The sequence below is a fragment of the Tachysurus vachellii genome, chromosome 7 (assembly GCF_030014155.1).
Source record: "Tachysurus vachellii isolate PV-2020 chromosome 7, HZAU_Pvac_v1, whole genome shotgun sequence".
In the NCBI taxonomy this organism is placed as follows: Eukaryota; Metazoa; Chordata; class Actinopteri; order Siluriformes; family Bagridae; genus Tachysurus; species Tachysurus vachellii.
This window is the reverse complement of record NC_083466.1, coordinates 14294504-14438682: the sequence shown is the minus strand read 5'-3', so window position 1 is coordinate 14438682 and position 144179 is coordinate 14294504. Positions and strand designations below refer to the sequence as shown.

General features: G+C 38.3%; 2 protein-coding genes across 10 annotated transcripts; one reads left to right on the top strand and one right to left on the bottom strand.

Moving 5' to 3' along the window:
* Nucleotides 1-40622: 40622 nt before the first annotated feature.
* On the bottom strand, nt 40623-116949 carry dysf (dysferlin, limb girdle muscular dystrophy 2B (autosomal recessive)). Of its 9 annotated transcripts, none has more exons than XM_060874506.1 (57): nt 116583-116949; nt 111017-111072; nt 110724-110815; nt 108997-109102; nt 106243-106357; nt 105914-106131; nt 104509-104637; nt 104273-104335; nt 103349-103399; nt 103115-103145; nt 102791-102906; nt 102572-102695; nt 102369-102472; nt 101766-101834; nt 101638-101681; nt 101428-101510; nt 99853-99885; nt 99534-99649; nt 99153-99266; nt 98802-98979; nt 98490-98614; nt 98183-98289; nt 97519-97714; nt 96678-96824; nt 96436-96567; nt 95524-95690; nt 95096-95210; nt 94803-94908; nt 94510-94652; nt 93498-93671; nt 87823-87910; nt 87656-87733; nt 82413-82594; nt 81757-81897; nt 80007-80036; nt 78595-78624; nt 78422-78463; nt 76476-76577; nt 76199-76360; nt 75158-75323; nt 74994-75067; nt 64420-64479; nt 58199-58297; nt 56239-56370; nt 55742-55897; nt 51846-51937; nt 51258-51428; nt 50633-50775; nt 49168-49307; nt 48743-48831; nt 48555-48650; nt 48156-48297; nt 45408-45507; nt 44558-44730; nt 43366-43475; nt 43076-43223; nt 40623-42458 (listed from the first exon to the last, which is right to left on the bottom strand). In XM_060874506.1, the coding sequence occupies exons 1-57, from the start codon at nt 116668-116670 to the stop codon at nt 42399-42401; spliced, it is 6348 nt and encodes a 2115-aa protein (XP_060730489.1). In that variant the 5' UTR covers nt 116671-116949; the 3' UTR covers nt 40623-42398. The 9 variants fall into 9 exon arrangements, with proteins under 9 accessions (XP_060730489.1, XP_060730488.1, XP_060730493.1 ...); XM_060874505.1 differs by lacking the exon at nt 116583-116949 and adding an exon at nt 114423-114777; XM_060874510.1 differs by lacking the exon at nt 64420-64479 and having other exon boundaries at nt 116583-116948.
* A 7072-nt stretch (nt 116950-124021) lies between these two features.
* On the top strand, nt 124022-127717 carry LOC132847958 (E3 ubiquitin/ISG15 ligase TRIM25-like). The gene is made up of 5 exons (XM_060873464.1): nt 124022-125012; nt 125466-125561; nt 125661-125894; nt 126006-126153; nt 126278-127717. The coding sequence occupies exons 1-5, from the start codon at nt 124425-124427 to the stop codon at nt 126961-126963; spliced, it is 1752 nt and encodes a 583-aa protein (XP_060729447.1). The 5' UTR covers nt 124022-124424; the 3' UTR covers nt 126964-127717.
* Nucleotides 127718-144179: the final 16462 nt, after the last annotated feature.

Below are 144179 nucleotides of genomic sequence, written 5' to 3'. Positions count from 1 at the left end.
TTTTATCCTTCTCTTACTTCCTCACTGGTTCATTTGCCCTATATTTACTGTAACTGCACAAAGCTGCGAGCTGCCTTTCATGTTGCTACCTGTGATAGAACTTTAAAAAGAAACAAGTCAAAGCTGTAAGAAAGAAAGAAAGAAAGAAAGAAAGAAAGAAAGAAAGAAAGAAAGAAAGAAAAAGAAAATAAATGGAAAAACAAACAATTGTAAAATGTACAGATTACTCAAATGGATAAAAATATTTTATGTTATATGTTTTGGCACTGCCAAAGGCCAAGGTATATGTCTTCAGGTCACTAGAGTTTGAAGGCCTAAATTCTAGAGGTCTTGCATTTAATGCACTTCAAAGTAGTACTTTTACAAATGCCAGCCTTTTACTTATGGTTGAGTTTTTCTCTCTCTTTCTGGAGTGCCAGGGCCCAGAGATCAGTTATTTTGGTTAACCACTTTACCTCAAAGCAGAGCTTTCTGAAGTCCAACAGCTCCTTTGCTGTTGAGCCACATGTCTGCATTCAGCAGTCTGACATGCAGTAATCCACACAGCAAAGAAAAAGCACTGATCCTTCCTTTAATTCATCTTCAGTACGTACTTTGTCCTGGTCAGAGTCAGGGTCAGTGGGGTTTCAGAGTCTATTCTAACAACACTAGGAGGAAGGTGGGACACAAACCTTGAATGGGACTTGAGTCCATCACTGAGTACCACACACACACACACACACACACACACACACACACACACACACACACACACACACACACACACACAGAGAATTCAGCATAATCTCTCTGCATAATTTTGGGAGCCAGAAACCTTAGATTAGGGTTAAAATTGGGACTCATGAAAAAATATAAAAAAATATTTGGAATATAGTCAAATTGTTCTAGTATTTCTAAGTAATAAGTAATATTACATTAAACCAAATTGCTTAAATATGATTATTATACCTGTATTTATACATGTATTACTTATTATACATGTATTATTATACCTGTATTTATACATGTATACTATTTTCACTTGCTAAGATGTGTTAAAAATCTCTTTCATTTGTGCAAATGCAAGTGTAAGTTACCAATCTGATCACTACACTTTAATAACTTCACAGGTACTGTATGTCATGGCAGAAATTTAGTCAGATTTTCTCTAACTATTAACTTTTTCTTAAATTCAGCAGTGAAGATTTATATGTTGTTGCATTTATATGTTGTTTTAAAGCCTTGTAGACATTAAATGCAGGATTGTATAGCTATTAAACAAAAAGTTTTTCTTTTCTTTGTGGTAGTGAAAATAGAGGCATCAAAATAAAGAGAATAACTAGTCCATATGGAACCCAGATGAATCTCAGCCTATGAAGGACGTCCTCTAGTTATAATAGATCATGGACAGTGAAGAAAGCATTTAAGTATTTCTCAGAGATTGATTTTCTGGTTAAGGGCTTTTAAATTCTAGCACAAGTTGAGGGCTGACACATGTCCTGTCTCAAATATTTGCTCTAAACCAAGATTGCACTTGGGTGATGTAGGCAAAGTAAAAAAAACTGGAAAAAAAAAATAATAAAAACCCCAATAAAACCTTTAATAAAACCAAAATGTTCACTAGCATTACAATCTTTTCAGTCACTGGTGGCTCTCAGTTTTAAACACTGAATGTATGAACATTTTTAGTCTTTGTACTGGATAAGAGACTTTTCTTTTTGCTAGATATAGCTAATAAACATCTGTAGGTTACAGCATTATTATGTTAGTTTCAAATTCTCGGGTCACGAGGAGTCTGTGCCTATCTCAGGCGTCATCGGGCATCAAGGCAGGATACACCCTGGATGGAGTGCCAAACCATCGCAGGGCACACACACACTCTCATTCACTCATGCACTCACACACTACGGACAATTTTTTCCAGAGATGCCAATCAACCTACCATGCATGTCTTTGGACCGGGGGAGGAAACCGGAGTACCCGGAGGAAACCCCCGAGGCACGGGGGGAACATGCAAACTCCACACACACAAGGCGGAGGCGGGAATCGAACCGCCAACCCTGGAGGTGTGAGGCGAACGTGCTAACCACTAAGCCACCGTGCCCCCTGTTTCATATATACTTACATGTAATATCTATCTGTTGGTTTTCATATATACTTACATACTTAGTGGGCATATGCGGTGGCCCAGTGGTTAAGTTGTTGGACTACCAATCGGAAGGTTTTGAGTTCAATTCCCCACATCCACCAGGCTGCCATTGTTGGGCCTCTGAGCAAGGCCCTTAACCCTCAATTACTCAGTTGTATAAAATGAGATATAAATGTGAGTCGCTCTGGATAAGGGCGTCTGCTAAATGTTGTAAATGTACTTATCTTTACCTCAGCCACTAAGAATATGAATTCTTAACTACACATGAATGAACCATAGTAAATGTGATTTTTAGCCACACTCAATAATCAGCAGCAAACATATCAACATATGTGAGTAGAGTATCTGTGATTGGGGACAATTTACATACTTCCAAAGAGACTGAGAATAGTCTTGGACTTTAGTCTATATATGACTACCTAGAATTTCACTAGAGACAAAAGTGCACACAATCCAAAACAAGCCTGAGCAAAATGTATTGCTTACATGTATGAAACACAAACATGTATGTCTACAAACATTTTGCCAGTCTTAGCAACAATAGATCTTTCTGGCCCTATCGTAGTGGTTCTGCTTAACTGTAAGGCTCTATAACTTTTATGAAAATTAAAGCAACTACAGCTGCCATTGCAGGTGATGGGCTGAGCCATAGGGCACGTGGGTTAAGAGTTGCAGTGCTGCAGTGCTGCTCCTATCTGGGGCCCTGCACTGTTTGTATTTCATTAGGGGAATAAAGTGTTGTTTCCCTCTGTTTCCAATGCTTCACTATGGGGCCAGTGGATAAGAATTTCTGGCCTTACAGAAGGACTGCATGCTGGGGGCCAGCACATATCAGGAAGTATTTCTGTAGGTCAATAATGAGGTGTGACACTGAGAATGTATGTTAGGGGACGGGTTATCACTCATGCGCAACCCTTCAGTAACCCTTCAGTGGAAAAAGATGTAGCTGAGGGGACATAAGTGGTATTGGGGAGGAAAGGAGATTCCCACCTGGAGCAGCTGGTATCTCCTTAAACTCTCTAAATGATTGTGACATTCATGGACAGGCCACTGGACTGAATTAACCTCACTTTGAGAGCTAAGAAACTCATATATATTCTTGATGGGATTTGAGGTTACACACACAACAACTACTCCTACATATAAATACACATATAAGCTAGCATCCCCCACATATGATTAAACAGAAGAAAAGATTTGTTAGACTGTTAGACTGTTAGACACACACATGGGCCACATTTTCATGAAATATGTGTTGCTCTCATTTTTTAAACATACACTCATCTTCAAGCTTGTCAATATCAGATCCCGAGGTGAACCTGGGGACAGAGAAACTCATAAACAGGTGACCTTGGTGAAGAAAGAGGCAAAGATCAAGAAAAGGTCACAGATCACCAAGTTTTTTCATGAGCAAAATAATGTCTAACCTCTTAAAGAGTAAAGGAAAGAGAGAAGGGAGCCAAACCCCTCAGAAGGTCTCACTAACACTTGCTGTAAATTATCACGTTTGCGGCTAGCATGCAGCCACTTTTGCAAAGCCTTGTGAAGTTCAATGAATAGTGAATAAGTCTGCAAGAGTTAACAGCCAGCTCTTTTCTCCACAGGGAGATTAGAGAGGTTGTGGTCTAAGCTGCAAGGCTGATGAAGATATATGAAGGCAAACATTTAAAATCATCACCTTTAAGGACGTTGAATAAATTTACTGAGAAAACCAAACTTTAAAAAGTACAAACTGGTTCCTTTTTAAATTTGGGTCTGTGAAAGAAAATCATCATTTGAAACATTAACAACAACATATCAGTATTCTCTGTCATCAACCCTATGAAGTGACGATGGGAGCTGCTTAAGAGCTGATTTCAAATATTGTGCTCTCTTACAGTATACAAGATTCTTGAATAGTGTCATCTTGGATATAGTGTATATCTTTACTACTGTGCTTTCAGGTCTCCCTGCACTGGTCAAACTCCAGGCTCAATATTTTCTCTCAGTTCGCTCTGAAGAAGCAGCTATGCCTGCCAGGCTTCTGTCCTTCACAAGAAAGATTGTGTAGGTTTCGAAGTCAAACACAGCCTGATGTCCAAAGCACACATCCAGAAGGCTTTAGCACCCCTTAGAGTTTAAATTCAAAGGCAATGTCTGTCACCGGGGTTTCCATTGTCCATTGTAGTTGGCAACTGCGATTAAAAAATACAATATGTTCTAAAGCAAAGAGGAAGCAACAGACAGGAGAAAGAGAGTTGCTTTCATGGAGTGATTCAGGGAACAGTTGCTTACTCTACTAAGTGACTCACAGTATAGGAGTCCATATTGTCCCCTTCCTTTTTTTTTATTTTGTGGGGGGCATTAGGGGCATAATCTAATAAAAATTTCATCTCCTTATTACCGCCTTTGTTATAACATCCACTTGTTTCTCAACCTTTATTCTGTTTCAAAAATACATTTGAGGAGTCATAAATTCTACACTTAAAATGTTTATTCTGTGATATTAAGTCAAAATATATATCCTAGTGTGTTCTTATTTGTTCAGGAAGGAGCTCATATGTGTGCTGTGAGCATGTTTGGGTTTTAATATTACATAAGTCTACAAATGTGGTGTATTATGCATTATTTACTTTATGTTACCTGTGAATATATTTCCTCCTCAGAATGCCTTTCTTTTTGGAACTACTGTGTACTTTTGAAGGATAATTTTCATTTTAAACCCGATTCCATTAATATCAAGTCAAGTCAAGTCAAGAAGCTTTTATTGCTTTTATCACTGCTTTCAAGGATACATTTAAAGGTGAAGCTGCTTTGCTCCTTCTGGTTTAAGAAAAAAGACTAAATCTGTGTAATTTTCAAATTCAAATACAAATGTAATTGTATAGTGCCTTTAAATGTCTCAAAGCAGCTTTACAGAACATAATCATGAAACAATAGGTTAATATAAAGATTAATATAACACAAAAATTCAAGATTAACATGAGATATATTTAAATGTGTTTGTTTTTATCCCCAATGAGCAAGCCTAATTTTATTATGTATTAACTTCACGTGATAATATTAATATTATATCCATATTTGTAATGTACACACTAAGCTGATTTTTTTTTAAATAAATTAGAAGGGTGTAATGAATGAGTATCTCTGATTAAGTGCTTATGTAGAAACATGCAGTGCACCATAGTAAAAAATATACCAATATATAAAGTTACCAGTAACCAGTAAGAATGGCTCAGTGATGCAGAAGGTAGTGTTTCCACCTCATAGGTCCAGGATCTTCATTTCAATCCTGAGCTTAGGTTACTGTCTGTGTGGAGTTTCACACATTCCTCCATGCCACTGTTGGTTTGCTCCCACCTTCTCAAACACCTCCTGCCAGTAGGTGGATTGGCAACTGTGACTATTAGGCTGTGTTTCTGGAAAATAGTTTTTTTAAGCTTTACTCTTTTGTGCAAACTCAATAAGGCTTGTAACTCTGGGGTAGATCTTACCTCTATTCTTAAGGAGGCTTTAACAGCCTTCTTTGCAACATGAGTCAAAATGTGGGTCTCTCAGGACCACTGTTGGGTTCTGACTTCTTCACCTCAACCCTCTTTTCTTTTCCTTCATCTTGCTAACTCACTGACTCTGATTTAATGGGGAGGACAGTAAACCTTCCTTCTCGGGCAGGAGAAAGGTTTACAGGTTCTCCAGCTAGGGCTGGAAGTGTTTATTTACATTCTGGGTCTAGCCTTTGGGTGTCAGAATACAACTGTGGGATTTTGATGGAAAGACAGGAAATGATGGAAAATGATTTAAATTGAAGTAGTCATGCCAAAGTGAATCCTTAAGTTCTGAGGTAAACCTGCTCCCATAAGGAATTGAGTAATCAACTGTATAAAGATATTGGCACTTTTAAATAAATTATGTATCAATTATTTATTAATTTATTAATCTGGTACGGGGGGCATGGTGGCTTAGTGGTTAGCACGTTTGCCTCACACCTCCAGGGTTGGGGGTTCGTACTCCGGTTTTCCTCCCCAAAGACATGCATGGTAGGTTGATTGGCATCTCTGGAAAAATTGTCCGTAGTGTGTGATTGCGTGAGTAAATGAGAGTGTGTGTGTGTGTCCTGCGATGGTTTGGCACTCCGTCCAGGGTGTATCCTGCCTTGATGCCCAATGACACCTGAGGTAGGCACAGGCTCCCTGTGACCCGAGAATAGTTCGCATAAGTGGTAGAAAATGAATGAATGAATGAATGAATGAATAATCTGGTACAGTGTCCTTAACTTTGCCAGTTGATCATTAGGTGGTTATCCATCTCTGTGGTATTGAGGTACACTGTGGCACTGTGTTGTCACTGCAATTAGACTGTATTTACCTTGCTCCTAGGTCGATTCAAGTTCCCAAGGCTAGTTTTGTAATGACCTCACCACTTTTCAATGACAGTTACGGCATTGTTTAAGGAGTAATATTTGATGCTGTCCACAACTCAGAGAAATGGATGAGGATTGCTGGGTACTCCATTCCTGGTGGATGTTCTTTGGACTACAGAATGGTAGAACAAATGAATTTGATCATGTAGGTGTAAAATCGCAATGAAAAAATGATGCAGCTATAGATAAGGCACAATCTACTCATATGTACAGTCATAGAATTGAGGCATTCCTGTTTTTGTGAGACCAGTGGTTAAGGATTAGAGGCAGAAGGTTACTGTATACTGTATGAGTGGCAGAATACAGTAGGTTGTGGTTGGATTATTGGTATGGTTATTGATACGGTTTATATATATATATATATATATATATATATATATATATATATATATATATATATATATATATATATATATATACACACACACACACACATACATACATACACATATATATATGTGTATGTGTGTATGTATGTATGTATGTGTGTGTGTGTGTGTATATATATATATATATATATATATATATATATATATATATATATATATATATATATATATATATATATGTGTGTATGCTAAAATTAACACACCTAATTGCATCGCATGTTAGTCATTCTACCCACTATCTCTTGCTATTAGTTTCTGATGAGCTGGGGAAGGAGCTGTTTGTGACATAAAATGAGCTTACAGCAGGGAGAAAACGGACCACACTAGGATAACAGCCCTGAGTCACAGGAAGCAGAAAACAACATAATACCACACTCAACTTCCTTTATGAGAAGACACATAGCCCCAAACAAGCAGCTAGATCTGCCTGCCCAAACTGTGGTTGGGCACTTTGTTCCGTGACTCACATTCTTCTTTCTACAACTGGCACAGCAGGGACAAAGACCGGAGACGGTGGATATTATAGCAATGTAGTAGGAGTGTGATTCTGTCTCAATGAAATACACAGTGATAGAGTTATATAACCTTGTAATGGAATTTTAACTTAGAGAGAGGGCGGAATTAACTGTATATGGGATTACAGCTTGGACTTTGTGTGCTCTTTTCTTGTACTTATGCCAGATTAAATCATAAGTCATCCGTTAAAAGCCATATGATGCCAAAGAAAAGCTCGAAAGCAGTGGAAACGTCTTGATGGTACACTGCAACACTGTGACCCATACTGCAATGTCAGTGAAAGTCACTTAGTAGAGCAGACCTGGCTGATGTTAAACTGTAAGATCCATCAGGATCAGAGGGTGGATGCTTGACCCGGTCAGTGGTTTCATGCAGCTTGTGGTCAGTCTCCGGTCCAGCTTTTGCTGCTGGGACGCACATTTTCACTATGACTGTATGTGTGAGTGTGTGTTTGTTGGACACCATACCCCCTGACTAACCAAGCACATCCATTCTCAAATGAGCTGAGAAATGGTGTTATTGTCTGTCAAAAATGATACACGTTTGACAAATTTGAGGTTAAGGGCGGTTGAAAGGCAAAGTTTTACTATTCACATTGCACACAGGCTCCTGGAAGTGCAATGATGGTTCATTAGGGTGTGTTGCTACAATTCCCATAATACCCATCAAACACCACTTCCTGACAGGGAAAAGGAAATCTGAAATCTTATCATCTTAATATTTGCCTCCTTAACCATTTGTGATGGTCATTTTTCTTCTTCTCAGTGCAGTGCCCATTCTAATGAAAGTACTGCATGGCTTTTAAAATGTCAGTGTTGCATGACTTTTATTGCTGCTAATAACCATACAAAAGAGTGGATTATATTAAGAGCATTTAGTACTACATTTAGACTACCATTTACCCATTTAGCATTTAGACTACCATTTAGTAGTCTTTTTGCATGTGTGGCGATTACTGCATTACTGTCCACAAGGTAGTTATAATGTATGTCTCCATCAATTGCATCATCCATAGTGTCTAAGATCAACATATTGCTTTAATAAATCACACCTAAAAAGCTTTACTGAAAATAAATTATTTGTATTTTATTTCAGTTACTTACAGTATATGTTTTCTGCAGAGGTGTTGGCATAATAATAGAGTGAATTTCCCCATCAAGCATTTCCTATGTTTTACACCTCCTCTCTCACACTGTGTTACCGGTTTCCATATTTAGCAATTATTTAATAATTGGCAATAAATTTCAAACAGTTACACAGGATGGAGTGAAAATGAATTGGCTTATGTGAGGGTGTTTTACAGTAAGAGTCATATTATGGCAGGAAGCCAACGCACAGCTTAAACAGCATACACACTTGCTTCCAGCTGCATGTTCTAACATTGTAAAATTATATCTATATAATATGATCATATAGCATTCTATACCTTTGGACACTATTTGCATGCCAGTAATCATCTCTGAATTATGAGCTAACAACCACAACAAATATATTTTATTAAAACGTGTTAGGCTAAAGGAGAGGAGAAAGGACAGGTCCACATAAAGACAAAATGCAATACAACCTTGCCATAGGTGAAGAGTGAGAGAAGGAAAGAAAATTCTTCTGCTTCTAATAGGGAAAACACAAAGCTTCCCATTACTGTAAACTCTGCGGTGTTCCTAATCACTGTGGGAATCTGTTACCCTGGGATCATGAGGTCAAAGTACCCTATCCTGCCACGGCCAGTGCTACATTCTGTCCTCAGCATATCACAAGGCTTCCCACAACATCAGGCCCCATCACCCCGGTGTATGAAAAGACGCTAACCGCTGGCATTACCCATAAACTCACTTCCTACGGCAATATAACCATGCCCTCTAGCCTGACACACAGGCACTGATCACAGGTCAGTCGCTTTAACTGGTCCAATTACCATGCTTACACAATCAAACAGACTGACAGTGGGCCCCTCTGCAACCCCGCATACCCCAGCACTGTCATTAAAGCTTGGTCATTACTCCACACCAAAACCACACTTCTGGGGTTTAATAAATTCACCTTCTTCACCCCTCTAAATCTGCTGCTCCCCCTCTTCCCCCTCATTCTCCTCTCTGGTGCTTGCTCTTTTTTGTCTAACGAGAACAGGGTGAAAAGTGCAAAAACATACCACAACAGGGCTGGAACGTATTTACTGTGAGAGCATGGGTCATTATTTCAGTGAAGAGAGCCCTGTGAAACTCTGCCAGGGGATGGTGGCAGTCTGTGTGTGCGTGTTGTCGCTCTCTCGCTCTTTCTCTCTCTCTCTTTCTCTCTCTCTCTCTCGCTCAGAGTTTGTAGGGGAGAGAAAGTATGTGGGGGGTAGATTTACAGCCCTAGTCGAACAGCCTGAGCCACTCATTAGTCCTCACCCTCATAACACACACCTCGACGTTTCTACATGCCCCAGTAGAGACACACATACCACCTCCCCTGTGATAGTTTTAGCAGAACCCGTCTGTACAAGGCTCACGAGGGACGCCCACAGGTCAAAGGACAAACAAATTTTCTGTCAGATTTACTGGCGCAGCAAGGTTGGTGGCAGCACAGTTAAAACGCTCAGCACAAGTTCAACAGCACAAGCCATTATTATAATTGAACTGACTGTAGATGAATAATGACATTTCTTACAACAACTGTAAAGAGGAAAATATGGAAACAGCTGTGAGGCTTCTTTCTTTTGCTGTATCAACAATGTTCAATACACACATCTGCATGCATTATGTCTTACTTAATTAAAGGAAATATGATGAAAAAAATGTGGGTCTCTAGTGACCTGCATTTGAGTCACTGTAATGGTCTGCTGGTAAATACATGGCCTATCACTGACCCTAACACACACACACAAATCTGTTAATGGGGTGCCATAGAGGACATGGTTATTCTAGTAACCTATCACTGACCCACAGAAGTCTTCTCATGGGAACAGAAGAAAAACTAAACATGCATACATGAACATGCACACTCCCATTACACACACACAAACCACTGTTAATAGACTGCTGATAAAAAAAGAGATACAGATGATTTGCATGATTTGCAATTAACGGGCAACAACATTGCACTGTGTGTAGCTTTCAGACCTGAGCTTGGCTTACTGTCTGTGAAATGTTGTATATGTTCTTTCTGCATCTGCATTTAAAAAGATTTATCTTTTATGAGACCTGAGTGTCATGGTGGCTTAGTGGTTAGCACGTTCGCCTCACACCTCCAGGGTTGGAGGTTCGATTCCCGCCTCCGCCTTGTGTGTGTGGAGTTTGCATGTTCTCCCCGTGCCTCGGGGGTTTCCTCCGGGTACTCCAGTTTCCTCCCCCGGTCCAAAGACATGCATGGTAGGTTGATTGGCATCTCTGGAAAATTGTCTATAGTGTGTGATTGTGTGAGTGAATGAGAGTGTGTGTGTGTGTGTGCCCTGCGATGGGTTGGCACTCCGTCCAGGGTGCATCCTGCCTTGATGCCCAATGACCCCTGAGATAGGCACAGGCTCCCCGTGACCCGAGGTAGTTCGGATAAGCGGTAGAAAATGAGTGAGTGAGTGAGACCTGAGTGTATCTGCAGATTCAGGATTACCACATTGCACTTCAGATGAGTTTATTTCCAGTGCTGGTTAGCCTCCATCTGAGCCATACCTCCCTTTCATTATTCATTGCCACACGTATGAATAAGTGTGTGTGTGTGTATGTGTGTGTGTGTGTGTGTGGATGGACAGGGTGTACTCATGTGCTCAATGTTCCAAGGTTAGTTTCTGTTCTGACCGTAACTTAGTGAAGATGAATGAACTAAAGAATGTGATGGCTTATATGAGCACTCACCAATATTATAGACAATCTTATTTGAACTGTAAGCTTTTCCTGCACATATAATATTGATGTGAATCATGGTTCAACTGACCTGCAGACTCATATATATTTTAAAATCCCCAAATCTTCCTAAACCCAGAAGCTACAGAAGTTATTTGGTTAGGTATACAACAAAACCAATGAAATTAATTTCACAGACACATCTCTGCTGTGCAATAGAGCAGAAACAGGTCTAAAGCTGAACCAAATGTACAGGCTTCAGCTGTGGTTACAATAAGAGCTTTGGTCTAAAAAAACTGTCATTTATTTTTTAACTTAGAAAAAAGATTCTTTTAAAAAGTTGTTTGGGTTTGGGCAATCCTCTGCTTTAGACAAGAACGAAAATATCGAAATGTCCAGTGGCAGGCCACAGACAGTATGAGAGGCCAAACTTGAACTACACTGCCACCAAACCAACACCACATCTATCAGCATGAGTCCAGTGTGACCATAAGGAAGCATACATCATTTACTTCAATGCCACTAACCAAACACATTAACAAATACTGCATTCACAACCCTGACAGATGCAAGCCAAAAATATTTAGGAATATTTGCCTAAATATTCAAAGAAGCCTGAAGGCAATCCGCTCACACTCTTTATGTCCCGTTAGGTTATTGTTTTAGCCATTTTTAAATGTAGCTAGGATGTAAGAGATTGATTAGAAAAATAAATCCACTGTACGCTTCCCGTTCCCTTCAATTTGGAAGAGGTCTGTTGTTGCAATGAGGCAAGTTTGGTTTCTTATTTAAATATTTATTTAGTTTTATAAATGATCGTGCATTGGAGTTATACACTCAGGGTTTGCAAGCAGAGGAATTTCATGTGCTTGCAAACTCTGAGAATTGGCACTTGCTGAACCCCTTAAGCCAGAGACAATTAATTCCACATTTTTGTGCCAATCAAGGACAGAAAGAGAAAGAAATGGAGGATGGGAGGGGAGATGGGGTGGAATACTGAATATGTGGTGAGGATCCTTTTTTTGTCTTTTGTCAAGAAGCCATCAACATCACACCAATGGGCCAGGCCAAAGTAAAGACGGAAAACACATTTCCACTCACCTCAGAATATATACCTCCTGTCCACAGGTCTAGTATTATACACTGCACACAGCTTTAGATATGTGAATCTTCATATAGAGATCTTAAGGTCTCTTATCACTTTGTTGTATGTCACACTTTCTGTTTAGTCTCTGAGCAGTTTTGAGAATGAATTCTCTAACTGCAGGGACTCAAGACCTTCCAACTGAGTTTGACCTTTATCATAGTATTTACAATAAGCACCAGTGTTATTTGTCCTTTAAATCCCATTTCGACAAATTTAGGCAAAACACTCCTATTAACTCCTCTGCATGAACATCCCCTGCTATCTGCCCCACTAGCATTAGAGATACCACACATGCTTCCAAAGTTGCTTAATATGTTAGACAATGCTGACACACATGTTGAGGATGGATTTGGGTTTCCTTCCATTCTCGCCTTTGGATCTGGGCCTTCTTTATCAGCTAAGTCTATCTAAGTTCATCTACTAAAGTAGTCTAGTTGGTTTTCCAAGCAGTACCATGTGCTGTTTACTGCTGAGCCTGCTACATTAGCCACAACCACAGGACTGGTTCAGATTGGTGGATTTGTGCATAAGTAAATATGTAATTCATAAAATAAATGAATTATAACAATGTTATACACTTTATGCACACATAATAAATAAATAAATAATAATGAATAAAAATGGACAGATAATGCTTGTTATATCACAGTAGCCCACGCCAAAACAGCCTGCACAACTAAAAACATCCACCCATAATTATCACTAATTTGTGTCTGCAGCAGAGCTGCGTTTTCCCTTGTGCGCCAAGTGTTTCTAAATTATTGACACACAGCAATTTTAGATACAAAAGCTATAATTTAAATTAAATCATATGTGTTCATCAGTAGTCTTTCATCTATGTACAACAGTTCTAGTCTGTGTAGCCTGAGGTTCCATTCATACAGCATGTTTTTTTGTAGACATTTTGACAGCTGGTATCTGATTACAAACAGAATTGATTAGGCTTGTGTCCATTTCGCAATGGCATGTATCTATCCAACAATCTGATCAAAGTGTAACATTAATTGCATGAGAGAGGCATACTTGGCCAGGTTTTAGACATCTTTAGGCAGACTGATCAATTTTTTTTAACTTGTTTGTTAAACTGGCTCGTAACCCAACATGAGGCAGGATTAAAATAAAAACATTTCCACATGTCTGTGGTGAAATATATTTATGGTTTCTAAAAAGTGATGTTTGAGAGTATGTTTTCAACAGTAAAAAACAATTTTGACTATATTTTCTACTTTATTGTCTATTTTACATAAGTCACCTTAAAAAATATGAACATATTACACATGTGCTAGGCCAAAATAAATGTCAGTGACAGCCCAGACAATATGGTAGAACATCAAGGCATGCTAACTTTCAATACAAAGGTTGAAGACCTACTTATTCAGGAAACACTTCAACTAGCACTTTAAAAAAAAATTAATAAAAAAAAAATAAAACTTTTGAAACTTTTTCATTGTAACTTTGAACAATGTTTTAAACTCATGGTATCTTAAGTATGTAACCTAGTGAGCAGGCATTAATGTATCCAATGATAGAGATTTAAACACTTACTGTATGTACGTCGCTCTGGATAAGGGCATCTGCCAAATGCTGTAAATGTAAATGTAAATGTAATGGCAGCTTATGTTTGCTTTCAGTGCTAGTTATATGGGAGTAAGCAAAAGTATTTTAAATGAACAGAAATGTGTATAAGGTACGTGAGGTCACCACAGAATGTTAAAGAGCTGATTTCCTAGGCAGGAGACATGCCTCATAAATCTATGTCCATAAAAACTGGGTTCCAAAAAAAAGTTTAGAATTATTTGCACTTGCCTGTGGTGAGTTTAAGAGTCTTGTTTGCAATCCAGGGTTGGTAACGCGAATGCTACTCACACTGTGCACCTCATGCTTTAGCAACAGGTCCAATATACAGTTGTGCTCAAAAGTTTGCATGGAGAATTGGAGAATTTGCAAGATGTGTACCATTTTTTAAGGAAAACATGAGTGAGAAGGCAAAACAAAATTATTTTTTCTTATAGGACACAAGTTAATATGTAAGGCACAAGAGAATGACGCAAAACAAAACATAACAAAAAAGAAAATAAGGAGATAATCCCTGTTCAAAAGTTTGCATACCTTTAGTTCTTAATATTGTGTATTGTCCCCTTTAGCATCAACGATGGAATGCAGTCTTTTGTGATAATTGTGCATGAGGTCCTTAATTCTCTCTGGTGGTATAGCTGCCCATTCTTCTTGGCAAAATGCCTCTACTGTAGTTCCTGTAAATCTTTTGATTGTCTTGCGCAAACTGCACGTTTGAAATCTCCCCAAAGTGGCTCAATGCTCTTGAGGTCAGAGCACTGTGATGGCCACTCCAGAACCTTCACCTTTTTCTGCTGTAGCCATTGGAGGGTCAACCTTGCCATGTGCTTTGGATCATTGTCATGTTGGAACATCCTAGAGTGTCCCATGCACAGCTTTCGTGCTTTAGAATGCAAATTGTCTGCCAGTATTTTCTGGTAACATGCTGCATTCATCTTGCCATTAATTTTTACTAACTTTTCTGTGTCACTGGAGCTTACACAGCCCCAAAACATAAGAGGTCCACCACCATGCTTTACAGTGGGGATGGTGTACTTTTCACCGTAGGCCTTTTTGACTCCTCTCCAAACATAGCGTTTGGGACTATAAAGTTCAATTTTGGTCTCACCAGTCCAAATGACTCTGCTCCAAAAGCTGACAGCCTTGTCTTAGTGCTGCCTGTACTCATGAATGGCATGGGCACAGTAACGATTTTCTCCTTGCAACTTGTACATTGAGGCCACTTATTGTTCTCCTTAAAAAAACAGCACCACTTTTTTCCAGAGCAGCCTGTATTTATCTGAAAGTTGTTTGTGGGTTTTTCTTTGCATCCTGAACAATTTTTTAGGCAGTAGTAGGTGAAATCTTTCTTGGTCTATCTGACTGTGGCTTAGTATCAACAGACGCTCTTGTTTTCCACTTATTTATTAGCGTTTAAACAGTACTGACTGGCATTTTCAAGTCTTGAGATATATATATTATCTAATATATATATATTATCCTTTTCCTGCCTTATAAAATTAAACTACATTATTATACAGGGGCATTGGCAGTTCTTTAGTCTTCCCAATGGTGCAGTATCCAGCCAAGTCAGTGCATCACCTCATAAGCTGAAAAACGCACTGACTATTTATACACAGACACTAATTACAATAACAATGAGTCACAGGTGTGGAAACTTCCCTTTAATAGCCATTTAAACCTCTGGGTGTCATCCTGTGTGTTTGTACGTGTAACAGGTAATGTGGCCAAACTTTCAAGGGATTAGGGTTGTTTAGGTGATTTCAGTTAACATAAGGTTTTAAAAAGGAGTCAAACAACTACTGTATGTAACCACTACCCTTAAATAAGGAAAAAATCTTTTGCATTATCAGTTATGTTTTCACTAGTGTTTTTCAGGGTATGCAAACTTTTGAGAACAACTGTAGTTATGCTGACACTTATTTAAATTCCGTCTGCCTTCATTTGACATCACAGTCTGAAAAGTAGCACGGTCACAAGCTCATCACTTTTGATTTTGCCCTGTTCATTTTCTCTGCCCATCTTCTCTCATGTCATTTCTCTCTTCAGACAGGTGGTTAATTATTACAGAGTGATCTGGCCCTTTCTACACAAATGCATCTCCTGTTCTCTTCTGTATGTATGTGACTCTCACACCTGCACTGGTCCTCGGTATCACTCACCATTACTCTATATTTCACCCCAGCTGCTGAGCAAATCCATCTTTCCAATGAGCTGAACTCATCACTAGCTTCTACCAAAGTCATTACACTGCAAATGGACGATTCCAATGTCTTTATTCCTCTTTGATCTCTAACAGACTGCAGATATGGTGAAAGACATGCAAGAATGGCCTTGTATGTAAATAAGCAGGCGCGCACACACACACACACATACACACACACACACACACACACACACACATACACACACGCACACACACACACATACACACATGCACACACACACACACGCACACACACACATACACACATGCACACGCACACACACACACACATACACACATGCACACACACACACATACACACACACACACACACACGCACATACACACACACACACACGCACACACACGCACATACACACACACACACACACACATATACACACACACATACACACATACAGTACACACACAGAGAGCTCCTTATTTATACACACAATTGAATTAACACATCAAAGAGCTTCTTTAACAGCCTCATTTTCTGGAATTTTTGCTCAGTATTCTCATTCATTTGTTAAGCAGACACTTTTCCAAAACAACATAATAGTGTAGCAAAATACCACCAAGGCAAGCAGATGTTGCAGTAGAGGTATGAACAAAGAAATGTGAAGGATTGAATGCAATAATGAAAATGCTGTGAGATGTTTTGAGGTCTACATAAATTGTTTGGTAAAGTCCAAACGGAACAAAATGACTCATATCTAAATATATTTATGTTTTACACTTTAAAATGGATTTGACAATTGAGAGGACATTCATGTAAATGTGGAACCAAGAAAGCCTGCCACTAAGAACATCAGCTAATTGTATACATACTGTATAAACCCATCTTAGAATCTGAAACCTCTGTACACACTTCATATAAACAGTCACTTAAATGAGTTATTATGTGTGCGTGCATGTATGACAGGAACAAATCAGTAAAACATACAGATATTCATTCATTCATTCATTCATTCATTCATTCATTCATTCAACTACTTTATCCTGGTCAGGCAACACCTTGTATGAAGACAACACCTTGTATGGAACGTCAGTCTATTGCTGGCTACAATGCACATCCACATTCATTAATTCACACCTAATAGAAATTTAGAATAGCCAAACTAACTAATGGTATGGGTGAAAACAAGAGGGTGCAAAGAATGTTGCACCACCACACAACACAAGCATAGAAATCATATTTTTACGTTACATAATGACACAGTGTCTGCTATGTTTTACTCCCCCTACTTTAAATTTTTTTTCTTTATTTCTATTTATTTTTAGCTAAATTAAAGTGAGGCCTGGTTGAGAAGGGGCTTAGAAGGGCCCCATAGTGACAGATTGCAGGGACTAAGAAGAATCGGATACACTGATATGGTTGACTTGAGGAGGATGACGGGTCTGAGTGTCTGGTTGTTCTCAGAAAGCACTCCATGAAGCTCCACAGCAAATCTGATCATAGTGCAGCCCGACTGAGAGGGAACAGGCCAAATGCAAAAAGCACAAATGGTCAGAGAACAGACCTTCTAAGAAAGAATAAGCCAACAGACTTAGGGATCAAAACAAGTCACTTGGTAATTTCAATGAAAACTGATGGAAAAGTCAACAAAGGATGTATATTGAAACCTCCTGAGTTTATGCTGATTTTCAGAACTCCTTAACTTTTCAGAACGTCTGGTGGTCAGGTTTCCAGTATTCCACACTCATTTATAACATTAAGGACTGTAGTTTTTTTTTTTGTTAAATTCAAAAGAATTACCCCTCAGTTTAATCGATTACCTGTGGATAAATGTCAAAGGTGAGCTGATGACCTTTACTTTTCACAAACAGCTGTGAGATGACATTTATTTACAGCGCTGCATGGTGGTGGAATAATGCTACAGCAGATCATTTACAGAAGGGGACATGAAAGGATATGGACAGATGGCAAAAGAGGAGCAGACATTAGAGAAAGTACCACAACTTAAATGTAAACCAGTCTTGTGACTTCAAGGGATGAACGTTTCCTTTGCTGGAGTCTATTCCTTTCTGTCTCTTCTCCTCCTGCTCCTGCAGGGATCTGGAAAGTTAAGGTTTAATGCTTCATTGGGCGCACATGTGCCGGCCATGGAGAACTATGTAGTATTCTTTCCGCCATCGCCAGCTCATCTCCATTCTTACATCAGTTTGGTTTCTTCTCAAGGCTTAGCGGCTGATTGAACAACCCCTCGAATGACTTTTCAGCTGGTAGGAGATGTTATTCTGGTTATGATGAAAAGGCAAATTCAATACATCAAGTCCTCTTTTCTCCTCCCCTCCCCCCACCTTCCTTTGAAAAAAGAGACGTGCACAAGTGATTCTGGTAAATGAGGCCGCAAGTCTAATTAGGTTCTTAAGCCAATAAGGGGTCATCTTGAAGTAATTTGTGGAGAGATGAAAAAGAGAAATTCAATTCCATACTGTCTATGGGACAGAGGAGAACAACTCTAATCCCCATCATGGGATGGAATGGCTTTGGGTGGTGGGGGTATGAGCTGGAGGTCACATCCCACAAGCCTTTGTGTGAGTCTGTGAAGCTACTGTAGTTAGAAAGCTATGAGTGTCACTACAAATATGTACAGTATGTGATCAGATTGTCTGAAGGAGTTCTGCTGGTTCTTGATACCGTCAGGGTTTCTGTCAGGGTTTCATGTTTCTGTCTCATATTAGGTAGTGCGATCTACCATCACTTTTCCTAATGTCTGTGTTAGTGGCATCACTTCTGTCTCTCTGGAGTAACACACATCAAAGTGTAATAGATAAAATTATACTGTAGTGTTTGCAATATGGGTGAGTAATAAATGTATGGTGGAAAAGCAAAAAATGAATAACACACTGTATTAAAGACTTATTGGAATTGCTTATCCCAATGGGTTTCCTAATTATTCGTACTTTGATGCACACATGACTCAATCCTGATCCGTTTTGCATTTGTTCTCATCTGTGCTTGACAAAAGAAAACCAAATGTCCCACAAGGCTATGGATCTGCAACAGCTTTTGTAATTCTCCCCTATCCCCTTCAAAGATGCCTCACTTCATTGATTTCTTTCACCCTGCAAACCTCTTTTTGTATCTTTTTTCTCCTCTGCTGGCCTCCTGGCTGTTGTTTTGAACTCTACAGGGAATGCCTCAGAAGAGTGTTTTTTACTGCAAAACATGCCCTGAGCACATTGTTAGCCAGCGAGATTTAAAGGATCTGTCTAATCAATCCCAGATCATGGTTCATGTCAGGGTCAGCATTCCGACTCCACAGGAGCTCGCAACTGGACCACGCCTGCTTATCGCTCACATTCCACGAGTCTGATCTGTGGTCAGACAGCCAGGTGTGAGGATGGGATTGTGCCCGACTCTACCCACACCAAGCCAGACCTTCACACACACACAACTCCAACAGTGCAATAATAAAATGCCACTGAAAGAACTTATTGGCATGAGGTTTTATCAGATTTTTTTCTTTTCTTCTAATAGGAGAAGGTGAATAAAAAGGAAGAATGGTGAAATTAATGTAGCACAACTCCAAGTACTAATGAGGCTGCTATTTGTTCTTGTAGCTTGTTATAGGGCTATGTGAAGGATAATGTCCAAACATATGGGCCGTGCTAATGAACAGATGTAACCTAAGTGTTTCAGTAATTGAAACAGCTCAGAGAGGATTAATGTTTAATTTAAAGCTATGTATTTTGTGTTTGTCCACACTGACACAGAGCTAATACCAAGCTAAGCTGTAAATTATAGCCATTTAAATACCTGCACATTCACATACACATGGCCATGCATATTCATCCACATATTGGATCAGAATAATTATTCGTTAGTGTGAGGATAACAACACTAAAGAATGTATTAAAGGTAGCAGTCATAATGACTGTCATGTTGACACAGCAAATCTTACTCCACTGTTCACTCTTACCTCCCTGTCTCACCTTATGCGAGTGCTACAGTACATTCTTAACCTGGGGTCCCTCATGGAAGAAAGTGTGCGATACAAAATCCATGTACCTATAAAGAATAAAATCCAAAGGCCTCTATTTCCCTTCACACCACATGCTACTTCATTTCAGCATCTCTTCTTACACCACTGTGGCCCCTCTGTTCTGGCTACTGCTCCTGACTGCTCTCGCTCTGAACTGCAGCCCAGAAGACACAAACGTCACATTTACTCCTACTGTTCTGATAAATAGTAAAGAGCAGAGAAACAGAGCAGGTTATATAAAACTCAAAAAAGAGGACATCATGATGAGCCTTTAATGTAAGATTCATAATGATGTAGATTTATCATTTTTGAATAAGCCTTCACCCTGCAACCTATTACTTCTCACCAGATTCATGAGCTTGAAACAATAAATGTACAATGCAGGATCTTTGGTTATCATTTTCCAAGTTTACCTTCATCCTATAAAGCTGGGGTAATTAGATAAATTTACTATACTCTAACAGAGGCTAATTGGATCCCATTAGAATTGGTTTGTTTTGCAGGTGAAATAAGCATATAACTTCTAAAGGCTGGATCCCAGCTTCTACTGCCCGAAACTCATCCTCTTTCAGCACAGCTATGATCTCTTGCAGATGGCATGGTTTGAGAGAAGAAAAATGAGAGGCGAATAGCAGTGGTAGGGGAAAAATGTCAGGGAAAACACACAAAAAAGACTTTCATTTCTAAATCTGCTGTTTTAAATTGGGCCCGGGCTCCGGCGTCTCAGGTCTCTTGGATTGTGTGGTGGAAACTGGATACTTCAGTCTACTGTAGATCTGTTTAAGTTATTCTGCACTCGCGAAGAGGGACGCATGTTTGAGCGATGCTTGAGAGTGCAGGAGTGATGACAGGTGGAATAGAGCCGAGGCATATGAATCCACATGGAACCCTTCAGACCTCTCAACAAATGGAGAGTATCCAGGGTGGAGACTGTCACCTTGACCTTAATAGGAGGGGAGACTCCTAGAAATAGGAAACTAGTAATAAGCTACTCCATACAGGGAAATGATTATTCTATGGATCCTCATTTATGCCTGATCTGCAAAATTGTGTTTTTCAACTAATAAGCTTATTTCAATCAGTACAAATAGATAAGTAGGACAATTGGTTAATCTGTCTAATGAGTGAGTTTATCATTCATATTCAGTATCTGCTTTATCCTGGTTAGAGTCATGGTACAGCATTAAGGCAATTTAATGCAGCCAGTTAACATATTGGTATGTTTTTTTAGATGAGGAAGGAAACTGGGGAACTTGGAAGAAACAAACACAGAACATGATTGACCCCGGAGCTGAGAATGAGTAATGTTACCTTCTGAATGTTTTTCATTCATCTTGATTTAATTTTGCAACACAACCTGGAAAACACAGCCGTTCATTACCAGTAAATGCATACATACACACCCACACATACAGTCTTCAATTCTTTCTTCTGTCTTAAGTATAGCAGCTGTGAAAAGCCACATTTCTAAGCATTATAAGGAGATACAGTTCAGTAAACATCAGTATTCACCTAGTAAAAAATGTACAGTACTATCATACCAGTCCAAGCTTTAGACTCTTTATACAGAGACTGTATACACTGCTTCAGTGCCTTAAACCCCAGACAGATACAGTGCAGCAATATTCTACACTTTTCATCCTGCTGTGTCTCAGTTTTGCTATAACTTTCACTGACAGCTATAAAAATTATTCAACAGAAGTCCAAGCACTCCTCACTCATCTGACATATCTGGCCTGCCTTACAGTATCTTCCTTTGGATTTACTCTCCTTAAACTTTTCACCCAGTATGCACTGGTTCATTTTATCTGAATTAAAATTTCTGTTATTAGGATTTTTCAGTCTGTTCTGCAATTCACTTTTGTTGAATTCTGGTTTCCTTTCATTCCTGAAAATGAGGTTTGTTTTGTTGCTGCTTTAAAAGTAAGTAACCTTAATTATAATGACAGCACCAGTATTGGGCTACGTCATTTATTTAGAGTGAATAAAGCTGTCAGGGGCACAGCTAGGTAAAGACAATAAATGAAAAATAAGGATTAATTTTTCTACTCATTAAGAACAAAATGTGGCAGCAGAGGGCATTAACGAATACTCCAAAAAACATCCAGCTATTCAGTTACTCAGTTTGGTTTGTTCCTTGATTCCACAAGGCCACTTGCTACTCAGGGCAGCACATTGGTACAGCAGGTAGCATTGTTGTTTCACAGTTCTAGCATCCAAGATTTTATCCTGAATTCCGGTTAGTTTCTGTGCATGTCCATGTGTGTTTCCACCTACATTTCAAAATCATGCAAGGATGTGGCTTGCCTATCCTAAATTGCCTCGATAATTGTGTGTGCATGGTGAAATGCTATGGACTAGGGGACCATCCAGGGTGCATTCCTGACTCATGGCTATACAGTAGTTCCTGTGATATGCTCTGTATCCAGAAACAATATGACCAGCAATGTTCCCTAATTTGCTCACACACACACAAAAGTTGTTCACTAACATTATTTTTATAATCCCATCATGGTTGGTCTTCATTTGTTAGTTGCTTGGAAATTTGCCAAATGAATAAATCTGTTGGGGGTAAACTAACTGCAAAAATAAATAAACAAATAAATATAAATCTGAACTTATACTAGCTCTTATACCTCTTGTAAACTTTTCTTCTCTAGCACTCAATTAAAAATGGTCTATGGTAGAAATATATATGATATATTCATATGTATATACTTGTATTCACTTGTATTTCCTCATTTGTTAGTTGCATTGGATCAAAGCTAGTGAATGGTGTAAGAAGACCATGGTTGTAAATCTCAAACCTGCTTTTGTGTGATAATTATCTAAACTACCTGGTCAGGCATATATAAATGTTGGACCTTTCTTAAAAGCAGTGTGTCTTACATGAGTGCCTCTTATTTACTGATTTACTCACTTAATTATTAGCACAAACTCACTGATCGACTAAATAGGATGAGGTCTAATGGAAGATGGGGAGAAAGTCACCAAAGACCAAAATCACCAGACCGAGGGGGTTCTATTGCAGAAGCACTCAGCTTCACAGAACATTTAGAGTGGCAGCATGAAATCAAAGCCACATCTGAGCCTTTTGCAGGGTCTTCTGGAGGATTCTGGACTCACACCATTACGTGGTCTGGAAAAGTAACCATGCAATCCAGAGATAATCAGAGCAGTGGAAGAAAGGGATGGAGGGAAAGAAAGAGGGAGAAAAGGAAAAGTAATAAATCGCCCTCACTGGGCCAGAGTCTGCGGTTCGCATGTGACAGGAGGCAGTAATTTATCAGACGTTTTATAGCAAGATGATGGACTGGCATAGAGTGAAAGGTTTTAATGGAGGATTTCGTTTTGGATACACTCTGGGTGCAGTTTCAACCTGTACAAATGGTGAAGTCACACAGATATGGTGGTCTTCAGAACAGAAGTGGTAATCACAGTAAGTTTATACAAAACTAACCTCATTGATGAGGTTCTTTATAAAAGAAGTGATTATTTTAATTCCCTCTTACTTCCTTTGAGTGTTTTGATTCACAAACCTTCAAAGTATGAAAGAATGAAAGAAAATGAAACCATTTTAGAATTTATGGAATTTTGGTTGGTAGCCTCTTCAACAGACAGCAAAACTTCCAATTCACTATGTCGGTATACTAATAACTCTAAAATAATTCTTTATTAACACACAGGATGCTACCCAAATCTGTGAATCATATTAGATACTGTATAATATAGTTTAATAATAGTCTACATTGTTAAGTGTCTAGTGGTGAAGGCTCACTTTTGGAGATTGTAAAATTGATATATTGGGAATTGGAAAACAGCTCTCTCTCTCTCTCTCTCTCTCTCTCTCTCTCTCTCTCTCTCTCTCTCTCTCTCTCGCTCTCTCTCTCGCTCTCTCTCTTTCCCTAGTCAGGTTTATTTTCTGTTGATGTTACTCTGCTGAACAGGACATCATTCATGAACTAGCACTTTGTGAGTAAGGCAAGCTTTTTATTTGGTATCTTAATTCTGCTTGACAGGAAAGGAGGGACATTGTTTGTTAAAACAGGGTGGATCCTCTTTTGCCCTTGTTTGTGAATGAAAAGAAATAAAGAGGCCCACTTGACACATTTAATGGAAATAATAACTCAAACTGAGGGTAGTGCTGGCTGGAGACAGCGCTGCTTGTGGGTGATACTTGTACTTGTCATTGGTCCGGTAATCCGGCCAGGCATGTTCAATGGCACATAAAAAAGAACAGAGTTAATAATGATGTAAGACTGGTGACCTATGGAAACCATGCCATGTGTGGGTGATAATGTTGTTTGGAACTTAATCACTTACCGCACGGGAGGGTGGGAAAGCAGGAATGTGTGTCTGACAATTTGTATGTTTGTGTTTGCATTTGTGTGTTTGAGAAAAAGAAAACAGACAGAGAGCAGAACCAAAGATCGAAACACTTTGACTTACTTTGCTTCATACTCCATCTCCACTATTACCAAAATAATGTGGCACTCAAATATAATGGCACTCAAATAATGCGGCTTCAGAGACAGACTTCAAATAAAAAAGTTACAGGAAAATGGGGCAGTGTGGCAGTAGCGTCAGCGGGCACATATGAAGGAAAATGACTGTTGATTAGAATCAGTCCCTTATAAGCCACTACATTCAGCTTAAAAGAACAACCCCAAGTTCCAAAAAGGAATGAAATACCAAAGAAAACAGTAAAAGAGAAATAACATTGAGAATAATTGTGCCCTTTGGGCAGTCTAGCCACAGTCAGTGTGTGGGAGAGTGATTACACAAGCTATTGGTATGGAAAAGGTCATTTTATACTACCAAGCCACTGTTCATAGAATTTTCTGGAAAAATCTAGTGGCAAACCTGAAGATTACCTTTGAACTTATTCCGTTCTGTTCTCTACCATGCACGTTGGGCCTTAAAGTCAGTACAATACTGATTCAGACAAGGCAGACAGAAGCAATCCTAAAAATGGCTTGCTCTGAAATGTTGATACAGATCTGGCTTATATTTTCTAATGACAACATTATGTCAGAACAACAGTGATTTTTATTTTAATATAAATGTATTTACTTATTCCATTATTATATAAATGAATTAATTTCTCCTTCTCCCTTCAAGGCCCAAACCATATTTAAGAGCATGACAAAAAAAAGAGTTTCTCTGTGTTACAGTACATTTCATGTGCTAGTTCTACCTTTGATTCTTTCCACTTGGTCCTCTGTAAAGCAAACAGTCTGCAGCCTGAAGAAAGAGGGACTTGTTCTACAGTGTGTGGGTGGCTAACATTCACTCACACACCCCACTTGCCATTTCTCCATCACAAAATATAAAAAATAATAAGAATCATTTTGAGCTTTGGAGAAAATGTTTAAAAGTAAGTATGTCTGGAGTGTGTGTCAGGGAGGCAGGAGACACAGTAAGTTACAGCATCAGGAGGAGTTTGGGCTCCACACCTAAGCAAACTTGCAAGTAAAGGGCATGTTTTCTTCACCTTTATGCTCCATTTCTGAAGCAAATGAAAGAATGTCTGAAAAGAGAGTGAAGGCTTGTGAGGAGCTTTGTAGTTGAAAAATGAAAGAAACCTACATTAATGAATGAAGCTTGCATTTTAATCGCCAAAAAATCTTTAAACCTGTGTTTAAATTTTGTGCCATGCCGCTGTTATTGTCTGAAATTGAAGCATGGTTCATTGTAAAAACCACACACAGTGTAGTTCCTGGTCAAATGTTTTCCTCACTTCTTTTTGTGCATATTTTTCTTTCTCACTTTTCATTCCTTTCCTCTTAAAGTAATTCGGTGTAGATCCACTTTAAATGATGTTACTAAAGCAACAAAATTAGCAAATGAACAAAATTAATTAGTATTTATTTAAATGTTAGCTAAATACACCTTCATTGACTAATATTTATTCAATCCAAGACTAAAAATAAAGACCACAAAAGATTACATTTCCCTAAATGTTGGTAATTAACTGAACTCTGGTCTCTGGGTGTGAATACTGGAACATAGCTCTGACTTAACTCAGGGGTTGGTACATACTGTATTATTCATTGTGGGAATAATTTTAAACAAAGCTCACAATCAATGAACAAAAGTGAATGGCAGCATGTGTATGTGTCCTCATTCTGATCCTATTTATTGTCTGCTCCTACAGTAGGTGTGAATAAGTCAAGAAGCATTTGTGTGTGTGTGTGTGTGTGTGTGTGTGTGTGTGTGTGTGTGTGTGTGTGTGTGTGTGTTTGTGCAAGAAGCTCTTAAATGAACTGCCATGTCATCCAGGCTATTACAGCCTCACACCCAATGTTCCCAAGAAGTGCTTTGGATCCATCGCCTACACGACCAGGTGAAAACGCATAAAAATAATGAATGAATGAACAAATGAATGAATAATACTAATGTTAGATTATTTCTTAATGTTGCTTGTGGTGTATTCATTCTGACATTTGTGGTTTGTTTATGTTAAGGGTAAAGGTAAAGTGTTACTAATAAGATTACAAATACTGAGTATGAGCCATTTTTTATGAATATCGTGAGTAATGTCTTGCACTTGTTCTGACCTCAGAAAGCCAAGGCCAAACACACAGTAAGGAAAATAGCACATCATTACCCAGATGTCCCAGAGTCGCATCCCTCACTGCAATCTTCTGAATCTTCTGAAATCAATCTTCTGAAATTTGGCAAAAGCCACTTTCTCTGTATACTGTACACTGACAAGACACATAGACACATGTAAACATGTATAACCCCCACCCCACCCCACCTCCAAACACAGTTACTGGTGTCTTCTCTTACTTTCCTTTTCACACATATGTACACACACACACACACACATGCAGAGTAATGCTTCATCATTGATTACCCTCCTGAGACACAACCTTTATAAGTGGAATAGAAAACAAAGCCTGTGCTTATGTGCACATTCTTGTCCAAGTTTCACATGTGATTTATTGTGATAACAGCAAAAACAGCTCAGTTGGCAGACACTCTTTACATTTTTACAAAGATGATTTTTTCTTCTGCTGTTTGTGTTGGTCGCAAGCTAATAGAAGGGCCTCAGACCGAGGTGCTTTGAATTTCCAGCTACTGAGAACATTTGTGTATTCAGGTATTTTTCTACTAGCACTGCATTCTATCATATAAATTATTGTTTTTATGGCCATTGTAAGTATTTAATCATGTATTTTAACTTTGCTTGGCATGACTTTTTACTCCAGTTTTAACTTTTTATCAAAGATGAAAAAACTCTTTAAATCTTAAAAACTCTAACAAAGCCAAGTTGTCTACTGCCATACATTTTGGACTTGAGGTTAGACCAAAAATAGTTTGGTGAATAGTTGCTGATATTTATGTAGAAGTTACAGCATGCTCTGAAATGTGAGCACCGTGATTGTTGACAGCATTGCAACATGTAGTAGGAATTCAGGCAAGGTGGTGGTATAATTATAAAATATTTTAAGCCTGCTAATATTTCAGAAAATCAAAGAACTATGCAGCAGATACGAAGACAAAATAAAACTGTGGGAGGTCCTGAACATCACTTTTCTTTTTAGATGAAGAGGTTACCAAATTAAGAAACATGGGAAAAAACAAGTAAATGCCAGCTGCCATGTCTATCCCACATCAGCCTGGATTGTTTCATGTTTCTTAATGATTTACTAAAGCAGCACACAGCCCTTTTAATCACTGTAACAGATAGAACTATTAATCTATTAAATTAATCTATTAAGTATCAGCAACATGCTATACTACTTAACCCGTAGAGCTTAACATAAGCAGTCTTAATGCCAGTGTCTAGTGATGTGGTCTAGTTCTTGGAAAATAATACGGACGAACGGCTTCATCTCTAATCTTTTACCAGTAACAAAAGGATAAGGATCCATTTCTGCATATTAACCACCTTCTTTATTCCTGTCAGTACAAAAGCTGCTTAGGGAGGTACAGAGAAATAAAGCTGTTGAGAGGTTATTAGGCCCACTTTACAACCAAGAGTACCATGCAACGGCTGCCTGAAAAAGAGAATCAGGTAATGCAGTGGAATAATTTTACTAGTGTTATTCAGAGGCATTTTCCAACCCTGAGGGGACCAACCTTAATTCTCTTGTACTGAATTTCATTTCTTGGTACATATGCTGTCTAGCATTTACTCACTGGCACTAGAAGCTAGTTTCACCCCTATTTTCCAGCCCTCATGTACAAGAGTACAGGGGGGTGATGTCATGAAGGATTCTTGTGGATTTCTCCCTTTCAGAAAGCCATCGTGTCACTGTAACCACACAGAAAAATGAAGGGGAATACTAGTAGGATGTTGGATCTTGTAAGGCCACTAGAATTGGAGGATGATGGACTGGGTTTTAGATTGGAAATGATTGAACAGTGCTGAGCTCTGGTTTGTGAGTGTGACGTCAAACCTAAGAGAGTAGCATGCATATTGAGGAAGTCTGAGTTTTTACAGATGAGTAGACTTCTAGTGCGTGCACTCTGTTGATCCAGGGGATTTTGCATCAGTGGATTTTGTTCAATGTCCAAATTTCCCTTATGTCTCTATTTTGAAATATGAAAGTCAATGTAGAACTCCTAAAAAGCTAGCTTTGTATTTTTTTTGTGGTAATGAAATAAAATGTTGTCTAGCAGAATCAGGCACTAACATTACTTCAGGGATCTGTACCTAGTTTAATTAACAGTTTGAAACGTTAAATAGTGAATCATTTTCACAAAATGTATACCTGTATAGTAATAAAACTAACTTCACAGTCTATGTGGCAGAATTATGCCAACAAGGCAAGAAACATCCCACCAACCCCACCACCACGACCACCACCAAATTTCCCAAATTGCTTATTTAGAGTACCAACTTTTTTTTTTTTAGAAAAAAAAAGATGTGAAATGCAATTTAGAATTTATTGAATTCTACTTCCTAGCCTTTCTACAAAGATCATATTGTGTAAAGAGCAAGGTTAAGAAATGTAGGATCAAAGACTGACTATCTTCCTAACAATGTCTAAGCAACACTAGCTACGTGTGACTTCCTCACAGTGACTTCATACTTTTATCCAGTTGTTGGATAATTACATTCTTTAGTTCTGCAGTTACGCCTGAGATAGGCACAGGCTCCCCGTTACCCGAGGTAGTTCGGATAAGCGGTAGAAGATGAATGAATGAATGAATGAGTTCTGCAGTTGTTATCATTTCAGATTGCAATCTGTGCTATTACGTCACATAGAGAAGCTGAAACAAATGCATTTGCAGGTAAAGGAGTTTAATAGATGAGCTGTGCGGTTATGTTTGTAGGCTGCAGTAAATCTTGGGAGTTGAAGTTCAATGTCTCTGATGACCTATAACATCATCAAAACTTAGTTTTAAAGTTCTAAGTTGTAAATTGTTTGAACAGAAACAAAATCAGTGATGATTACCATTAGGATGTAAGTTTGGACACAGATCAGCTAATTGAAAAGTGATGATGAAGCTTGTGTTTAACTGGCATAAGTGATTAAATTTAGGTGATAAGACAAGACAGACTGATGTGAATGAAGATAATAAAAAAACGAAAAAGATTACACATTTCCCATCATCAATTAATTTTCCCATTATTAGTTTACAGTGTAAAAGCTCAAGTCAAGTCAAATCAAGAAGCTTTTATTGTCATTTCAACCATATATAGCTGACACAGTACATCGTGAAACTTGATAGCCATTAAGTTATGTGAACTTATTTCTTCACTTTAACTTCAATTGCCATGAGAGGATTAGGATACTGAGCTCACGTTTATAAGTTTTAAACAACAAAAACTTCAAGTAATCCATTATCTTGACTACTTGAATCAAAGTTTATCTTCAAGTTGATTTTACTTTTGATTTTTTTTTAAGTTTCTTTAAGTTTGATTTTCATTTCTAGGTTTAACCATTTTAAAATGCTTTCTGTCAGCTCATGATTATACTTAAAGAAGTTCAAATATATATATATATATATATATATATATATATATATATATATATATATATATATATATATATATATATTATTTTAATGTATTTAACATGGAATGACTGATGGATGCCTGCAGGATAAGAGAGAATGTTGGCTATGAATAAATGATGGTATTCAGTAAAGTAAATATCTATAATTTATAATTAAAATGACAAGCAATTGATTTGAGGGAATGTACTGGTGTCTTTCAGCAGAAATGTTATGTTATGTATTGAGTTATGAGCAATAAAGAATATTCAGTTCAGGAAATCTTAATTAGGAAAGCTTCCTTAACTTAATATAGTGGATCATGTCAATTATCCAATCCGATAATGTCAATCTCAATGTGTGAAGGTGTGTCTCAAGCCATCACTTTATTTAGTTATACTGTATATGGTTTCCATCATAGCTTTATGAGAGCCATTGTGATGAGAAATAGATTATTTAGCCTTTTGATAGGCATTTGCAGAAAAAAGAAATAACTGGTTGGTGTGGTACAGTTGGCACTGTAATTGTTTCTAAGTCTTTTTTTATTGGGGTAATGGACAAGGACAATTACAGGGTGCTTTATTAAGTTCTAAAGTCCATGTGGCTGAGCATACACTAAAGTAGCAATTTCACGTAGTAATTATAACATGGAAACACTCACTATAAAAAGCCAATTAATGTTTGCCAATTTTGTCTGCAATGAGAGGCAATAAAATATTCTGGAACACACAAGTGGTGGTGTAGTTTAAGAGTGTTCTACACACATTCCATCTGTTAGAGTGATTTAGAGACCAAAGGGGGTCTTACACACTTAGTGTGGCACAACAACCGAAAGCACTTCAAGGAGGAAATATAGAATGAGATGTGTTATCCTATATCATTCTATTCTCTCTCTCTCTCTCTCTCTCTCTCTCTCTCTCTCTCTCTCTCTCTCACACACACACACACACACTCTCACACACATGTCTGATGTACTTATGTGTGATTAAGGGTGAAGAGCAGAAGGGGAATCAGTATGGAAATTAGTTTGAGTTATTCATTATATCATGGTCCAAACAGATAATATTTAGTGCACCCTCCAGAATTATCCGCCCCTTCATAAAAATGAGTTAACATTATCAATTAAACATTACACAATAATTGTAAACAGTTTTTACTTTAAATGTTCAGAAATTCTATTGTTTAGCAATGTTCATGAGGGAAAGAGCAAAGATCAACAGAAAACAACCAGATGGATGTTGAAATGCATGAATCAGATATCGGATTGTTAAAAAAGATATTTGTGGTTAATATTACTATTATGTATAATTAGGGACAGAGCAAAAAGTGTCATATGTTTGAAACAGTTGGAGGCTTAGCAGGAATTGGGCTCATAAGCCCAATTCTAGTAGTTTTCAGGTTTCCAAAATAACAAAAATCCATAATTGCAAGAAAGAAGCTCTGCCTGAGAGCATCTCACAATATGCAGCATCTGTACATCACCAAGTGTCATTACAACTACAATAATTGTGAGGTATTTTTTGGTCAAATGAGACCTGAATCAAAATTTTGGTCATGCATACTTTCAGAATTTTTGTCATCAAAAACACCCGATGCTCACTGTAAAATATGATGGTGGCACAGTGATGCTTTGGGCTGTAGAGCTTGTATTATGGTTATGACCCAAATCTACTTCCAAAATAACACAAATACATAAAGAAACTCTCGGTCTCAGATTTCAACCCCAAATGAAAAAAGTCCACAAATGTAAGTATAAATTGTAGGTTAAAATGGTTTGCATTGAAGATTGGACCAAGATTGTTATTCTCTCCAGGGCAGGCATCACAAAATTTAAAAATGTGCCAATCATTAATGGAAAAAAAAAGTTTAAATGCATTTATAAAAAAATAAAATTATATAACTCTCCTGTAGCTCAGAGCATCACTGTTTGCATGTGTTTACATATTAAATTTGTATAGATTTATGAAGTTTGGCAATAATTTTGGATGGCACTGTGAAAAAAAGTTTTTTTTTACGTTTTTAAAGATGTTGTTGGCAAGAATATAATCTTGATTATCCATGTAGGGAAAATGCTGACCACATGAAAAATGATTATCTTGGCCTGCTGTATATAGTATTTGGGTGGAAAGACAAAAAAAAATGATTTAATAACTTTTGACACATTAGGTGTTGGTCTTCTCATTATGGAAATTTTTGTTCAGGGAAAATTCTTTGTTCAGGTTTCAAAAGAATGCTGAGCAGCTCAAAAAGAAATGTTAAGAAAGCGTGACAGATTTGACTTTTACTATGGAATATGCACCTCTATTTCAATCACTCATTTCCTGTACCATGTCTGAAACAACAACAGAATGTCACTTTGTGAGCTTGCAAGCCATCAGTGAATGCATCACAACACTAAAGCACGTATTGGTTTCGACATTTCTTTTGAGAAAACCCGCTGAATATCACAAATTCGTTCCAATTACTATTAAATGGATTATGGACATAATCGATTCAAGCTAGTCGTCAAAATCAGTTTGTTTGTTTCAACTTTTGGGATAGCCGGGTATACTGTATATACTGTAGAAAGCTATGACAGTTCACTTCCTCATTCCACAGTATATAAGTTCACAGGGTTCAGCCTGCCAAGGTAAAGTCTTGCCAGTCTCATACTGTAGCTATAAAAGTTCTGTCTTGTTTATTCATAATGTCTTAAATATGTTTAGATTGTTTATCCGTATACTTACCTGCCCTCTAGATTTAGCTTTCTCTAACCTGTTCTGTAATTATGGATATGCACAATGGACCCTTAACAACCCTTGATACAACGATCTAGACTTTTGAGGCAATACTGATCCCAATTAGCGAAAAACTAGAAAAATATGAAGGTGAGATTTCACTTGAAATAAAAAGGTTCCAAATATATATGGTATGTCACACTGGGTAAATTACACAATGACATACTGTATTGTGTGCCTTAGGGGGACTCAGCTAGATTTATTGGCCCCATGTGCAGACAATTTATTCAACAGATTCAAGAGCAAATTTCCAAATAAGAAATCAAACTCTACACCCAGGATCATTAAAGGTCAGGATGAAGGCCAGATCTGGCTCCACCCATCCTCCACAAACTTTACTGTCACATTATATAGAATATCTTAAGAGGCTGAGAATTGAATACTGTCCTAATATCAAGCTCTACTGATATGTAACACATGTGAACAGCCTAACACACTGCTACTGCTGGCTATTAGATGGAAAATGATGAGTGTTTTTATAGCAAGCATACATTTTTTCCCCAAGAAGAACGAGAGCATAGTGAGTTGAATCTTTATCGCCCAGGTTTTGTCAAGTAGTACTGGCTTTTTCTTTCATAAATAGTAAATCAGTTTAATGGGGATTATTTTTCATAGTTTTTTAGATTTTTATTTTTTAAGATTATCACGTAAGAAGTCACATTATTTACAACTGGATTTGTAATTCTGTGCTTTTAACCTAGCTTGTCAGGTAGGCTGTGTTTGTCAAGATGTAACCAAGTTAGACTGAGATGTCCAACATGTTAGCTTTAGCATTAGATTATGTTATTTGGTCACTTTGGTTACTTGCATGAGTTACTGTTACTGTTACTGTGATCTATAGTTTATTGTGATCCCTAATTTATTCATCATCGTCATCATCATCATCATCATCATCATCTTCTTCTTCTTCTTCTTCTTCTTCTTCTTCTTATTATTATTATTATTATTATTATTATTATTATTATTATTATTATTATTATTAATGTGGTACATATGAGTAGTTGTAGCAGAAAATACTCAAGGCACTGCATACTTACCTCAAAATGTTAGTTGAAGCTGATCTTATCTGAGTAGAGCTGCTTCACTTCTGTGCTTCTTTACTTCTGTGGTTTACATACCTGAGTAATTACAGGAACCAAGTTAATGTAATTACAGGAAATTAAGCCAAAATAGATCTCAGGGTAGGTTGACATCTGGTGGTAAGGAGGTAAATTGTGAGGAGCCGTAAAAGTCAATGAATTGATAACTAGGAAAAGCTACACACTTAGAGAAATATTTTAAATCTAGAAACCCATTATGTACATTTTCCAGTTTGCATGAGCTGCATGAAGTTAAATTCGAATATTGGGAATTATGTAAATAATAAACTGGTATTTAAATGTTTGAATGAATTTTTGTAACTTGTATGTCTAGACGTAATTCAACTGTACGCACATATTTCTACGCAAAGAAAGCCGACCACCTTACTGCTTCATGAATTTTTTTTTTTTTCATTTATTGCTCCAAGCCTGGCATCTATACTTCAACAGATTAGTAAAAGGAATGACTGAAATGTCTTCCATATGACTGGGAAAAACATCTCTGGTAAAGCACCACTCAAATCCCAAACAGTTTTTTCTTGGAATATAACCTGGGATTTTTTTTCCCATTGCTGAAGAACAGTTCCTGGGAACATGCTGTACTGGCTGTGGTGAAATTATAGTGACCAAACCAACCCCAGGCCAGGTGCAATAAGCCAAAGCCTCATCTTAGCCATCAAAACATTCCTGGAATTCATATTGAGACACATGTCTTCCCTATTATTGAAATAACTTGGATGTTATGAAATCATGTGATTTTGATATTTTTAGAAATTGTGTCAATATCTCACCAAATTGTGTGCTTTCAAATTCCTTCATGAATAGTACATTGTTTATTTTTCCTGCTCACTGAGAAATGCTAATGAGCAATGTGTCGGCTGTTCCCATATTATCCTGGTTAAAATGAAGAATTTCTGTCATAATGGAAATGTATCGGCTCAAATTGTCCATGTAAATGAGAGCATCTTTTTTTCTACAGATATTTTAGCATCCTGCTTTTCTGGGACTTCAGGGTAAAGGAAAGGGCTGCAGGCGCATATGAGGAGGCCAAAAGAATGAAGTGGTAAACTGAATGCCACTGGGGATGACAATGTCGCTGCCCACAACAAAAGGACATATTGTTTGCTCTCGATTCTTGGGCAAAACAAAATAATGAGTTAAAAGAGGCAATGCCTAAAAAGGAAGGGCACAGTTAAGATCCCACAATGGAACTTCAAAGAAGTGGGCATTTTTCAGTTCCTGTGAGTTGACCTCTAATGTTTCCTCTTTATGTAATGAGAGGAAATAGATGGTGTCTGAGTAAAGTTCAATTCCCAGACATCCCGACATAAGAGTGATACCCCAACTGAGCAGCCACAGGCCACACACTTGTCTTCCATAACAGAAGGTCCTGTAAGGTCACGTTTCAAAAGATCACACTATTGTTTTTATTAGAATGCTTCTTTTCAGACAACAGATACTTCTAAGCATAACTTTAAATGGAAATTTTGTCTTTAAATGCCTTTCATGAACATAATATTGCTGCCTTAATTAATACTTCTAATGAGGACTTTCTCCCTTTTGCACTTCCTTTCTCTTTACTATACCATATCTCCTCACAGTTTTAGTTGGGTTTTTTTTGTGCTTGATGTCTCCCAGGCTCTGTGGTAGGTAGAAGTGCCAGACAGGGCTCTAGCAGGAGCAGCTTACTGTCAGGGTGGCAAACTCTGGAGACCACAAACCACGGCATTCTCAAAAGTATGCTTAGTGTTTTGTGTGAATAGTTTTATGTGGTGTGTGTGTATGTGTGTGTTTGTGTGTGGATGCCACCCCACTGCTTGCAGAATGCATAAAACAGGCAAACAATTACATTCACAGTGCCATAAAACCACTCCTTGGGTAGCATTCTCATAATGGGCTTTAGAGAGCATCGCATGGTGCAACGCAGCATTTAGTGAGCAATGCAGAGTGACCTGGCCTGTAAAAGATCACAAAACAATCCCAAATTTTAACTAAAATATAGCTTTTATTTTAAATGGGGACTGTTTTATCCTTAATACCTAGGATAAACTAAAGTCATCAAAACTGTTACAAAACAGTAGTATAGCAAATAAATTTAAACATGTTTCATTGTTATCTGCATCTTGATCAAAAGAGACTTTATAAAAAAGGCATGCTGAAAAAACAAAAATGACTCAACACATAAAAAAAAAAAAAAAAAAAAACATGGTTGTGTGGCTCATAAAATTATATAGCTTTTTCCATTTCAGAGTGAAAAATTCCTCCTTGTTTATTCTGTTGATAATTATGTGTAAAAAGAGTTAATACCTATGTATATGATTGCTAAATTGACTTTAAGAGGCCACTTATTGAAGCTATTAAGCAGTTAGCTACAATACCAGAGATGGCTAATGAGATAGCCTCCATATCCCAAATCGCCCACTTATGACATCTCTGTTGTTTGAGAACTATTAGTCTGTTAATTCGATTTGCGTGATAATGGCCCTTTTGGTCTACAGCGACTGAAGGTTGATTTCTAAATGTTTGGCCATGCCAAGTTAGCAGTCAATGCAGATGTTGTTTAATAGGTGAGGGTTTTGATGTCTTGATTTTTCCATGATCTCATTCTAGAGACAATAAAACATTTTCTAAGTTGAGAATCAAACATGCCTCACCTTTGTAATTACAGTGTAAGATGTGCAATGCCCCAACTATGTAGGTAATACAATTTAAGCAAATCTTTCCCAAAATGCAGTTAAACAACTCTGAAAAACAAATAAACAATTTTTGATAAGATGAAAGCCTTGGAGAATTTAAAGGTACAATGTACAGGTCAGCATCATCTGTCTGTTAAATGTATTGTCAAATGTATTCTGTCTATAAAATACGAGATACTTGATCCTTTTTCCTGTATACTGTAGGAATTATGAGAGTCCAGGTTAGGCATGACTCTAGCCTCCCATCTTCATACTCAGTGGACAATGGTCAAGTATCACAGGAAGTTCAGCCAGGCTGAAATAACATACCCAAGCTTTAACACAAGGAACACACACACCCACACGCATTCATTACAGTACCTACACAAAGTAAGAAATGCAGAACGAGAGAGAGAGAAAGAGAAGAGAGAGAGAGAGAGAGAGAGAGAGAGAGAGAGAGATGGAAAGGTAGCAATTAAGGAAAACTCTAAGGCCATCAAAATACAATTATATAGAGACATGCTGACTGGACAAGTTTTAAAATAGGTCAGTACATCGGGCTATCTCTCATCCTCAATTTCTTTGTAAATACAGCCTACTATAGTCAGGATAGCGCAGGCCAGCTAATATCAATTTTCCATTAAACTACATCCTTTGATAAAATTGTGCCATAAGGAATCATTCCTTTAGAGGGATCATTTTTTATTAAAACCTTTTCACCAGGAAATTATTCCACCAACAATGCCTTATAAGACTGGTGAACAGATCAGAGAGTTTTATAAAGCCGTGGATACAGCAAATCAGTTTGCAATTGATTTAAGATGGCTCTTTAAATGTTCCACTTTCTATTGGAAAACGTGTTGTACAGACGTTGCACAGAGTGTTCTAAAAACTATGAACAATATGGTTCCTTTAAACAAATCATGATAAAGCAACTAAAATGTACACTGGAATTGTTGGAATTTTCACCAGAATGTCATTAGTGAACTGCAGCTGATTGATACAGTACTATAATACATCGTGGTCCACACCAATTACATCACATTAAAGTACATATATAGAGTACACACCCTACCCTTCTACATATAGCACTTTTCCACTGTATATATCAAATCATCCAAACAGGGTTTCATTTCACGGACTGTAAACCCACAATTATGACTTTTTAGTGCAGACCGGTGGGTTGTATTTGAGCTGTTGGACAGCAATAACTTTGTATAAGAGTCTGCCAAGATGTGGTGCAATCTAAGCAAAGGCTAGTAGGTGCCGATTATATCACTGTGTTACTGGTCGCACTGGGAGCTGTAATATAAATGTTTCCCTCCATTGTAACCAGGTTACAGTGAGTCAGAGACAGAGTGTTGTGGCCCGCTGGTATTGAGTCACATTCAGCACCATGATTTATTATGTTGTTATATTTCCTCCACAAACTAAAAAGACGTATTTAAAAGCGCATATTGAAGCATATGCCACTGTTTAAGCTTATTACATGTTAGTTACAATGTAACAACAGTGTAATTTATAATTTCAATATGCTTTGTGTTAAGATCATTTGTGGATAAATAAAAATGTAAAGATTTACTACTGTATCACTGCTCTTGATGTCATATTTAGTAATGGCTTTACCCTGGTCGTGGTCACAGTGTATCTGGAGACTTTCCCCAGAGCACTAGGCAAAAGGTGAGGTATATAACCTGGAAATCCATCTCAGAATACAATGCATGGACACACACCTGAATTTTTCAGGTTTTTTGAAAGAGCATCGCACCTTCGTTACCAAAAGGGTTAGATTAGCATGTTAGCATTTTTCATAATCACAACAGGTGAATCCTCACCTGGAGGAAAGAGAATGCTAACATTAATCCTAATCACCAAATTCTTCCTTTTCTATGAATTTACACTCTTTGGGGTAGAGTTTCATGACAACTCTCAATCACTCACTCATTTTCTACCGCTTAACCGCTTAACTACCTCGGGTCACGGGGAGCCTGTGCCTATCTCAGGGGTCATCGGGCATCAAGGCAGGATACACCCTGGACGGAGTGCCAACCCATCGCAGGACACACACACACTCTCATTCACTCACGCAATCACACACTACGGACAATTTTCCAGAGATGCCAATCAACCTACCATGCATGTCTTTGGACCGGGGGAAGAAACCTGAGTACCCGGAGGAAACCCCCAAGGCACGGGGAGAACATGCAAACTCCACACACACAAGGCGGAGGTGGGAATCGAACCCCCAACCCTGGAGGTGTGCGGCGAACGTGCTAACCACTAAGCCACCGTGCCCCCTTTCATGACAACAATAGAAGTACAAATAAAGAATAGATTGCAGCACAGCATCATTTGTTCTTAGGACTTGGGAATATTGACACTGGGGTAAATCTGGCAAAAAGTGGAATAAATGTATTTGAAAAAAGAGTTGGCAAAGATGTCCATGCTGTTGTAACATTTAATCACAATACCTCATCATTCCTTTTAAAAACTGAATCTCAGGGTGTTTTCCCTGCAGTTATACAAGATCAGATTATACTCATAAAGGTTGCATTGTGGTAAAAATAACATCTAACAACAACAACAGTTTGTTGTCTGTCTTCTTGTATCCTTTTGTAGTGTTCATGCATGGGTCTAAGCCCTCTGGAACATAATGTTCATATAAACAAAATCCTATTGAACCAAGCCACTTAGTGAGTGTAGTCTTTAATTCTTATTAGTTTATCTGTTATTATGGTTGATTCTATGAGATAGATGGTGTTACCTATATAATGATGCTTTAACTGGATAATTTCTATTTAGCAGCCACAACTGAGCTGCTTGTTCTTATATGTTATGGAAGAAATAGTTCAGCTAATTTTATTTAGCTGGTAGTATTGAGCTGGAGTAATATGAATAGTGATCATCAAAGCAAGGTAATGAGAAAAGTCAAGAAAATAATGTCTTGCATTGCTTTTGGCAGGATGTAACGCAAAATAAACTTTGGTCTCATCATGTACAAGTGCATTTTCAGTCCCGCTGTTATCATCAGCAGCAGTACAGGGGCTTTCCTTTTTCTGCCCATCTTTAAACAGTGCACTTCATGATGTCACGATGATGTCATTTGCCTGGGATACTTTGCCATTCATCCTGAGGTACTATACATAATTTTGAATGATGGAATTGTGGAATTCTTTGAATGATTTCACAGATCCAGTTGAGAACACTTTGAATCCTTACCAAATTTCACCTTAATAGTGATGTGGCTGATAGTTGCTCCAAGTATTGTAGAAATAGATCACATGCTCGTAAGAATAAGCTTCTATTTTGTTTTTCCACCCTCTCTCTCTCTCTCTCTCTCTCTCTCTCTCTCTCTCTCTTTCTGTCTCTCTCTCACTCACTTTTACAGGGCCATGATTCACACTCGATTAAATTCCTGCTTTTATTTCAAGGCAGGCCAGCACATTTGAAGCGTCAGCAAGGCGACGGCAGTGAGACATTGTCTGGTGGAGGTCCATTCTACATGGCACAACCCAAACTCTCTGTTCATGTGCCACACCTTTCTCGAGTTCCTGCTGGTTAATGTGTTTTTATAAAGCTAACCCCATCCACACACTCCAGGTCTACACTACTCAGCAAGATTCCAGGACTAAGCTAACGACAATGTGGCTAAGTTTCTAGCTGGGCAAACAACTACATGGTTTCTTGCCTGTATCTTATTTGAGAGTTTAATCCTAAGGTATGCATGGACTGTGGTATAAGGTTATTTTGAACACATAAAACAAATAATGCCAAAGCAACAATAAATTAGATTTTCATGTTTTCATTTTCACTAAAGGTTGATCATTTAAGCTTAGAATCCATACACATGCTCCTTCAAAGCAGCTTCATTTAGAAATCCCTAAATATGTGGAATATGCTTCATGCATACGTACACCATTTTAGGAAGATTTAATGTAGGCATTGATGCACCAAAAGACATTAGTGGGCATATATATATATTTTACTGGTATATTGCTATGTTGTAACCATATATTTTCTGAAAATGGATGCACATACAACTTTAGGCACAGTAATCATATCCCTATAAGGGATTAAAGCCAACATATTCCCAACACATTCATTATTAGATTAGATATAGTGCAGCATGTTGTATTCAAAGTAACAGCAGTATTGTATTCACAGAAATAGTAACAGACCAGATTGTCATGTTGTGTAACATTAGCAAGGCATTACATTGATATAATAGCTAGTCATTCTTTGGGCATTTTGTAACCCTCAATTACATGGACAATGTCTATGTATATTAACAGTAGTCCTGAAAAATGAGCCATTTCAAGTATGTTGGGACTCAGATTTTACAACTTTAGTACAGGTATAGAACAGATTTACTGAGTTTGACTACAGAGGAGAAACTAACAAACCCAAAACAAACATTTTTGTCTTTTTAATTATTGGTTCCTTGTCTTTCCCAAGTACCTTGTCCTTGTCATAATTTTAAAGCACTCTCAAACTTTAGACTGAGAATTAGTAATATTTGTAATATACATTTTTGGGCACACTCCAGGAAATCTGTGAAGATTCACTGGGATTAGTTTGGTTCTCTTGAACCTCCTGTTCAGAGTGACACGGTGTAGTTTTAACTGTAGAATAAACACACTGCTAAGCCCTCAAAGCACACAAAGGTCAGACTTATGTAATAGGTGCAGCACAGTGGAGCCCTGCACTATGATCTGATTGACCCTTCCAGTGGCCGTGCTTCAACCCCTGAGCTTGTGTTTCACTCAACACAGTAGGGAACATAGCACATAACCTACTTCTGTCAGTATGTTTTATCACGCTGATTGCCTTTTTATGAGTCCTTTAAAGTAGTCCTGACCTTGCCAGATGCACACATGTGATTCTAAGCTCATTCAAATACACAGGCAATCACAGCCATTACATTATTTTTGCTTTTTAACAGTTGAAGATGCATTACACACCCTCTCAAACTCTTAATCTTTCTGTATCTCAGTCAGCCAGTCAAACACATAAACAAACAGACATATAACTAGCTTACAGCTAAAGACAAAATGTCCATTTAGTGAGGGGTCTCTGTGGAGGTTTTGATAGTTATTTGATATTTGTTATCAGACAAACATACGGCTGCTGACAGCTGGAGCTCGGCTAACAAGCAGGTTGCTTCAGACCTTACAAGATCACAGGACTAATCCAGGCTTTAACCTAAAGCATCAGTTCATGTTGAAAGCAAAAGGGGTGGATACATGGGTGAGCGAGGGATAAAGGCACAGGAGGAGAAAAGGCAATTCTGTCTCTTTTTCTCTGTGTTAAGGCATAAGAAAGTCATGGCTAGCTGTGAAAAGACCAGACTTTTACAGAAATAAGTGTTTAAATCAGAGAGTGAGAGATAAAAGTATACATGGGGAAATGAAACAGAATTCAGATGGAGTTCAGCATTAGGTCACAGACAAGGCCATGGAGCTCAGAGTTAGCAAACAAGTTACAAGACATTTCTACATGCATAGATGGCTGGATCCGAGGCACAAACACACATCATTTTAAATGCTTATCTGTCTAACATCAGATTACAATACAAGCTGTTCTTGCAGCTTGATCTCTATTCAAGTTGAAGACAGATCTGTATTAGCAGCATGGATATCTGTGTGCTCATACACAATGGCCCAGGTGATATGACTTGGCATAGCAGTATAAGGTGCTAGGATGTTGAGATTCATTTCAGAGTCTTCTCAAATTCCCCCGCTTATTGTTTCCCATTTCCTAGTCCACTGAAGGGCCCGACCATCTTCATAGCAGCATAGTTCTGAAAGATGGAGAAATAAAAACATGTCATTCAAATCCAAGCTTTAAAATAATTATGCAAATTTTAACGAGTGAGGTTATATGGTCGGATTGCAGTTAATGTTGTTCGGAAGAATATGAGGGCTTACTCTGTCTATGATCTTAACCCTAGCATTAGCAAACTTCATACAAACTGAGTCATGTGAATAGTTACAAATTTCCAGGCATCAGACCATATTGAGTGATTCACGCAAAAGAGACATAACCTAATTCTAACGGTAAAATCAGCAACCGAAACATTTTCCAGAACTGCCTAAGGAATAAGTAAAATCAGTCCTTTTTAACTGAAACAATGTGTGACTATGGTGCACTTATCATCATTGAGCGTGTGCGCGCGCGCGCATGTGTGTGTGTGTCAAGTCAAGAAGCTTTTATTGTGTGTGTGTGTGTGTGTGAGAGAGAGAGAGAAATATTTGACCCAGGTGCAATATTAAAGAATGGTCCCCACATTCTTGAAATATGATCAGAGAGATACAAACTATTCACACTCTACATCCATCCTTTGATCTATAAAATTCCCACCCAGAAACGATACGCACCCCACACACAAATTCACATAGAATCATACACACAGCTTACAGGGAAAGAGTAGAGAAAGACTCCCAGGAAGAGCAGGATGAAGAACAGGATGATCAGTCCCAGAATTAACCATTTAAACCTCCTCCACAGTATGAACCTCAGGGTTTTATATGGAGAGGAGAACCACAGAAATGAGGTTTCAGGACGCCTGCACAGATATAATGAGAAGAAAGATATCATTGTATTCATTTATATTCATATTTGACTCATCTGTACCCAAGGTAATCAAGTCTAAATTATCTTAAAGGCTTATATAGTGTTTTGGGAACAAACAGGAAGAACTGACTTACTGTGGCTCTTCCAGACGAGGGTTCATGTTGGGCTCTTCTCTGCCCAGACCAGCAGGTCTCTCATCCTGTTCCTGTTCGGAAACGATCTCCAGCGTCATCTCAACCTTCCCCTGAGGGATAAATTACACACATTTGCACATACATTCATTCATTCATTCATCTTCTACCACTTATCCGAACTACCTCGGGTCACGGGGAGCCTGTGCCTATCTCAGGCGTCATTGGGCATCAAGGCAGGATACACCCTGGACGGAGTCATTTGCACATACATAAAAAATGTATTTTATTACACTCTAACAATAAGGGCCATGAGTTGTCACACTTTCTCCCTCACCTGTGACAGTGACAAGCATCGTATGCTTCTGTTTTGGTAACTGTTTTGGTCCTGTCTCTGTCACCCTGTTTTTAGTTTGTTACCTGATTTTGTCCACCTGTTAAGAGTTACTTCTTGATTTTTCTCTTTATACTATCCTGTTTCTTTTTAGTGCTGTGTTTTATTGTGCTCTGAGTAAATTCATTTCTGAGCCTTTTTTCCAAGTTCTGTGTTTCATTATACTTCCTGGTTTTGACCCTTGCTGCTTTGCCTTGTTTCTAATTATGGATTATCTTTGTTTAAATTTGCCTTTAGTGTATATGAAGATTTTCATGCATTTTATACCCAACAGCAATACAGCAAAAAAAAAAAAAAAACATTATTACAGGGTTTTGTCCACTTTATGTGTCAGGATGAATCTTTCTAGGTCTGGTAACTGATTACTGATTAGTCTGGTAACACAAATTCAGAATAAGCATTAAAACAGAACATATTCGCAAAAGACAAACAATACTGATATAAAACTGACAAATACATTAGCCTCAAATATTTGTAAATTTTACAGATACATATTTACAGTTTTTGTAGCTGGTACAAGTCTGAGCTCAGGTTACTATCTGTGTGGAGTAGAAATCTCAAATGAAGGAAGGAAGGAAGGAAGGAAGGAAGGAAGGAAGGAAGGAAGGAAGGAAGGAAAATGTTTACTGACACCCAAATAACTGCCCTTATACCTCCATTATCATTAAATTTAAGGGTCGAATAAAAAGAAGCCTTGTCAGAAGTCTTGTCCATGGTAATTTGTCATACACTACAAACACTATACATATACATACTTTGTGAATTTCTACAAGATGTTTGTGTGTGTTAGATGTCACTCACAGCTAAGATCTTCTCTCCCTGTCTGTCACACACACAAGGCCACCAGCCCTTGACTGTCTTTTGTTCAAACAGAGACACCAGCTTGTCCTGGGACTGAGAAAGCAGCTCCAGACCACATTTCTCAGGAGATTTCGCTGGCTTCAGCATGTGGTTCAGATCCATTTCCAAACAACCTGAAAAAGACAGACCAAACGAAAAAGATGCTGTCTCTTTGCTTGTGTTTTTTTAACCATTCCCTTTTTCCAGTTTTATACATTGCCACCCTAAAGTGGACAATTTGTCAGAGTCTGTAAAAATGTAAATTTAACACTGTGGCTATATGAAATATTGTTTAAACTTATACATACATACTCCATAATTCAGAGAACAGCATTCTTTTGGGAGCCATGTTCCTAAGGCCATAACTCTTATTTTCCCTGAATGTGCTGATATGCTGGAAATAAGTTTAAATAAAAGTAATAATAACAGTGGTCGTGAAGATGAATGATGTATTTGTGTAGGGGTCCACTGTGTGTGGTATAGCCTCAGGGACAAAGACTACAAGTTATATACTGTAGGTTCAAATTGAGGCCCAGACATATGCAACAAACTAATTATGAAATATATACACACATATATACAGACACACGTGCACAACAAGACACACTTGTACATACAGTAAGCTTAAACATAAGGATTCTATCAGTGTGGTCCTATTTTATGCAGTGTTTTGCTTCTTGTTCTGCTGTCATGTCAAGGCTGAGAAATGGTGCAGTCGAAAAGGTCTGTGGTTTGGGGAAGGTTAACACCACTGATGAACTCGCTGAATTGGAGGTATGACTAAGATTTTCTGCTCTTTGTGTGTTCATACCAAGGTAATCGTCAAAGGAGAACTTGTCATTGTCCCAAATCTGAATGGTTATTTTAGGAGGAATCTTTGTTGCTGCCTTATCCAAACTCCAGAAGTGCTCCTGCACACACAAAGAGAATTTTACATGCATAACATTTGTAGAAATTAAGCTTCAAATATCATAATTTTTCACAAAACCACTGTGTTTACATGCACTTCAGAAACTGAAACTTGGAAATTTAAAAACAAATCTACAAGAGTGACCTAATATTCAAATTTCTTTTAGTAGTCACTAATTAATAGTAAATAAGTCGGTATGTAGTTACTACTAAGTTTAGTAATAACTTAAAGAAGTAAAAGCTCTCAGCTGAATTAAAGCTTCTTGGAAAATTGGGAAATGGTTGCTTGAATATAAATAATCTGTTATTTGAGAAGTGGCACATTAACAAAAAAAATGCTCATGCATTTCATTTTCTGAAAATTATTCAAAACACACAGAGAAAAAGCCCAACAGAAAACAACCCACTCAGTATCCAGACCTGAACTGAAGCCCTGCATGTGCAAGACATTTGCTTTACTTACAACAGATATGAGGAAAAAAAAGGGGTTGAAGGTTACAAACATGAGAACTGAAAGGATCTAAAAGCTGCTCAAAGGGTATGGAAGAGTTTGGAAGCAGTTATAAAGACAAAGTGTGGGCAAAGTTATTTAAGATAATTTATATCACATTCAGCAAAAGAAAAGCACTTTTGATCTGATGTTACTTAGCTCTCTATTATTTTAATTATTTTGTCACTTCTGATAATAAAGGCACATCTAAAGCCACCTTGCCACCGGAAAAGTACGTCATACAAACAATGTCTCTGTACATTGATTAATAAAACCCTCACGCATACTGATACGCTGAGACTGAGAATGAGCAAGTATGAAAGTATTCAAGTAGGAAATATATGGAAACTTCTTCCCGTAATTAATTACTTAAGTACGCCTCAGAATCTGAAAGTTTTCATTCATTCTTCTTAGTTCCCCTCTTTGACACCATTAGCTATAAGGAACACTGAATAAATGCAAAATTGTCCTATATACACATCCTCCTCCAAAGGCTTTACCTTTGTCTTGTAAATCATACACAGCTGTGCCTACACACTGGTGCTCTTTATTTCAATTCTTACAAATCTACTAAGTAAAAAAATATTTTACTGCATTAATTGAATTGTTTAGTCTTCTATATTCTGCCCTAAAATACATAACCTACACAAATTTCTTTTCAGCTAGTGCACAGATTTTCACACTTTACTGGTAAATTAAGAGAGGTTGTAAAAAATGTACAGAATGCCTTTTTTTCCTGAAGTTTGTTTAATTGTTTTTAATCCAAACACACAGGCAAGCTTATTTCTTAGATTTGGGCAGAAATAAACTGAAGATATAAGATGATAATAAATGCACATCTAAAACATCATTATCTGTTTGTTATTGTAAATTGCACATTTTCAACTCATTATCTGTATAATTGTTCTGCAATTTCTGGAGTTCGCTCCTAAGAATTTCACTCACCAAGGCATATGTGCTGTGGTGATGTGACAATAAAAGTGACTTGACTTGACTTGACTTGACTTGATATTATTAATGCTATAAATATATAATCCAAAAATGCAGGTGTCTTTAATTTCAATTCATGATCAATGCATGTAACTGTAGTGAATGTAGTGAGAGGGAACTTGGAGAAAGTGAAGAAAACAATGAGAGGAAGATGTAAACAGATAGAGCTTGAGAGTGAATGAGTAAATGATGGAGAGAATGTGAGAAGGAGAGAATTAGACATGGAGTGAGAGACAGAGCTAAAGTGAGAGCAGGAGAGAGAATAGCATGACAAACTAGCTTGGAGAGAGTGTCACTACAACCCCATTTCTACACCCGGCCGCCAGACAGGATGCCATCAGTGTGACAGCACAGACGCTGTACAGTAGCAGCGGTTGATGTGAGCAGCAGCACTGTAGGGATAATGAAGTCACGCCCTGCACCCGTAAACAAGCCCTGTCTGTCCGCCTGACAACCATGCAACGGCCAATCAAAACAAACCCTCACACCTAATCTATCACTCTCCTTTTAATGTGCACAAATGACTTTCGTAATGTATCGCTTCAATTGGAGCGTACTCCAGAAAACCCTGAGCCAAAAGTGGATCTATCTACTGACAGCTGACATAATTGCCCACTCTGGGTGTAATGGGTGCAACCGCTATCTTAAATCTTACCATAACTGATCTGTTTCTTGCCAAAACCTCACTCTAAGTGCCCTGTCTATCACAGCTGTTTTCCCTGAACCAGGTTTGGCTGGGATGCATGGCTTTGACGATTCTTTTTGTACCTTGTTACAGTATGAAGAGAGCAGGCAGCCAATTTATGAAGTCTGAGACGATTTGTTCTCTTGTACTTGTCTGCTCCGAGGATTTCCATCACGTAAAGGCTTTCTGTGGAAGCTTTAAAGATCACTTAGGGCTTGTGGATTTGCCCAGAGAGCCTTACTGAAGCCGAATGACTTGATCAGGCCTGGAGATTAGCTTTCAGTTCTACCCTCAATCAGACAGCTGACACCAGTTAGGGAAGCTGATGGAAAGTTATTTTGCCTGCATTATGTTGGCCAATTGACAAAGACAATTTTTTACTAAAGGTACTGAAAAAATAATAAAGAAATAATAATAGCTTGCTTTGTGCATGGACTACGGTGTATTTTAACCTCCAGACATACACGGGTGTTGTTGAACCTCACCTTTTTGTCAACAGTACAGAGTTGTTCAGCAGGTAAGTAATGGAAGGGAAAGAGGAACCTCCAGTTAAAGTTGCCCTCGCCACCCAGTGAGCGATAATGTACATCCGTCTTCTGCTTGTTCCCCTCGTGTCCATGCATCCATCTGCAAGCGATAAACAAAATCCACAGTTACACCACATGATGTTCACTGCGACAATGTCATTAGATTTGACAGATAGATCCTGTTGCCCTGCAACTGTGTTTGTTTCCAAAGTTCAGTATCTTTAGCACCTTACTGCTACTATTAGTCACGTTGGCAGCAAACAAACAAGAAAATGTGTGGCATAGGAAACAATAGCTAGCAAAATTACACTTCTCCACAGGCTTAACAACGTCATTAGAACATCAAGATAAATGTACCCTTTCACATAAATGTCACTCATCTTCTCGCCTGTGACGCTGACATCATCGAGTATCACATCACTCGTGTTCCATATGATGCAGCGGAGAAAGAACCTGTAGAAGAGAATAATAAAAAAACATTCCTGTAAATGGACAAAATAATATTTCATACTGTAAAGTTTGAAAACTTGGTTCTTGGATCTTACTTCTTCGCTTTGCGTGGAGTGATGTTGAAAGGTGTTCCTGGGGGGCCCATAGATTTAGGGAAAATATCTACCCACAGCTGTAACCTTCCCTGAATAAAAGTATAAAAACATGCCAGTCAGATTATAATCTAAAAATACACAACATTCCAATATGAGAGGTGCATATACAATTTGGTACTTGAATGCAGTACCTTGGAATTAGGAGGTACTATCTGAAAAATTGTTGTTAAAGTGTTTCTAATATGTTTAAGAGTTTTGCTCCACAATAAGATAAAATCATATTCCACATTTGTATTTCTGATACTTTTACGCAAACATAAATGTGAAGCTTCTTACACATACATTTTTGCCAAAAGAATAACCCTTATAATTTCAAAATGTTATACTGTTGCACTATTTTACAAAGAAAACAAAATGGGTGTTACCTGTTCTATGTCAGGCTGCAGGGGGCTATATAGAGGCCTGGTCTCCACGTGTTCAAGCACAAGGCCTTGTCTCCTCAACACCAGCAGAGCCAGCCGCTCCTCCAATGGCCCAAGGTGAGGGTTTACTGGCTTTGCCTCATCTACAGAAGAAACGGAATGACAGACAGATCCATCACCATTGCATCAATATTATGGTGTATATGTGTAATGAACGCATGCATGTAAGTGATTTCCGGAATGTTCAGAATGTGTATTTGTTCAGCATACCAGGAAATTGCTCCAGCCAAATGCCTTTTTCTGTTTTTATTTTTTTTTTTCTTTAAAACCTAATACTTTAAAAGTGATGTGCAGTAAGCACAATATTCACCGCAATATTGTTTTTGTGTAAAAAATATCAGGACTTGACCCTCATATTTGAGCTGAAGTGGGCAATTGAAACACATCTTTATAAAGTCATCAATGAGACATTGGGAAAAGGGAGGAGGGAAAAGCAAGACTGTAAAGTAAATTCATGAAGCATTTCATTTCTATGGTCTGAAGAGTTTATCCTTTTCAGTTCTCTGGATGACCCAGTGATTTCTGTGTTGATCTAAGAGAAGATTTTCCTCTTCCAAGACAGAGAGACTAAGAAAGAGAGACAGAAAGAGAGGAAAAAAGCATTCTCCTCTGCTGAGTTTACAGGCTCAGACCCTGTGTCACATCCCTGTGGGAAATATGGTCAGGGTGTGGAGAGGATAGAAACACGAGAGGATCGGAGGCACACAGTTGACCATGAAGAAGCTGGAAGTCCACAAAAGGCCACCTGACAATCGTTTTAACATGAGTCACTATGGTTACGTGGAGGGAAACAAAGCGAGGTAGTATTCTTTGGTGGTGAAACGGGAGCTGGAGGATGGAGAGTGCTGGAGAAGCCCACCACAGTGTTGACCTTGGCTTTGTCAGGCTTGCGCACTAGCGCACTGTAAATCTGGAGCTGACCTTGGAAAGATGGCTGCTGGAGCCCTTAGCCCTCTCCCTGACTGTGTGCCTCACCTCAATAGCAAAGGAAAGGCAGAAAACCATGGTTTGGCTTTATTTGTTGATTATTGTATTTGGAGTTTCGGACAGAGAAAATGAGGAAAGTCGGGACACAGGAGGGGATTGTAGGGAAATGAGTGGAACGCTAACTGCAAGCTTCTCTCAGGTGCGTTTCTGCAATGAAGGATGTGGAATCACTATAGGATGAAGGATATACTGTATATATTCTGTTGAAAAATGTCCATGCCACTGATGTTGTACATTCATGCAGGTTTTGTATATCACACAGTGTTTGAGTTGGACTGCTGCGTTGATTCGTTTTTACTTTTGACTAATACACTCAGTGGCTCCAAAGAAAAGACCCTCATTTCTTATCCTCACACACACACACATTGTTACAAATTAAAAATTTTGTGACGTCTAGATGAGTGTGTATGTGTGTACTGACCCAGGTCTGCAGTGGTGTACTCATGGCCTCTGAAAATCACTCTGTCATGCTTGTAGACAGGCAGCTTGTAGTTTCTCCTTTGACAGAGACGATGGAGCAGCTCGGTGGGTTTCAGCTGATCTCTCCACTGGTTCACTCCGGATCTGGGTCAGGGACAGGCATATTATACTCTTCTGATCAGATGTTCATAAATACACAAATACTGTTGGACAGGGAAAGATTGAAACACTCTAAATGCTGAACACTACAGTAGCTGAAGTAAGACAGGTTAAGTTTTTTGTTACTTTTTTCTCAGACCTATGTGAGGAGTGGGAACCAAATATCACAACACTAACTGGAATATCTGGCAGTTTAGACCTTGTTTGGACATTTAGCGGCTGATTCCCACAAGAAAACAAACAGTGACACTTTTACTTAAAAAACTAAAAGAACCAAAAGGTTCCTTCTGGGGTTACTGAGTTAACAATGTGGGGTTTAAACGTAGCATAGTATTAATTAGCTGCATGAATTATTGTGTCAATGGAAAGTTAGGATTAGAGGATAAACATACTCCCGTGTGTGTGTGTGTGTGTGTGTGTGTGTGTGTGTGTGTGTGTGTGTGTGTGTGTGTGTGTGCACTCCTTACACACAGTAAGACTGCGGAAGGCCACAGCAGGCACTGTAACGTGAAAGGAAGCGGTTCTCCAAGTCAATGATGGTCTCACCAATCTTTTCATCTTTAGATAGCATGTCATAATCATAGAGCATGATCCTTAGGTCTTTCTCCAGGGGCAAAGAGCATGTCAGTTCATACATCCTGAGGGAAAAGGTAAACGGTGTTAATCCTACACCGTTCTTAATAAGAATGAGGGTTTAATCAGTTCTCTATTCATGTTCTAATCTAGTGAAATATTTTAATTGAGAACATCACCATGTTGTGCCATTATTTGGTTTGCTTCAATATGGGTTTCAGCTTATTGGTGTGAAAAGTATTACAGAAATAGTGATGTGAATATTGCTAAGAGTATAGCGACCCCTGCTGGTGACCCAACTTAAATTACCTTCTGAGATACTACTGTACATTGACCAAGGAAAATACTTTGCAGGCGGGACAAATAGGAAAAGGGGAGAAAGTGTGTGTGTGTGTGTGTGTGTGTGTGTGTGTGTGTGTGCACAAGAGAGAGAGGGAAAGAGAGAAAAAGAGAGAGAGAGCGAGCAAGAGAGAGAGACTTACTTTCCAAAAACTGGGTTCAAGGTGCAGGGTATGTAGTTGTCATGATCGTTTACTGATTTCTTTCCTAATGTGATTTTGATGTATGGGTCACACTGTGCATAGAGGAAGTGAGAGAGAGAGAGAAAAGGGATCCATTAAAGTGTATGCAGTAACACACAAAAACAGACACACACACACACACACACACCATAACATATCCATCAATGTCCAGCACATACAGCAGCAAAACCTTTCCTGACTCTAAGCACCTCTTGCTCACTAGTAGTGTGGAAAAATCATCAAACCTCGACAATAATTGTAGGGTCCAGACGAGGCTCGTGTGTGTGTGAAATGTTCCATATCATAACTCTTGACCTGAGTAAGTAATGACAAAACCTCTTCAGATTGTGTTCATAACTAATGACTCACAAGAGAGAGTGTCTGTGGCCAGGTCAGTGGAGAGAGTATATTGTTCAGCCTATAGCCTATAAGGAAGCATGAAACTTATAGATTCTTTCAGAAACCCTAATGTTTTTATATAACATTAGTATTACAGCAAATCTGATAAATTACACACAGTTGATGGTTTTCTCACAGAACTATCATGTTTCTCTCAAATATTACTTTCCCTCTAATTAACCATCCAAGATACTGTATCTTTAATAACAATAGTATTTATAACCCAAATGCATTATGCGTTTGGCAAATAGCAGTTGTATTATTTGGCGAGTTTCAGTTATAATTCAGTAATCAGTTATTGAGAAGCTTATCGCTGATCTTTCCAGCTGTTTTGCAGTATTGTGAATTATACTGAAATAGATGCACAAAACTTTCAGCAGCTCCATATCCAGATTACATTTTATCAGACAATGCCAAGGACTTTTACATCTACATCTAATTCATTGTGTGAAAGCGTGTTGGATATTTTTAAAAGCTCAAATCTGGCATATCCAGCTAGCGTAGTGTAATGCTAAATGGTGTTTCAAACAAAAATATACAATATATAATGCTTGTTAAATCTGTTGATGTTTCTTACTAACTATTATTAACAGTACTGAAATGAGGACATAGATGCCAAAGTAAATACCATAAAGCAGAAGCTAAAGGAATGTTTAAGTATTAGTTTAGTGTTAACTGTTTAGTGTTTTTTTTTTAACCAAAGACTCATGTGTTTAGTCTCAGCCATGACTTGTTTGCATCTGAAAATGCAGATGCACCAAATGACTTTACCAGGCCTTAAGGATTATTGTAAGTACACTTAGTTACTGACATCTGAATTACTGATATTTTTGAGCCACATTAGTCAAGGTAGTTTGATTTGCAAAGATGTGTTCTTGTCAGGTGTGTAGACAAATCTAACGCCAGGTGTTTCATGTCACTGTTCATCTTCGTTTCTTCTCAATTTCTCTGTCTACATTCTGACTTCTGTATAATCTTTAAAGATTTTCTGAACTGTACAATAGACTGAGCTATAAAGAAAAATAAAAAACTGGAACATTTCCAGTGTTTATAATTGTCAGGGTGCCTACAGATGATGTGTGTTTTGGGTTATGTTGAAGTGGTGCTGGGGGGCACGGTGGCTTAGTGGTTAGCACGTTCGCCTCACACCTCCAGGGTTGGGCGTTCGATTCCCGCCTCCGCCTTGTGTGTGTGGAGTTTGCATGTTCTCCCCGTGCCTTGGGGGTTTCCTCCGGGAACTCCGGTTTCCTCCCCCGGTCCAAAGACATGCATCTTAGGTTGATTGGCATCTCTGGAAAATTGTCCGTAGTGTGTGATTGTGTGAGTGAATGAGAGTGTGTGTGTGTGCCCTGCGATGGGTTGGCACTCCGTCCAGGGTGTATCCTACAATGATGTTTGATGACGCCTGAGATAGGCACAGGCTCCCCGTGACCCGAAGTAGTTCGGGTAGTAAGCGGTAGAAAATGAGTGAGTGAGAGTGAAGTGGTGCTATGTCCTCAAGATGTGCTTTAAAAAATAGATTATTCACAGTTCTAACCAGTTCTTAATGTCTCTAAATCCAGCCATGACAACCAATTCCAGAGCAGTTTTAGGATAGAAAAAAACAAGTTTGATATCCTCTTCAAGAGGATTCCTAATCCTAAAATTCAATACAGACTGTGTAACTAGTGAGTCACATCTTTGCGGGGCTTTAAAAAGGTCAGAGTAAACTGGGTCAATGTTGATCCAAGTGGTGCACGCTGCCCGATGTGGCATTGCATGCAGGCAAATTTGTCAAGTAGGATTTTTCTGTATAACATCAGAAGGATTCAGCCATTTTTATCCAAACAGGCTGCTTAGCTACTTGTTTAATTCTCTTGTCATTTAGAGACTAGGCTACTGTAACTCACTGCTGGCAGGTCCATCTATGAACGCAATTCATCCTCTGCAATTGATCCAAAATGTAGCTGCTGTTTTCAACCTGCCCAAGTTCTCACATACCACCCCGCTGCTGCACGCCCTCCACTGGCTTCCAGATTCAAAACATCAGATTCATAACACTGATGCTACAAAGTCAAAACTGGACCAGCTTCCTCTTACCTCAAAGCTCTTATCACTCCTCTCACAGCACCTCGCACCCTCAGAGCTACCAGCACTGCTCAACTGGTCCTACCATCTCTCAGGGTAAGAGGCAGGTACACAGAAAAACTCTATTTTTGTTCTGGCACTGAGGTGGTGGAATAAACTTCCCCTAGATGTCCAAACAGCTGAGTCACTGGCTATCTTCAAACAACGGGTGAAGACCTACTTCTTCCTGAAACAATTGAACTAGTACTTTTCCCTGTTTGTTTTATGTATTGTTCTATATTTCTTCCCAACAAAAGTTAACTCTGAACAAATGTTTTAAACTCATGGTATCTTAAGTATGTAACTTAGTGATCCAGTGTATTCAATGATAGAGATTTATCTCTATCATTGAATGCCAAATGCTGTAAATGTAAATGTAAATGTTTTTAAGCTGATGGTAGCTGTATAAGTCCATGACCTAGTGAACCAGTGTTAATGTATTCATTGATGGACTTCAAAGCACTTATGTACATCGCTCTGGATAAGGACATCTGCCAAATGCTGTAAATGTAAATGTAAATTCCTGATGCAATTATCCAGGTTTGGGACCGGCACTGAGAGTTAGCTCTTCAGTGACTGGGTAAGCTCCCTGCCTAGGAATTGGACCAAGGGCATGGCAATACCAGTGCAGGATCTTGCTGCTGGACCATCATTCTTCACTAAATAATAATTGCTATTACTGGCAAATTACTTGGGCATATAAAAAAACAGACCATTGTGTGATGCTCTGATATAAAAAAAAATTATATTGTTTGGAGTGGTAACTGTCCTCTGATTTATGTAGGGCCTATGCTGATTACATTAATATGGTTAAAGAGCATCGTTAATTCCTTATAGCAGTGTTATGAAATGTTATATATACCTATAGCACAATTTTACCCATAACACACCTATTTTACACAAGCAAAATGTCAGCTCATTGAATGGGAGTAAAAATTAAAAATCAACACATAAGACAAAAATTACTATAAAGAGGTGTCACACAAAGTCACCAGAGGTTTTTCATTTTCATTTAGAAGTAGCGACCTCCTGCAACATGTGTGACAGAGACTGTTAGTGACTAGATGTAGGTCTGTCCAGCAATCCAACACAGATAAGAAAAGGTTAACTTTACAAACAATGGAGCAACTTGTTTTTTTGACTATTAATGGGAGTGAAGACAATAGAGCAAAACTGGAGAAAAAAAGTCCTCCCTTTACAAGTTTCAACTTCCCAGACCTTTTTTTTTATGTGTAAAATATTTATGTCTAGGAATGTGTTATTATTACCCAATAAAAGCAGACTTCAAATGAAATGCTGTAATCATAATGGATGCATGTATTCTGATGACTGAGTAACAGTGTAGCACTCACCTTGCCATTGGTGTCTTTGGGCTGCAGGCCATAAGCCTGAATAATATACACCCGGACTAAACACACCTCTATGCCGTTAGAAGGAAGGAGACAGAACTGGCGTGGGGGTAAAAGGGCAGATGGGCTGTCTGGTAATGGGTATATCTTAAACATGCCCTGTGTGACAAGATAAGAGAAATACATATGAACACACAGCCATGACACCTTTACATGATTTGCACTGTAGTGATCACTTTCTAGAATGAATCCATGTTGAAGACATGAAAATGTAGCCAAGTGAAAAAAAATCCTCGATTTTTTTAGAAAACCTGAACATCCCTATATATATAGGGATGTTTTATATATATATATATATATATATATATATATATATATATATATATATATATATATATATATATAAAAAACTCAAAAGCAGGCAAAGATACAAGCAAAACCTCTTACAGCATTTCAGCGAGTATCATGTCACAGCTTCAATGACATATAAAGGATTTCACCTTGAACTCTCCAACAATGGAGGGATCATCACTTTCACTCTCCTGAGTGCGTCCGCGGTAAAGCTTGAACGTCTGACAGAAATCTGCCAGCTGCTCAAACCCGTCAACTTTTTCCAGTTCGGTGTCATACACCTGCAGAGGGAATAATATTAAGTGTGTGTGAGAGAAAGTGAGGCCAATATTGACTTGTTTTTAAGGTCTTGAAGATGGTTTGAACTGTAAAGAAAATTAAAAACATGTTTTTTACCACAGATCCCGACTTGACTGAGGCATTTAAAATGACATAAAATGAATACAAACTTTCACAAACACAGAGGAGAGAGTTTTTATAAACGGAGATATCCGTCATGGAAAGCATTGAAAATATACTTACATAACAGTTACTGTTCAATGGATAATTATACCACATGTTATTGTAGCAATTGCCAAGATGACTTTTAGGTCAAGGGGCTTAATTGTGGTTCTAAAATTTCAAACTTCATAAAACAACTTTAAATGTGGTTATAATTATAAGTGTAAAGGTATTAAGGAATTTGCTTTTAATAAGGACATTTAAATATTTTATAAATGACTAATGCACTGAAGGGAAAATATGCACTGCTGTAATATCAATGCACCACATAATTCAGCTACCTAAAAAGGCATTGACCAGGCCATCGAACAGGCCACCCAGGAGACAATTTATTGATGAGAGCAAGAGTGAATATCCATAAATAGTCTGTGTTATTCCAAATGATTCACTCAGAGACCTGGCTTCATCCCCACAACCGATGTGCGATGTAGCACGCATCACACAAAATTACTTTCTCTCTCTCTCTCTCTCTCTCTCTCTCTCTCTCTCTATCTCTCCCTAAGGCACCATTCGTTCAAAATAACAGCTGATCACAGCAGTTCTGAGTGAGAGTCAGTGTCAGTGTGACTTTTGTCTCCTCCCTGCTCAGAAGCAAAGCCCAGCCTAATTTTTTTTCTTTTTTGCCAAACTTTCCACGCAAGAGAAAGGTAAACCCTGAGAAACAAAGGATGGCTGGAAGGCTGTCAGACTATGCTCCTGGGACTAAAAAGGATGGAAAGCCTGGCTAGGAGAGATATTGTGGTGGTGTGGAACAAGTGGGAATGAATTGATGATGTCAGTAGCTGAGCCCCTGTCTGCTCTCAGTTATCCCCCTGCGGCATCCCCGACGTGAATTCATCGGAAAAGTTGTCAGCCAAGGGGCTGCTTTCTAAACAGACAAGCTCGTGGGAAGTGGGCTGGAGTGGATAGAGGGAAGTGTACACTTGAAAGACGGCACGTGCTGTCCCCAAAGGCTCACAGATCTCTGAAGTCATGCTGCAGAGCTAATGTTACTGCGGCATTATACAATGTTCCCATTGCTGTGTTGGTTTTGCTTGGCAATGTGTGAACCCGATGTGATTTCAGTTGAGTAATCTATCATACTGATTTAATATTCTAAGTCATTCAGTGATGATGTTTATTTCTTAGGATTGCCTATACAAGCACTGAAATTAAGCTATGGCTCCTAAGCAGAGGCACCAAGTGTTCTCCTTATCCTCATGGGGTTCTTAGTAAAAATCCTAACACCAGTCATCCAAAGGGATCTCAAATGGCATACTATGCACTATAAACTACATCTTATACTGTAATTTGCACTTAGTAAATTATACATCTCATGTCATATATGTCAACATCTCACTAAATTTATCAGAGTGAACATGATAGTCACACTAGAAGAATGTAAAGTGTGCCATTTGAAGGAATGGCCTTCTATCGCCTGCCCAAGTGCTGCTACAGATATGTGTCTGTTCACTCATGGATTCAATAGTTTTGGAAGAACCATTATAGCGTTCAGCTTGATAACAGTCATGTCATAGAGGAGATTCTGCTAATGAGTGGACATTGGACCTATTATTATTTTGCATTACTTATACTGTTGTATACATGTTTGTTTGTCTTTGTCTTTACCTGTAGAGTGTCGAGGCCTTTCTCCAAATAGCTCCCACACTTTTTCCTCTCTCCTGTCGAGGCATAGAACTTACTCCACCAATCCATGAATTCATCCTCCTAGAATAAAAAAGGACATCAAAATAAAAAAATAAATAAAAAAAATATTAAAAGTAACAGTATTTTAGCAAATAACTTTTTTAAACATATTTGTTTGTATCTGTCTCTGTAATAAGCCTCACTTACCCACTGGATCATCTATGTCCGGTAAGTTCAAATAGTATGGCAAAAAAAGCGATTAAAGGACTGTGCCTTATACAACTAGAGTGTTCATGCACATGCAAGAATGACTGTGGCAATGTCCACAAAAGTCCTAAGGGGTGGAGGAGTAATGAGTGGAAAGACTTTTTTCCAAACTTTCCGTTCTTTCCACAGTAAACTAAACCGAATGACAAATCCCTCACAGGTGATGAGGCTAGACGTTTAGGATGTAATCTCAAATCTTTCAGTAACAAGCTCTTGGCCAATATGTGGTAGGAATTAAAGTCACTGATTTGTGCCAATGTTAAACGTGTTCACTCCCACTGATAAAAGTGGTCACCTCTAGGCCTCATTTGTGTGACGTGAGGGATGTGGAAAGTGTTTGGTGGGAAACTTTCAAAAGGTGGCAAGTAACAAGCGCATTTCATTTGAGCCAGCACCATATTTCCCACCAAATGAAGGACAAAGCAGTGCTTTGACACTGCTTTAACATGAGACTACACCCTCTGCCAATGTTGCTGCCACTACACGTGAAACAAAAAGTATATTTCAGCTTCAATCTGAGCCAGGGGAGCCATCATCCATAGCTGAGGGCTTTAGTTAACTCAGCACATTATTCAATTGCTGTTGACCTTCAACAAAGAGAGTGTGTGTGTGTGTGTGTGTGTGTGTGTGTGTGTGTGTGTGTGTGTGTGTGTGTGTGTGTGTGTGTGTGTGTGTGTGTGTGTGTGAGCAAAAGACTGACTAGCCAGCAGTACAGAATATATGTCTGTGTCTATAAGCACATGTCCATTTTAGAGAAAGAGTCAGTGTATGTGAGATCTCAGCTCTTGCCCAGCTCTCACACACTCTGTCCACCCACACACCCACACACAGACACACACAGACTCGTTCTCTGTTCCAGAAGCATGACATGACACTGAATCCAGCATTCTTTTCCTTGCTATTTTTCAACAGTGTCAAGGGAGGAAAAAGCAGTAGTGGGAGAGGAATGATAGAATTTGTTTTTTTTTCTTTCAGTGCGGTCGTGGCGCATGTCAGCACAGCATGTGTCATGGTCACCAGGCACAACTTGTTTAAGTGGTGCCAGTGAGTGTGTGTTTGTGTGTCCACGTGTGGAGGGTTGCGAGGCCTAGCATGTTGGATTGTAAACACACTGTTTTAAGTGCATGCATATCTGTGTGTGTGTGTGTGTGTGTGTGTGTGTGTGTGTGTGTGTGTGTGTTGTGTGTGTGTGTTAAATAAAAGAGAGAAAGACAGACAGAGAGAGAGAGAGAGTGCTAAGCAGGCCACCAAATGCTACTGTGGTACCCCTGTTGCAGTGAGTGAGAACCTGCTGGGCAGAAATGTGGAACTGCTCTTCACAATCAAGGGGAAAACCATCCAAAAAAACAAGAAAAACAAACACAAAAGTGATTAAATGAATGTCAAAGAGAGAGACATTCATTTAATTCAATTACTGGTGACAAGCCACAAAAAATGAGAGCACAGAAATGGGGGCTTTTAGGGTGAGCTGTATTTGGGGATTCCCCTCTCAGGCAACAAATCTATGCATAGGCGACATGAATGAAGCGGGAGAATAAGATTGGCTTCGTGGTGCACAATTGCCATTGGAGCCAGTTTGGCTATAGAGTCGACTCTCTAGGCTCTGAATAGTGCCTTTCATAATATGTGTGTGTGTTTGTGTGTGTGTTTGTGTGGGTGTGTGGGTGTGTGTGCATGAGCCTCTTGCTTTACATTCAACCACATTTACCAGTGGAATATTAGTGAGCAAAAGCAGTCAAGATTCCATCATTGATGGTGTGTGTGTGTGTGTGTGTGTGTGTGTGTGTACTTTGAGTACTTTTATGATTTTATGGGTGTCTATGTGTATAATGAGGGGCCATGTGTCTGGGGCTTTTATTATAAATGTTACTGCACCATGGAGGACAAAACGGGTGTGTATGTGTGTGCACTTAATAAAACCTATCAACGAACCCTTCCGTTGAGGGCTTCACTGTAGTTATGGATAAGTGCCATAATCATTTGCTCCGGCTTGCCAAAACTTGTAGAGAAATAATACTAGACAGTACAGCAGAGCCAGGCTTTGTGTGCCAGCTGCACTTTGCCAAGGTCGCTAAGTGGGCAAACTGCCTAATGTTGATACAAGGTGGTCGAAACTGTCAGAGTGAAAACAGGGCACTCTGTCACCCTTCCAAGAATTAATTCATGTAAAACTTGTAAAAGATGCCTGGTACTATGCACAATTCCAGAGTTAAAGGTTATAGGGTTAAAGCTAAAATTTAAAGCTTAAGGTTTAAGGGGGGAAAAAGAAAAGAAGCTGCATGTAGCTTAGCAGTAAATGGATTTAAGGTAAATCCACAGATTACAATGTGTAGATTGTTTTGAATTTACTGTACTAGATTTCCAGATGTTTGGCCTGAAAGGTTAGTAGTTTTGACTTTTTCCAAAATGGCCTCAGGAATTTGCACAGGGGTGGGTGAAAAATTAGTTCGATCTCTGGTGCAGGTTGGAGTCCAGACATGAAACTTTATCTTGCAGCCTCTTAAATTCAACCTGCTACGTTTTTCTGTAAGTGCACAGGATCCAGTACAGGGATTTTAAAGCATTTATATTTTCACGACCAAGATGAACCAATTGGATGGCAAGTATTAAAAAAGTGAAGAAAGAGATGAAATATACACTCTGACCCATCTTACAACTCAACACTAGAAGCACTTTTCATCAGAATCAAGAGGACCCTTTAAATAACCTTTAGCATATTTGGACACACTAAAGAAAATTCAGAATTGAACCAACATTATGTTTTATTAGTGACCACAGTTTTGGCTCCCCCCCTTCCCCTAAACTTTTGAAGTTGTTTTGGATGTCAACTATAAAAGACGAAAAATGGAAAAATCATTGAAATGCTTTTTATACTTTGGAATGTCTGGAGGCTTGGCATGTAATGGGTCAGCAGTGTTCCATGTTTCGCAATGACTGCATCTTAGTGAAACAGGCCTCTGTTTGACAGTCATCATAAAAAGTAACAAGTGATTGTGATGTCTGTTGACATTGGAAGTTCAATAAGCCAGTCAGATATAAAGAATAGCCTTATTTTGTGAATGTTACCACAGTGCTTAGTAAGTTGAGGTCATTATTTTTGACAAAGTTCAGTGTCCCGCAAATACAGTAGATATGTGTAGCAGTGTCACGAATACAGACTGAAAATTAGGTGCTGATTAAAAAAAACAAAATGCAAATGCTTGCTTTGCCAGATATATCAGCAATCAGTATATACACATGGAACAATGGGAACTAAAAGGATAATAGTTTATAGATTTCCCATTTAAACTGAGTAACAGTTTAAACAGCATTATTAATTACTATGTGCCTGAAGGAGGATGGCTTTGTAGATGGTGACCTTCTAGAAGAAATTGTATTGCTGGATGCTGTATAGTCTACACACAGCATTTACTGTTCAACTCACACATTAACAAATTATTTGAGATGCATAATTGGGCTTTCCAAAAAGCAAAGTCATCCCACTAATGGTAATATTGCATAGCTTGTCTCTATAGGTAACTGACTGCATCCCTGACAGGTTTAAAAGCCATAGCACCTTCACAATCAGAAAGTGTTTTATTCTTTATTTTTTTAATTGTTTGTGATAAGTCTTCAATTTTATTGATAAAGAACTATTCTAGATATCTATTAATTTTTTTTTTTGCAGATTTAGGGGCTGTTTTGCTTTTAACTTCTTTGGGGGAAAATGGGGAAACAAATGATTAAGTCCTAAAGTCAGGACGCTTCAGAAAAACCAAGATTTAGCCCTAAATCATAGCAGCGTTTTCAGCATTACAGCATTTTTTTTATTTTGCGAATGTGACATTAAAGCTGTGTGTTTTTATAATAAACTTCAAGACTCTAATTTCAAGACTATCCTAATTTGGCGGTTTATACATGCATTGTTAATTTGAGGTTGTTTGTACATACATTAACACAGTGCTGAGACACAGCACAACTGCTGTATCATGAACTGCTCGGTCCACCGCCCTTAGTCCAACAAGGCACAGCAAGCGTGGCGTCCTTGGGATCATGTAAAGTCTACATGCAAATTTCATTAGTGAAAAAGTGACTGAAAAGCACCCCCTGCCCCTTCATCTGCTCCTGGCTTTGGCTTTGGGGGATATACATTGGGAATCTTTTAACAGCTCTATTTACTTTGGCTCTATCAAAAGAGAAAATTCAGGTTTTTGATCATCTGGTTTGAATATTTTCTAATAAAATAAATACTTTGCAGAAAAAGAAACCTCCAAGTCTTGGCCTGGAGAGTCAGTGAGTGCTACATTTGGTGTGTGATATAAACATGCATTTGTATCAAAGGGCCTGCATAGTGTAGGACTGCATGACTCACAAACAGTTATGAAGACTAACCAAACCTCTAATGCTATGGAAACTGGGTCATATAACACCAAAGAGTTTTACCATGCCATTGAACCATCTTTCGCTCACACAGTCACAATTAGTCACACACACCACACACACACACACACACACACACACACATAACCCATAATTCTTGCAGGCAAAATAGAGAGAAATTTAGGTCAGTGTTGAAATCTATTGGCTTTCTGTGTCTCAACATAAACAAATGTTTCACAACAAAATGTAATAGCAGTCTGTCAACAGGGTGTATAATGTACCAGGATGATCAGTAGTCAGATTTGAACTATTCTGCCTATTGGCATACCATAAGAAGATCATGGACAGGAACTCCACCCAGACAGTGACCTACAGTAAGCTCAGGATCTAATCAGGGAACCCTAGCGCTCTGAGGTGGCAATGCTGTCCACTGCATCACCATGCCAACCACTAAACTAATCAGATACAAATAAAATTAGTGTAGTAAAAACACTTGCTTAATTTGAACTTAAATTTAGAGAAGATTCTTATTCTTGATGACTAACATTAACTACTTTCCTGTCATTCTGCTATGAGCCCTAAAAGTACTAAAATCCAAATGGACAATGTTTTGAACATTTATTTACACAATAGTTACATAAGGGATAAAGTGTGGGTAAGAAAAGTGTTAGAAAAGAGTTGTGGTATTATCTTCACGGTCCATAATCACTAGCTTAACACAGTGATACATGTTTATACTCCCCACTTGAATCCATTGCTGTTTATGCCTCAGCACCATTATTAAATAATTTGGGTTGAGTGACGAGTTCAACGAAGTTGAACTTTCAGCATGAGCAGTTTCTGTCTGGTGAAAAAAACGATAACAAGTGACCATTCTAAGCACCTGAATCTCTTTTAGTTACGTTGGTTTATGCACAACACCCATACAAATCCACAAATACATCTTACAGTATACACCTTAGAACAACCTTTAAACTTTAGACTTTGGACTGGTATCCTTCCAGTTACTGTAAAAACTTTACCTAATTAGTACAATTTATGACTGGTGGAGACAGCAATACTTTGGAGCACCATTTATTTAGACATATTTATTTTACTATATTTATGACTTTATAGCCACAGCTACCCTGAAGTGGTATCATAATTGGGAAAATGTTTCTGTTTTTCATACTCTTCTCCCCAAACAAATAATCGACTGAAACCAAAGTATTTCATAAATGTCCCACATGAAAATCGCAGAGCCTAAGAGCTGGCTTTCATTCTTTTGTAACATTTTTAATTATTCCAGTATATCTGTTATTTTTTCTGTTTTGCTTGTGTTGTTCTTGATTATATGTTAAAATCTAGTCAGTGTGCTAGGAGTTACTATAACTCATTAATTAATATATTGCAAATAGCTGATTTTTAAAAGCACTGGTTCCTGGACAAAGGACATAACATAAACCGAGATTAAAGTACAGGCAAACATGTATCACTGAACATGCACATACATGCAGGGTCACACAGAGGAAGTAACACACATTTACACAAGACATTGGTAGGTATGTGTCCACAACATTTAATTCATACATACGTACATGGAGGCTGGAGCGAGAGGGCGAAATGTTAATAATAGCAGAACTGGTGCCATCTGCCAGCTACAAACCAGAGGCATAGTACATTTGTTAGTAGGTTAAGATACTGCACATTCTCCAAAATTGTCATAAAAAAACCACAGTTAAAAAGAAAAATCACCAAACAATAATCTATCTATCTATCTATCTATCTATCTATCTATCTATCTCTCTCTCTCTCTCTCTCTCTACGTATCTATATATATATATATATATATATATATATATATATATATATATATATATATATATATATATATATAGAGAGAGAGAGAGAGAGAGAGAGAGAGAGAGAGATAGATAGATAGATAGATTATTGTTTGGTGATTTTTCTTTTTAATATATATAGTGTGTATTCAAGAACATACTGTATTTGGTATGATAAGATGAAGATGCACTGGTACTGTTTCAGGGTAATACGATATTATGTTTTAAATCAGAAAAAAAGATGCTCACATATAAGACTCAGTGCAATAAGAGTATGAGGCACAGATGCAATGGCATTTGCATACACTGATGAGATTGAGATTGTAATTGTTGCTCATTTATGTGTCTTCAGGAACTCTTTATTCTACCCCAGGTACTGTAGAACCCTGGAGCTCTGGAAGGTAGGAGAATTCACCCCAGATGCCAGTCAATAGCAGATCACCATGCACACACTGATTCACATAGTCAGTTACACCGATTTGAAATTTAGCCATTCCATACAGTGGTATATTTCATAGGTGGGAGATGGGGAAAAAACTGCTTAGACACAGACAAAACTCCAAACAGACAATAAACCAATCTCAGGATTGAACCAGAGATTGTTGAGATTGTGTAGTTGTGACTCTGCAACACTCTACCCACTGTGCTACCCTTAGTTATTTAGGAAAGTGACCTTGAATTTGCAGTTCATAATATTACTATTTTTACATTGAATGATGAATGTATGTTTATTTCTGACAGGAGAATTACTCATGATTTCTATATTTCGGGCAACATTGTGATTTTCAGCACATGTAAATGTCACTATGAATTCTGGACCTTTAAATTGCATTTTGTTGATGAAGAAAGACAGTCATTTTCCATGATGGATCTCAAGAATGTGGTTTCCCCAAGAATAACTCTAACAAACTGTGACCAGGAACAAATAATGTGCAAATCTAATGCACAGACATGACATAGGATGATATCACATCACAGTAGTAAATATTAGCAGTTAATAAATCTATTGTTGTATTGTATTTACCTGAAAGTGCTAAGCTCATATTAAAGTAGCACAAAGTAATCTGAAATAAACATTGGGTGGGTAATGAGACTCTAAAAGCCAAATGAATAATGGAAATTTGTAGAAAATAATAAAACTTCCAGTAAAAAACATAACAGTAAGGTTGTACTCTATGAAATAAAATATACACAAAACAAGATTTAACACTAGATTTACTGACTTTTTTATTTTCTGGTGCGGGTACCGAGGTGTGATTCCCCCCTGTTGAGATTTTCACAGTTCTTCAGCCCTGCTTTTGTTGTGCAAACACACCCATTACCTCTGAGCCCTGGCTCATTTGCATTTGTTCACTCAGAGTAGCTCAGATCCAAGGCAAGCCAAACCTCTGTGTCTGACATGGAAACCTTCAGAAAGGCCTGCCATATCTATACAAAATAGTCTGTTTTATTTATAAAATATTGTGTGCTAAGGTTTGTCATTGCCATAGTACATATGATATTTATATAACCCTTGTGCCGAACTGGGGTCTATTTGACTCATCTGGAAAGTTTAATGTGTCATAACTTGGGTTTCCTTCCACATATTTGCCTGAAATTTACCAGGATTGTTCCAAATTATGAACTTTAATTTTGTCTATTTTCGTTGAACTATGTGTTCATAAAATAAATACTTTCCTCCTCAAGTCCTCCTGAGTCAATTTGACCCGGCCACATTTAGTGGGGCAATAGGTCACACTTTTGCCCTTTTCAGTGCAATGAACATACATACAGACACAAAAATGCACACATAAAATGTCCACTAACACACGCACCCAAAACACACACTCACACAATACACACACACACACACACACACACACACACACACACACACACACACACACACACATGCAAACATGCACACATGCACACACACACACACACAAATTGGGCATTGCATTTCAAATAGGCCTATCGAAAAAAAAAGAGGCCACACATTTGTAAATATTTCACACTTTTGATGCCTTTGCCTAGCAGAGGGCAAAATATCACCTACGGAAATGATGCTACACAGACACACACACACACACACACACACAGTCAAACACTGTTCAAAGCATTGGGCATTGCATTTCAGTTGGCCTCCAGACAGTACAAAAGCTATACATTTGTAAACATTTCACACACACACGTGCACGCACACACACACACACACAAATTGGGCATTGCATTTCATTAGGCCTCCAGAAAAAAAAAAAAAGCTACACATTTGTAAATATTTCACACTTTTGATATGCCTTTGATATGATCTACCAAAATGATGCTACACACACACACACACACATGTTGTGTTTTCATATTCAAATCATATTTGCTTTCAAAGAGACAATGCCCCGAGATAGATTCATTTCAATTATGCAACACCTTCTAACACTCAAATTTGCTGCGGTCTCCGAAATCTGAACACGCTTCAACAAGAACTGTGCTGAGAGTTTCACTCCAGGAGAACACATGACCATAGATGAACAGCTGTTCCCTACCAAGGTTCGTTGTCCATTCACACAGTATATTGCAACCAAGCCAGACAAATTTGGGATCAAGTTCTGGATGGCCACGGATTTGGAGACCAAATATGTCTGCAATGCATCTCCTTACTTGGGAAAGGACCCCAGTCGTCAGAAGGGAGAGAGGCTAGCAGAGAGCGTGGTCATGAATCTGATGGAGCCATTTTTGGATGATGGCAGAAATGTCACGTCGGTCAATTTCTTTACTTTACTGTAACTGTCGCACAGACTGCTGCAGCGCAAAACAACGCTACTGGGCACGGTGAATAAAGTCTGCCGTGAACTTCCTCAACTTCACGCAAAAGACACTGCACAGCGATAGGTATTCTCCACTTCAGTGCTTAGAAGTGGCAGTGTCTCCTTGACAATTTATGCACCTAAAAAAACCAAGACGTGACGATCGGTGACGGCAGAAAGAGGAAACCCAACACGATGACAGACTATAACCACACGAAGGTATGTGAATGTGTGTATAGTTTTACACCAGTGCTACAATGTTTTCTGATGTGTACTATACATATACAGGCCTATAGATAAAAGCACATATACTCATGACTCTCTCACTCTCTCTCTCTGCTTTTACAGTGTGGTGTAGACGTGTTGGACCAAATGGCACGGATGTATTCCGTAAGAGCAGCAACACGCAGGTGGCCAGTAGCGTTTTTTTACAATTTGCTGGACCTGGCGGTGGTGAATGCCTACATTTTGTACAAGGCATGTACAGGGTGGACAGGCAAAAGAAGATTATTTCTGAGTCTTCTAGCTAAGGAACTTCGTTGCCAATTCATGCAGCAGGAAATATTGGCACAAAGGCAGGCTGCTGAAGCTGCTGCAGCTGCTGTGCCAGGGACTGCACAGACAACGCAGTGCCAGGTGCAAGAGAGCTGCAACAGGAATCGCAGCAGGTTTACCTGTGCAACATGTCAGAAATTCACCTGTGCCAAATGCAGGGACGATGGACACTGGGTCTGCAAACGCTGTAAAGTTTGAAACACTTTAAAATAAACCAGACTTTTGTATCCATATATTGTGAATGTGTGTGTGCGCATGTGTGTGTGTGGTGTGTGAGTGTGTGTTTTGGGTGCATGTGTTAGTGGACATTTTATGTGTGCATTTTTGTGTCTATATGTATGTTCATTGCGCTGAAAAGGGCAAAAGTGTGACCTATTGCCCACTAAATGTGGCTGGGTCAAATTGACTCAGGAGGACTTGAGGAGGAAGTATTTATTTTACAAACACAGTTCAACGAAAATAGACAAAATTAATTTTACTTGCAAAGTTCATAATTTGGAACAATCGTGGTAAATTTCAGGTAAATATGTGGAAGGAAACCCAAGTTATGACACATTAAACTTTCCAGATGAGTCAAATAGACCCCAGTTCTGCACAAGGGTTATATAAATATCATATGTACTATGGCAATGACAAACCTTAGCACACAATATTTTATAAATAAAACAGACTATTTTGTATAGATATGGCAGGCCTTTCTGAAGGTTTCCATGTCAGACACAGAGGTTTGGCCTGCCTTGGATCTGAGCTACTCTGAGTGAACAAATGCAAATGTGCCAGGCCTCAGAGGTAATGGGGGTGTTTGCACAACAAAAGCAGGAGAACAATGGAGCTGTAGGGGTCCTAGGAGGTGTGAGGTCCAGGGATTTTACGCAAATTTGCGCAGCCTTAGTAAATCTAAGATCATCAGTCAATACCAAAAATTTTGTCTACGTCAATATAACTTGTGTTTTGCAGAACATCATAAGAGGAGGGTAATGGTTGTAGGTGTATTTGCACTTAAATGTGAAAGTTTGGGACCGAGATGAAGGTTTATAAATTGTCAGTTAAATCATGTGAGTGAGATAGCTCTGAATCATCCTCAGAGATGTATACTTGCCAGGTTGCCAATAAACACCAAGCAAACACAACCACTGCCAAATCAATTAGACTGCATGGTATGCCCTGGAAGCTAATCAGATTGACAGAAATATTTGTTTATACACTCATCCAAAACCATCATTATAACCACGTCAGACTTAAATACTGGGGTGTGGGGAAAAACAATATAGAACACTGTTAGAACTGTGGAGCTTTGCCCAAAGAATTGTCATTCCATGTGCTAGCACAGAATGTTCAACACAAAACTTTGTCAAATTCAGCTATCCTTATATCACAAAAGTTAAACAAGAGGTTTGTGTGGTGGCATCGAAAAGTGCCTAAAGGGACTGATATTACGCATACATCAGAACCCACATATAAACAAGCAAAGTTTAAACAGGCAGTCTTTTCAGGTCACAAAGAGACAATCCACCACTTCCAAATCAACAACAAGATAATCAAGCTAAACAAGCAAGTCATCCTTTGCCAATGCTTCAGCCTTGTTCTGGTGTGGTACTTCAGAGAAGGACCTGGTTACAGAGGTCTGTCAGCAAGTGCTCCCTTTTTTCCTAGAATCGACCTCTTCTGTCCTCCTCCCAAAGCCTCCTGCTTTGGGAGGAGGACAGAAGAGGATGGGGCAGGGGAGGGGAGGGGTGGTTCCTGTGGCGCCTGTGGTGAGCAGGCAGGAGCGGGGGAACGCAGTTGCCCACGACAACGACTCACCACATCAGAGGCAGGCCTGAACCCTAGCAGCGCCTTCTGCAGCCTAGTGCCAGGACATTATGTATACAATAACAGAGGCAGCTTTACAAGGCACTCAAAGGAACAGCTAATTAGGAACAGGGCCATTCGTTTTCTGTTGTCCTCTAATGTGGGGCAGTTGCATTACAGCACATTACAAACGTACACTTGGAAAGTATCAATAGACTGAATGAGCTGGATCACCTCTTCACATATAATAGCGCAGACATCCTCCCTAGCTGTAACCTAGTTGTAACCCTACTAGCAAATCCACCAAGGTATGGCAAAGCTGATCATTCTCGAGTGTTCTGTAGGTGCTCAGCATGTCCCATTTTAAAAAACCTTCTCAAAGCTACTCTACATAGGTAACTACTTTTAATACCATCTTTCTGCAGTTTTTTTCTTAAACCAAAGAGTAACTTTTGCATCTATAAAGCCACTAAGGGTGTGTTAAATTTCCACAAAAGTTGTTGCCTTTGGCCGTCATCAAAACCTTCACTGAGTGACAAACATGCTCCTTTTAACCAGAAAGCATTTTTCAAGGAATACAAGATCCTAGTTCAGGGTACTATCTGGAGCCAAAGTGGAGTCTTTAGGGAAATGATGGGGGCTCATGTTTCACTTAATGCACTGGGGAGTGTAGCCCAAATTTCTGCCCCCACGGCATAAAACACAAGGAATTCACAGATGTGGAAATAATTCAGAGCACTGAGAGTTTTTGGCCCACTGTAATGGTGTATGCCTGGTATAACTTTGTACATCTAAATTGGTTATATACACAAAGTTGGACATGACCCTCTCATCATCAAGCTCAACAAAACAGTCCACTCCTTTATTTGATGTGACAGGTTCGAAGGACTGGCCCTGTTATGAAATGTCAATTCAAAATAAAAAAAAGTCAGCAAATAACTACTACTCATCTGAAAGATGACAAAGAATAGGCTATTAGATGATATGTGGCTATATACGCCAAAGAAAACCTGGGTCGGCCTAGCTCAAAATCTACAAAATCTCTACAGTATCGCCCCTATTGAGGGGAAAGTCTTAAACCTTTAAACAACACAGTGGCACAAGATCAAATTTTTCTTTTTAGCTTTTTTGCTTACATTTATGCAAAGGATCCCATTAAAGTGGCAGAAGTCATGTGAAGCTGAAATTCTAGGATTCAGATCAGTTTGCACAGGGTCATCTACTGTATTTGACTGACATGTTGAAAGGGAAAGGTCCAGCTGTTCAGCTGCTGTGTGAAAACTTTAGCTCAAAGCTGTTCAGCTGCTGTGTGAAAACTTTAGCTCAACTTTAGCTCAAATCCAGACTCTCTGACATAGTCAGAGAGTCTGGATTAACAACATGTGGCCATGCATCTAGCCACATACAGTATAAGATAGCACATATAAACATGCACCTGCATCCGTAATTAAGCATATTATAATAATAATAATAATAATAATAATAATAATAATAATAATAATAATAATAATAATAATAATAATAATAATAATAATAATAATAATAATGTCAAAGGTGGGGCACGGTGGCTTAGTGGTTAGCACGTTTGCCTCACACCTCCAGGGTCTGGGTTCGATTCCCGCCTCCACCTTGTGTGTGTGGAGTTTGCATGTTCTCCCCGTGCCTCGGGGGTTTCCTCCGGGTACTCCGGTTTCCTCCCCTGGTCCAAAGACATGCATGGTAGGTTGATTGGCATCTCTGGAAAATTGTCCGTAGTGTGTGATTGCGTGAGTGAATGAGAGTGTGTGTGTGTGCCCTGCGATGGGTTGGCACTCCGTCCAGGGTGTATCCTGCCTTGATGCCCGATGACGCCTGAGATAGGCACAGGCTCCCCGTGACCCGAGGTAGTTCGGATAAGCGGTAGAAGATGAATGAATGAATGTCAAAGACCATAAGATGACCTCCAAGTAATGTGTTACGATACGATATATATCATCAAGCTAAATCTGCAGCACATGAACATCCAGTACACCCCAAAGCCCAGCATCTGTCTCTTTACTGCTGGACAGAGATGAGAATCATGAGGAGATTTTCACATGGATAGCTGTGGTTGTGGTTCCCGTTTTATTTATTCTGACCCTGAACAAACCATCTGATGGCGGTCCTTTGACAAGGCAAGCCAGAAAACAAATGAGAGAAAAATGTCTCCTCCTACAAACGCAGAGACCTAAATAACCCATTGTGCTGTCATTGCAATTCAGACAGCCAAATTCATAGAGGGATTTAGAAGAGGTATTTACTCTGTATTTAACAAAATGCTTACTTACTTCTTTCATTCAAAGTTGCATTTCAATAAACAATTGGCGTATCAAATGATTGTGATATTATAGCAGAATGTAAAGCCCGGTTTGAAAATCAACAATGTAAATAAACTGCAGTCTATAACTGCAAAAAATGCCAGGGGGAACAAGTCATGCATTCAAACCAAAATTAATTTTGTTTTCATTTATTTATTTAAGTAACTAATCAAACAATAGGTGGAAAGGTCAGAACTAAGAAATGGAAACAATTTTCCAATTTTCACAACCTCTCTTGATCATTTTTTATGATGTTATTATGTATTTGGTGTGGGGGTAATGTTTTCACTCTGAAGTCATGGCAAGCAAATTGATAAAAGCTACAGGACGCTGTATTAAAATCTAGATTCTTTTTGATGAACACTGTATGAGGTTTTTATTAAAAGCTGTGGATATGGGTTCTAAAAGGCATTTATTAATTATATGGGTATCTATTATTTCATTGTTTGCTTCCAGCAATTCTTTAACAATTACTTCACTTGTTAACTATACAGAAACAACTTTGAACATGAACATTAATAAGAGCATGATGATTCAAAAGCCTTCATTTTTGTTGAGGTGGGGGCATTGATTAGTGTGGGTCTACACCATGAAGGTGTTTGGGGATGAGCTACAGGGGTGATGATAAATGAGGCACCTGAGCCCTGTTGTGTCACGTATAGTTATGTAATCCCTCTCTCTCTCTCTCTCTCTTTCTCTCTCTCTCTCTCTCTCTCTCTCTCTCTCTCTCTCTCACACACACACACACACACACACACACACACACACACACTCTCTCTGAGCAGTGATTTGAGTGTGTTTGTGTGTGGCCATGCATGAGCAAAGCAAAGTTTTATGTTACCGCTTAACTACACTGCCAAGGAATGGACCCAAATTAGGAAAAGCTTACATGTGCTCTTACCATTGGTCTGCTTTATTCTCTGAGTGGCATACTGTTAAGATTGTTAGACTGATTCCAAAAGCCAGGAGCTGCTCACAGACTGAGACCAAGCGCCAAGAGTCTCCTCACCCAAGCAGTCCAGTTGTACAGGAGTGTTGCCTGTGCAACAACATCAGGTTTTCTTTGGCCAGCAAATGCAGCATTAAGAGATCTTCAAACTCCTCTAAAACACAGCTTTACATTCTCCCAGATGTTTATCAGCTCCTGCAAGCATTTACTGTTACCTGACCCACAGCAGCCAGGGAAGGTAGAAGGTTTTTCTTTTGACTTTCGGATGACACTTCTGAGTGGGGAAAGTGCCACAAACCCAACACTCTAGCTGGACATTGTGTCGTTTGCTGGCCAAGAGTACTGTACCTGCACGGTGTAATCCCCAACCCAGAACTGCTCCTACCCCATTATTGCTCTGGGCCTTACAGTGTTCAACCTTTCTGCAAGTGACATAGAGTACTGACACCAGATCGGATGTAACAAAGTCTGATTCAAGACAAGACATTAGAAAGCATCTAGTAGGTGAAGCTGAGTCGTATTCACTAGGATCTGCACACATATCTTTTGCTGCCACCAAATGGATTGAATACAGAGCCCAAAAACATACAACAAATGTAGCAGTTAATCCACATCTTTTCCACTCAGTAATTTTTGGAACAGATTTGGTTCAGTTAGCAGCAGACCTACATTTCTGCTACTCAGCATTTTTTTTTTAAACTGTAGAGGTAGTCCTTGTGACAGAGAGAGACGAGCTGGAGCAGCAGTTTTCAGAAACACAAATCCCACTCCAGTCCCTCTTGGAGTCCATCTCTTCACCATCCCAAAGAGCAGAGGTTGCCAAGCTGCAAGCAACATTTTTTGGCATATTTTCTCGACTGCCTGGGCCTTGCCTGAAGAAAAGTGGCAAGTATTCAAGTCTAACTGGGCTAAATGCTTTAGTCTGGAGTAACAGAGGAGTCACACAGTGACTGGAACAAGTCCAATGTATTTGTGCCAGAGGTGTATGGAGTGGTCAGTTTCTGTAGGGCGAATACAGTTTGTATTTGACTCTGTATGAGATCTTGATGTAGTATCATGAAACCACATAAAATTGTGTGCAAAATTAACTATCGCATAAAAAACCTTCTACTTTATTGAGGAAAAAATAGAGAATGTGCTGTAATTTTCAGTGATTTACAAAGATATGAGGAACAATAAGTAGTCAGTCATATTCTCTAAATATATTAGACTCCTATTAGATAATTAATTAGTCATTCTTTAATTTGTTTGCTTTAAATTGACTCACTTTTTTTTGCAACAAACAGCTCATTTTAATAATAATAAATGTGCCACCTAGAGAATCAACTTAAGCACCTCTATAATGCAACTGAATATTCAGTAAGCTTGATGTAACTTTTCAAACTTAAGTCGCCGACTTAATTTGCCAACTCCTAATACTTTCTATTTCTATGTCATGCCAGGGCAAAGAACTGGCCAGTGATCAAAACACATTTCTTATAGGCAGGGTGCGGCAAATGTTAGAAATGAGACATAGGTTCCGTTGTTAAGAAATTACCCCTTGACTCTGTGTTTAAGGGTGTGTTCTGTATATAACATCTCATAAGATCATACCTCACTTACTGTAAGTGTCCAAAGGGAACCTAGAGAAACCCAAGCTACGTGACCCCAGAACTACCAAAGAGCAGCCAAAAGAATTACACTCATGAAAAAAAACGTATGTAATCAAACAAATCATATGAGTCTGTCACACTTAAGTAAGCCTTAGGGTTAATGCTCCTTTTAGAACAATGTTAGTCTGAATCAGCGATGATGACATTCTCATCCATACACCCAAGGGTCTCAAGCAATGGACTTTCCCATTTTTGTTTGGTTTGGAAATTAGAATCATTTGTGTTTCAGTGAGACCTCTAACTAGTAGACAAAAACAAACATTACCTGTCCAGGAATGAGAGGTTCCTTGTCATCAATGTCAATCAGTATGTCATCTCTTGGTGTGTGAGGAATAGTTTCTGTAAAGGGAAATGAGTGAGGTCATTTTTAATATATTTCAATTACCTTTTTTCATTCACAATCAAATATTCTCTCCAAAATGTTCTCACCCAGCTCTTCTAGTGAGGGCTCTACATCCTGGTTCTCAGGCAGACAGCGGTATGCCTCCAGAGATCGTATGGTGCATTGGCCCACCACTGGCTTTCTACCAAACTGCCGGTTGTCGATCACTTTGATCACCAGTGGAGGCATGTAGAGTTCCTCTCTGGGCAGCCGCTGAGTATAGAAAAGATCACAAATTGTAATATAACAACAGAAGTAGGTCATTTGTAATCTTAATCTGGACTAATCCAACTGGACTGAACAGTTATGAAAACATTTTTAGACAAATTGACAAGTGGAATAATGGGAAAAAGGTCACTAATCTTTTGACACAGAATGAAGAAAAAGATAAATGCCTCTTTCAGTGCTGACTGCGGTGCAGTGCATGGCTTTGGAGTACATTATTGTTGTTTTCTCCATTTCACATGCGATTAGAGAGAGGCTCATCTCACTGCCACAACACTCGGTGCAACTAACCAAAGGAATGATGACATGGTGAGCGTCTGTCTCATGCTTGGCATAGAGTTGTCTCTAACTGACAGTGAACCGTCAACATTTCCAGCCAGCATTTGTTCCACACAAAGCCCTTCACCGTAAGATGAGACTCCATGCATGCTCCAGACCGTTTAGAGTTAGGTAATTACAGGTTGGACTTGCTTGATGCTGTGGATTGTTGCTGTGGCAGTCATATTGCAGCAATGAGGTCCAATAAAGGATGCCAACAGACTGAAACCCATGTCAAAGCTGATGATATTGATGTTCTTTATTGCCAAAACTGAAGTTTTTAAAAATGTCCAAGCAAAAAATAAAATCCAGTTTTTACTATAGTACTGAAGTTAATTAATTATAAAGCTATATTTAGTTATTACTTAGCTATTAAATCATATGATAATTAAAACTTTAGCGCTATTTGTGTTACAACAACACAACTAAAATGTTCCCAAGAAAGATGGCTACAAACAAAATAGATCAATAAAACTACTGGATTTGATAGGCTGATTACTTTAAACTACATTGTGATGATTAAGATGAGTAAGCCTAAAATGTACCACATCAATGAAGAGTGTGTTGACTTCAAAGTTGGGATTCTTCTTAGTGTTCCTGATTACACAGGACTGCACCATGCAACCTCCACATTCAATCTGCAGGCTCGGGGAAGTGACACTGGCCAGCTGGAAGCTCTTCAGGTTACGCACCCCCCATGCCAGGATCTAAAATGGTCATACATTGAAAATCATATTTTTTGTGATATTTGGATGCTGGATAATCTGCAGCTCAAATCCTTATTGATTACTATGCAGTTCTCTTTGCCTGTATTGACCTAACCTCAATAGCAGTGCGCTCTAAGACAGGTTTGATGCCGTGTGGAACCATGAAGACATTTGTCTCTCTCTGGGGAGGCAGGTTCGGCAAATCTGAGTCTTCTGGCTACAAAACACAAAACAGGGCTTAACAATAGATGGACCCATATTAAAATAATGCAACGAATTGTCAGATTTGCTCTGTGCACCTTAATATTGCACCTTCTTTACATGTACAGTATATGTGATCATATGGGAAACACTGTAGCTGTGCGACTCACAGTACGTACAGTGCCTGAAACTACACCATGCAGCCACATTTGGAGATGGGTGAGAAAAAACACACATGTTTTAGCTCCAGATTGCACAGGAAATCGGTCAAATACTGTTATGTTAAATATTAGTTGTGGTAAGCCAATATGCCAAAAAAAGGAACCCTGATTGTTAGCAGAATTGAATCGCTGCCTTTGGGAGCAATGTTAAATCTAATGTCACTGTTACATACAATGGCATATTGTTTAAAAACATGGCTATATTTCTCACATCTTTAATAGTACACCATGTAATGTTTCAGTGTCATTATTTTGACGTACAAAAATTTGCCCTTAAATTTCCCCAACTCATTAATAAGAAAAATGCTTCCCAACACTGATACCAAATTATTTCCAAACACAGAATGCAAGCTTTAGTTAGAAGCATGTGAGCAAGTGTCGTATTAGATGATGCACCGTCTCAAAATTGCGGGAAATCTATTTTTTTTTCTTTCGACAGCACAATGGCTTGTTTTAATGTTAAGCCAATTGCAATAAAGACAAAGTAAAGCTTTTAGTAAAATGAAAATACAAGAAAGAGGAAGCTTCACAGAACCTTCTTAGAAAATGATCCAGCACATTTCAATGTCGCTGTTTTCTTGCCCTTTGAGAATACTGGTCTAATCCAATGTAAATTTACACAGATGTGAATATGATGTTAACATATTGCAGAAGAAATAAAAAAATCTATCTATGCCTTGAGCGTTTTTTTATGCCAGTAATCTCACCAACATCGTAGTATCTGACATAGTGAACCAGTATGAAGACAGAGACTTCAAAGCCCTTCTGTTCTGAATAAATTAAAATTCCAATTTTATTTCACATTCCCAACCATACACAGTACAATGTGTAATGAACTGCTTTATCGACTGTTTGAGTCATAAAGATAGAATCAATAAGAATAAAAATGTACTACAAATATACTGACAGAATACAATAAAATGTAAAATTCAATGAAAATAAAATTTAGTCTGGAGGTGGGAAAGGGAAGAAGTCTATAAAATAATGCAAAAATCTATATATAAATGGAGAGCAGTGGTAGAACAGTATGACTATAATGATTATTAGGGAATAAGGGTGTCTACCAAATGTCATAAATGTAAATGAATGACAAAACTGGAGACACTGCTACACAGTCCCCAATTTAACTAATCCTACAGATTTTACCAAACATCGAGCACTTCACAGAACAGTAAAGATTTACAATGTATTCCACAGGTAAATAGACAGACCAGATCCACAGCATGCTATAGATCTATGTAAATATTGACTGTTTGACTACAGACATAATTGTGAGTTACACTCTCAAGGGTTCCTCAAGTTACACTCTCAAGGGTTCCTCAAGGGTTCCTCAAGGTTCCTCTGTGTATACAGTTCTAAACAGACACCTTAAATGTTTGCCCCAGAAGAACAAGTCAGAAAAGAACGTTAGGACTTTTGCATTTCAAACTGTGCATCATTCCCTCATTGCCGCAGTGCTTCGTCATTATGGTTTGAGGGAATGAGCTTGTGAACAAGATTCAGGAAGACATATAATTGGGATTAGAGTCATTTGCTGCATGATGTTTTAAATTCCATTGTGCTTAAAAGTTTGTGTTGGTGTTAAGACTTCAGCACACCAACAAGGCTAAGTGTGTTTGAATGTGTGTAAATACTTTACCCATTGCTGCAAACCCTCAGAGAAGGCTGCTGGAAATGTAAGCTTGAAGATAAAATAAAAAAAATGAAAATAAATAAATAAGAAAGGCATTATTAAATTAAAACATTATTAAATGTTAAAAAGTAGCAAGCCAGCCAATGGTCAATTTTTATAGTTGGGTCAGCAATACTTACTTCATCCATAATATGAGAATGTGAGTCACCCTGGGAATAGAAAAAATGTTGAAAATATAATCAAAAATGTCAGAAAAAAAATCAGTGTTGAGAGAGTCAATTGCCTATATTTGTGCATGAGCATGTTTATCCTGGGCTTTTACTGTGGTATACTACAGTAAGTTTGATTAGGACCCCCAGACCACCATGATTTTTAAAATAGATCTACAAAATACACATACTTTACTAATTTGGCAAATAACTTGCTGTATCAGGCAGTCTATGAGCCCCCCTTGTGGTGCGAAAAGAATAAAAAACAAAAAGAAAAGAGCAGAAGTGGGGGGAAAAAAACAAATCTTGCTGATAACGGAAATGGGAAAGTTGGTTTGTAACAAGCTAGCTAAAAATAGTACGAAATTGTAATCTAACACAAGTTGTTAGCTACTCACCAAATCAACGAGAAGAGTGAAGATACAATCATTATTATTATATTTCCATTTATTTCCTTGTTTGTTTGTTTCATACATATAATATTTAGAGATTGAATTATTCTATAATTATTCTATTATATTCTATAATAGTTATTGTTCAGCTGTTTTTTGTCTTATTCTTTAACTGTTTTTCCATTCTCAAAGATAATTCTGTTCGTCATTGCGTATAAAACATGATGGTGTGGGTGGGAGATGCCTGAGTAAATCATCACTTGAGGGAAACAAACATGTATTTATATCTCAATTGACCAAATATCCCAGTTTCGACCGTGTGGGGTCCATTTATTTATTTATTTATTTTCTTATTGGTCCTTATAAAGAACACTGCTTTTTTCCCTAAAAATATTTTATTAAAAAACCTGAAAGAGCCAAATGTTTTTCTTCTGGTTACTGAGGTTAGTTTGATTTAAGTGCAGGGACAGCATTCATCAGCTGCGTTAATAATTATGTCAATGGAAGTCTCACAAGTATTGTAAGACAAATGTGTGTGTGTGTGTGTGTGTGTCTGTGTGTTTGAACATGCTTGCTTGGGTGGCCTGGCCTTTAAGCATGTATAGTAATTCAATTTCCATTTGATTATGCTGTTGTAACTGGTGCCAGGTGGGCATGCTGGGTGGAGCCTCTGGCACACAACCACACAATGGTATCTATAGTCATTCTCATGGCATTCTGCATTACACAGACAGGGTCACTGGGCTGATCCAAGTGCGGGGGGGGGACTGTTAAACACGTCCAGGGTTGATACAAGGCCAGATAAATGGGTCCAGGTACTGTGATGTTCTTAGGAGCAGCCCTTTCCAACTACTCTGACATGCTTGGAGAACAGTAAGGGCCTGTGTTGGAGAATAGAGACCACATAATGTGTGTGTGTGTGTGTGTGTGTGTGTGTGTGTGTGTGTGTGTGTGTGTGTGTGTGTGTGGGCAAATTGAAACATCACTAACCTCTTGACCAGGGATGTGATGAATTGCAATCTGTGATAGATAGATAGATAGATAGATAGATAGATAGATAGATAGATAGATAGATAGATAGATAGATAGATAGATAGATAGATAGATAGATAGATAGATAGATAGATAGATAGATAGATAGTATTACTGGCAGACCACACATTTAATAAGCTCAAATGAAAGCGATGACATCATGGGACATTATTAAATTAGCCTGTGGCCACTGGGAATGCAGCCTGTTCACATGTGAACAGGCACTCATCAAAAAGCACATAATGTTCTCCTGGGACCCAGGCGCCCTCCTAACACACACACACACACACTCATACACACACATACACACAAAATTTCCTACAGTAGACACAATGCAGTCTATTCAAAGCAATGCCGCAATGCAAAAAAAAAAAACAAGACCTCCCGTAAATGAATTAAATGCTATTGTACAGAGCAACAATTCAACACAAAACAGTAACTAAAACGTGCTTGTACAGAATTTATAGTGCAAGATCTTGCCTTGCTCATTTGCTCCTATGTGTGTGGAATTTGACTTTTGTCTTATGAGCACACACCAGAATGCCCATACAGCCTTCTGTTCTGACTTAATATTATTTATCTGGATAAACAAATGCTTAGATTTATTACAATTCTTTTGACATGGCAGATGAAACTTGGTTCCAGCTGTTTCTCTCCGATTCAAAATCAGCTTTCCCGATGAATATGAAAACCCGCTAGCTGCTTTGCTTTGCTTCTGGAGCAACCACATTTATTCAAATGTTAGAAATGTTGGCCAAATCTGATGCAATGTTCACATCGGTTCTCAAACATTTTGAACTTCTCAACTTAAGAGCAGGCAGTCATGCATGCTGGCGAGGGTATCTTATGGTTGAGTCTGCTTCTTATTCTGCCAGTGTCACTGTGACTGACCACACAGAGATTGTCTACTCCTGTCTGAATGTCCTATGCCAAAGCAGCTAGCAGGTGTTTATATTCATCAGGAATAAGAAACCTCAGTTTCTTAAGTGTTGTCAAAAAACCTTGTTTTTGCTAACACTTAAAAGACTTTATAAAGTAATGATTAACAAACAGATTAAGAGTCAAGCCAAGTTGGTAAAGTAGAACACTGCTTGTTTAAGGGTTAAAAGCATGCCAGAAAGGTTTGCAGTGTGTTTTAGTTATGGTAGGGGTGTGTATAAGTATTGGTTGTGTGTGTGAGGCAACAAAAAGGTTGTGTCATGCAGGCGTGAGTACTGTAAGTGGAAGTTCAAATAAAGTTCATGTTAATGAATGGAAAACTAAAAACTGGTACAAACAAATGTAATATCTGCACAAGCAGGTTACAAGCAGTCCTTAGTATACACACACACACACACACACACACACACACACACACACACACACGCACACACTTGAATTCAATTTGAATAAAGATATGAATATTTCAAGCAATAAACAGTCACACATTCAAATACAGGTAGTGGTAGTGTGTTTAGTTTGTGTGTAGTTTGGGTGGTGTGTGTTTGATAACTGAGATGTTGTAGTGCTCCATTGGGTCAAGATCTTTACGCAGGTTTGTAGCTTTTTAAAAGTCCATTCAAGCTTCTAATAATTTTCTAATTAATTACACCATGTATTTTCTAGTAACATGCATAGTTTGATTATACAGTTATTATACAGTTATGTCTCAACTTATAAGATACAATAAGTTGAGACATAACCATATAATAATGATGTCATCCTTTACCTTATCTCTGCGAATCAGCTCAAATGCAGCAAGTAGTTCACCAGCTGCTTTGCCACGTTTCTTAATGGGATACCATGACAGACTAGGAGAGGAGACCACGGACGGCTGGCACATACTGCGCCCCATAAACTCATCTGCCCCCTGTAGTGGAAGTCCAAACACAGATGCCATTATAATGAAAAATAACAACATAAGAAGATCTATCATATTATCTGATTCAGAAATATAAAACATATCCTGTAAATGTAGTCTAGCTGGACTTTTCTGCACAAAACTACTACCTATATATTGCACATACTGCACTAAGATTACACACATCTGCACTTTACTTATAATAGTTATACTGTTCTGACACCAATCTGCTTTCATATATCTTATATTTTTATATTTTCTGTATATTTACATCCCACCTGTATTATTAAAATCTATTTTTATTGTAATTCTATTCTTATTGTATATTTCTTTACACAGACAGATGAAAAGATCTGTTGAAAAAAAGTCATTTTGCTGTATGTTGCACTGTATATGGTTTAAATATGAATTTAGATTTACACCCACATGCATGAAAACATTTATATTTAACATATAAATTTATGCACAGAAATGCTCACACACAAACACACACACACTCATCTGAGCACAGAATGTAAACTCACATAAGTGTCTTGATCGTAGAGCTCCACTATGATGTTCGGCGGGTTCTTCTCTGTCACTTTGGGATCTCCGAATATCTCCACCTCATAGAAGATAAGAGTCTGATCCCAGGTTGGGTTAAGAGTGTTCCTTATGGTCACTGTCTTCTGGCTCTGGTGCAGGAATGACACAATAGCATAGGGATCTGCAAAGGACAGAAAAGACCATTTAGTAAAACGCATTGTGCTGTATAATGATATATATATATATAGATATATATCACGTGCCCTTATATGTCCATATATATATCCTTAGTTCCTGGAGAGGTAAACATTACAATTCATTGCAAAATACATTGCAAATCAGATTAAATTGTCAAATTAAAGCATATGAACATTTTAGGCAGTAAAATTCATTACATTGTAATTACATCCAACGGATTCCTTTGTAATTTAATAATGGTGATTTTGTTATATGCCACAGTGATAGACAAATAAAATGGAAAGAAACAGTTACCAGTGTTAGGATGTGCAACCGCAAAATCTAGCAGAGGTCTGGTTGTCATTAAAACCATGGCAGTGATTTAGTAGTTAATGAAAGTCCTTCTTTCAAGGCCTCTAATGCATCACTGAGCATAATAAACGGTGGTGTTTCTGTCTTTGATAATATAATAAGGGCAATGAAGTCAAGAATACAGTGCCAACTCAGCTAGTGAAAATAGCCATATGGTCATCCAAATGTAATGTCTGTACAGTGTGTGTGTGTGTGTGTGTGTGTGCATTTGTGTGTGTACCAAGAGTTAAACTTATATATTGTGAAGTGATCCAAAATGAAAATGAATGACATAAACTGCTTAGGAATGTCTGAAATGGAAGAGACCGTCTCAGTTTATTATTATAGTCCACGTAAACCATCCTCAATGGGACAGTTTCACTAGGGAGGAGAAAATGGACCTGCTTTTTTCCCAGCTCCCATTAACACATGCACACAAACTTATACCCCTTCCCACAAAACATTCTGGCTCAAATAAACAGAGGCATAAGTAAGCCAAGTGTGCACCATCACCCAGGAGTCAATGGGAAATAAATAAAGGCAAGGGCTAATCGGGTTGCACAGAGTAAATAAATACTGCTCCTGAGGGGATTGTGGGACTGGACAACAACGCAGCAATGGCCGCCCACGTGTATGACTCAAACATGCGAGATTCTGAATAGCACTGTCAGACAACAGAGGAGGCACTGCCAGTATGCATTGTTTGCAATCTGTCAACAGTAAAGTGTTGGCTTATTCAAGTGCAGTGTATCATTTTTATATTCTTAAAAATGTATCAGGGTGCCTGGGAAAAAAAACTGTAGCCACAGGCAGGTCATAAATAAATGCACTTTGTAGCCGACCACAAGACAGCATGTTGAATATTGGGTGGAATCACACATAGTTGGCACATTTTTATGGCATTATCAAGGCTTCACCAGATATTTAAAAGCAGATATTGTTCTTTAGTATTGTATTTGAGAGTCAGTGGGTTATAATTATATGATTATATGAATTTATTTCTTTTACAATTTCAATTCCATTTACAATTTTCATGGTCAGATTCCACAGCAGGGGTCCAAAAACTGGCAGATGTGGTCAGTACAAGCAAATCCATACACGTGTAGAAAATCATATTCATTTAGTGAACTAAGAGCTTCTTTGGTAGAGGGAGCCCTTAAAGGATCCACACAGAATCAACAGTCGGTTTCTCTTATTCCAAATAAACTCCTTTATATAAAAAAGCACTTTTAAATGAACTTTGTACATTTTGATGCCAGTGTCTCTCAGCAAAACTATTGTGTATCCACAAAATATTTTCAAGTGTCATGATGATATATTTTTATTTAGTTCCTTTCCAAGCATTGTTGAATTCTCAAATTCGATTGGTCACAAGGTTTTGATTAGTTTTCTTTCATTTTTCTTTAAGAATGGACAATAATGCACTCACTTTAACCCTCAGGAGTGGACAGCGGTGCTGGCTCGATCACTTGGACTTTTTTCTTATAGTAATAGAGACAAATTAAAAATACCCCATCATTTATATTCGTACAGGAAATTGAAAGCCATTGCTGGAAACTTTAAAGTGTCTACTTTCATTTGTGTCCACATACAATAAAAACAAAATGTTGTGCTTTGGTAAAATAGGGTAAACAGACAGGATGCATTTTCCAGTTCATCCATCTCTGTGAACGTCTCTCTGGAGATAGTTACCATTTAATATCATTTCACTAACAGCTCATATACTGTACAGAGACTTGTGGACAATCTGCATAATCTAAACTACTTAGGCATTACAGGGTTGTAGGGAACCTGGTTTCTACCCCTGGGGACTCGAGGGCACAAGGCAGGAGATACCCTGGATGAGTTGCCAGTCATACACACATTCACTCTCATTCACAAATTATAGACAATCTAGAGAAATCATAATACAAATCGCACAGTCTAGTGTCACCAAGATGAGGATGGGTTCCCTTGTGAGCCTGGTTCCTCTCAATGTTTCTTCCTCATGTCATCACAGGAAGATCTTCCACACCCTCTGGCATAATCATTAGGGACAAATTTCTAAATTTATATGTTTAAGGTTTATATACCTATATTTTAATATTTTATTAAACTATATATTTCTGTAATGCTGCTTTAAGACAATATCCATTGTTAAAAGTGCTATGTTCTAGTGAATTTTCAGTGCAGTGCTGTTTGGCGATGCAGCATGATGGCACATCGAGTAGCATTGCTGCCTGGCAACTCCAGGATCCCTATTTTTTATTGTTTTATTTTATTCAGCTCCATCTCAGTAATCAGGGACAAGTGGTTCCAGTCCTGATTTATACATTTTTCCCTATACTTCTAAAAATGAACTGTGGGTCTGGCAAACTCTGGTAACTGACCCTAAAATGTCCTGAAAATTTGTAGTCAGAGCGTCACGCCTGGTGATTTATATTGGCTTTATATTTTTTTAAAAAGATCTGCCTTTTTTTCATCAGGTCTGTGGACTTGAAATTATGCCCCAAGCACAGGACCTGTCTAAATCAGTTTCCATTATCTCATCAAAAACTAGAGGAAAACTCATCCATTCAATCGCCACTCCACTCCTTTGCACCCAGTTTTCTCTGTGCTTAGTGACTGTGTTTTTTTTCCAGGCAGAGAAGATTTATGCTGCACAGCTGTAGCGGGTGATAACCACGGACCATGAAGAGTGATGACAGTGCTTTAATGACACAATTCACCCGGTGCCTTATGGGACGTTCTGTGTTGAATTTCTGCCTAGAAATTACTTTAAGGGTTAATCACATACTTTTCTTTGATGTGGGTGTGCTTAAGCCTTGTCTTTACTTATGACTATGATTGGAGCAAAGACATCTACATGTATATTACCTAAAAACTATTTTATTGGACTTATTATTAAACAACAATATAACAACAGGCTAGTCAATCTACTGCCTTTTTTCCTGCCTTGACTTTCCTGACAGTGTATTAGAACAACAGATGCATTAGAAATGGTGCACTGTTTGATCTGATCAGGACTCCTGTAGAACGCTTTATTCTGAAGACGTTTTGATGAATCCTTTTTTCTCACAATTACAGAACAGTGAAAGACTTTTCTTCATATATCCTAGCTTAGGTTGTTAGGTTAGAAAACAAGGTCAGCCATGATAAACAATCCATGTAGGAGAGAGGGTTAAGCTATCCAACCAACAATGCAGAGCCTTGAACTACCATTGCAAAATGAAGCCACCTGATTTAATGTTAAATCAGAATACCTATGTCTTTTCCTACATCACTGCTTTCATAGAGCCCATAGAAAAAGAAAAAACATGTGCAAGTGGCTTTAGTAGCTAAGAAGCCTTTGTTCATTAGGTAGACAAAATGATTACAGCACTGAAACAGTAGCCCGGAAAGCTTTCCCACAACATCTGGAGCACTATTCATGCATCACAGACTAGAACTTTCCACCTGATAAGCGTGGTTAGAGTGTTTGTCTCAACGTCCGTATCTAGTGAGCTAACCACACTCATAATGCCAAATCCCCCTTCACCAAAGCATAAATACACGTCATAAAAATCCTGATGTCTGTACACATGTACTTGCACACAAGTCAAGACACACACACACACTTTAGTTACACTTGCTTTGGTTTTTGGTTTCCAAGGATACAAGGTATGACAAGCCAAACCACAACACCGGTCCAAAGAGACGTTTGCACCGCTGTGAGCTATCTTCATTAAACCACAAAAGGACATGACCTCATAGAAGCTTGCATGTAACTAATGAACAACAAATTTTAAATATTTCCTTATAGGTCCTTTTAACTTTATTAAGTTAACCTTCTGCCACTCTTTGGTTTTATAATAAGCGTTATACTCCAATGAGTCTTAATATTCAGTTTCAGTGCATCTCAAACCTAAGTAAAAGAATATGTCTTCTATTATCGATAGAAAACAAAAAGACTATTCAAGAGTAACATTTGTTTCACTACTACAATGCCTTCTGTTGTGTCCGCAGCAGTAAAGCTACTGTTTCTCTACATTCAGGGATAAGTTCTACCAAAACTACTTAATCCCAGTCTTTGCCAGGCACCATATTTACGAACTATTACAACGTACAAACTATTGGTACGTTAAAATTAAGTCTCACAAGACTTCACTTTTATGATTTTGTTATTTTTGAAAACCCATCTATTATACTGAGAAATGCTGAGCTATTTTTTTTTTTTACATAAAAAAGTTATTCCACCTCTATTGCTTACCGCTTTCAGTGTGCATCATATCAGACTTACCAGTAAACCCCGATCTATGATGCAGTAAGAACATGCTTGGTAGGGAAATATAGATCTTACTTGGCATCACACTCAAAGCTCACGTGGTCCAGCAGTAAAAGCCTAAGGTCAGATTTTGCATCATGTCTGGTGTGTGCCTCAGAATCACAGTACAAGAGTGGATCTCATTAAGAAAGTACTATTAGGCCACCCCAAAGATTTCTTAGGTATTAATCCCAGGGTTAAAAGGTCAGAGCCAGGGTGTGGCACAGCTTACACACATGGCATTTTGACAAACAAATGCAGATGCTTATAATAAGCACAAGTACAGCTCCTGCAAAACACATCTGCACTTGGCTCCCGCAAAGCACATCTGCTAAAACTAAAAGTGCTTTCTTAACACTAAAGATCAATGTTAGAGAACAGCAAGTTTTAAAGATCATCTTATTCCGTAACTGACGTATGATTCTGACCTACCTGAGAAACTGTCCTTATCCATAGCCAACAGGTCTCGAGCTTGATACAGATAGCATCGCAAATGGTAGCGTGTTCCACCTGAAACACAATGAGGGAGTGAGTGCTGCACGATACACTATGTTGTGTTTACACTTAAGCATTATATCAAACATTCGAAACATTCTTACTATCAAAGAAGCATGAGATGGTGGGACGATTGACACCAAAGGTTGTTGTGACTGACTTGTCATCATTTTTGTCATCAGTCACATTGCCCTGTTGACAGAGAGCAAAGAAACATTAGACTGAAACGCTGAGCCAATTAAGCAGTAATATGTTCCCTAAATGTAAACAAGCTCTGCATATTTTGGCTGTTAAGCAGGACAAAGAGTTATTATGCTGGATCAGATATCTAACAATTCCAACCAAGAGTGTAATGGAGAATGTGTTAATGATCTGCATACCGCCAGTTAGTAAGAGGGCAACTCCATCTGTACCACAAACCACTGGCACTGAACTACTGTACGTCACCACCTCGTGATGCTGGAATTTCAGATGAAATAGCCAGAAAAAAAAAATATATAAAAAAAATAAATATCTAATTGTGTGTCTTGTTTAAAGGAAAAGTGCTGTGTCATCTGAGGTTCTACTGACTTGCATGACTTATTGCCTTATTTGTGGAAAAAAAAATATGTTGTTCCTTAAATCAAGGCTCAGAGTTTAAACCAGTCACGGCTAAAATAGGATATGACAAATAAAATACACAAAATACTGCAAACCAAATTGCATCAAAACCAGTACAGCACTAGAATCCAACAAATTCATCTGCGGAATTGGCTTGTGTATCATAGCATCATTCCAGTGGTTACAGAAACAGTCTAGTGTCATGTGCCATCTATGGCTTTGAGAACACGAAATAGTAACAGACCTTTTATGCATACATGCGTGATACGCTTATTTATAGAAGAATGTATATGCAGCAGGAGTGTTCCTGCTTTATACAGGAAGTGAAGATGACTGAACTCGGTGAAATGTAACCATACAATAAAGGAAACACGGCAGTGTCATTGTGAGGAACCAGCTCACCCAGCTCTAAACCACTGCTTAACCACTAGCGTGTGCCCAGCATCAGCTCATGCCAATCCATCAGAGTTTACTTACTGGCTTCAGAGAGTAGAGAGTAGACAAATCAGAAGCCAGTAGAGTATTGAATCATGCAAATTCTTTCATGTTTATCATAATCTAGAAAATCCAAGCTTAAAGTGCAACAGAAAACGTGTACCCTAACCTTTTAAACTTTCAGAACTGTTTAGTCTAGACTGAGCAGCCATTCTGTGCTATCATTAATACATGTCTCTCCCAGGAATCTGTTGAATAATGAGCAGAAAGTTTAAGGAGTTAGTTGATATTTTACAAAACGATTTTGACCCGCAAACATTTCTTGAAAGTTTTTTAGGGACCCATATGCTGTATTTAGAGGTCATTGGTATACTGCTAACAACTTTCATCCATTTTCTGCTGTTTATCAGCCTTCATCTTCTTTGTCCATCAAACTACACCTTTTCATTTAATATAATGTATATAATATAATTATTAGAGATGAGCCGGATACTCGGCTGAAACGAGTATCCGGTACGGATAAAGCACTTCTGCCGAGTACGAGTATTATACGAGTAATACGAGTCAATATCTGTGCTCGGATTGAATGAAAATCATCATTGGGTAGCTGATTGTGTCAGAGTTCTGTGATAGGCTAGTCACAGCGCCCCTCCCCTACAGTGATAGGCTAGTCACAGCGCCCCTCCCCTACAGTGATAGGCTAGTCACAGCGCCCCTCCCCTACAGTGATAGGCTAGTCACAGCGCCCCTCCCCTACAGTGATAGGCTAGTCACAGCGCCCCTCCCCTACACACATACAGATGTATTGTGTTGCTGTGTCTCGCTCTGCTCACTCACAGTCACACACAGAACAGCTCTCTGTCTCTCCCTCAGTCACTCGGGTTCACGGGTCTTTTTCGTTAACGTTTAGGGTTTCTTCAGCTTTTTACTTCGGGTTGTAACGTTAATAATACGTACTTACTAACCAGTAGTTCTGGTAAACATGGGTTCGTTCAGACGTGGTGCTTGCTTGGTAGAATGCGACTCGCATTGCGTCTCTGCCTGTCAGAGATTTTTTTCTTTTTTAAACCTTCAGCTGTCTCTAACCAGTAACCAGACACTGAGTGTCTGACACGTTTTTGCTGTAATTCATAAAAACATAAAGGTAGTAAGCTAGTGTTATAAATATTACAAATTAATTATTACCGGTTAAATCCCCGCCCATTTCAAGACAAGCCCATTTCAAGGGTTAGGCCCCACCCACTCCGAGTACGGATACGGATACAGATAATTCATATGGTTAACAGATACGGATACAGATACAGATAATGCTGTACTCGCTCATCCCTAATAATTATTGGTATCTTAAGTATGTAACTTAGTGAGCCAGCATTAATGTATTCAATGTTAGAGATTTAAGCACTTATGTACGTCGCTCTGGATAAGGGCGTCTGCCAAATGCTGTAAATGTAAATGTAAATGTAAATTATCAAATAAAATGACCAATAAGAATAATAAGCTGGCAACTCAGTGTATGTTATTTGAATTATACTGTATCATTCTAAACAATGTTAATGGAAACATATACTGTAGTACATGACTTTCTCATGTTTAGGGTTCTCCTGATTTCAAATAGTAGACGGAAATGTAGCAGGGACTAAATAAGCTTTTTCTATTTCATGCTACAAATACAAACTTTTTTTTTTTGCTTCTCCCACTTTCATTTTATCTTGTAACTCCCAGAGTCAGATCGTCATGTCTGAATGATTTTTCATGATTAAAGTTAGTAATCCAAGTACATGAATTTTCAAGTATTGTTTCATATTGGAATGTTTAATTTGGAAAAATATTTTTCCAATTTATTTGGAATTTTAAAAAGATAATTTCAACCCAAAAAACCATAAATGACTATGATCATCGCTTGGGTGGGCACTGACCCTGAAACCAGACTCTAAATGTAATTATTAGTGCCCACTGTAAAGAAAGATCAGTGAGTTCGGAAGCTGCCAGGGGATCCCCGACCCACAGCTGGTAGCATTAACATTAACAGGGCCTTTCAATAACCGACCCAACTCCATCCAGAGCAATGTAAAGCACAGATCCAGCCAAGCCCACATCACAGCCCACGCCAGAGCAGCCTGGAATGGATGTGACACAACGGACCCAGTAGACTAGGAGCCTGAGAAACGACTGAACATACTGTACTGTACACACATTTTCCGTTGCACACACACACACACACACACACACACACACACACACACACACACACACACACACACACACACACACACACACATACACACAGAGATCTGTCTTTATTTTGTGGTAATTAGTCTCCCATAGTGCCCTTATTTCATCAAGCTGATTCTTTACTGGTTGCCCAGTCACTCTCAGCACCTTTGCCTTATCCAAGCCAAGGCCATTTGTGCCCATTTTTGCTTTCTGCTTCTACAAATCAAGCTTCCATCTTAATGTTTCTGCTTCAGGATTCAGTATGTTGAGAACATTGTTTTCTCTCTCATTCTCTCTCTCTCTCTCTCTCTCTCTCTCTCTCTCTCTCTCTCTCTCTCTCTCTCTCTCTCTCTCTTTCTTCTCTCGCGCGCACACACACACACACACACACACACACACACACACACACACACACACACACACACACACACACACACGTCCAATTCCTGCAATTGCCAGACCATGTCACAATCTCACACCTTGCAAGTATCAATTAAGTTCCAACACTCACGTTCTTTTTTCCTTTTTCATCTTAGAATAAAACCTGGTCAGTTTGGCTTTGTCCAGCTTTTTTGTAAAGCTTCTTGTAAAATTTAAAAAATCTGTCCTACTATATGCCAATATAAAACCTCCTCTTTATCTTTAAGATCCTAGAAAAGGTTGTAGAACAGCAGTAATGCTCATGCCTGCATACATGTATTCATGAAATGTATCGGTCAGGATTTAGGCCTCATCATAACACAGAGACAGCACTGGTTAAGGTTTTGAATAACCTAGCCACTGATCAGGGTTGTGTCTCTTTGCTGGTGTCAATCGATCTTAGTGCAGCTTTTGACACCATAGACCATGCTATTTTACTTGATCTTATCCACATTGGCTCCCAGTCAAATTTTGCATTGATTACAAAATACTATTACTAACATATAAAGCACTTAATGGTCTTGCATCACAATACCTGAGTGATCCTTTGTTTTTTTTCATCATCCATCATACCTACTTTGATCAAAAGGTGCAGGCTATTTGCTATTTTATCAATTACAAATAGCTGGGGGCACGGTGGCTTAGTGGTTAGCACGTTCGCCTCACACCTCCAGGGTTGGGGTTCGATTCCCGCCTCCACCTTGTGTGTGTGGAGTTTGCATGTTCTCCCCGTGCCTCGGGGGTTTCCTCTGGGTACTCCGGTTTCCTCCCCCGGTCCAAAGACATGCATGGTAGGTTGATTGGCATCTCTGGAAAATTGTCCCTAGTGTGTGATTGTGTGAGTGAATGAGAGTGTGTGTGCCCTGCGATGGGTTGGCACTCCATCCAGGGTGTATCCTGCCTTGATGCCCAAAGACGCCTGAGATAGGCACAGGCGCCCCGTGAATCGAGGTAGTTCGGATAAGGAGTAGAAGATGAATGAATGAATGAATTACAAATAGCTACAGCAGGGGGCAGAGCTTTTTCTTATGGAGCCACACAGTTATGGAACAGCCTTCCAATTAGTGTCTGGAACTCAGACACAGTCTCAGTGTTTAAGTCCAGGCTAAAACACTCAGACACAGTCTCAGTGTTTAAGTCCAGGCTAAAACACTAAATATTTGTTTAGTCTAGCTTTTTATTAATAGCTTTTCTTAGGTAAAGGAGCAGATCTGGAGGATTCATGGGCATGGAGTGTTTGGTGAACTGGAATGTCTGGATGCTGTCACCTTACCACCCTCACAAGTCGCTCAGGTTTGTTAACTGTGGAGTGTAGGGATGCTTTACGTCCCAGGAAGCCCTCATGTCTGTGTCACCTTCTGACTCTCCCTGTTAGTTGTCATATCTAGTCTTGCCAGAGTCCCTGTCTGCACTTTGCACATGTACATCGTGCATAACATGATTACAGTCATACCTAATAATAACCCCCCTCTCTCTGTAGGTCTTCCGGACCTACTTTATCAATCCTGACGCCCTACTCCTAGTTGGAGTCTTGTTGCCCGGTGTGCACTCTGCCTGGGATCAATCTGCCTGGACATCCAGTGACTTATGGGATGGCTGTGGATGGGGCCGTTGAAGACTGTCACACCTTCTTCAAACCACTGTTGCGTCAGCCAGCCGAAAGGTCGGGTCTTCATCAACAATCATTCAAACACTTCGGCAGGAAAGAAATTATTGTTGGGTCTGTGGTGAACTCAGAATTTGCACTGACCCATTAGTTCACTCAACTTCAAACAGTTGTAGGAAGGACATTATTTACAATATTTACTTATAATTTATAGTCCAGTGTCACCATAATTAGGATGGGTTCTCTTTTGAGTCTGGTTCCTCTTAAGATTTCTTCCTCACATCATCTCAGGAAAAACTCTTCCTTGGCAGTGTCTTGCTCATTAGGGATAGATGTTAGAGATAAATAGTAACTTAATTTTAAACTTTAAATGTATTTATTTTTTATTCTGTTTCTATACTTTTGTAAAGCTGCTTTGAGATAATGTCAATTGTTCAAAGCACTATACAGATAAATGGAATTGAATTGAATTAAATTAATATGCAAATTGTTCATTTTCATTACCAGTGAGCACTCCAAGGCAAAGATGGCCGCAGGTCCAGTCTTCTCCAGAGGCTCCATGCGGCAACGCCAGCGGCGACGGCGGAACGTATCTGTCTTCTTTTGCTTAAGGTGGAACCTCCAGCCAAAGAGAGAGGTATACTCCCAACCCTCTCTTTCCGACTCATCTGGACGCTGCTGTTGGAGGTCAAACACACACACATATTGAGGAGTGCTAAATCAACAGCTCTGGGATTAAATAGATTTTTCAGATCTGTGCTCTCAGAGCACCACCACGAGGAGAGCATAGGAAATGTAAGGAATGAAGTCTATGTTTTACGGTTCTCTCTCTCTCACTCCTTTTCTCTCACTCCTTCTCTCTCACTTAGACTGACTCATGCTGAAGAGGTTTCCATTGTACCTCTTTATCCCTCTGCTTTTATGTCTCATCTATCATTGGAAACAGTGAGATAATCTCAACAATACATCATTGTAAAAATGTGTGCTTTAGATATTATGTCTGTGGGGTTTTCAGGATACACACACAGACTTTCAAAAACAGAATCACTTTCTCTGTCCTTCACATGCACACATGCACACACACTCTCCTACAGATGATTAACATTAGGCATATTTGTGGTAAGACGCTAAATTTGGATGAGCTGCGGATTTCTTGCCAAGGCAGAATAAAACTCATAGATTAGAGACATGGGATCGATTTCAGATTAGTGTCAGATGGTGTGATTGATTAGGTGTCCTCTCAACCTCCATCTACAACCCAGCAGAACCCCACTTTCATCTGCCAAATACTCTACAGAACTGCACTCACCATCCCACCACACTGACATTTCCCAGAATCCCCCTGAACTCAGACAGCAAGTATGGAGCTTCAAACTGAGAGTAAAGAGCAGTGTTGAAGTAGATATTTTTTATCTAGTTCCCAATACAAGAGTGAGGAAAAGTTTGAATTTTATTGCACTGATGAAAACCATATGACTAGGATTTAAACAATAATGGTGAGATAGCAATGTGGTACCTTTCTGAGTGCCTCCATTTTCTGCAGATCTCGCCGGCGAAGGCGGATCCAGCGACGCCGTCGATTGGTGTGGTACATTTTCTCAGCTGGAACCCAAGACTTAGGCCGACGATCAGGAGGGATGGTAATGCCATACTCCCACCCTGAGAATAATGGAAAAAGAAAGGCTTTTGTTTGTCATTTAGGTAATAAAATATTCTTTAAACACATAAATAAATTAGCAAAAGTCTAATACACTCATAAATAGTAAAGGTTTATCATAGCGATCGGTACAACATAAGTAGTTTCTATACCCTGATCATCTACAGCCCGTTTTAGATCTTTACTCCATTCCTCATCTTCCCACGTCCAGCCTGGAGGACACTCAATATCGTCCTTAGGCACTGCTTTCTCTCCATTCTGTTCCGCAGTGGACAAAGGCAAAACACAGTGGACAAAGGCACTTCAGTATTTTCTGTTTGGAGGGCTACTTTAGGACAACTAAAGGATTACTTCTTTAATTTCAGTTTGGAAAACCAAATAATGGACACCAATAAACTTTATATGGAGACAAACCATTCAACTACATAAAGTTTTATATGCTCACCACATCTGTGTAACCTTCTGGCATGCCGATCCATTGTCCTCCCGGCAGCCGCATCTGATTCTCAAACACTTCCTCCATAAAAGTCATGTGTCCTGCATCCACATCATATAGCAAGCTGGGCAAAATTAAAAATGGGAGAAAAAACAACATCTGGTCAATAAAGCCTTAGGATTCAATGGATTATGGAATTAAGAGCATTCTTTGTATCAGCTTATATATGTCCACTCAATACAAAACTTAGAGCTAATAATCTATAATAAATAGATAATAAAGAGCTAGCCAATATCTAATGTATGCTTGATCCAAATGCAAAGTTATTTCTTATTAATATTTGTTATTATTATTTATTTATTTATTTATTTATTTATTTATTTATTTTAAGAGACTGTGGATGAGAGCAAGCCGGTAAAGGTTAGTGTGGAACTTACGTTTTCTCTGGGTTGATGAACCAGTCTCCGGCCCATGCCCATCCTGATGAAGGTTTAAAACTCTCCTTGGGCAGCTTCACCTTCCCGGTGATGTCACTAAACTTGGGGTAAGTGAGTCCTGTTGTGCCCCAGTTTCCCACCAGTGCTAACTTAGTTTGGTTCTCATACTGCAGAAAACAGTAGGAAGAAAACATGAAAAACATAATAACAGTATACATACATAACACATGACAGTAGAGTTACAAGCCCCCGGTCCAAAGACATGCATGGTAGGTTGATTGGCATCTCTGGAAAATTGTCCCTAGTGTGTGATTGCGTGAGTGAATGAGTGTGTGTGTGCCCTGCGATGGGTTGGCACTCCGTCCAGGGTGTATCCTGCCTTGATGCCCGATGACGCCTGAGATAGGCACAGGCTCCCCGTGACCCGAGGTAGTTCGGATAAGCGGTAGAAGATGAATGAATGAATGAATGAACAACAACAAATAATAAGGAGTTTTAGCTGAATGACAAGTAGGACTGATATCTAATTCAATATCTTCATAGAAACTATAGCATATGCACTTTGCTCTTAAATATACAAATCTCCTCTGTAACGATCCATAATTACTCAACGCTCTCATTTATTTAAAGGCTGCATGTTTTTACCTGCTGTTAAAGAGGATATCATTTTTGTCTATGATCCTTGACTTTTGAAAAGATGTCTGTTCCTTTTTCTTTTGGTTGTCTTTTAGATAATAAAACAGTTTCTTAAAACAAATAAGCAACAGTGTACTTAATATTCATTCTTTATTGCATTTTCAATTTCACATTGGTACAGAAATATTATAGTTTCTTTACCAAGATTATCTACTGCCAGTATTACTCCATTCCAATATTACTACAGATAAAAAAAAAAAAAAAAAGAAAGCTTACTGTCTCTGCAAACACCGAGAGTTTTCCCTCTGAAAACTGGTTGAAGTGCTTGACGTCAGCAGCCAAACCAAACCACACCTTCACTCTGAGCTGTGCTGGGATCTTACAGTCCTCACTACCACCCTGAGGATACTAAAACACACACCCATTAAGCAGACTTAAATTATATATAGATAATAACAAACGTACAGATTTGGAGAGCGCATTTTAGCTCTTTTCCACAGCTTGTTTTTTATACACACCTTCATGAATATAGTTTGCAGTTGGCCACAGTGTTTACCACAGTATCCCTGAGAGAAGAGCACCTCATGGACTGGGATTCTGTGATATGCCACTCTTTTGTCTCCTTGAAGCATCCAGATTACTATGTCAGGCATACTGTTCTGGGGCTGAAAGAAAGAAGACAATTATTGAAACTGAGATTTTGCTGGGCATAGGTAAGTTTTGGCACCCCCTAGAGTTCACATGAAAATATTACATTTTCAAGTAAAGTTGTGGAATTTTTTTAAATCGAAATGGACAAATTGCTTACTGATTTCAACTACAATCAAGATTCTCAGTTTCATATAATGAGTGTATAACATAGCTGATTGTCTGAAGTCTCAGTGGCATTAGCTGTTAGGATGTTATACAGCATGCCTCAAATTTTCAACTGATCACATAAAATGGTTTACTATTTAAAGGTAATGCCAAATATTTTAGACTGGGCTAGGAACATTAAATATCAATCTGTTTTAATTCTGTCCTGGCTGAGTAAGAGGCAGAACTGAATAAAATACAAATACTGAATGACAGGAGAGAGAGAGCCAACGAACAAATAAGAAAAAGACGACAAGGAAAGAAATCTTCATTTTTAAAACTCTAGTGTGTGAAACAGAAACAGTGTGTACCCTTCTCTCTCTGGAATCTGGCTTTCTACAAACAAAGAATGCCAGAGTACAAAAGAGACAGAAACAAAGAGAAATGGGAAAACAATAGGAAAGAGAAAAAGAGAAGAATATAACACTTAAAAGCATCTAATCTATAACAGTCTGTTTTGTTTTAGAATGTTTTTGGACTCTGGTCCCATCTGTGGATTCTCACCTCCTCGGCGAGTGAGTGCAGTCTCATGGCCCAGTCCTCAGCCTGCTCCAGCACTGTGCTCAACTCCGTCTCTTGGCCATGTTTCAGTGCTAAAGCAGCCTGCACGATCTGCTTCAAGTTCACCTTACGCAAACGCCGCAGAGCTTTATCCAGAGGAGTCACACATGGCCATCCATCCAACTCAGGCAGCTCTTCACTGAACCACAGTGACATGGCCATTGCTCTCATAAATACTCATACAATACTAACCCAGTATAGAAATGTCCCAAAAAAACTCACTGATATAAGTTAAAAAGTTCTCATTTACCAAAATATTGTGTTAAAGCTTACATTTAATCATTTTTAGTGACCATTTCTTACATATAAAGCTAATTTTCGTCCGTAGATTTTCAGTTTTAAACTCAGGGAAATAGTGTAGCAAGCGAATTCACTTCAACATACACACAAACACACACACACACACACACACACACACACACACACAGAGGAGACCCACAAACAGACGTAAATCTCCACATATCCTAAGCCTAGGATGTTGTGGTAATAGTTAATAGTTAATAGTATATTCTAATAAACTAAAATAAAAATGGCTAATTGTATATTCATGTAAACGCAATAAAACATTTTGAGGTAATAATTATTTTATACCAATGAGGAGTTTTACCTGCAGTCAGAGATGAGATCATCGAGTAGTTTAACCACCCTCTCTTCCAGTTTGTCCTGATCACCACCTGATTGGAGCTCCAATTGTACAAGTTTCAGGTTTGATTCCTAGCACAAAATCAGTCAAATATTTCAATGACTCTCCTTCCTATTGCACTCTTTATACACACACACACACACACACACACACACACATACATGTGTGTATGTGTGTATATATATATGTATATATACATATATATATATGTATATATATATATTCTACATTTTGGAATCATACTCTCATATTCTTATCCTATCACCCTCACCAGACGTTCTGTGATCAACAGTAGCATGTTAAGGGCCTCTATTCGAGGGCTGATGTCTTCCCACTCTGAAGACAGCACCACCACAGGCTTCACATTCCCCCAGGGCAGGTAATAGTAGTGGCAACCTACAGTCATACACAAAGTCAGAACGTTATTATTTGACCACATGCACAGGACACATGCACCCTGAACAACTGGCATATTAATCTTCATAATTATCATGTGATCTTCGACAGCTTCTAACATTATTTACTTAACAAAAGTGTCAATTTCGTTTCTCAAAATTGTTTGAAATTATAGATTATTTCTTACCATCAAACACAGCTCGGCTATACTGCGTTGTGGAGGCCAGAGGCAAGCAGGTGTAGTCAAACCTGTTTCCATAGTTGCCGATGCTGACCTCAAACTGGATGGCGTCATCCACATCCTGAAGAAGGGTGGCCGAGTAAAAAGCCGCGAACAGAGAGAACTTTCTCTTCCGCATAAATTTCTGCACAGAAATCCAAACAGAAAAAGCTTTTTCATACTGTGTGGTGTGTGTGTAAAGAACATATAAAGAGTTTATAAAAGCATATAAAGAATACACAAATCCTTTCCTATGTAATCATGTTCAGAAGTTTTTCAGAAAGCAGAATGTTTCTTTCACATGTGGGAACCTCTTACCTCTACCACCATAAGGTCATCTGGGGAAATGTCTTCCACTTTCTGTTCCACTCGTTCACACAGCTTAGTGGTGAGTTCCAAGAGCACACGGCCACGATACGCTACACCTTCACCCTAAACCATATGACACAAACCACCATTAAACATTTTAATCAGTTTCCCCACACAAATAGAGACATCCATAACATCTAACTTTGGTTAACTCTAATGGATATCAATGTAGGTTAGATTCATGCCACTCTGGATTCACTCTTGTTCAAGATCCATTTTGTTAATAGACTTAATGTAAAGCAAGATTCTGTCATTAAGGAGGCTTCTAGACTCTCAATATCTCACACAGCATGCTTAGCTCTAATGCTGTTAAATAGGACTTTACTTTACCTTGCCAAGGTTCAGAGACTCATATGGGTCAGAGAAGGCAGTGAACTCTCGAAGACTTCCGTACATATTCACAAAACAGGGGCCGAATGTCGGCAGGAAGCCCAAGCTATCATCAACTGAGACAGAAATGTTAAGATTAAATTGTAAGAGTAGTAAATGAGTATGTGAAACATGCTAAAATTACAGAAAGAAAATCTCGCCATGGATTTCACAAGCTACAAGTACTACACCAAATGCTTTTCTTTTTTGAAGAAAAAGTACCCAGAAGTGAGTGTATGTGAAGTAGATTACACAGATACAGTAGGAATGAAAGACATACTGGCATTTTGGAAGGTCCTGGGGGGCAAGTCATCTGAATGCATAGAAAAATAAAGGATCATTTAAATACAACTGAAAACTACAGCTGCACACTCACTCTTGCTATTAATTCATGCCTTCACAAAGAAGTTAGGTCTCCAAATTCGTGTTTATAAGAAAGAGCTTCACTAACCAATTAGTCAACCAAAAATTAAACCAATCCAAGCACAACAGTGTGTAGAATGCAATACAATAGACATCTACCAGTTTACTTGCTATAACATTCTGAGTTAACAGAATTCTTACATCCACTGGATCACTGTAATCAAAGTGGGAATTTAGATAAGTGGATGAGGAAAAATATACAAACAGATATAAATTTAGAAAGTTAGTTGTTGTTCATGCCACAGACCAGTATAAAGCAACTACAGGCCTTTTCTCTGCATGCTCACATACTGTATAACAAAACCTTATATCACACCTGTCTTGTTCCTTGGACATAACTGAAAATACTATCCATAAAACTGATGCACCAGTCTAATTACAGTCCTTACTGAATAAAGCCTAGGGTAAATTACAAGCCTTCATACAAGAGCAGTAATAAATGCTCCATTCTGATTGGTCAGAAGGTGTTAATTTCCTATAACAGCAGAGATCAGACACTTGATCAAGCTGCACAGTTTATATTAACATACCCATTCTAACATCTTACGCAAACAGTTAACATCTTACGCAAAGACTTTCATGCAGACAATCCAAATTTACAGATGTGTGTGACTGTTGTGTGCTATAGTAAAGGAGTCATATTTATTGTACAGTATATGAAAGTCTCTAGTGTTCATTTTTTTTCCCAACAGAGATAAAGCTATAACCTAAGGATGTAGGGCTTTGTGGAATCTATGTAATATTTTTGGGATTATTTACTACAGGAAATAGAATGAACAGATGAGGATGATGTAGGAAGTGTCTAACTATAAACTGATTATCAATGTTTAATTAATAAAAAATTTAATACTTGGCAATTGCTGTGGTATAAGAGGAATAAAATTTCTGCTGTTATTGGAAAATAATCAACTTTTTGGAATCAACAAATTATATCATTGATTATTTTCACATAAAAAAATTCATTCCTTACTTAACCAGTGCAATTTTCACCTTTGACATATTACTAGCTCACTACATTCTGTATTAAAGCTTAAAACAGTAATTGGTGCCATACTACTGATCTCTTGGAAAATAGGATATATATATAATAGTAGTCATGCATGTATCATAATGCATTCAAGGTACTGCTGTTGCTCATGGGAGACTGTTCTACTAATAGGATGTTTGTCACATAAATTTAGTGTTTTGGACTGTAACTCATTAGTGCTGCTGCGAAATTCAGAAATATGGATTGAACACTACTATAATGCCAATATGCTATAGTAATATAATGAATGCAAATGAATCTATAAGTAAAACCACAAGTCATCTACTCACTGTGTATGTTTACAGATAAAAGTTTGACTGAAAATGAAGAGGAATAAGGAAGGTGCACTTGCACTAAACAAGTAGTGAGAGATTTTATTGAGCTTCATATAAAATCATTGATTACCTTCTATTTCTCCGCCCGGAGCAGATATCTTTGACATACTCAGATGTGTGGTGCCGATGACATCATTGTGGCTTGCTCGATCCCTAGCATGGATTAAGTAATGATAATGCAAGAAGTTAAAGATGTTCCAAATGTAAGAACATTGCATATAATTGTTGGATCAGATGAACATAAGACATGTACAGTGTTAATTTTATCAAATGAACTAACCAATCTAACATGCGTATCCTCATCTTCTCACACATAGATGGAAACTGCAGATAGAAACAGCATTTATTAGGAGCATGTGAAATTTGACCAATAACCTGTGATAAGCGCTGTTATGTAGGTCAGCTTACTCTGATAGGGAGAGTAAGACTTTGGTTCCACTGTGGGTTGGCGTTCTTCTCCACTATCTTACTGCACATCTGTAAATACACATGCATTGGCTCTATAATCAAATATCTTAGAGAAATTGGAGCTCATGCAAGGCCATTCTTGTGATGAATATGACATGGAGTGTTTTACCTGTTTTTAGTGTTTCAGTCATCTCTACTCAGGGGTAATTCAATATAATTATTACAATCTTACCATGGCAATGATATTTTTGGGAAGATTTTACAAGAACTCTGAAATGCACATTGGCTGTATATTGTCCTGCTTCTTTATGCTACAACATCACTGGCCAGCATCATGATTCATGACTTTCATGAGTCATGAAGACCTGGTCAAATGTGGCTAAAACTTGGTTGGAACATTTCGGTCAGCCAGCTATAATTTCTTGTCATGGGTTGGAGTGTCTTTAAAATAAAGCAGAGGCAAATAAAAAAAAGTCTCAGCTGTGGATCGATAGAACATTTAGTCATAAAAATCCAGATGAATCTAGTGGGCTGTGGTGTGGACTGCCTGAACATGGCTATTGCAGATCAAAGACATTTTCGCATCATATTTGAAGCTTGTACCGTTTTGCCAGCAAAGTTGACTTCCACTAATGGATCCACCAGGTTTTTTCGGTTTGACTCAAAACCCAGAAATTGCTTCATGCCATCCATAAAGGCATCATCCACTAAAAGGGATAAAGCAAGGGGTGAAAAAATTAAATATGTATTAAAAAATAAAGTCTCATACAAGCATTTTGATACACACATAAAATTATACTACTCACTCTGAGGCAAGTCCTCTGATCTGTATACTTTAAGAGTGAAGGTGGCTCCTCTGAGTGTGAGACCTGCTGGTCTCAGCAGGTTTGCCTCAATGTCCTCCCTTTCCTGAACTCCCTCTTTTTCAGTCTAAGACATAGATTTCATAGATATACATTTGTTTGAAAAATAATTGCTGGACTAATTACATTTGACACCATGTTCTAGTTATTACCCTTACTCACCGGTGGCTCGTCACCTGCAGCCAGGACTATAAGGCTGACCTTTAGATACCCTCTGGCCCCAGCACAAAGATCATCAGGATCAGCCAGCAACAGCCACTTCCTAAGAATAGCATGTCCTACCACCAGGATAGAAATAAGCAATACTAATCAGCTTGCTACTAAGGTACATATTTCATTCCCTTAGTGTAATACTAATGTGGCAGTGAAACTAATGCACTATTAAACCAAAATACTTTTTGCCTTGGAATAAATTGTGAGATATTAGAATGTGCTCCTTTAAGCACCAGCACGGAGCCAAGTATCACAGGAGTTTGCAGTACTCACTGTGTTCGTTATACACCATGCCAACATCCATCTGAGAGAGAAGACAACAAAAGAAAGCGTCATAATTATTAGCAGCTGTGCATGAGAGAACAGATCTGTGTATCCCACAAACAAAAGATAAAAAGGAAGCACAGATGTGATGGGAAGAGGCACTAAAAACAGCTTTCAGTCACAGCCATTGAAATTGATGAAAGAATGAAATGAATACAAATGTATAGGTTAAGAGAACGCTACCTTAAATTCTCCAATGACAGAGTCTGTCCGAAGTGACTTGGAGTCAAATACCTTGAATAGAACACAGGGTTAAATATTACTATAGTGCTCAGTATTACTACTACTATTAAAAGTAAATGGCCAACAAGAGGAAACAGATCTAGAGGTCAGGCCACCAGATGGCACTTAATGTCCAGCTAAAATGGAGTATTACCACTACCACAAACACAAATTGAGCATGTACACCCTTGTCAACTGAGACTCTGATTTGCCTTGCATTTCTGGAAGCTTTTGTGAGAGCTCGTGGGGTCAACAAGCATACTTTTCTTTGTATTTCAGATCAATCCATTGAAGAGCTCTTGGTACCTGCTTAGCCTCCACTAACCATTCCACCTGAAATAGTTATATCCTGTATGTATGCAAAACATACATTGGCTCATCCAGTTGGGTGCCTGAAATCAACTGTTCCAAGAAACCGAACAATGATTCGTCCATTCCAATACTTTTAGCAAGCTGAATGTGACTCCCAGCACCAACAGTTTCAGGCCAAATTAAAATCAGATTTTAAGTGTAATTTTAATTGAAGCCAAACAAGATTTCATTAAGCAGTAAAATATCCCCATTAACCAATATGAATTAATGTCCCTAATTAATCTGTATGTAATAGTTATCCGGCAAAATTAATTAGTGCCGAATAGTGTGTGCCAGTATTTATAGCTGATTATGAACATTTATTAATATTGCCTTTTTTAGTCCTAAATGGAATAAACATTGTTTTATGCTGGTATATTTACTCAAAGTTTAAACAATTAACACTTGTTCATTTCATTTGTTCTTGCATTGCTTATAGCAGCTAGGCCCTCTTATTCTTGCATTCTAATTCCACACGACAAAATCCCAATTTCATTCACTTTAGCTAATAGATTAAATATAAATATTGCTTACTGTTAAAAATATGGGCTCATCAAAGAGATCCGATGGTGTCTCGAAGAAGTTCAGGAAGAAAGTCTGTGGAAAGTAAGTATTTAATAAGTGCACAAATATTGTTTTAATGACTGATGGTTCTGTAATAAATTGTACTTTAAATGTAATAATAAATATAGCAAAGCAAAGAACCAGTGTAGTGAAAGTAAAACATTCAATAAACCAACATTAATTATTCATTTTTCATTATTCATTACCTCATCAAAGAATGGATTGTTGCCTTTCTTGATGCATGTTCTTTTTGTCTGGCCTCCCACAGTTACTTTGACAACTGGTTTAATATTGATGCCAGGCAGTTGCCTTCCCTCAATGACTCGCACCCGCACCTGAACAATTAGTCATTCATGTCATTACTTAAAATCTTCAATTGATGTCACTAGTATTTTGAACAATATCAAAATGATATGATTGTATTTATTGACATACTCTACTAAAATGCATTGGACCATATTAGTGAAATGTATTTGTAACTCAGTGCTTAAAAACATTATACTGATTGGAAGTCTTTTGAGCAAGGTCCTTAACCACCAACAGCTTAGTTGTATAAATGAGAACATGTAAGTCTCTACAGGCAAAAGCAGTAAACCTTTTTCCTTTTTGTATTGCAGACTTTTATTTCTGCTTCCTTATTGCTTATCAGTTAGTACATAAAAAATCGTATTAGCATCACCATTCACAGTAAATGGGCTCACATTATTCTGGTGAGACAGTCAGATAAAGGTGCATAAATAATTAAGGGAAATTTGCTGTGAGGTTTCAGATGTATTTCCAGCACAAATCCTAGTGTCATTGTGGAAATATCTGACTGATGTTGCCACTTGAGGGCACTGTATCTGACCAGTGCTTAAACACCCACAACCTACACTCGCTATTCACGTATTCAAGCTCTTATCTAATCAGCCAATCGGTTGGCAAATCAACAATCATCTGCTCCCTTGTCCAAGTCTTCCACTGTCTAGTTTGTTTGAGCCTGTGCCCATAATTTCCTCAGATTCTTGTACTAGGCCGACAGGACGTTAACCTGATGTGGTGTTCAACTGCTGTTTACCTCAAGGTTGGATGTTGTGTGCATTCTGAAATGCCTTTCTGCTCACCATGGTTGTAAGTAATGATTTGATATATACATCTGTCAATAACCATCCAAGGTTATAAATGTTTTTTGTTTTTCATACCATTCTGTGTAAACTTTAGAGACATTGTACGTGAAAATTGTAGGATATCAGCTGTTTCTGAAATACGCAAACCAGCCTATTAAAATCAAACTGATTAGATTACTGCATGAATGTTCAGGTGTATACTGTAGGTAAATAGATAATGAGCGTATATTTAAGATTAACAGACACTTAATGTAATTACAGAAATCATATAGAGGCTAATCTGATATTAGATTATAGAATCCACCATACTGAAAATGAGACCTAATGTATAATTAATAAAATATTAAAATTATAATTATAAAAGCCAAAAAAAGAAAAGAATATTAAGGTATCATGTTATAACATGACCATTCAGATGATAGCTGCTACTATTTTGTAATGGTGTGTTTAAATACCCATGATCCATACAATGTGAATTTTTGGAATCATATCAACAAATACACACCTGGAGATCCTGGGGTTTGTTTGAAAGCGGGGCTTTGTTGCTTTGCTGTTTCTTTTTCTTCATGCCATGTGTAAATATTGGAGGAGCTTTTTTTGGTGGTGTATGAGGGGCCCCAATGTCCTGGCCTTGTGGTCCTGGAACAGGTTCCGGCTCCTCTGCAACCTCTACCATGAGCATGCTCTCTGTGTCGTCGTCTCCCATAGTGTCCAACGAGAACACTGAATCCATAAGAAGCATTATGCACTAAAGTAACTAACCCTTAAATTGAATTATGAATTAATAATGTGTGGGTGTGCATGTGTGCATGCGTGTGTGTGTGCAGTCTTTACCTGTGACAGTGTCCAGCTCTACAGTATTGTGTGGAGTTTCTGGCTGTGGTGGGGGCAGAAAGATTGGAGCCATGCCTGGCGGAGGGATGTAGGAAACCTGCAGAGTCACTGTGGCCTGATAGGACACAGTCAGTATAACAGGCTATAATTAGATTGTGTTGCTCAGAATCTATGTGCAGTTAAAACATTCATTTATACTCTCTCTCATTTTCTACCGCTTATCCGAACTACCTCGGGTCACGGGGAGCCTGTGCCTATCTCAGGCGTCATCGGGCATCAAGGCAGGATACACCCTGGACGGAGTGCCAACCCATCGCAGGGCACACACACACTCTCAATCACTCACGCAATCACACACTACGGACAATTTTCCAGAGATGCCAATCAACCTACCATGCATGTCTTTGGACCGGGGGAGGAAACCGGAGTACCCGGAGGAAACCCCCGAGGCACGGGGAGAACATGCAAACTCCACACACACAAGGTGGAGGCGGGAATCGAACCCCCAACCCTGGAGGTGTGAGGCGAACGTGCTAACCACTAAGCCACCGTGCCCCCCCTTCATTTATACTTCTTATTTAAAAAATGTTGTGCTTTAAATATCACCCGACCATATTTTCTGTGTACTAAAATTGAGCTATTTTCTTGTACTGACTGACAAAGATTTAAAACATTAACTCACAACTAAATGTACACTGTAACTCTGGTGCTACATATAACTTTGTGACAGTGGAAGCAGAGAGAGACAACTTAAGTATGTCAGTACTGGATCAGTTTCAGCTGTCAATCTGATATCAGTATTGAAAATGTTGATGAATAATGAAAATGAAAAAAGTGGGATCATTATAAAATAAAAGTTCCTCATACATAAACCAAAACAAAAAAAAACATGCCAAATATACCATACAATGCATGGCTAAAAGTATATAGATTGTATATAGAGTATATAGACCTTCAGACACATATCAGATTCTTCACCAAACTGCTACTACAGAACTGGAAATAGGATTACAATTTTCCGTCACTAAAACTTAGATGCACTTCTAATAGAATTACAACTTTATTGAGTGCAGAAATTCACTAGCTACTGGTCTTCAGTTCAGTTTTTTCCAAGCACACTTGATTCTCTTTACTCTGCAATAAGATATCAAATCAGATACTGTATTATATTAAAATATGCAGAGGGTTATTAAAGTAGCCTTTATAACTGAAAAATCTTTCACTGGTTTCACTAAAATTTAGTACACATATATAACATATAATTAATTACACTGGCAAAGTTCTCATGTACATATGAATATCTTATCCATAGTACTGAGCACATTCTGGTGCTATGTGCTACTTATATTATTAAACCAAGATCTTTTGCTAAACAAATTTGCTACCCAGGCTTCTGATGGGTGAACAAAATACACTTATTAAAATTATTAAACTGTTACATGTAAGGTTTCTGTTTTTATTATGGGAAGGTCAAAAAGCAGGGAGATAAAACTGTTTTTAAACACAAATACCTGGCCAAACCTTCCTTAAGTTATTTCCTATGACTGTGCTATTCCAGAGAACACGGATACAAAACAGCTTAGAGGGACAACCCCACCTTCTCCTGTCCATCCATTTCCATCCAGGGGTAAGACATACACACACAGGCACACACACACAATGACAGGAAGCAAGGCTTAGATGCCAGGAGCTCACATTTGGACAGGGTGTGTGACAGAGGCCAGTATTTAATGTCGTCAGGCTGTAGGGTTGGAAATGGAAAACACTGCTGACGTCTAAAGGCGACCCGCATCAATAAGGAAATTGAGAGGTCCAAACAATACTTATAGGTCCCTAGCAGCCTTCAGGAAAAAATGTGTTTTAGTTTTAAGACAGGCTGGCATGTGTGTACAAGTGTGCATGCTTGTTTGCCCCATCAAATTCACTTTGACCTGAAGGTGGGGCTGAGGGAAAAAATTATCCAGTTTCATAATATATACAAGTAGCTGCTTAAATCCAAAGCTGGGGGTTTCTTGTCACTGAATTAGGAGGAAAATGTACGCTTGAAATCTCTTCTAATGAGTGTACTGTGGATTTCATTACTGTCAGCTGGTAGTGACCAAAATCACAGTCAGTGTTCTCCTGCATTTCTCCCATAATAAAAATACATATTAACCCATTTTACAGTTTACTGTCAGATTTAAAATTAATCACATTTCCATGTTTGTGTTTGTTTTAATAAGGCCTTAATTGTCATTTTCATACTTAACAAATCCAAAAATGAGAGTGAAATAGTGAAAACATTAATGTAAAGAAAGGAAAAAATGAGTCATTAATTGTTCAAATGTTAATGAAATAACACATGCAGTAGCTACAGTTACAGAACATTGCTGAACTAATCCCAGCTCTCTAAAATTCATTAAACATGGTGTAACTTCATTAACCATTGCAAATATGTTAATTATGCAGTTTATGAATGCAATTGGTTAAGATGTTCAGTGTAATTGGTTGTAAATGTAACCAATCTTTTATTAATAAGTATTAATAAGATAGATTTTTACTGTGAGTTTATTATTTAGTGTTTTTCATAAATTATGTCATTAAAATGCCACATACTCCAGTTTGCACTTGGAAAATTGCTAGATCTAATTTCTAGATCTTAGGGATGGCAAGTAGGCATCAGAGGCTGTTAGAAGAGATGCCATAAACTTAGCGCTAGGAGTTAAAAAGAGTCTAGAGAGATAAAGAATAAGAAAGAAAACTGAAGCATCCTACCCCAGTATTATTCCTCTTGGCGTCCACTAAGGATACAGTGAAGGTAGCTGCTAGGTTTGGGGAGTTGAGTACATCTCTTAAAGACACCCGACATTCTCCCAGAAACCTGCAGAATACACACAAAGCAAAATGTTTATATGTATTGTTTAGAATATACAACATCTAATCAGACACTTTGTGGCAGGTGGAGTTACTGTGGCTTAACAGTCTTGTATTCCTACTAACATATCAGCACAGAAATTTCACCACCAACACTGGCTTCTGTCATTTCTTTCTGGATATGTATCTCTGTATATCTTTCTGTAAATAAATATGTATCAAATGCTTTTCAGGTTCATGTGGTTACAGAAACTCATGCAAAAGACAAGCTTGAGTTGTTTTCTTTCTTTCTTTGACTTTTATTAAGTTACATGTCATTCTAAAACCTATTTTAAGGAGGATTATATTCCTGGCTGTGATGATAAGACACAGCATACAGCAACGAGTCACATCCTGTGGGCATTCCCTTCCATTTATTCCACTCATCCTTCCTCTTGCATGACTCCTTAATTAAAACACACCAATGGACATCCTGAATGACCCTAAACCTGGCACAAAATGACCACTCCCTAAACCATGAGGTGCCTTTCATTATTATAAAAGATGTTGTGTAAAGAACTCATACTTTAGTAATTAAAGGCTGCAAACCAAAGCTCACCATCAGCTAGCATGCCAGCTTCATTAGTCAGTAATGTATTGAGCCTTCATGGAGACAAACGTTTATTCTTCATGCAAACAATGCAATAGTTGTTGGAAAATGAACAAAAACATTCACATAGACAAGTAGATACAATTGGTGAAATTTAAATCATTATTATTGATAGTCTCACCCTCAGCATTGGCCCTTGCATAGGGTGGCATCTTGTCAGAGAAGGAAAAGGCACATTGTGTTTTACAGAAATGCTATAAAAATCCATACTACATGGATTGTATGTCTGTTTTTATATTTGTTATTTGACAATGCATTCCTACTGACCTACAGTATGGGCAAGCCTGCAAGTCAACATAAAAGTTGTTAAGAATAAGATATTTGCTACATGCTATCAATATATTCATGTCCTTTAAAATTGGCAGGGATTAATTCACATCCATGATTTGAAAACGTTTTAGGCATCCAGTACATAAACAATTTCCTGCATGTCAGTAGGCTTGTGTTCAGTCTACTCTGTGTATGCATAAAGAATGAATTGCCATTTAAAAAAAAAAGTCATGTATATATAAAATGCCCCACACCAACTAATGCAAAGACTTGTTTACATTCTCATAGTCTCCCTGTGATACTGGTTCACTGTAAAGGTACAATGCAACGGGTGAAAATTAGCTTTGGGTATGATCAGGACGTTTGGCACATTTACTAATGTTTATTGTGCACATTCCCCAGCACTCCAAACACAGTTATGTGATGATCTCTGAGTTTATGTTTTCATTGAGCACCCATGCAACAGAAAGAAGGAGAAGAATGATAGCCTTGAAGAGGTGAATTGCTAACATCCAGAACTCAAATTATATGATTTGTAGTAGGGTTGTATGAGTATGCAATGCTATTTTCTGAATTTAAAAGGTAGTCTGTTTTCGTATTTGGTACGAAAATCTATAGGGGTGTAGATGAAAGCACAGGTTTAAGGTATAGCATGCAATTTGGGACAAGTCATTATCTTCCAAATGCTGTAGATGTAAAATACACATACCTGTTTCTTCCCATTTTTTCATGGTCCTTAACAACCACATGCAGCTCTGCTGCTGAGTCTAAGGGTATTCCTTTTAGGTCCCATTCAAAACCCTGACATAGTCACAAAACAGAAAGGAAGAAGAGAAAATCATTCTTTGCCAGTAAAAAATGAGGAAAGGTAAAGTTTCACATGTAATTGATGCAGTTTACCTTAACATGTTAAAATGCTTTATTTAATTTTCTACCAAATAATATTCTATTACATTTCATGATACGTTTCATAACAACCATAATAGACAGTGGGTAGCTAACCTCATTCCAGACAGGGTTGACATTGTTTTTAACCACTTTGGTTTTCTTCTTAGACCCTGAAAGGAGAAAAAAGCAAATTGGTAATTGTAGATAGTACTGGCAGATTGGTAACTGCCTCAGAATTAGCTTTAAGCCACATTTGATGTAATAATAATATAGATTCTGTAAGCACTAGTGAGTGTTTTAATTCACATGGGACAATCTGATGATCTGAATCTCATGTTCACATGCTACCATATTATGAATATTACTAGATTTTCATTTTAAAAATACACCACAAAAAAAAAAAAAAATAGGTGTGAGATCCTGTAGCTGTTTGTGCCACCAACTTTTATTATTACTAGATGGGATAAGGATGAAGGGTCAGATTGTTCATATATAATAGAAGGAAACTGATTTCTTAAAATGGGAGGCAAAGGAAGGCTGTGTTCAGTTTTTAAGTGTATACAGGAAGTGGTGTTTCTGTAACTATAAACAGATCTAATCATAGTAAACATTTTTTAAAAATCATAGACATTAATATACATCAAAAAAAGATTGTAAATGAAAAAATAGGCTGATACAAATCCAGTTAAAGAGGCTTGTTTAATTGTAGCTGGTACTAAAGCAGAACCATAACATGGACAAAATGTTCAATGAGAGTAAGAGAGATAACATGCTATTTAAAAGTACAAAGAGAAAAGTGTTTTACGTCAAGAAGTTTTGTCTTATGAAGGATGTAGACATTAAAGCTGCTCATTCTTCATTCTGACTAATTATAATGCCAGTGATAGTTATATAAAGCCAGTCAACAAATCTGTCTAAATAACTATAAATGGATTCAGGAAAGGTCTTTCCTGTAGTGTCATGGATAACAGGCATTAAAATAACTTAACTGGCAGACATGCATCAACTGGTATTTTTAGAAACTAATCTACACTAGCAAATGTGTATCGAAAATAGTAACACAAATTTGAAATATTGTCTCAACAGTTAGACAAGAACAGCTGGTGTCACCAAAGCCCACAGGGTGTTCTGGGCTGGTTCATATCTTAACCCCCAAAAAACGCTCCTGATTCTGAAAATTAAGTGAAAAAAAAATCTGTCCTTCATCTAAACCAGGTTTTGTGGCAAACATGTGACATATCACTTTGTTGCACAGTCAGTAGAAAAGATAATCCTATAAGTATATAGAAGTAACCTTTAATTAAGATATATTAAATCCCTTTATTCTTCACCTCAACATAGTTTAAAAACAAGTTCTATTTTACATCCAGCCTAAGTTTCATGTAACTATCCACTTCACCCACATGCTCCTCTCATAACTTGTTGCTTACTCAGAGCTTCCTCTGTGCAGAATAATTTGCAACCATTATGTCTATAAATGGAGATGGCATTCAATATCATGAGGGTGGAAATGCTTGGTTACATTAAGGTTTCCACGATCTATCTAAGATACAGTCACAAAAACAACTCAGTGCTTTTTTTGATTGTTTAAGCTATCGGCTTCACTGTAATAGTTAATCACCTTAACTGCAAAATTATTATTAACTTTATTAATAATTATTAATTAATTTATTAACATCCTCAAAAAAGACTAATCTTAAGTTACAGTTAACTACAGCAGATCTGCAGAAACTAGTGTATACAATGCAGCATTTACTGTAGATCACATCATATTTCATTCTATATGTGTTGAAACCTGGGAAAAGCCTTCACCATTTCTTGTATACAGTATACAGTTATATGTGAACCAAAATACATTTTGTACATACGACTTAAAGGGAAAAAAATACTTTAAAAAATAAGGCCATGCCTACATTTATAAGTCAATCTATTCATGGAAAAACAGCACAACTAAATTTTAAAATGTTTATGAGTTATCACTGATCACCAGCATCTTCTGCTTCAGTGTGTTTCATCACCTGAGGTAAAAGTGACTCACGGTATTCACATACAAGCCTCATCAACGTCTTTTCACTTAACCGATCTCAGAACTTTATTTGATTTGAAATATTGAAATTGAGTTGAAAGCTGACATCTGATTACAAGCTGCTTATTATTTTTTATGAATGGATTATATCATTCATAAATGAAATGACTGAGTGAGGCAATCACACCTAGTTTAGTTTTGGACATTAACACAAATAATTAACCATCTCCTTAATTACACAACATGAGCTTTGCTCACAGATGCAATGCGAGGTTAGAAAATAACCTAAAAGTAAACATTTGCGTAACATTTTGGTAAAAATATGTTTCTGTTTTCCTAAAGCAGAAATGGCAAAGTACATTACTGGAAGAACAAACAGTATTCAGCCACAACAACATGTATTGTAATTATAATAATTGAAAACTAACTGAAAAACTAAAGCACAATCTGTAATCTATTTTAGCCTGTGGGTCAAAGTTAATGTTACAAGGCTGATTTCCAAATAGCATGAAGAAAAATGACACAATTACACAATCTAGTGTCAAGAGAGCCAGTGAAACAGTGGGTCAACAGACGGGGTAGAGAGCTGTTTCTTGATTTACCCTGCAACCTTCACATTTCAATAAACTCCTACACCCACAGTACAGACTGCAAAGACAAATAAGTAAGTGCAAATGTAAGTGTTGGTCCCGGATTTGCAAAGTGAGATCAGCTATTTGAATTCATGGAGTATGGAAACACCCTGTGCTACACTCTTATGCACACATGTAGGAAGAGGAAATGGAACACAATGACCGGAACTACCAATCATCTTATAGTGCAAAATAAAAGTGGCTAGGTAGTGCCCATGTTACTCATTCATTCCACTGGAATTGAGCCAAGAGACATCTGCATTTTGTTATGGCAGCACATTGTATTGATTTGTATGGCATAATAAGAGGCAGGATGCCATGATATCTCATCAACAGTTACACAGCTGTATCATTTCTGACACCCTAATTCTTCTTGTCTATAGAGAGCTGCCACTGAGTATCATACAGTAAACATCAAGTCATACATATTTCAGATCAGTCATAGAAAATCAATTAGACTGTACCATGAAACTCTTACAACATGCACATGTATTGTATCTGCTGTCAATTCCCTAAATTAGAGATAAATGATTTATTCATCATTCATTCATCTCCAAAAGCCATTTTATTTCAGTAAAGGCTGCAGTGGAGCCAGAGTCTATCCTGAGAACACTAGGGAGGAGGTAGGGATACACCCTAGATTGGACACCAGTCCATTACAGTGCACCATAAACTACATTAAGTGTAGTCAATCCATCAAGCAAAATGTTTTTAAGGAGGTGGGAGGAAACCAGGAGGAAACCTGGAGAACCCCATCAGTGTAAATTCTTCAACCAACAAGCAAATGGAAACACCACCCACAATGCCACCAAGCTGGCCATAAATTCAAATATTCCACCAAGGTCCATTCTAAGCATCTTACCTCTAAATGTAATGCTGGCTAATGGGTCACTTTGCCGCTCGCCTTTCTCCACATTCTTCAGGTGAGTCGCTCTCTGGAGCACACACTTCAACATGCTGCCAGAATAACTCAACTTTCAGGTAGACTGGCAAATACTCCACACATCACAGTAAGCATCCACATGCAGCAAGTAGATAGCTATGTGCACAGTCAATCACTTCTTCTCACAGTGGTGGCCCAGAATATAAACCACTTTAAGTAGAATGAGAATACTTCCCAGTGATCTCGTTCTAACTCCTGTGGCACGATGAAAAAGTCAGTGGGAACTTGCTGAGATGTACATAGACCAGACACCCCACTCCAGTAACCCTGCCCATGGGTTGAGAGGAAATCTTAACATTTCCTGCTGCTTTGTCCTCTGCTCTCTCTCTCTCTCTCTCTCTCTCTCTCTCTCTCTCTCTCTCTCTCTCTCTCTCCCTCTCTCTCGCTCTCTGTCTCCTTCCTCTGTTTTTTCTGGATGGTTGAAGTTGCACAGAGAACTTGCCTGGACTGCTTAATAATAGCAATAATAAACAAAAAGTTCATAAAATAAAATAATCCGAGGTGATTAAATGTGTTACTGTTTATTATTTTAGAATCTCTATAATTTTCTCTAATGATTATTTACACGTTTCATTTCACATAAAATTCATTATGATGATTAAACTGAGATCTGTCAGTATTTGAGAATGGCTTGAGAATGCTGTAAGAATTCAGAGATAACTGTACACCCTGTATTTGTTTACTGTGCGACATGGCCTTTATTGGAGAAGGGATTTGAGCTCTATACTCATAGCCAAAGGTCTTTGTTTATGAAAATTCTTACCTAACAGTGACATTTGGCAGATTGGTAACTGCCTCAGATTTAGCTTTAAGTCATATTTGATCACATAAGAACATCTGAATTATCGGAATTAATTATTTATTAATATATGAGTATGAGGTAAAACTGAAATAAAAAAGCCTTCAATCTATGGATAAGTGGGTAAGTAAATCATAATCATGAATAGAGTGAAACATTCCTATAAATAAAACAAATAAAATGTTCCCTATTTTAAAATAAAATATTCCTTAGATATAAAATAAGATAATTCTTATTTATAATAAGATAAGGAGCTGCAATAAGTTTCTTTCATACATCTACTTTATTACTTAACTAAAAATCCTCTCCCTTTCCTATCTTTTAAACGATATGAATCAGCATTTCTCAATGCTTCAGTTATTGATTCTTGCTCCCTTTAGCCAACGTTAAAGCAGTCATGATTCCATCAGCATACAGTTTCTTATATGTTCCCTACTACTGAATTTATATCAGTAAAAAAATGTAGATCTTAAATACAGAGAAAGGTTAGGCTCAGTTACTGTGTACTAAGATATAGAGGAGGAGGAAATGCATTTTAATGCTCCTTTAAGAACAATGGCTGTTTTCATTAGCAATGTATCTAGAGGTTTTTTCTCTTCAGATCAAGGGTCCAAATGATTATCATACCAGCTAATAGGCTTGGATGAATATAAACACTATTTTATACTTGTTTTGAGATAAGGGTCTTCTCTCTGGCTAAAGAGGGCAATTATTGATGCAAAGCTTTTGCACTGATAAAATCTCTATCGTATTTTACCTGCATATACCTTAACATTATCCAATAATATTTTTCCAAATCTGGAGAATTTAAAATGTGAAAGTAAGACCAATGTTAAACAATCATTGTTGCCTGACATTTCTCTTGTTCAACATGCAGAGTAAATTCTCAGGACTGACAAGGCAGCTAGAGAGGAGTGACTCCCACACAGGCCCCAAACTCTGATGACAGAGAACTCCTTATAAACACAGAGCTACAAAGCCATGCTAAACTAAACAGACACATGCGCACATCCACAATGTAACAAGACTCCTCTGCATGCCCCAGATGCAGAGAGAGAGAGAGAGAGAGAGAGAGAGAGAGAGAGAGAGAGTTTGTTTTTCCAATTATAACCTCAGCTGCTGATGTGTGGACACATGAACACAGTAAGACAGGGACAGGGGACTTTACAGACCCATAAGAAAACAGAATGAATAAAGCAAAATGCTAGAAACTCCCAGCTATTTATCAGCTTATTTATAATTTAATACTGTAGCCCCTTTTCCTAAACCCTCCTGCCTACCTTCATATGTGACACAGCAGTAGGCATCTGTGATGTCCTCATCGTGCGTCAGCACATTCTGGGCACAAAGGATAAACACACGCAGCATGAGGAGACAGCAGCACCAGCCCTGTCCACATTCACCACCCCACGCTAGTCAAACACACCCCAGAGGCAAGGACACAATGCGCCTGAATACAGAGCAGTCCGGATGATTCCTTAGGCAGCAAGAGTAGAGAGGAGGAGAGAGGAAGATTGAGGGAAAGAAAAACAGAAGGTGAGAGAGAAGAGAGGAGTCAGTGACTGTCTAGGTCTGGGATACCAGCCTACTGCTGCCAGTACACACACACATACACACACACAAACTCACACATACACAGTCAGAGAGGGAGAGCCTGACTCATGCATACACACATCTTCTCTCTCACACACACACACTGACCCATCAATCATAGACAGTATTCTCCTTAAAGGCATAGAACACTTTTCACACAGTCTATTTAATGTCACAAAAAAAATGTAAGAATAAAGTAATGAAAATAAAATCACATATATTGATATATACTTATATGCAGTGGATATAAAAAGTTTACATACCCCTGTTAAAATTGCAGGATTTTGTGATGTAAAAATGAAACAAAGATAGAACAGTAACTAACAAAATGTAATAAATAGAAACTTTCAGAGGAAAAGAAAAAGAAAAACATAAAATGACCTGTCTGTATAATTAGGTGACTATGTGACCCAGAATGAATCAGACTCACATATTCATCACAGGTCTTGGTTTTCTTGGATGACCAGAGCGAACACCTTTCTAACCAAAAAAGAAAGACTTCCAATCCCACATAAATCACCTCAAATTACCTGAATAAACTTTTAAGCATAATACTAGAAGATATATTTAAAAACAAGACACCAATTTAGATAAGTCTAAGATTTATTTTCTGCAGAAATTATTGCTTTGTGTTTAAATGTCTCCTTGTTAATTTCTGTTTTTTTCACCTGAGCTCTGTCAATGTCTGCTATCAGTCACCCGCTGACGTTGTTAAATACCTTTCTTTGCAAAGCTTATGTATGTTATCAAGAAGCCATTAATCATCTTGCTGCTAGACTGAAGTAAGACTTATTTACTAGTTCATTACATTCAAATATCTGATCCAATTTGCACGTTTTCACACATAGTGAGTATTAAAGTGGCCCATGTACATACTCATATATCTCATTTCTGATATTAAAAATATCACATAGGCTGTAGTAAGTTTTAGGACAAGCAAAGCACATTAAGCACAAGCTACAATCATTTAATCACAAAAATCTGTACCTTTGGACCCTGTTTTGTTGTGCACGTGTTCTTGAATTTCTTTGTCATGTCATAAAGAATGACTTTGCCTAATAGCTCATATAACAGTAGATACTCAGGGCTTTAAAAGTGTCTAGATTACTACTGTGTAGTTTACTACTGTTTGTACTAGTGGCAATATATTCTTAGAGAAAGAAAGAAAGAAAGAAAGAAAGAAAGAAAGAAAGAAAGAAAGAAAGAAAGAAAGAAAGAAAGAAAGAAAACGTTTTTTTAGTCTCTATCTTCAAAGTAATTCGTGATATCAAACCCATTTCTGTTTGATTTTGAAGGACTTATCTTCAACCCATAAAAATTCTGTGTTTATCCTAAATGTAAAAAATATCTCACTCTGAAAGCCAATAGTGTCCTCAATAATTCTGTATGAGACTTGTGGCAATAAGATTACTTGTTTGTTTCTACTGAAAATGTCCCATAAGTCAATTCCCATTTCTCTTGCGTAATGGAATGTCAGTGTGCTAGTAACAAGGGTTAACTATCAAGCTAGCTCTTATAACTGTCAACATTCTTACAAGTGAGAAACAAACCAAAAAGAGTTTGAGTGATGTTTACAATTAAATTGTTTATTTCACTGTAAATGTACATTTTACAGTGAAAAAAAAAAGATTGTTAAGATAATTTCTTTATTGTTTTATCAAGAAAATACCTATTATAATATACTATTATGAAATTGATTATAGATTCAACCTTCAAAGTGTAAATATGGATAGCAGTGCACACAGAAATATTCCTTAAATGCAAGTCCATTAGAAACTGTGATTTTATGGCTCTGAATAAAGAAAAAGAGGAAAACAAGTTTAAATATAATTCTGATTTCAGGTCTTTGCACAACGCAACAGTAAGTGTGATTTATAAGGTTTGTAAAAGAGTTAAAGCTGTTCTCAACGTTGCTAAGATATACTGTAAGTGCAGAAGAGGATAAATGTGATGACCGTGTAATAAACATATTAATGAACATAAACATTAAGCAATAATGATGAGTTGTAACTTTTTTTTATTATATTCAGCATAGACATGTTATACAGCCATGTTTATAATTATTTAGACATTAACAAAGTTATTGTTAATAACTGACATTGAAATACATTTACATTCTGGTTGCTAACGAAAATTATTATCTTAGTTTAATATCTTAGTGTCTGCCACACTATTAGTTAATTGATCTTTGACTGCTAACATACACCACTCCAACATTTTCCATGACCTGAGCAAAGTAAACCTGACAGTGTAAATAAACCATTGAGAAAATTAGCTCCATGACAACGCTAATAAATCTGGGTGTGGTTTCGGTGTAATGTCATTGTATGGCACAGTGGCACAGCAGGTAATGTTACCACCTCATTGCTCTAGTGTCCTGGGATTGGTCCTGAGATTTGGTTACTGTCTATGTAGAGTCTCACATCTTCTCCACACATCTGACTGTACAGCTTTCCGCTTGGCTCTTTGGTGTGTTAAGAGCCTACCGTTCTGGACTAGGCTGTGGATCCAACAGGTGCTGGACCTGGTAGAATCAGCTACTGAATTAAAGATTAATCCCATTTTATTTGTATAGCACTTTCAACAATAGATTTTGAGACAAACCAGAGCCAGCGGCATTAAGGAATACGCCATGAAGACTCAAATCAGAACCTATCCTCTCCTGAGTGTCAACAGATATAATTCATTACAGTATACAGGTATAGCCAGGCGAGTGGCCACATGCACAGTATAGGATCTGCCTGGTTAAATAACTGGCATGGTCGTTTGTGCAGGTATTCAGGAAGATTGAGACACAAAGGTTCTGGACATTGTGATATGTCGCCAAAGTTTTCGGAGAAGATTTGAGTTGATCACTGTTTGTCTTGCACTGTTTTGTTTTTGTTTCCTCAGCTGGCCAGGCTGATGTGTCCAGCATGCATGGGGTTTATGTTTGTTATGAACAAGACTGAGCAGCTGGGGGTTCTACTTTTTTGTGGGTTTTTTATTTATTACTTCCATGCTCTGCATCGCCAGCCAACTTCTGTTCGTCTCTTGCTTTCCATGCGGGTATGCAGTAAAGGTATTTGTGTGTGTGTGTGTGTGTGTGTGTGTGTGTGTGTGTGTGTGTGTGTGTGTGTGTGTGTGTGTGTGTGTGATTTCACTTGTGTTATTCCTTCCCTTTCAGGGTTGTGTAGATTTGGTTGGTTGCTATTAAAAGCAATAAGGGAGGGTGGGACTGACTCTCTTTTTTCTTTCTTTACATATGAATTAGTTATGCGCTAAATATTATTTTTGTCTTTAGTCTAAATTATTTGTTGGCACATTCTTTGTTGAGTTATTCAATTCAATTCAATTCAATTCAAGTCAATTCAAGTTTATTTGTATAGCGCTTTTTACAATTGAAATTGTCTCAAAGCAGCTTTACAGAACATAAACATAGAACAAAAGGTTAATATAAAGAATAATAGAAAGATTAATAGAATATAAAATTCAAGATTAATATGAGATATATATAGTTGACAATGTGTATGTATTTATCCCCTATGAGCAAGTCTGAGTTGACTCAGGCAGCAGTGGCAAGGAAAAACTCACCTTAGATGGTAAAGGAAGAAACCTTGAGAGGAACCAGACTCAAAGGGGAACCCATCCTCAAATGGGTGACACTGGAGGGTGTGATTATAAATATACAGTCTAACAAATGTTGTATTGATGCAAAAGATCACATGGAGTTCACATCTCCTCTTTAGTATTGCAGAGTCCAACTGGAGCTGGTAGATCTCTAGATGCCTCAGGATTCTCAGAGTCTGCCTCATCTCAGGGAAGACGTTCTGAGCTGGTACAATTTCTGGATGCCTCGAGATAGGTAGAAAGAGAGAAGCAGTGGAGAGGAATTAACATATCTGCTGTTCATAATATTTGCAAGTCTGACGTAATAGTGCACAATATTATGGGATGTATTATGTGTACACCTGACTAAAGAGATGAGTTTTTAATCTACATTTAAACTGGGAAAGTGTGGCTGAGCACCGAACACTATCAGGAAGACTATTCCAAAGTTTGGGAGCTAAATGAGAAAACACTCTACCACCTTTAGTAGAATTAGATATTCCGGGAACTACCAGAAATCCTGAATTTTGTGATCTCAGAGAGCGTGAAGGATTGTAACGTGTTAGAAGATTAGTTGGATACATGGGAGCTAAACCATTAAGAGCCTTGTACGTAAGTAGCAGCAGTTTGTAATCAATTCTAAACGTAACAGGTAGCCAGTGAAGCAATGATAAAATTGGGGTTATATGATCATACTTTCTTGTCCTAGTGAGAACTCTGGCAGCTGCATTTTGGACTAACTGTAGCCTACTTATTAAAGATGCATGACAATCTATTTATTAAAGATGCATGACAATCACCTTAGTAATGCATTACAATAGTCCAGTCTAGAGGTCATGAATGTATGAACTAGCTTCTGAGCATCAGATACAGACAGGATGTTTCTCAGCTTGGCAATATTTCTAAGGTGGAAGAAGGCTGTTTTTGTAGTATGGGCGATATGATTTTCAAAAGACAAGCTGCTGTCTAATATAACACCCGTGTCTTTCACTGTCGAGCTACTAGTAATAGTACATCCCTCTAAATTGAAGCTGAATTGTGAGAGTTTCTGTGTACTGGTTTTTGGACCAATAAGTAGTATTTCTGTCTTATCAGAGTTTAACAACAGAAAATTACAGCTCATCCAATCATTTATCTCTCTAACGCACTCAGTTAATTTGGACAATTTAGCTATTTCATCTGGTTTTGATGAGATATATAACTGTGTATCGTCAGCATAACAGTGGAAACTAATCCCATGTTTTCTAATAATGTTCCCTAATGGAAGCATGTATATCGAGAAAAGCAGAGGTCCTAGGACTGATCCTTGAGGGTCCCCATAATTAACTGGCAATAAACTGGAGGATTCACCATTTAATTCTACAAAATGGTATCGATCAGACAGTTGGGATCTAAACCAACTTAAAGCCTGTCCATGAATACCTGTGTAATTTTATAAGCAATCTAGGAGAATGTTTACATTTACATTTACATTTACAGCATTTGGCAGACGCCCTTATCCAGAGCGACGTACATAAGTGCTTAAATCTCTAACATTGAATACATTAATGCTGGATCACTAAGTTACATACTTAAGATACCATGAGTTTTAAAACATTTGTTCAAAGTTACAATGAAAGTGTCAAAGGTGTGTTTTTTTTTTTTTTTGTTTTTTTTTTTAAATGCAAAAGATAATGAAAGAAGTGCTAGTTGAAGTGTTTCCTGAATAAGTAGGTCTTCAACCGCCGCTTGAAAATAGCCAGTGACTCAGCTGTCCGGACCTCTAGGGGAAGTTCGTTCCACCACCTTGGTGCCAGTACAGAGAAGAGTCTTGTAGTATACTTGCCTCTTACCCTGAGAGATGGTGGAACCAGTCGAGCAGTGCTGGTAGATCGGAGGGTGCGGGGTGCAGTGCGAGGAGTGATGAGGGCTTTGAGGTAAGAGGGAGCTGGTCCATTTTTGGCTTTGTAGGCCAGCATCAGTGTTTTGAATCTGATGCGTGCAGCTACCGGAAGCCAGTGGAGGGATCGCAGCAGCGGGGTGGTATGAGAGAACTTTGGCAGGTTGAAAACAAGCCGGGCAGCTGCATTTTGGATCATTTGCAGAGTTGTGATCTATAGTGTCGAATGCAGCACTAAGGTCAAGTAGAACTAATAGAGACATACAGTCTTGGTCCGTTAATAATATTAAGAAGAGGTTCACCAGCTTTATGTAACACTTCTTTCAGTAATTTGGTTGGAATGGGGTCTAGAGAAAAAGTTGTTGGTTTAGCTGTAGTAATAAGCTTATCTAACTCTTCCTGTCCTGTACTTGTAAAGCGCTGTAGTTTTGAGGTGCTCTCATATGTTGAACATCAACGATTTTGTTTCTGATGCTTTCAATTTTATCAATGAAGAATCTCATAAAGTCCTCACTACTGAACTGTGATGGAATAGTGTGTTCAGATTTCTGTTTTTTTGTTTTTTTTGTTAATCTAGCAACTGAGCTAAATAAAAACCTGGGATTGTTCTGGTTATTTTCTATGAGTGTGCTCAGGTGCTCAGCCCTAGCAGTTATTAGAGCCTGTCTATAGCCTGTCTATAGCTCATGTCATAAGCTTATTAAATGATGGTCTGTCTCACTTTCAATTGTAAGAGGGTGGCATAGTGGCAAGTAGACAAGTAAAAGCAAACAGTACTGTGTGCTGTGTGTTGAGTGGATGCACATTTTGAGCATCAGGATATTTACAAACTACAGCATCAGTACACTACAGAGCACTCATATTATTTTATATTGTATACTACCTTTGATTTATTAATAACTTAAATAAACTAAATGAATATCCTGTTAAAATAAATGCATACACCGAGATTATATTTGATATATTTCTTCCAGTACAGAATGTTAAGGGGTGATTAGTTTGTTTAACCTATATAAGACTCCATAGGTGAATTTCCTGTTATGTAAAGGAACATTACAGGAATATTCCCAGAACGCTAGTATCAAAATATAAAAGGCCACCTTTGGCTAACGTTTTTTACTAGTTGTCATATAACCAAAAGAGAATAATTTTTGTTTGTAGACGTTTTAAATGTCCCCTTGACAGGGCTGACACTGTTGTTTGAAATTCAACCTTATAAAATGGTTCCCTGCAAAATAGTCAATTGTTACTAAAAGCTAATGGTTTGTTTTTTGAAGAAGTTACTGCGTTACTACCCAGGCGGAGCCAGCAGGGGGCGCTGCGGTGTTTGTTTGCAGGTGATGAGCCGAAATCGGTGACCCAGAAAAGTCTCTGACTAGAGGTCTTTGTTAAGTAAATTGTTACGCGGGAACGCGCCTTATCGGGAGCGCGCAGCAACAGGTTTATATAGACCAAAAAGCAGCTTTTATATGTTTTCTGTTTGTGTTTTATGATTTTGCTTGTTAATAAACTATGTGTAGTCCAACCCGATGCTCCTGTGTGTTTATTGGAAATTATGATTTAAATGTGTGTGTGTGTGTGTGTGTGTGTGTGTGTGTGTGTGTGTGTGTGTGTGTGTGTGTGTGTGTGTGTGTGTTTTCATTGTTGTTTATGTATAGAATATAATATATAAGAAAAACTATTGGTACATTAGTTTAAATAATTAATAGTTTGGATATAAAGTAAATATGGTGTGTATAAATGTCTGATGTAAACATTCACAGAGATACAACAGGGTCACGTGAACATTTCCTTTAGGACAGGTAGTGAGTTAAGCAGGTGATTAGTGGGCGGGGCTTAGCTGTTAAAAACGACACAGGACCTACACTGAAACGCGATAATATCGACGATTCTTGTGATTCAGTGTGAATGGGAGGCTTTAACTGAACGGGAAAACAGTTAAATGTAGATGAAAGAAATTAGAGAATGTAAATATAATTGAATTATTTCCTTAGTTTAAGCTAAACCACTACACATTTAGGACAAGAGCACACTATTGGGCCCATTTCATTTTCTATTAGCAATGGCTGCTTTCAACACCTTTCTAATTGAAGAGCAGTTGCAGTGTTCTGTCTGTCTGGACATATTCACTAAGCCTGTTTCTACACCATGTGGACACAACTTCTGCATGGTTTGTCTCAACAAATACTGGGACAACAGTCAAAGGTGCACCTGTCCATTGTGTAAGAAAGAATACAGCAAAAGGCCACAACTTTGTGTTAATACGTTCGTATCTAATCTGGCCGCTGAGTTTAAAGAGTCATTAAAGGTAAAATCTAGCAGTCACACAAAGGAACCTCCTGCTGCACAGGGACATGTGCCATGTGATGTCTGTACTGACCAAACCCAGATGGCTTTAACGTCCTGTCTGGATTGTGGTATGTCATTCTGTGCTACACATCTGGAGCATCATAAAATTTCTGTGAAACTTAAGCAACATAAATTAATTGATGCTGTAAAGAACCTGGAGATCTACATATGCCAGAGGCACCAGAGACCTCTGGAGTTGTTCTGTAGGGATGATGAGAAGTGTGTGTGTCTGTTCTGCACTGAGGGAGAACATAAGAGCCACAACACCATTTCTTTAGTGGAGGAGAGTGCAGAGAAAAAGGTGAGAATATATAAACACAATTTTAAATACAGGATTTACACTCACCATCCACTTTATTAGGAGCATCTGTACATCACGTTGCAGCAAGGTAAAAATAACACTTTGTGTGTTGACATCATGGAGATTTTTCATTTCAATTTTTATATGAACATTAACTGAAGCTCTTAACCTGTAACTGCATGACTTTAGGCAGTAAGCTGCTGCCACATTATTAAATAATATAGATAACAGAGTGAATGTTCCTAATAAACTGGATGGTGATCATATATATAGAACACTTGAAGTAGCTTGTTGATATCAGGTTATTAGGATTATTCTGTGCTACAATAACGTGTAAAACTCCATTGGCACCTGGAGTGTATTAACATTCAAATGAAAGGAAATCATGTGTGATGGTAACATGAGGATTTTTCATTCCATCAATTATTTATGAGTATTTTCTTCCATCCACAGATTAAGTTGCAGAAAACACAGGCAGAGGTTCAGGTGATGATACAAGACAGACTAAAAAAGATTGACGAAATAAACCACTCTTTAGACCTCAAAAAAGTGAGTGTTAAATAAAAATCAACTGCTGAACACACCTCATTTTCTTCTAATATAATATAAAAGAAGAAAATGATGATAATTTTGCAATTATATCTTTAGAAAAATATAGATGAGGAGAAAGAGGACAGCACTGACCTCTTCAGGTGTCTCATGAGCTCCAGCAAAAGAATGCAGGCTGATCTGCTTATGGTGTTGGAGAAGAAACAGAAAGGGTTAGAAAGCCAAGCTGAAGAGCTTGTTCAGCGACTAAAACAGGAAATTACTGAGTTGAAAAGAAGTGACACTGAACTGGAGGAGCTCTTAGATTCTGAAGACCACCTTCACTTCCTCCAGGTTAGTGTCTGCTCAGAGAGCACGCAGCACATCCCATGAACAGCACTCTGGATTATGAAGGATTACTCTATTATATTTATAATATAATATTATATTTTTTTATTTCTGTAGGCTTGCTTAACAATGTCCACCCCTTCATATACCAATAACCTGGATAAAATGAAAATTAACAGCAGTCTGATTGTGGAGGATATGATGAAAGATTTGCTTGATCTTCAACAATCTGTCAGTAGTACAGCTATGAAGATGTCTGAGCTAAGTTAGTTATATTGTAGTGTATTTTTCTATTTTAATGTGCTTTGAAAGATAAATTTTGTCCGTATAATTATGTACTTAATGGCTTGTAGTTAAATTTATATTATGTATTTGTTTGTATCCCACAGCAAACCTGGATTATCAAAGAGAAGAGATAAAAAAGCTGTTGAATACTCCATTACAAAAAGGTGACACATGGTACCTTGTTGACAGCAAGTGGTTCAACATGTGGAAGAAATATGTGGGATTTGATAGCAGTAACATGGCCAGTTTGGGAGACCAGATGTTTTACCCTGGACGAATAGATAACTCGCGACTCTTAAAAGATTCACTCTCTATCAGGGGGCATCTACTTGAACATCTGGACTACATCCTTCTGCCTAAAGAGGTATGGGGTAAACTGCTAAGCTGGTATGGACTGTCTGAGCACCAGAAGCCTATTGCACGAAAAGTGGTTGAGGAAGGCTTGTTTGCGAAGTCCTATAAGGTGGAGGTCTTCTTTACTGAACTGATATTATGTGAATTCAGCAACATGGACAAAGGCATAAGTCGGCACTTTAGCAAAGTAGAAACAGTATCGCGTATTGAAAAGGAAATGCGCAAAATCTTCAATATTCCTGATGGGAAGGAAACCAGGTTGTGGAATATGTATTTGAGTAATCTGTTTAAGCCTCTGGACTGCCCTAGCAAAAGCATTCAGGAGGCTGGTCTCTGCCAAAAACAAACAGTTCTTATAGAACAGAGAAATGAAGATGGAACATGGCCACAACCTGCAGATCCTCCACGAATGCTTTATAGGGCATATCAATACTGAAATCCACATATATATATATATATATATATCTCCCATTCCAGGTTGACTTCCCTTTTGCTGTTGCAATAGATTTTGAAGTGTTGATGTGGGGATTAGATAGGCACAGGCTCCCCGTGACCCGAGGTAGTTCAGATAAGCGGTAGAAGATGAATGAATGAATGTGGGGATTTGTGTAGTTGGGTGATGAGGCCTGGGATACAATCAGGGTTCCAGTTCATTCCAAAGGTGTTCAGTAGGGTTGAGGATGGGGGGTCTGTGCAGGACACTCGATCTTCCATTCCTATTTTGGCAAACCATCAGTGTGTCCACAAACCTTTAGCCATATACTGTATATACAACACATAACAAGTATGAAAATATTTGATGCATAGCTTGCATAATTGAGATGATTATCACACTGTTTATTATCATTATTATTTAGCATTTATGTTCTTTGCACTATAGGGGATATATTCTATTGTTACTGAAAATATCATTGGCATCATTAAGGATGCTTACTTATTTGTTAATCAAAGTGACACAATCGTGGATTTTTTGAGCTCTTGTTTTAGAAGGGTTTTAGTATGTGCTAGATACTCACTCTCTGGTTGTTATGTCATGTCATGTGATGCTGAGAGCTGTCTGGATGGGACTCACTAAAGGACCAAATTGGGAGGAAAAAGGTTCAAAGTCACAAAGAAGGTAATAAAAAGTGAAATGATCAAATTGATGCCTTCAGAGTTTGACTAGCTGGAACTGTGTAGATCATTGTTTGCTTTTTTTTTTTTCTTTTTCTTTTTTCAACCATTACAGCTCTCTTACTTGTAGGCATGTAATCTAATTTTATATATATGATATGGGGATATGTGAAATATGTATCACTCTGCTCAGAATAAATATCAATATAAATATGCCACAAGCGGATGACTCAGTCTTTGTAAAAGCAATAAGACTTTGCGTGCCATGTCAAGCCAAGCAGTAACATAGAGTTCAAAGCTCAAGTTCATGAACAGAATTGGACAGGTTCTCTTTATTGATTTCAATTTTTATTCTAACTAGAAATTGTGTGCTTGGTTCTTATCATGAGCTACAAACTTAACCATTACTCTACCAAGATTGACTACATTATCATTCTCTTAAAGGAAAAACTAACTTTATTATTGTATATCATCCATAATGTGCCCTGGGTTGCTAGCCGACTTCAGCAGCATGCCTCCTCACACAGCACTGAGAATTCTAATGCTGTGCTGTTATTGATCAGTTGATCAGTGAAAACACACACTGCCCTAAGTCAGTGGATTTAACATGGAAGGTAGGAGACTATTGATCACACACTGAGAAAGGAGCTATTCAGTCATTCATACAGGCCATTATTTTTATTAGAAAGCTTGCTTAGACATCAGTCATAATGAATCACAGGTGAAACCATACATCCATATCCATAATAATATTAGATGCCAGTGTGCAGTAAACAGGGCTGTTTATGTTGTGTATGATAACGTGTGTGTATATGTATGTATGTGTATATATAAAATAAATATATAAAACTCATATAAATGGAAATACTGTGTGTGTGCAAGAGCAAGAAACAGTATTTTGAATAGGACCCCCAAAAAACACCAGAAATAAGCATTAAGTAAATATACTTTAAGAATAATCATCAGGTCTTGTTGGCATAGTGCCCGAACCTGTTAAATAGGGATTTCAGTACTGAGGTGTCCTATCCAGTACTAATCGCCACCATACTGCTACAACACCATATGTGATTGTTCAACATCCCATTCCAGATTGAACTCAATTTTGCTCTTATAATAACCTCCACTCTTCTGTGAAGGCTTTTTCACTAGACTTTTGGAGCATAGCCATAGGAATTTGTGTTCATCCAGCCACATGCCTTAGTGGGAGAAGGGTGCTGATGTTGGGTGGGTTAGTCTGGGGCTCAGACAGGGTTCTAGTTTATCCTAAAGGTGTTTAGTGTGATTGAGGTCAGGGCTCTGTGCAGGACACTCGAGTTCTTCCACTCTAATCTTGGTGAACCATGTCTTCCTGGAGATTGCTTTGAGCTCAGGGGCGTTGTCATGCTGAAACATGTTTGGGCCTCTTAGTTCCAGTGAATGCTAGATCATACAAGAACGTGCTACACAACTGAGTAATGCATTTCAAAATGGCTTCCAAATTTTGTGGTAACATTTTAGGTAAGGACCATATATGGATGAAATGGTCAGGTGTCCAAAAAACTGGACTATTATTTAGATTCAATGCTTTTGTCATATCACACACCCTTATAAGGTGTAATGACACCTGATAATAATGTGAGCCACTCACAGACTCATGGAGTATGAACTTCAAAAGCTGTTATTTTGTTAGACCTTTATCAGATTTTAGTCTGTAATAGCTGAGGCTGCATGGGGATACTAGATTTCTTTTTCTTTTTAAATAAGATAACAAACCCTGCTGGCAGTTAAGCATAACCTGAGCACAGTGTCCACTAGATGGCGCTATAGCACTCTGTGAAGATTTCATCCCACCTTCCTGATTGCACAGGCTTCTCTTTATCTTTAAATCAGGCTTTAGGCTGCAAACAAAAATCAGCATTTGTGAAATTCAGATAATTAACCTATGACTGGAAAGAAAATAAGCACAAATGATGCATTGATATATATTAGAGGTTAAGTGGACCAATAAGCATTCCTCAGATTTGCTCAAATATTTCCTAATATGCATTTAATATGCTGCCTCCCTTCCCGTCCTACCTTTTTAAGGACATCTTTAATCTACAGATAACCCTAAATGTGTGTGTACATTCCTGAACATCTAGCATCTCGTATTTTTACAAAGTGTCAGATCTACCCGATAACCCCTTTCCTTTCTATCTTCCTCCACTTATGTATTTCCCCCGTTCCTCTCCTTTCCTTCCCCTTTCCTGGGATGAATGAATGGAGGCTCCCCTGCAGCACAATGGAAGCAGCTCACTAAGGAATGCCAGAAATGTCTGGAGTCAGCAGGAGACTTGTGGCCACGAGCAATGCACTGAACACACCCCTTGCATCCATTACATCACCTTATACATTCCCCTCTCTTACACTCTAACATACACACACTCCTTTATACCATTCCCTCATTTTTTCTAGAGAGAACTAAAAGACAGTGTGAGAATAAATAGTTGTCATGTGACTCACAGCTCATTAATCTTAAAAGATTATGAAGTCTATATATTTAAAAAAAAAAAATGATGTGACAAATCATAACGCTCCAGTAGCCTCTAATACAAATTAGCATTTAATTCATTTATTTTAATGCATGAATATTGGACTGCTGAAGTGAATAAAACCGGCTGGAGCCATACATGTTGTGCAAGTCATCTGGACGTTATCTGTGTTGACTGAAGAAATCATCATGTAGGATGGACCTCAGAGGAGATCAATACCAGCACCTCAGCCATCAATGTGCTCCAAATCAGATCTCCTTAAATGGAATAGCATGGCTACAATCACTGCTGTTTGATATATGTGCTATTGGTTTTCTCTGTTGGTTTTTTGTGGAGAGTGGGTAATTATTTCTATACCTTTCTCATTCTGCCTTTCTATCTCTCTCTCTCTCACACACACACAAACACACACACACTCTCTCTCTGCCTCTGTTTCACTCTCTCTTTTCTGGCCGACGTTCAATTTCACACTTGGGGGAGCGGAATGAGGGGAAGGTCAGGGCTGTGTCAACAGCAGCTAGCATTTTTTTTCCCTACTTCTTTTTCTGCTGATATCAGGAGGATGGCGAAGAAGAAGGAGAGGGCCAGCTGTTTTCTTCAATCTCCTTCACATATTCACTTCCCCCTTTTGCTCCTTTATCTTTCTCCTCACAGTGCTTCTTCCTCAACTGTTTTTTTCCCTCTTGCAGTAGTACTAAAAAGCTCAAGACACAGTCCTGGACAGTGAGATGTGTGTTGGTGTTGTATATGTGTTTGTGTGAGCCTGTTGTAATACTTAAGTCTTAGACACACCCTGTCGGGGTGACTCAGGATGACTGTGGTACACATAAACACCAACAAAGTGATTTAGAGAGACATATTTAGGTCCATACCTCATTTCCCCCTCCCTTGTCTTTCCATCTATCTTCTAATTCTCTCTCTCTTTTTTCTATTTCCCCCTTTTGCTCTCGCTCTCTCCCACACACTTCTTGTACATTGTATTTCTCCTTTTCGCCATGTCAGCCATCTCTATTACGCAGTTATTAGTGACTGTGTGCAGAGCAGTGTGGCTGTGCCAGCTTTTCTGACAGAGCACAAGGGCTTTATTGACCTATTGCTAACCCTGAGTGATTCCTCTTGTGAGCTCAACCCATACTTACACACAGACAAGACACACCCTTCAACCCCATTACCGGGCATCTGACACCACTTGGTCTAAATTTAACAAAATTGCACTTACTTCAACACTAACACTTCAAAATTATATCATTACAATGTGACAGGATGTAATCATTTTGAGTAATGCAGCATCCTAACGTCATTCTATTGGAATACACAAACATTGTACAACAATGGTTCCCTATCTAAGGTTCACAATCCCTGGTGAAGTATCTTAATTTACAAATGCATACGCAAGAGAAAAGCATACTCCATTATTGTTTCATGAAATTAATATTAGAAATATTATTGCCACTGTCGCATTCAGAATATACAAGTCTATGGATAAAATGCTATTTTAGTCATTTTCAGGAGTTTTCTGACTATCTACCTCCAATAAGCAGTGAGCTGTGGTGGCTCAAGTGGTTAAGGATCTGGGGTTTTGATTGGGGGATTGGGGTTCAAGCCCCAGCTCTACCAAGCTGCCACTGTTGGGCCATTGAGCAAAGCCCTTAACCCTCACTGCTCCAGGGGTGCTGTATCATAGACCCTTACCTCCAGATTTTGAAGAAAGAATTTCACTGTGCTGAAATTCTTATGTCACAAAACAAATTCTTCTTCTTTAAACTAACTAGTGTTGTGTTTCAAATTGCATACTTATGTCTTATTCTATATCGTTGATGAATAATAATTTTAACTGGATTTCCTATTAAAATTCCTTCATGTGGATTTTCTATGTTAGTAAATCATTTTGACTCTGCTTCATGAAGTATTTGGACATTATTAGAGGAGATGCCAACTCCATGTGGTCTTTGAGGACAACAACCTCCAAATCAATAAACAATTGTCAGACAGTATATTTATAATCACATCCTCGAGTTCCTCTCAAGGTTTCTTCTTCTTCCATCTAAAGAAGTTTTTCCTTGTCACAGTCACCTCAGTCACCTCAGGCTTGCTCATTGGGGATAAATAGAAAAACACATAAATATAAGTCTAATACCAATCTTGAATTTTTGTATTATATTAATCTTTGTATAATATACTTTATTTTATGATCTTTTTATGTTCTGTAAAGCTGCTTTGAGACAATGTCCATTGTTAAATGGGTTATACAAATAAAATTGAATTTAATTGACTTGGAAACCTGACAGACAGGAATGTTTTGGTGCTTACATGTTGCTTTTAAATCTTTCAGATGTACATAAGATATGCAGGCAAGAGTGTGAGCAATGCCACTCAAGTTACTGCTGCTTCTGCCTGTGCATGTAAAGTCATGCACCAAGTATGATCCAGGCTCATCTGCCTTGCATCAGGCTCTATCACACCATCCTGGTGCGAATTCTTTTCCTATAACAACACAACCCTTTCCACTAGACTGGTAATTCAGTGCAAACAATATTTATTTTTTTTAGTCACTTACATTGTACACACATGTTACTTACATAAAAAAAATTCAGATGTAACAGTAGTCCTTAAATGTTTGGTAAGTTATTCGCTACATGCTGTATAGTATACAATATACAGTGTAAAGCATTTTGGGTCATAGCCAATCATTCATTTTCTCTGTCACTTATCATAGACAGAGTCACAGGGAGCCTGGTGTCTATCCCAGAGGACTCAAAGAACAAGGCAGGGGACACACTGGGTGGGATTCCAACCCAACACAGGGCACAATCACACACACATGCTTACACATATACAGTACCCCATTTATGTTGATAAAACTAAAGAGATGGTTGTTGACTTCAGAAGAGCACAGAGCGACCACTCTCCACTGAACATCGAAGGATCATCTATAGAGATCATCAAGAGCACAAATTTCTTGGTGTTCATCTAGCAGAGAACTTCACCTGGTCACTCAACACCAGCTCCATCACCAAGAAAGCCTAGCAGTGTCTCTATTTCTTACAAAGTCTGAGAAAAGCCCATCTCCCTCCCACCATCCTGACTATGTTTTACAGAAAGACCATTGAGAGCATTCTGAGCAGCTGCATCACTGTCTGGTTTGGGAACTGCACCATCTCGGATCGCAAGACCCTGCAGCGGATAGGCAGGACAGCTGAGGAGATCATTGGAGTCTCTCTTCCCTCATAATTTACACCACACGCTTTACACCACGGCATTGTGGATGATTCCACACACCCCTCACACACACTCTTCACCCTGCTACCATCTGGAAAAAGGTACCGAAGCATTCAGGCCTTCACGACCAGACTGTGTAACAGTTTCTTTCCACAAGTTTCTTTGCACATAAACTGTATTGACTGAACAGACCTACAGCAATTACACACTCTTCCATTATACATCCATCAAACTGTTTACATGTTGATTGCTGTTTTGCACAATACTTTACATTACCTCATGCAACTGCTGCTATAATACTGTGTTCATTCCAGTATTTCTGCACACACAATATTGATTAAACATACAGTATTTACACTAGTAGGTGCTGTTTCTGTTTATTGTCATGTGTTTTGTCTTTTTGTCTTGTTTGTCTTGTCCTGCACTGTTTGGACCAGGTTGCACAAATGTATCTAGGACTACTTACTACTGTAAGTCCTTATAGCTCTGTCTTTGTTCTATGTAGCACTATGATCCTGGAGAAACCTTGTCTCATTTCACTGTGTGCTGCAACAGCTTTACATGGATGAAATGACAATAAAAGCTTCTTGACTTGACTTGACTAGACTGATGAGTCAGAAATGCCAGCTAGCCTACAATGCATTTTCTGGACTGGGGGAGGAAACCCCCATGCACAGGGAGAACATGCAAGCTTCAGAGCAGAGGCTGGAATTGAATAGAGGTGCGAGGCAAATGTACCAGCCAGTAATCTGGAGGTAATAACAATTTTTTTAAAATAAACTTTAATGTTTCAGATCAGATTTTATATAGTGAAATCATTGCTTTCTTAAGAACTTTTTTTTTCACACACACATTTGACATTCTATTCACTACACTGTACACAGTATGTGCAAATGCACAATATATAAAGTGTAACATAATGACTTAGAAGCAACCTAGTGTAATATATGGTCAACAGGAAACTGCTTAACCAGACAGACAGACAGACAGATAGATATGTGAAATAGTGAAATGTTATTAATTAGTAAGGTTGTCACCTCACAGCTCCTCTAGAGGCCCCACATAAAACATCCAGAGTTCAGTTCACTGTCTATCATGTGACGTTTCCCTTTGTCCATAGGTTTTCTCTGCATTCTCTGGTTTCTTCTCACCAAGCTGACAGCCTCCACTAAATTGCCCCCTTGGTGTGAGTGAGTATGGAAATGTGTGTGTGTGTGTGTGCGTGCGCGCGTGTGTGCGTGTGCGTGTGTGTGTCTGACTTGTACTGGTGTCCCATCCAGAATGAATTCCTGCCTCACACTCGGTGTGATAAGGATTTGCCCGGACAACCCTGACTAAGAGAAAGTGGTTACTGAAAATGAATGAATGAAGTTGCACCATTAATTTAAAGCCCTTTATCTGTGTCATGTCACACAAGGCTCAGCTAAAATTGTAGGAGACATGTTTCGATTGATTTACAAGGGAGAGTCAAATTAAAAACTTAAAAGCGTGACATAAATTAGAGATACAGTACATTTCATTTGTAGTTGCAAAAGTAAAATGCATACTAATGTCCTCAATAGTCCATTTTACTGTTACCTTAAGCCTGCTGATTCTTATTGTTATACTTATTACATTATTATTAATGCAAATTTTTTTATTCAAAAAAGATTTTGTTATTTGACTGATGGTGAGTCAAATAATAAAATCTTTTTTTAATCAAAAATTTGACTTTATGCTATACATGCTCTACATCTAGAGCACGAGAGGCTAAACAGTACATTTTTGCAATTCTATATGTACTGTAAATATTTTGAAAATAAAGTGCTACTAGTATTGGGACAATGGCATGTTTTCTGACATCCTTAATGGAAATGGAAATACAATAAGGCCAATGTTTATCAAGATGGTTAGAAAAGTTGCATGCTGTCACCTTAGGGGAAAAAATCACAATGTAGAGAGTACAAATTAAAAGTCAAGATGCATTAAAAAAATCAACAAATAAATCGAACGAGCAACAAAAATCGAACCAATACGTCTCTAAAGATTTTTACGCCTGCTAGGTAGCATATATTGTACATAAACTGTGAAACCCTTTCTGACAGTTTAAAAGCATTGATGATATGAATGGCATTAGAAGAACTGTTTGGATTAACATCCTAGTCTTACATCCTGTACAACAAACAAGCTGTGAATATTATCTACTAGTATATTAATTGGCAGCAATCCTTGATCCTTGATATAAGGAGAGACACTAAATCAAAGAAGCCAAAATATATGTAAAAATTATTTGTTGTTTGTTTGTCTGTTTGTTTGTTTATTTGTTTATTTATATTCAGGCTAAATCTATACATAAATCTATAGAAGGGATTTTGATAAAGAATCACCGCTAATCATTGTAAGACCATGACTATGCTTTGTCTATAAAATCTAATGGCAAACACACACACCCTTCTCCACACCATAATGAGCCACCTGGACTGCAGAAAAGGGAATTGTGCAAAAATGCTGTTTGTGGACTTCAGTTCAGCGTTCAACACCATAATTCCCTCCACGCTCACCTCTAAGATGGAGGTCCTGGGACTCAACCTGCTGCTGTGTCAATGGATCTCCAACTTCCTGACAGACAGACCACAAGCCGTACAGGTGGCAAACAAACCTCATCCACCCTCACCCTCAGCACTGAAGCTCCCCAGAATTGTGTTCTGAGCCCCCTGCTGTACTCTCTGTACACATATGACTGTGTGGCCACGTCCAACTCCACCACCATCACCAAGTTTGCTGACGACACTGTTGTGGTGGGCCTGATCTCCAACAACGACGAGACGGCCTACCTACAGGAGACTAAAAACCTGGAGAGATGGTGCCAGGAGAACAATCTTCTCCTGAACGTCAGCAAGACTAAGGAGTTGATAGTGGACTTCAGCACAAAGCAGGAGCAATCATACCAACCGCTAAACATCAACGGGACCCCAGTGGAGAGAGTGGACAGTTTCTGATACCTTGGTGTTCACATCACACAGGACCTGTCTTGGTCCTGTCACATCAACACCCTGGTGAAGAAGGCCCGGCAGCGTCTGTACCATCTGAGACGCTTAAGGGACTTCAATCTACCCTCTCAGGTGCTAAAGACTTTCTACAATTGCACCATTGAGAGCGTCCTGACGGGTAGCATCACTTCCTGGTTCGGGAACAGCACCATGCAGGACAGGAGAGCCCTCCAGTGGGTGGTGCGGTCAGCTGAACGTACCATCCACACCGAGCTCCCTGACCTGCAGGACAGGGCCAGGAAGATTGTAAAGGATCTCAGCCATCCCAACAATTCGGAGGTCATTCGGAGTTTAAACCAGGAAACACCCAGGATCTGGATCTAGTACTGGACCTCTCCCCTTCACTGTTTTTCTGCACACCTTTTTTGCACTGACACTTTAACTCTGGACTTGCACAGCACAGTACCGCTTTTACACCTTATACACACCATACTGCACATGGACATTTTAAGGACAATAATTAAAAACCATAGGCATTTATGTACATTTTTGTATATGTATATACATTATTTTCACTTATGTTTTCATATTTTCATATTTTATATAGTTTCTTTTTATATAGTTTATACTTTTTTTATTTATCTACCTCCTTTTGGTTATATTTTTTATCCCAAATTGCATTCCTTATGTTTGAATACCGGATGCAAAAAGCATTTCACTGCATGTCGTATTCTGTATGTATGTGTATGTGACAAATAAAATTTGATTTGATTTTGATTTTACACACACACACACACACACACACACACACACACACACACACACACACACACACACACACACACACACACATTTGTCCAAAGGTGTGAGGACTCTCATGTGTAACTAGCAGGAAACTATTCTGTTTAACTTTGTTCTAAATAGTTGTCAGTACAGTCTGTTGCTTTAACATACGTTGTTTTACTTTAAAGGAATAAAAGTAAGTGACTATTTGTCACCTGAACTGAAATCCTGCAAATCATTTCTTTCATGATATCTGTTCCATCTGTCACTCTGTCACATTATACACTTTTTAGTTCATGTTGAATCTTTTCTTAGCTCTTGGTTTTAGAAAGAGCAGCTAGAACCAGACATAGAGTAATAGCATAGGATCATCATAGCATGGACACATCATAAATCAAGATAACTAAGTGGCTTATGAATGAAAAGACAAAGCCAAATCAGACATGCACTTGGTTTGCAAAATGCCCTCATTCGTTTTGTCCTCTTGTTCGGTTTAGCATTCGCGCGCTGTCTTTTCACACGCTGCATTTATTTCACGTTGAGAGCTGCCTCCTCACAGGGGGTCTTTATGTTCACTAATCTCTCTATGGTTAAAGAGAGGAGCTTCTAATGTGTGTGGTTGGGGGGTGGTGGTGTGGGGTGGGGGCAAGGTCTACTAGAAGCCTGAATGCAGTTTTGGGCTGGTGGCTTGGAGAAGTTGGGTGCTTGTTCTTTTTCCAGTCCTTTTTGGTTCTGTGTTTTGAGAGGTCTCCTACCCCGTTGTTCACTGAACAAAACACTGTCAAAAGAAAGCGAGTGCTGACCTTGGGAGACGAGAGGTGGGCAAATAGATTGAACTGAGGTTACCTTGACAACTGTCCATGCTGATTTTGACTCTTTCTTGGCTTAGGGGAGAAGGAAAGATAGGGAGAGAGAAAGGGGAGGGAGGATGGGAGAGAGACTCTCAGGGTTTTGGTGTGTGTCTGCATGAGATTTTGGTTGGGGGGAGTAAGGGAAAGGAGGGGGGGTTGCTGAGAAGCTGCCAGGCACGGAATTCTTCTGACTTCATATTAATCATTAACACAATGTTCCCGAGCAGTCCTGCCAAACTAACGCGGAAGAAATTTATGATGCGTTTTTTCCTTTTCTCTCTCTGTCTGTGTGTCTGTCTGTCTGTCTTTTGTCTTTCTTATTTACTTTGCTCTTGATGCTACAAGAGGATCCTTTTGGTGGTGATGGTGGGTGCTTGAGGGCTTAACACTCCATTTCACTGCCAAAACCAGAGGGGAAATGGAAAGCCAAACTGTAGCCAAGGCATTAATTATTTAGCCCCTGACACATATAAACACGCGTACCCAAACCCAAACTCATGGCCTTGAGTGAATACATATAAGCAGACATGTGAAATTGAATATATCTTTAATTTCATTGAGAGATTTTTTTTTTACTTTTATAACTTTTATTAACCAAATGTTAGGATGTAAATAAAGAACATGGGAACCCAGCTCATGTTCCTTTGAATTAATAAATGATTTAGACTAATTAGAGTAAAATGTATTTTTTTTTTAGATTTATCATTTGAGTTAATCTTATATCGATTTCATATTCTTCCAGTGAAATGGAAGTTTCACATTACATCTTTAATTAACAGCATTCATTTTCTAATGATGCCTCCACTTCCTGGATTATTACGTTTGTATATTTTTTGCGTTATGACATTTAAAGTAATCCCAAAGTGTTCTGTCATGTAGATAACATTAGCTATGTGGCCTACTTCGAAGAACTTGTCAGATCTGAGCGTGCCAGCTAAATCAAATCTGTCTTCACACAGTCAGCCTGTTATTATATGGAAATATACTTTTATTGAATTTGATAGAGTAATGTTCCCTCATTGTTGGCTCTTATAAAAGAAACAGCTTCCTAAATGGCAATTTAACAAACCCTGTGTGTGTGTGTGTGTGTGTGTGTGTGTGTGTGTGTGTGTGTGTGTGTGTGTGTGTATACCAGCCAAAACTGCCTGCACAAGAGATATAGGCTACATAAAATAAGAGGAGACACTGATTGAATCAATATGTGAGCATTTTGTCTCTGAAGTTTATAGCAGTGTGTCATTATACAGTACACGATATGTCTGTGTTAGTATCTGGATCATAACTAAACTCTTGCAACCTTCTCAGATAGAATTCTTAACTGGAGTTGAATATAAGGTGTAATGAGAAAAAACAAAACATTTGAGAGAGGTGGACAGTAAATGCATGTTAACCTATCTGGTATGAGTGACTTCACTGTATAAACACAATGTGAGTGGAATAAGGGCTTTGTTTTGACTTTTCAGGAGTCTCTCACTCTCTCTCTCTCTCTGTCTCTCTCTCTCTCTGTGTGTGTGTGTGTGTCACTCTCTCTCAGGCTTTCTGCTGGAGGGGGAAAACTTGTCAAGTTTCATACTGCGGCAACATTGCTGTAACATCCTTCTAAGCAGATACTCCGGAGTCTCTTTCTCTGTCTTTACTTGCCCACTCCTGTTTGCCATTATTTCTGTTTCTTTGTCTTTGTTTCTCCTTTCACTTGTTTTTTTTTTTGTTTTGTTTTACAATTGTAACTTTGTTCTGTTTAAGTTCACAAAGTGATGTTACCATAATAGAATGAGAATGAGAGATTATTTTATGCAACTCCACTTCTAAATGGTTTTACATATGTAACCTGATGCTTGTGGAGGATCAGGGAGTGTCTGAATGCTTGAGATTGTTATCAGTGTGTGTGTGTGTTTGTGTGTGTGTGTGTGTGTGTGTGTGTGTGTGTGTGTGTGTGTGTGTGTGTGTGTGTGTGTGTGTGTGTGTGTGTGTGTGTGTGTGTGAATGTGTGTGTCCATTAGATAGTTCAGCACAAATGTATATGTACTTAGTTATATGCAAAACTCATATACAGGAGCATAAGGTTCTTTCCGAGAATACCACCCTTTTAAGAAATGAACTACAAAATTGACAATTTAACAGAGATTCACCTAAAATAAAAACATTTTTTTTAATAATGCTTTGGTAGATATTCAGTGGCATGTAACTCTTAGATTTATGACATTATGTCTGTGTTTGAGGGTAAAACAGATCTGCTGTCAATATCCTGTGCCGGTTTACGTGCTCTCCCTTGTGTGTTAGTGAGAAGTGTGCATAAATCTTATGTGTAAGGAACTGTGTAACAGTGCCAGAAGGTGTGTGTGTGTGAGAGAGAGAGAGAGAGAGAAAGAGAGAGAGAGAGAGAGAGAGAGAGAGAGAGAGAGAGAGAGAGAGAGAGAGACAGAGAGAGAGAGAGAGAGAGAGAGAGAGAGAGAGAGAGAGAGCACATTGTGCTGTGTAACCTAAACTCTTCTGACTCCAGGTGCAGTAGGGGATCATTGCTCTCTTTCTCTATCTGTCTTTGTGTTTGTGCCAGAGCTGCAGCACGCTCCCTCCACTGGGTTTTTAGTCTGCCATTCTTACTCATTCCCATCTACTTCTTGTGCCAGCTAAAAACACTGTCTGCATGACTGCAATGATGAGAACGAGAAACAAAATGGGACAAACTTTCGCACATACACAATCCTGCATTTGGTATACAGAATAAATGTTTGTTGAATTAATTCCCATTGATGATTCAGTCATTCTCTTACTTATCAACGCAAACTGCTCTATGGTTGATCCAGAGCCTGTTCCACTCTCACTTATACCTCATACAACCCACCTCATGTTTTTGAGAGTCTGGAGAACAACAAAGAACCTTGAGGAAAGCAGCAAAGATGTGGGAATAACATAGAAAACCCCTAAATGATAGTAATACAAGCTGAGGAAGCGGTAATGCTACATACTGCACCATCATGCTAGCTCCTGTACAAAAATTCTAAAAAAATGGGAACGCACCACAAATCAATGAATGAAACCCAACTGCAGTATGAGGCACTAAAAACACAAGCACTCAGGCATAAAGCCAATCCTCTCTGGTCTCGAGACTCATTAACCCATTAACCTTTAACCTAAAACTGCCTCAGGCTGCCAGTGAAAATCTCACCAAAATCTAATCAAAATAAACCAAATTAGAAGACAGTCAAAAAGCAATTTGAAAAATTGGGACACTAACAGTTATATTTGTTCATTTGTCTGACACTTTTATCCAAAACAAACTTACAATTGAAACAAGATGCATCATTATTTACGGCTTTTGATAGACACCCTTATCCAGAGCAACTTACATTTATACAACTGAACAATTAAGACCCTTGCTCAGCAGCCCCAGAGTTGGCAGCCCTGTGATTCAAACTCACAACCTTTCGATCAGTAGCCAGCACCTTAACCACTGAGCTACCACCTACCCAGTAGTTTATGCCAAGTAGTTTAGGGTCAAAGCCTTAATCAATGACCCAACAACAGCAGCTTGTGCAGCAGCCTTCTGAGTATTAATCATTGAGAAATAGTCTTTAAAGCAGAGACTGGCACGGAGGATCCTGGCTGGCAAGAGATGAGAGACTGTGATCACTGCATAATAAGAGGAAGTTTGGCATCTGATGGCTGCCCACTTAGCATGACCCTATCCCTCATCTTCATGCCAAAATTGACATCACAATAGTGCTCACACTTTACAATAAATCATGATGCAGGTGATGCAACTGTCACAATGTCATCAATCACTTCTTTATGGTTAACAATTCTGCTTAATATAGTGAAGGTCTCCCTTGTGCCACTAAAGCAGTTCTGCCCCGTTGAGGCATGGACTCCACAAGACCTCTGAAGGTGTGCTGCGGCATCTGGCACCAGGACATTATCAGAAGTCCTGTAAGCTGTGAGGTGGGGCCTTAATGGATCAGAAGTCTCAAAACATTCCTGAGCTATTTTTTCAGTGTGGCAAGGCAGTATAATCCCGCTGAAAGAAACCACTGCCATTAGGAAACAGTGTTGTTATGATGTGGTCTGCAACAGTGTTTAAGAAAGTGATGTGTCAGTAACACCAACATGAATGCTAGCAGAACGTTGCCTAGAGCATCACACTGCATCCTCCATCTGCATCTGACCAGGACACCTTCGTCTATTGCTTTATGGACCAGTTCTGATGCTCATGTGCCTAGTGTAGGTGCCTTTGGCAATACACAGCAGTCAGCATGGGCACTCTGACCGGTCCGCAACTACACTTCCCCAAACACAGCAAGCTGCAATGTACTGTGTTCTGACACCTTTCTATCACAGCCAGCATCAACTTATGCTGGCATTAACTTACACTAGCTATTCTGTGGGATCAGGCCAGATGGGCTAGCCTCTATTCCCCACATGCAGCAATGATCCTTGGGAGACAAACACCTTGTTGCTATTTCACAGGGTGTCCTAAACACTGCGTTCCAGGAACACTCAATAAGGCCTGTTGTTTTGAAGATCACAATTTGGCTAACTCAGGTCCTCACACTTGCCCCTTTTTCCTGTATCCAACACGTCAACTTTGAAAGCTGACTATTCACTTGCTGCCTAATATATTCTACCCCTAGACAGTTGCCACTGTAAGGAGATAATCAATGTTATTCACTTCACCTCTCAGTGGTGTAATATTATGGCTGATAGGTGTAGACACATAGCATGCTGTTTCCACTGTTTAATTAGTGTCACTTCCATCACCACACTGGTTTTGTGATCTTTTTTCCCTCTAGTAAAAAGATTGCCAGTGGATCAAATTTGTGAAACAAGCTGGAAACTCGCCATGTGCATCCTCAGCATGTGTAAATTGTACTACAATGTACAACATGACCTCTGACAGCTATGTGGAACACATTTAGCAGCCACCTTACACACAGATGACATGTGTAAGCTTGACGTGCATGTTAGCCACAATTAGGCAACAAATAAAAAAATTGTGTGTCAATAAACCTGGCTTTACAATGCATGGTTTTCAGTCTGGATTTATTTTCACAAATATCATAAAATCATTTTTGTTTGCAAGTTGAGACTGGTGGTCTTAGAAAGCATAATGTGAAAAGCTCACTGGTAGCTGATTTAGTGGCATTGCAACCAAAGACAACAACAACATTGCAACGCAAAGTTGAGCACAAGCTGAGTAAGATATTGAGATGTCTGTGACTGCTGCTATGATGATACCCGTAAAACTACAAACAGGAAGGTAGCACAGGATTACATGAAAATCGTGGCTAGTTAATGTACATGTCTAATTAAATAGAAAGCAGATGCTCTGCTCAAAATGTTCAACCATCCAATTATAAGTTTGATATTATTTCATACTTCCCAGTTGAAGAGCTGCAAACCCATGCTGTGTCAGTATACTCATTCATGTTTTAAGCAGAACATAGGCATTTTCTTTAATTGTTAGTCTATCTGTAGAGGATAGAACACATTATTGTGTAGTCTATTATAAAACTCAGCCAGCATTTTATTGGGATCATCACATAAATTGTGACAAGTAATAATCATAAAAGACTATATTTGCACAGTCTATACCTGAGGGAGGGACACCATGCTGTCTCTGCATGCACATTTGTTGAAGAATATCATAGCCTGAGGTCCACTGATGGGCCAAATGTCCTGCTTGTACTCACCACGAATACTATTATGATTGTTATTTCTCTGTTTTGTTTCATGCTATGCAATTGTATGGATATAAAGTATGTGTATAAAGTTTATGTATGTACTGTATGTGTACACATACGGATCATCTGTTCTACTTTACTTGCACTACTTGCTTTGCTTATGATGTATTATGCAATCAATCTGGTTTGAATTAAATTGAATTGCCAACCCTACACCTCACACTGTAAACAAGTCAACAGTTTCGGAATAAAGGTGAACAGATGAGTGCTGATATGGAAACGTGTTCATATTTATATAAACTTTTGAGTGTCATCTAACTCCCATGTCACTGTGCGCTACTTTAAACACCACTGATTTCAGCTAATATTTATGTTTATTCTAATTGCATGATGTACAGCTGTCTAGTGCAATGCGCTGCATAATACTGTGGATCTGCATATAACAAAAATGAAACATAACATTACAAACATTGCCTCCTATTTGTTTAAGATGATTATTTTATCTTGTTAATTTCGGTTTGGGAAAATT

Excerpts from the sequence above, each read along its gene's own strand:
- LOC132847958 (XM_060873464.1), top strand. The coding sequence starts at position 124,425 with ATGGCTGCTTTCAACACCTTTCTAATTGAAGAGCAGTTGCAGTGTTCT. Across the intron at positions 125,013-125,465 it reads AGGAGAGTGCAGAGAAAAAG|ATTAAGTTGCAGAAAACACA; the intron begins GTGAGAATATAT and ends TTCCATCCACAG. Across the intron at positions 125,895-126,005 it reads ACCACCTTCACTTCCTCCAG|GCTTGCTTAACAATGTCCAC; the intron begins GTTAGTGTCTGC and ends TTATTTCTGTAG.
- dysf (XM_060874505.1), bottom strand. The coding sequence starts at position 114,516 with ATGTTGAAGTGTGTGCTCCAGAGAGCGACTCACCTGAAGAATGTGGAG. Across the intron at positions 93,672-94,509 it reads AAATGGAGGCACTCAGAAAG|CAGCGTCCAGATGAGTCGGA; the intron begins GTACCACATTGC and ends GACCTCCAACAG. Across the intron at positions 43,476-44,557 it reads AGGGAGAGAAGATCTTAGCT|GGGAAGGTTGAGATGACGCT; the intron begins GTGAGTGACATC and ends TTTATCCCTCAG.